General features: G+C 42.0%; 3 protein-coding genes across 4 annotated transcripts; all 3 read right to left on the bottom strand.

Annotated features, from left to right (window-relative positions):
* Positions 1 to 9,235: 9,235 nt before the first annotated feature.
* Positions 9,236 to 73,041, bottom strand: nrg1 (neuregulin 1). Its single transcript, XM_080476448.1, has 8 exons — positions 72,626 to 73,041; positions 71,556 to 72,478; positions 55,223 to 55,361; positions 44,807 to 44,865; positions 27,972 to 28,074; positions 27,102 to 27,255; positions 26,880 to 27,001; positions 9,236 to 10,036 (listed from the first exon to the last, which is right to left on the bottom strand). The coding sequence occupies exons 2-8, from the start codon at positions 72,271 to 72,273 to the stop codon at positions 9,406 to 9,408; spliced, it is 1,926 nt and encodes a 641-aa protein (XP_080332574.1). The 5' UTR covers positions 72,274 to 72,478; positions 72,626 to 73,041; the 3' UTR covers positions 9,236 to 9,405.
* Positions 73,042 to 77,040: 3,999 nt separating this feature from the next.
* On the bottom strand, positions 77,041 to 102,227 carry slc38a9 (solute carrier family 38 member 9). Of its 2 annotated transcripts, XM_080476671.1 has the most exons (16): positions 101,895 to 102,227; positions 101,563 to 101,731; positions 98,844 to 98,979; positions 97,188 to 97,317; positions 95,304 to 95,422; positions 95,138 to 95,201; positions 94,899 to 94,992; positions 91,873 to 92,043; positions 89,004 to 89,063; positions 88,227 to 88,433; positions 87,301 to 87,408; positions 86,855 to 86,961; positions 86,026 to 86,139; positions 84,493 to 84,641; positions 82,679 to 82,768; positions 77,041 to 78,310 (listed from the first exon to the last, which is right to left on the bottom strand). In XM_080476671.1, exons 3-16 carry the CDS (start codon positions 98,939 to 98,941, stop codon positions 78,145 to 78,147), a joined length of 1,677 nt encoding a protein of 558 aa, XP_080332797.1. In that variant the 5' UTR covers positions 98,942 to 98,979; positions 101,563 to 101,731; positions 101,895 to 102,227; the 3' UTR covers positions 77,041 to 78,144. The 2 variants fall into 2 exon arrangements, with proteins under 2 accessions (XP_080332797.1, XP_080332796.1); XM_080476670.1 differs by lacking the exon at positions 101,563 to 101,731 and having other exon boundaries at positions 101,895 to 102,194.
* Positions 102,228 to 113,345: 11,118 nt separating this feature from the next.
* Positions 113,346 to 116,306, bottom strand: purg (purine-rich element binding protein G). The gene has a single exon (XM_080476977.1). The coding sequence runs from the start codon at positions 116,016 to 116,018 to the stop codon at positions 114,954 to 114,956; it is 1,065 nt and encodes a 354-aa protein (XP_080333103.1). The 5' UTR covers positions 116,019 to 116,306; the 3' UTR covers positions 113,346 to 114,953.
* Positions 116,307 to 116,518: the final 212 nt, after the last annotated feature.

Below are 116,518 nucleotides of genomic sequence, written 5' to 3'. Positions count from 1 at the left end.
AAGAAATTTCCCCAAAGGATTAGTAAAGTACGATTCTTCGTCTTCTTAAATAACATAACTTCTGTGCTGTCCCAAGCACTAAAATCAGGGTTTCCTCTTCATTCATTTCGTAGTGGCGTCCTCCGAAAGGGGAGCGGGGAGCGCTCGGTGGAACAGCCGGAATACAGGCAGTTTAAGTAGCAGCAGCTCCATTTCAGTGAGTGTTTTAGGCAGCGGGCCTACAGTTGTCATCTGGATGGTAAATTTTCGAAAAAGACGGCCGAAAAAATAGCGCCACAGCTTGTTTAGAGCCTCTAAAATATGTGTACGGTAGAACCTCGGACGAGGAGCTCCGATAAGAACAGACAGAGAGGTTTTAACTGTTGATGTTGATGCACCTTGATGAGCGGACAGCCTCTCCTGCTGCTGCGCTGTTTCACTTCAGTCAAACATAAAGTCGTGGACCAAAACCAGCTGGTTCAAGGCTCCAATCCTATCCTATATAACCAAGCAAGCTGGTTATATAGAACTTATAGGTTTATTTTTACATTTCACTCATTTTCAGTAGTAATTGTTTGACCTTGTTTCATCACATACACTGTACACTTTCAAGTGTAAATTTAAAGGTTATAGTAGTAAAACTTTACTGGTCCAGCCCACTCAAGATGAAACTCGACTGTATGTAGTTTCGGAAGTAAAACTTTATCTAGTATTTATTTAGTATACATCTTTGTATATATTATATTCATGTGTATATGTATATATATTATATCCATCTTTATATTGGTTCAGTTATGTGCTTTTAAATAAGTATATTTCTTCTATAACATATTTGGTGTTTGGTTCTTCCAATTGATCACATGTCACAATGTAGTATTTAGTAGTCCACAATAAGAATGCACCATTTAAGGCCTATTTTTCCTTTTAATTTTCAGGTGTCTGTGGGGGGCTAAACCTACTATTTTGCTTCTTTTTAATTTGTTTTTATTTTATGATTATATCATGTAAACGCCTGATAGAATTTCAGTGAAGCTCTGCTCTACAGTGGAAATTCACATATCAATAGGATATTGTGGTCCCACAGTGCCACCTTGTGGTCAGCTACGTCATCGTTTTATAGAGCAGTCACTTCCTCCAAGGTTTTTTGTGTGTGTATTGAACCTCTTTCTGCTCTGTCTCCATCTTCAAGCGGACCGGAAAAAGCATTTTACAAAACTTAATTATCTGTTTGTTCATCTGCTGGACTCTGTCAGGAAAGTTTATATTGTTATTTACTTCATTATTGTTTATTTCTTTTATTTTAGGAACTCCAAACCAAAGACGTATATTGACAGCACTAATGGCTGAAACGGTTAACTAACCCTTTGGAAAGCAGATCGAGGTATAAAAATGTTGCTCGTCTTAGATATTTTTTTATCTATTTTCTCTAGATTCTGCATGTTCCTAAACTCTGGCCGGCTCAAGAATCTGATATAGTTATGAATTAACACAATTATTTATTTGACAAAGAAATTCTCACCACATGGTCGGCGGCACAAGACGGCCGTGTTCTCACCAACTTGAGGCCTGGAAAGAGAAAGATTCAACACAAACAACCAAATTTATAAACTCTGGGTGCTTCCATTCTTCCAGGGAACCGCCTCCAGTGACCCACTTCCTGTGCTCCACTCTGGGCCAATCACAGTGGACTCCTTTTCTGTGAGGCGGGTTCCAGTTTCCCTGAATGCAGTGGGTACTTGTTTACACACCAACAAGCTATCGGGTACGTCCAAATTGTCCCTCCTAACTACATACCGGTAACGCGTTAATTAGTAACGTGTTACTCTCATATGACTGTTTTAACGTCCAACAGTCTGCAAAGCCGCTTTATTATTAAACAGAACCGGGCCGCTCCTCCATTCTCCTCCAAACTGACACACGTGTGTCTGCACGCTCACCTGGCCCGCCCCCTTATCCACTCTTCGCCAATCACAGACCAGCTCGCTCTAATGGTGCGTTCAGGCGACACAAAAGAATCGTAACTAACAAGCATAATCAATAAATCTTGTCATTGCAACAAGAACACAACTGCAGAGATGTTACACTATTTTTGTAATCTTCCTGAGTGAAAAGGAACACCGCTTGGTTTACCTGTCTGAGGTCAACACAGGGGCGAAGACCACCTGTCTTCTTCTTTGCCACCACCAGATTGGAGATCCAGGGCGAGGCGTCGACTCGTTGGATGATGCCGGCATCCAGCAGTTTCTGCAGCTCGGCTGTGACATCGTCGCGCAGGGTGAAGGGGAGCTTACGCAGAGGTTGGATGACTGTTTCCACAGCTGGGTCGATGGGAAGCTGGTGGTTGGAGGCAGCCCAGCCCAATGAAAAGCAATGGCCAGCGCTGCTGCCACGGTGTGGTCACTGTCAGGATGGTGGCACGCAGGTTTTCGGTGATGGAGAAACCCAGGGCACAGAACAGGTCGAGTCCTAGGAGGCTGGCGCCATGGTGGGACACCTGGGACATGAACGCTGGGAGGACTGTTGAGCCATAACGAACAAAAAAGTTAGCAGTGCCGATCAAGTTTTGATGGTGTGTCTGGGAAAGGCCCGCCGGACTGTGGACTCACTGAGAAGAGACCGGGAGGCAACCGTGTCCAGTAGCAGCGGTAAACACACGTCATCCAGCTCCACCATTCACCAGGTGAAAGGTTCGCTGTTGGCGCCCACAGAGTGAATGGTCGTCAGGCTTGATGGGCGGGATGAGCGGCGCTGGGCTCTCGTGGAAGCGGGCACTGAGCGGCACACTTTAGCGAAGTGATTGAGCTTAACACAGCTCTGACATCTCTTGTCCTGTGGCTGGGCAGACCGGTGCACGTGTGGCGTGGGACAACGAGCCACAGTTCTCACAGGGCCGGCGTGCTGAGGGGTCTGGGTGTCCCACAACGTTACCCTCCAGCTCATTGTAAAGCAGAGATGAGCATGCAAGAGCCTGTCTGTATGCGGCAGAGCTCACGTTGGCTTACAGGTTAACTACTCCCAATGTCAACATCGTTCAAACTCAATCACCAGTAACAGAATCAACACATCTTCATAAAAGTTAAACAGTTCTGTGCATAGCATCATGTTTAACTAATTGTCTCACGTAATTGCCCAGTTGTTTGTTACCACTTCCTTGATGTCTTTGAAAGAGTTCGTGTTGTGTTTTAGCAGAGCGAACCCCAAAGCGGAGACAGAGGCGGGTGGCAAGTTCAAACTAAGGCTTTAATTCACAAAGAATCTTGAGCAGGCAGGAAAGGCAGGGAGCTGGCCAACTGGAGCAGGACAATCGACCAGGAGCCGGACTGAACAGGACGGAATTATCTGTCAGTGTGGCGCTGAGACGACCAGGCTTTCATACTGGAGTAGATTGCTCAAACAGGTACAGGTGGTTCTCGTCGCAGCACCAGGAGCAGTCGGCCCCGGGTCCTGCCTCACACTGCCTGCTGAAAAACAGACAGATGAGGAGGGGGAAACACGGAATGACACTGGACCGTAACAGTTTGGTTTGTTGTCCAGGTCTGGGATGCTGCTGGCTTCTGTGGCAGTTAGCATCTCTGTGCTAACTGTGGTTGGTTGCGTTCTGCAGGCTGGGCAGAAGAAGCTGTTGATTCAGGCAGTGTTAATTTTGACAACAAATTCTGATTTAGTCTTCTTTGTCTAAGTCTTTTGAATAACACGCCATTTAGTTTTAGTCTTAGTTTAGCCCTCTAAAACCTCTTTAGTCTTAATTTAGTTTTAGTCGACTAAATATCATAAGTTTTAGTTGACTAAGTGTTTCTCCAGAATATCCAGTCATCAGCCTGTTATAGAATGATATTCAAATTTCAATATACAATACAGACACAGAGTTAACAGTTGTATTACAAAACATGTATTTTATTTTAATCCTAATGTCAAAAACATGAGCATGGCATGTCGATCCTCCGGAAAGCAGACAGACACACACACACACACACACACACACACACTTAATTTGTCCAGTCATATACTACATCCATGTGACACTTGTCAAAATAGCACGACTGCGTTCTGGAGGTACAAAGCAGAGCTGAGGGTGATTTCCAGTGCAGACGCATGTTCAGAGCCTATCTAATGGCCACTGCTTCATTACAATCCACTATAATAAAACATCTGATTCAATTTGAGCACATTGAATATCTGAACTCATAATAGATCAGAGAGTAAATCATCTCATCAATACTCTGTTTTGTAGTTTCTTTTAGCTTCTATTTTATTCCAAATTTAGCAGAAACAGTCGTTTATTTAATAAAATAACCTCGGCATGTGTGTTTCCCTTCACTGTTACTGGACCCAAATGCACGACACAGAAACAGAGCGAGCAGTCTTAGGTGAGACGTGAGGTGAATCCAGAGAGAGGAACCGTGGACGAGTAGACGACAGGACACGGGAGCATAGGTAGTCTTGACGAGGGGCCACAAGGTGAAGACAATAATCTGGCGCCAACTGCCTGGAGAGAGCCAGCTTAAATAGTGGAGCTGATGATGATCATCCACACCTGTGAAAGCACCTGCAACCAATCTAGCTCAGGGGGGGAAGGGGGAACACAGGAAGGGAAAACAGACAACAAAACACACGTGGAAAGCACCACAACCCCCAGATCATGACATTCACATGTCTTTCCGGATGAGAAGTCTGTCAGTGTTGCTTCAGGTGGGTGGAGTTTTTCCCAGTGATTTCTGCTCCACACTGTTTGCAGACCGTCTTCTTGTCCTTGTTGACAGATGTGACGTGTGACCAGATGTCCTTTCTGTAGTTTGTGACACGCTGCTGCTGCAGGCCGATGCACTCAGAGCGGCTGCAAGGCAACACGCCTCATTCTAGTGCTCAATGGGCGAACGTAAAGTGAAACTAAAAGTAAACTGGAATCAAGCAAAGCTGTGTAACTCAGGGTGCTTCTGAATTGTCCCTCCTATTTCCTTTCCTATCCACTTTTCCTTAAACCCCGTGGATGACATCACGGGGTCAAGGAAAGGTGTTAGGAGGCTTCCTAAAGGAGATAGAGAAAGGCGATCCAGTTTGTTGTGACAATTGGACCGCACTTCCACTCGGTGACGTGGTAATAATCCATCGTGAAAAAACAAAAGATTTCCAAAGATGGACTAGAAAAAGTGAATTTCTAACACCCTCCCGTGTGCCTCTAAACGCTGATATAATCTCAAATATCACAAGGTTTGAATGGAAATCAAAGGAAACGAGGCTGCCAGGTGAATAAATAACCAATCAAACTGAGAATAGGCTGAACAAATAGTTTACTTTACCGTGTTTGTTTTACAACATCTGCATAACATTCATAGTTGGGATTTGGGTTTTAGATTATTTAAAGTTGTTCAAGGCAGATTATTGCTTTGTTAACTTAACATGATCTGCGTTGAGTCATCCTGAGTTTCCCTGAACGCTCTGATGAGCAGGTCCCTTTAAATGTTGTCGCTGCAAGGAATTATGGGGCAGCATGATCTGGTCTCCTTTGGTAAAGGAAGCGTCGGTGTTTCCTCGGTTAAAGGAGGTTCTAAAGGAAGTGTTGAGCCTCCTTTCCTTTGCTTATTGAGAATTTGAACGTTCCTTATCATGGCCGCCATTTAAACACCTCCGGGGTTCAGGAAAAGTAGTCAGGAAAGGAGATAGGAGGGACAATTTGGACGTCTCCTAAGACTGCAACTTTACACAACTAACTATAATGGAAACAATTTAACTGATGTGGAAAGGTCCAGCAAAATGTGTAAAGTTTAGAGCGTCTCTTAAAGAAAAAGTCTCAGCTGCTTTCACATAGATCAACCGACCCTCTAAGATTCGTTCCGATTGGCTGTCTTCCCAACTTGTCCCACAATAAGAGCAGCTCTGATTGGATCTCTTGTCCATTCGTTCTGCCCTAACATGTTCGTTTGATTCATTGACTAAATGTCAGTTACATTTCGTCACAGTCTTCATTTCCATTTCTTACTTTTTTATTTCGTTTATATCTTCGTCCGTGAAAAAGGTTTGTTGACTAATATTTTTTGATGAGGCCAGTCAGTGTCCTTTGAGCAGGAAATGGAGGGAGGATTTGCATCAGATGTCTGCAGGACACCCTGCTGGGTGTGGTGCTCAGCCCGAATCCTGAGTCAGACTCCGCATGTCATGACCTTATATCAGGACAAATGATGAATGTCTTTCCTTAGAAATGAACCAACTGTTCTGTGGTCTTGTGAGACGTCAACAACCGAAAAGTCCTCGAGCCCAGATTCACTTACAACTACCTCACGGTGCATTTTAAATATGTAAGGATGTTATATAAAAAAAAACCAGCAGCTTTAATTAAGAAACACATAGAAGAATTTAGTAAGATCAAATGTGAAATGTTTATTATTATTACAGCTGCACATGACTCAGTTTCATTGTATTTTTCAGTGGTTAGACAGAACAACTTAAAGGATGTTTTTTCTTCGGAAATATTTTGATGCTCAGGCACAAAATACAGAAGAACTGATTTCATATTCAATGACAAACAACAGCATTGATAGCTTACATGGTGTATTTACACAATCTGAAGACACTGGAAGTTCTAAAAGCAATGCAACGTGAGTTATGCTGAGCATACAAGTGGTAACATGTGCAAGTAGTTATTTTCTGGTGAGTACTAATGACCATGTGGATGAAATGGCTGTATATTTCTTACATCTTTTAAATTAACTTTGCTAAATATAACCGCATATATTATCTAACATGAAGTCATGTTGAAGAACCAAATAAATAATAACCTTTATCTAAATGTAAAGTTCAGAAGTACAGCCACCATTAAAAACACTAATGAGTCTGTCGTCATACTTCTTCTTAAGCCAGGCTGACTGCTGAGTCTAAATACATACATCTATAGAAGCTATGATTCCTTACAGAGCCCAGTAGTTGCTTATTTGACTTATTTTGCATGAGTCAGTATTTTTTTTCAAGAGTTTCCAAGTGACAGTCTTTGGCAGACTTTCATAAACTATGCTTATATCAGCGGATTCTGTCAAATGTTAGTCATTTCAAAGCACACGTACAATTCAACACAAGCTGTGGCCGATAAAAACAAGCACATACATTCTCAGGAGTTGTAACAAGCTGCATTTAGAGAACAAAAATCAGTCGCTCACATGTGTATGAGGTGCGATCAAAACGTTGGAGACTTGTCCTGCCATGTACATGTACATGGTCACCATGTGGATCAAGAGCTGTCGCTGTGTGTGTCACAGCTTCAGACTCGGTGTCCAAAGCCTGTTCATGATGGCATGCATGGATGGAATGGGGAGCACACGGCATTGAGGTGAGTGTCTGCAAGACTGTGTGAGATGATCCAACCTTCATCTGGAGGATATAACAACGACTTCCACTGCAGAAAAGCCCCCGAGCAGGACTGCAATGAAGCAAATCAGAGTCAGCCTCTCCTCGGCTTTCTGTTTGGACATTTGGAAAAACTACTTTATTTGATTATTAAATCTGTTACTCCATACAATTTCCTGTCTATTGGAATCACAACATCTTTGGTCTCTTCTCCGAAATAAGTCCGAGGAAGAGTTTTCAAAGTAAGCTAAGCTACCTTATAAAAATCTATATTGATGTCAACACTAGTATGCAATAAAATGCATCACTCTTATCCTGCTCAGATTATTATAATTTCTAATATCTGGTAAGTTTTCATAGTTTGTTTTATCTGGATTTGCACCACGACTGATTTCTTTAGTTTATCGTTTTCAAAATGTTGTTCTAAAAATGTTTCTCAAAATTCAAAAGGAAAGATAAAAATGAATGCTGGGAAGAAGAAGCTTCCCCTGATCCTCTCAGGGGTCTCCAACCCCGGACCTTCAGGGCCCCTGTCCTGCATGTTTTAGTTCCTCCCTGCTTCAGCGTACCTGAATCTAATGATGATGTCATCACCAAGGTGGTGAAAAAGCCCAATAACGAGCCCCTCATTGATATCAGGTGTGTTTCACCTGGGAGGGAATTAAAACATTCAGGACAGGGGCCCTCGAGGACCGAGGTTGGAGACCCCTGCTCCAGAGGTCTCCGGCTGAAATGCTCCACTCTGCGGCTCTCTGGCGCCCCCTGGAGGACCCTTTGAAAACCACTGAGCAGTGAGTGTGCTGGGACCAGTGATACGTTCACCACAAAATCAAACCGCCTTAACTTGCCTTCATACCACTACAAGTAAATAACATTTTGATCACACCTTTTTCACATTTAACGAGAAAATGCATTTCTCAGGATTACATTAATTTCTTTACACTGCACAAAAAAAACCCTCTTTATATTAAAACTTTCATCCAGGTGACTTTTTTTTTTTTTGTATGTAAATATACAATCATAGAGAATTGATTGCTGGTCTTCGCACTAGTAGTTTTGTCTTTGGGGCAAGGCCCTAACCAAGTCCCTTTGTACACATCACAGATGTGGATTCAAGGGCAATGTAGGCTCCAGCCACATATTACAATACATATCTAATGTTCAACTTGTAATTGAACCACAGCAGTGCAGTACCCCTTCAACACAGGGAAACTTGAATGGAAACATGTAGTTAACAACCCAATACAAAACAAATTACAGGAGTATATTAAGCATTTAGGTGACAGACCAACACCGAAGAAGCAGATATTGTGCATGGCTGCACATTAATCTCAGAGTTATGAAATCTATTTACTGGTATAATATTGGACGGATAAGCTGAAGTGCAGTCCAGACATTATGATGTCTAAAATCTTCACCTCACGACAAATCAAGTTACTGGGTTGATTAATGATGGTTCTATGAGTATTGGGGGGGGGGGGGTTGAAGTTGAGCAGGGGGAGAAGTCTCAGTCAGACAGCAGATAAGTCGAATGATTGCAGAACAAACGACAGCCAGCTCTTTCTTCCACTGCCGTCTCTCGGAGCGGAGCATGCGCTTCAAACACAAGAGCATCTAGTATGTCAAACTGCTGTGTCAGTGGGTGCTTTCACCTGCAAGATGTTCAAAAAGCAGCCAGCAAGTTCCTTTCAAGTGTTAACTGGAAGATTAAAATGGTGATACACGGCCCAGTTTGCAATGTTACATTTCCCTTAAACATACTGAACAGAAAGGCACCATCGATATTTTTCTGCACTGAAATATATTGTGAGCTGTAGCAACATACTAGTGTATGGCACTTTACCTACAGGACTTGACCACATTTGTACAAGTTTTCTTTCTTTTTGTATTCTCTTTGTTTTTTTTTTGGTGTTTTTTTTTTAGAAAACTCTTTATTCACTACATCACTAAAATAAAAGTTTCATTTTCTATTTGTCTTCAAAAGTCTTTATGCAGCAAATAATTTATAGAAAATAAAGGCTTAATAGTGATCATTTCTTTCCCCCCCTCAACATAAAGGTCTTTTTTTTTTTTTGAAGCTATTTCTTTTGTTCACACAGCATCTGGGTCTTGTTTGATGACGGGCTTGGATGACGGGTCACCGTCTGTTGATGCTGGGTTAGTCCTGCTGCCGTCCTTCACCCTGAGCAGAAGGGCTGTCGTGCTCTCCATGGTGAGGAAATGTGTGTGATCCCCCTGAGGCTCCTCTGTCTCACTCACCAGCATGCTGTTTGCACTCGACTCCATATAATGCAGCACGTGATCAGCGATTCCTTTGGTGCCGCAGTCATTGGTATTGTTGTTTCCACTGATGAATTTCTCAGGAGATGCTGAGAACGTTTGGCTGGCAGCTGTGGTGTCACGGTCACCGATGCTTTGGTAGTCTACATTCTCTGAGGTCAACAGTGGACTCGGTGGTAGGCTGTGTGCCTCATGGCCATGATTGTAGTGGGCAGAGTTCCTCTTCTGTTTATCTCGGCTTGAAGACCTGTGTGGCTGACGTGCACTGGACAGCAACAGCGGGCGCTCCTCCTCTCCGGAGGGGCTCAGGGCCACGGAGGGCACAGAGATGGCCAGGCTGGACAGGGGGGCCGACATCTCTGATGGTGGAGAGCCGGGTGTGGTGAGAGAGGTCCGAGACTCCCCAGACAGCCGGGTCATTGTTGTCACAGGAGACGCACACCTACAGAAATACAAATGCAGGAGAAACATTTTAACATGAGAAACATTGTGGAACAACTGTCAGCACACAGTGGTCCTTTGAACAAGGTGTCAAAGTCATCAGGATAGGTTTTTGTTGATTTAATGATTTAAATAAATGTCAGGTCTCTTTAGCTAAACTACAGCTTCAAATGTATATTAGTTCTTTTTTTGCATGACCTGATTATAAAATGTGATATGATATACCTTCAAGCCACAGGCACAGACAAACACAGTCTGCTCAACCAAACACAAAGTTAACTCTTTTAACATTTCGTGTCTGTTTTGAACACATCCATTAAACATCTCATGTGCTGCTGCAAGACACAGGTCATGCACTTTAGCAATCCTAAAGCTTTAATCCCTGCTTCGGTGCAACGTGGGGAAAGGGTCAATGGTGGAACCGAACTTTAACATGAGTGAGACACAATGTCCTTTTACACCATGTGCGAAGCTGGTGCCATGACCTGGGAAGCTAAACAAGAACCCTGTTGTTGTTCCTCTGACATTGATGTAAAGGGAAAAAGCTTGATGTGTAATTAGTCACAGACTGCCGACTGCCAGCAAACTATTGTTTTAGTGCAGCGCTGCTGTCGTCTTGATTGTTCCAATGCACTTGTGTGGGCTTCATTGAGCCACAGTAGCAGTTGTTGGGATCTCAGCAGACCACAGACAATCTTCATTTGTGCCCGAGCATCCTGCTAACACCAGAGGCCTAAACCCAGAGGACTCAAATCCTCTCCCGACTCGACCACAAGGGTCAGAGAGAGCACCCAGCTTATAATCTCTCAACAAGCAGGAAAAGAACCACAGACCAAGCTCTTTTAAAAGTTTAAAAGCTCCTCAGGTCTGAAAGGGAACAACCAGAACGCTGCAAAGACTCTCCTGAATCACCAGCTTCAGCTTCTTCTTCTCCGCCTGCTCATCACAGCCAACCAGAGTTAGCAGGAGGTGCTAACTCCCACACAAGCCAGCAGCTTTTCAGGCTTTGAAAACAACTGAACTGCTTCTTCAGGAACATTAAGGAAGAGTTAACCAACCACTGGGCAATTACATGAGACGATTAGTTAAACATGATGCTATGCACAGAACTGTTTAACGTTATGAAGATGTGTTAATTCTGTTATTAGTGATTCAGTTCTATTGATAATGATATTGGGAGTAGTTATCAACCTGTAAACCAACATTAGCTCTGCCACACACACACACAGGGTCTGCACGCTAATCTCTGCTTTACTAACTTGTTAACTCACAATACAGCACATTTCACATCAAAGACAACATCTAGAAATGTTCCTTTAACAGAAACACACAAGAAGCAACGCTAAAGACGAGCTTCTATGTTCTATTGTCCTCCAGCACCTGGTGGAGACCGAGGACAGACTTCCTGCTCTCTGATAACCTCCAATTGAAATGTAGTTTCTTGTGAGCCGCCATCTTGTTTTGTAGTTCAGTCCCATGTCATACACACACTTCCTCCATCTCTCTCTCTCTCTCTCTCTCTCTCTCTCTCTCTCTCTCTTGCTCTCTCTACACACCAAGCTGCATATAGGTAGTTAGAATCTGTGTTTTATTTGTTTTCATTAGAAAATAAATATAGTTTTTGGAATCTACTTGCTGTATTATTAATGAGCACAAAGGTGAATGAAATGTCGACCTCTTCTCTGTCAAGAACTCCAAAATCCTCCTTCCTTTACTGTTAATTCTGGTAATTGTAATTAATTTAATTATTAATATGAATTCCAAATTAATTCTTTAGTATATCTTATGAGACTGATAGAACTGAACTGGCTATCATTCCCTGTTACACAGGTGGTACCCCTGAGGTATCTGAGACAGATCAGATGAAAAGTTCCATAAAATAATTAGTAACTATCTTTGATAATTATTCATTATTATCAACAGCCAAGCCCCCAAAACACTACATAACTGGTACCACGTGATCCGTATGAGGTAAGAAGTCCCTACACAGTCTTATTGTGCTTTGCGGCTTGATGTCAATCCTGAAATTTCAGAGAGCCAGAACATTAACCCTGAGTATCTCGAACTCCATGACTGTGACAATTGATCTGCAAACCCTTCTCACTGTGTGACATGAGATAAGATCACAGATTTGACTAGAGGTATTGTCATGATTGCTCTTTTGTCTGGACACTGTGAGTTCTTTAGGCTAATGACTCCAAATGGAACTAATCAAGAGTCCGGAGTTGGGAACAGGAAGTCCAATTGATAAACTCAGCTGTGTAGTTAGGATTAAGCTGAAAAGCAAACTTATTCACGTTGGTTTTTACAAGAAGCACCTGCTGCTGTGAACCATATCGCACAGAAATATCTCTGAAGGTCTTCCATCAAAATCTGGTGATTAGCATCAGACTAAACGGAAATGCAAAGCGTCTCAAAGATGACCCAATTTCCTTCCGTCCCTCGATTCCATGCAGATGCTCCCAGAACTATCATGATATATAATCCCAGTTGGACACTCCTGGTACACCACTTATCCTAATTAAAATCATCTCAGCTCATTGCTCTGCTCGACCTTAAGCCTCTTCTAAATCATGCCACCTGCCATCCTCATTTTAGCACCTTGTATCTCATATTCTTTTGTCTATGACCTGTCATGGTAAAATTATATTTTGTGCTTATACTCATTATATTTTGTGTTTATACTCTCATACTGGACCTGGTGAACCTAACTGCCTTGTGAAAGCTGCATTATATTCCGTTATCACAGGTTTCTATTTCCCTGGCTTTAAGCTTGCAACTTTCCGATCACTCCCTTCCCAGCAAAGCCTCATCTGCCTGGGAACCAAAGGTTAACGGTCTGTTATTGCTAAAAATCAACAGTTCAATTGTTCTGCTTCAAACCCCTCCTCTCCTGCTCAAAAGTCTTGGAGTGCCAGTTTTGGCCGCGCACTCTGAAACAAACTCTTTCTGTGACTCTGCTTCCATGGTGTGTCTCTTGGGGCCTCATATATAATACTCCTGACAGAAAGACCTTGTTTTAACAATTTATTCCAAACAGCACCAACAACAACAGTGAAATATCCACAACAGACCCAAAGATCAAGCCCATAAGTGAGGGTGTAGATGTACCGTGGACTCACTGTAAACAAAGAGTTTGCTTTGCAGCTCAGCTCCCTGTTTCACCTGTTGAATTCAAAGGCCAATCTCATGATCCCTCTTGCCATCACCCTAAAATAAAACCCCAAGAGACTTGAAGTGATCCACCTGGGGAAGGCTCCTGTACCATGTAAGGCAGGGGTGTCAAACTCATTTTCACCGAGGGCCACATCAGCATCATGGCTGCCCTCAAAGGGCCAAATGTAACTGTAAGACAATATAAATGTAACGATTCCTCAATTTTAAATAACTCTGACTTTATTACTTATTCATATTACAAATATTACATATGCATTTGCATCGATATAAATTTTTTTTTGCTTAGTTGCTCTGATAAGTCTAACTTTGTCATACTGAGCTTGGTGTCAAAATACGGACTTATATTTTACTCTTTGACAAGCGACACGCCTCATAACACAAAAAACATAGTTTTTTCTCCTTGAAGCACAAACATATTCTCCTTCCCATCGTTCATGAAACAGCCTTTCATCTGCATCAGTTTTTCTCTTCCTGGACATTTTGGGATCATTTATATTTCTCAATTCTACTTGTTGAAAATTGCATTGATGTTTATTACACTGCAATCTTCACGGGTAATATAATATTTATTCATTTATTAACTTGATCGGGACAACATACACTAATAAACAATCATATACAAATTGTAAATGTGCCAGATCGTAGCAGAACTGCAAATTTACATCTTTAGTTTTATAAAAATGTCCGCCGTCGGGTGGAACCCCTTGTCGGCGCGCGGAACATCTTAATCTGGATATGCACAAGTGCAGAACTACTTCCGCGTCAACAAAGGCACATGTAATTACCGTATCATATAGAATGTTTGAACCTGCGCTCACATGTTCCGAAGGCTTGCGCTCGTGCACTGCACATCTATTGGGAACAATACGGTATTCATTTTAAGACAATCAGACCTTTAAGCCCTCGCTGGCCTTGAGTTTGACACGTGATACATGGAGAGGGTATGCTACGTTTTTCCCTATAAAAGAAATATGGACTCAGAACTGGACGTGCTGAATCAAACACTCTACACTCCACTGAAGTCCTCGTGTGACGCCACCAAAAGGACGTCTTCCACAAAAACCAGAGGTACGGGCCTCCATCAGATTTGGGCTCTATATCAGCCACAGCAGACATAAAGCTCTTGCTTCAAGTCTGAAAGAGCTGTAAACGCCACAACACCTGTGTCATTAGGAATTCTGTTGCCACTTTATATCTCTCATAGTTCCTTGTTAATCACACATATTAACACCCATCTGAATCATCCTGTGATGTTCTGTGTTTCCTGTTCTCCTAGTGACGCTCTCTCCGTGGAACACGACACACACCTGAGGCTGATCTTAATTAGCGTGATTCTTAAGCCGGCGTCTGATCGCAGGGCGCAGCTGGATTATTGTCGGTTGTCATGAGTTGTCCCGGTGTTGCCTCCCGTTCCCGACGCCTGCTGCGTGCACTCCAGTTTGTGTTTTCCAGCCGAATTCCGGCTCGCTTTGTGTTTTTTTCTGAGCAATAAACTGTTCACTTTTCCTGCGATTTTTTTCATCTCTGCTTTTGGGTCGTCATCACACATCCAATAGCGACCTTATATTTCCAAGAGTTTATTAAATCAAAATAACCCAATGAATGAACTGAACCGACTGTTTTTCTAAACCTAATGCAGTGAAGCTCATACATCCCAAAGCCAAATATCTTATACTGAAGTGCTAGAAGTAGAACGACAGTAGCTTTCATGGCAAGTTACCATAGACTAGATGAAACAAGTTTTACTGGAGGTTTACCTCCAGCTTTATTGAGCCACTAAGTGCGATTCTTATTTTGATACTTCAGTTTTCTTTCTTTCTTCATCACAAACTCCAACATGTTGGGGCAGATTTTTAATGTCTCCTGTATTTTAAAATGTCAGATTGGTGTTTGTTTGTTTTTCAACTGTTACTAGATTATGATCTTTACTAGTTAACTGCCTACAGATGACTGTGCTATCACGATAGCGGCATATAAAACAGGATTGAATTAAAAAAATGAACTGAAATGACCTTTTCCTGACAGCGTCCTTTAAAATATACTAAAATAAAATATGCCATAATTGAAAAGTGGGCACTTGTGCGGATGCTCCACTAAATGTGCTGTTCACACTCTGCTTTTCTGGCACAAGCACATGGCCTTGATCCAGTTAGACGTTGCTGGTATGCATCTTATGGGGGAGGACTACAGGAAATCCTTTTCAGATCCCTGGATCAGCTCAACAGGCTCCTCTCAGTCCAAACCCCTGGATGTAAAATGGACCACAGTTTATCAGTTACTCTGGTCAGACTAGGATTACTACTGGAACCAGATCAAGACAGGGTTATGTGCATCTACGTCTTACCATTAGCAGCAATAGTTACCATTTATCCATTTATCCTTTTATGGGATGATATAATGACATAGTCGCAGTTGTACTGGTTAATGTGAGACATTATAAAATACTGTAATCTCGTCATAGTTCTTCCATTGGTGTGTGAATGTGTGTGAAGAGGTAAATGTCATTAATGATGTAATGTGCTTTGAGACTGCTCAAGCAGTTGAACAGCGTTATATAAGTTAAATCCATTTACCTTTTTTTTTTTTCAATTCAGGCAAAGAACCCAGTTAGATCAAGATCTCTATTTATTTATCATTTCTTCATAAGTCCACACTCCTGTTCCAAATGACTGCCAGGGCAAACACAAAGCCAATTGGTTACTATAATGATAATAGTATCATACGGTTTGCCCATCTTGCCAATTTCTCAAACACAGACACTGGTAGAAAGTATGAAGAAATTAGCTGCATTGCCTCATTCCCTGTTTTATCCCTGTCTCCCACTTCCACCTCTTAGAGCCATATTTCAACCATATGACATAATGGTAATGACTGGCGCCAACTCCAGGTCAGCATTGGGGGGTGGGGGGGGGGGGGGGGGGGGGGGGGGGGTGGGTGGGGTTGGTACTTTCCTGACTCCTTTAATAAGTGAACAAGGAGATATATATATATGTACTGTATATACACCATATTAAAGCCATATTTATTTACAAACCAGAGAGTATATGAAGTATATTATATGCAGTCTCTCTTCCTCTTATCCTGTGTGAGGTGACAAACATAACACCATAATAAAAAGAACATATTAAAGAGTTAAATGTGGAGTTTCCAATAGTTTTGGGCCTCAAGGACAAATGGTGGTTTTCCTGTATGTTAGATGCACACAGTGTAGGGATGCACCGATACCGTTTGTTTCCAAAACGAGTAGTGTCTAAGTACTTGCATTTGAGTACTCACCGATACCGATACCGAGTACTTAGGCCAATACACATGTTTATTTTTTTTTCCACAGATGTTATTTGAACAGCATTCCTACATTGTGATGGACTGACATTAGTTCTTTTATGGCACTTCCACATATACTGTAAGAAAACATTTCAATAAATTTTTTGTCATCTGTGTGTGTGTGTGTGTGTGTGTGTGTGTGTGTGTGTGTGTGTGTGTGTGTGTGTGTGTGTGTGTGTGTGTGTGTGTGTGTGTGTGTGGGTGTGGGTGTGGGTGTGGGTGCGTACATGTGTGTGGGTGCGTGGCCCCTTTAAGAGGCGCCCTGCTCACTTGACCAGTGTGTGTGAGGGAGCGAGCATATGCTGAGTGGATCTAGCATGAAGCTGTATATAAAACTAACTGGCCAATAAATGCAACAAGTGGGAGTGCGCTCGGTGGAACAGAGCTTTGAGCAAGCTCTGCCTCCTCACTGGCCGCCCGTGCTTTGTAGTAAAATGCAGTAAACCGCACGCTGCCGTAAAGTGGAATCGGTGTCGTGGTATCGGTGGCAGTTTTATGAGTACGAGTATGAATACTCATGCCTGTTATCGAACCGATACCCGAACTGGTATCGGTATCGGTGCATCCCTAATGCTGAGAAAACTAGATACAACAAAAGTCATGCTGAAAGGGATAAATGGCTAAAACTGGTGTTTAAAAAAGGCCAAAATGGAAAAGAGGGTTGAAATGGTCCATCCATGCATCTCCTATACTGCTTCATCTTGTTCAGTGTCACAGGGAGCCACTCCCAGCTTACAATGTGCGAGTGCACGTTGAAATGGTGTTTCAAAAAATCTAAAATGACCAGTAAAAAAAAACAGTTTTCAAAAAAATCGAGAAATCCTCCCAAGACTGTTAAAACAGCTTAATGCGTTTATAACCATAACAATTCGGGCTTTCAAAATGAACCTGTTAACGTGGACTAATCGATCATCATGATTAGCCTCATTAAAAATGTAAACACATTTCATTAACCCAGCTGTAGTGGAACCAAACCAAGGACAGATTCAGCAACTGCACAGCTCATTTCTCGCCTCAAATATTTTCAAAAACGCTTTTTGCTGAACTGTTTTAATAATAAAATAGAACGTTTGTGTCCGAGCTGCCATGTTGGTCCAGTTTGAACTGCCCCGTCCAACTCCAGCCCATGCTATATGCCATATAAGTTTTTATGCAATGAGAAAACAATGAGAATATTTTCATTTTTTCAAACTATTCTAAGTTTTTTTAGAAATAGTTTTTATATTTTTAAAAAATATTAGTGAAATAGGTCTTTTTTATTGAAAATGAACAGTATAAAAAAAAAAGGCAGGTTGAACAAAAACATTTTGTACCCCTTCATATAAAATAGTATTTTGTTTAACGTTTTTATACATTATACATTTTATACATTACATTTATCATATCCAATAGTTTCTCAACAATGTAAAGGATAACAGGATAAAGCGAAGAATTTTTTCAGAAATCCACTGAGGGCTGTTTACCATTTAAATAAATGTTGAAGCTATAAACTGTAAAATGTTAATGGTTTTGACAGTTGTTTTTTTTTATTACATAAATATCTTATTTATGACAGACAGTATGGTGGTGCTTTATTTCAACTATCTTAAAAAAAATTTTTTTTGTTTTGTTTTGTTTTGTTTTAAAGCCTTAAAATACCTTCAGTATTCATCGTTGGGTTGAAAATGTCCATTTCTGAGTATCTTGATATCTTCAAGTTGCAGAATGGTCTAACAACAGCCAAAAAAGGAGAATTATTAACTTAATTATGTAATTAAGTAGACAGTGGAACAGGTTCCCAGGTTTGAATCACATGGCTGACAGGTTACTACTGGGGATCTCAGACCAAGACCCTTTCCACACCCAGACTGCCCAGACTTCTCCGAGTATCAAAGTTAGCTATGAATAGGATCGGTTAAAAGCAGAGAATTTCCTCAGGAGTTTCTTGAGAACACAAACATTTCACACTGATTTTATTGTAAGTGTAATGAAGACAAATTAACGAGTTGAAATGAGATTAATTGTAAATCCATGACAGTTCCAGCTGCTGCAGACTACATATAAAGACATAAGTGTTTGTTCTTTTTGATTGGTTTGGGATCTGTAAACTATGGTATGTTCTCATTAATTAAAGGGAGTCTTTCATTCATTTGAAGATTGCCACTTGGTGGTGGATAAAGCATGTGTGATGTCAGGTTTGAGATGTCAGGTTAGAGATGGCCTCTCTCAGTGTCCATCTCATTTTAAAATGAGTTTCTCAGTGCGATTCCTGCTTGTCAGCTTTAAGCTTTAAGCTTCCTCCTGGTTTTCTGTTTGTGACCCGAACTGGAAATTAATTGTTTAGTTACCTTGTGCTTTAAGGCAAGTCCCGGAGTTGGGTGTGTCTCGGCACTTCTCTGACTGAGCATTTAAGTCACTGGTGCCACCGGTGGCATTCAGACGACCCCGGACGCCCTGAGTGGCACGTTGGCTATTCTCCGCCAGTGACATCACCGACACAGACTCAGTGTCAGACAGCACACTGGTGCTCCAGTCATAACTCCAGCTGCAGAGACAGGGAGGGTCATTTAGAAAATGATGCACACACTTTGTGTATTTTAACCCAGTGCATTTACAGTCTCGAGCCTAATTTCATGTGGCAGCAGTTCGATTTTATTTCTGGGAAACCTTGCACAGGTATGAACATAAGTGACTGTTGTTGTTGGGAGGTTTTTATGTTGAACATCCCAAGAGCTAAACAAGATAAACAAGCTAAAGCACTTTAAGAAATACTTTATTGAATTACTAGTAAAATGAGGATTTTCAACATAATTTATGTTAAAAGCACTTTCAAGACTTGATTTATTTCAGTGTGTTTGTAACGTTGTAAAGTCAAGATGAATAAACACCATAACATACAATTGATATGAAATAAAAAGTGTTAAACTGAGAAAAATTACATATTCTTTTACAATTCGTATTGAAAAAAACAAGTCAAAATGGAAGAACATTCTCACTGGATGTAAAAGAAAAAACAATCTCATGGCCCTGGCACCATATACGGCTTTCTGGTTGTGGCTTACAGGCACGCAGAAGGTCAATAAGAACTTAGGAATCAAAGTAAAATTGGTGCACATGAAGCAATAAAGTCAACTGCTTTTCTTTCACTCTGAAGGATGTGACTTTATGTTCCTCTGTGTTTGTATTTCAGCTTAATGTGCTGAATAAATCTTTAAAATAGTTCCTCACAGTACAAAAACAGGGTTAGAAAGAAACAGCGCTTCGCCGCCTCAGGCAGTCTCTGCAGGAGAGTATCTCGACCGTGAAAGAATCTTCACACTTGGGAGCCGGTATAAAAACTTTGTGGGTACAGTGCGTCCGCACACCGATGTCGTTTTCTCAGAGGAATTGAAGAAATTAAAAAAAGGTGTTACAGGTCAAATCGCATTATTATTATGAAAAATGCTTTCAAACATTTGATATATTGGTGCAAATGATTTCATAACTCATTAAAACCTACGATTTTAAATATTATACCTTTTATGATACAAATAAGAATTTGAATACGCAGTACTTTGATATTGCTTTTTACAGGACTCAATGATGCTCACTTTTCAGATTTCACCCAGGTGATCGAAGCCGTGGCTTCTTTACAGTTTTTAGGGAGCATATGTGAAATTATTTAAAAGATGTTATCAAACTAATTTTGGAGTACTAATCACAAGCAGTCTGAACATTAAAGTAAAGTAATACGTCTTAAAGATGTATAATAGGGTACTAGTGTGGAACAACGCTGTAAGCAAAGAGTTTAGCGTGGGGAAAAAAGTACTTCTATTTTAGTATATTATGTCTCATAATAACATTATCATTAACATCATGTTGTTATGTCTTCTTTTTTTTTTAACCGTTGAGCAAATTGAAATACTTTTTGTGAAATACTAAGGGTTTTGAGTCATGCGTTGGAGTCCACCAGAACAAACTGGTCTCATTTTGGACTCAGCCGACTCAAAGAAACTCCAATCTGCTCTCACTGCACCAACACGAGGCACAGCTGAGCACAATCAGCCACGATGTGAAAGAAATCGCAGAACATCAAGTGGAGTTTCAAGCATCGGTCACCACTCAAATAAGACAAGACTTTATGAATCCCACATGGGGAAACCCTAACCCTAACCCAGAAATACTTAAAGACAGTTACGATAGTTGCACACAACAAGAATCAAGTATGTGTATATAATTAGATAATTAGACAAATATACATGGAAATACAGGGCGGAAAGTATGGGGGATTAATACTCATAGTAGAATTAATATTTGCAGTATTCACAGTGCAACAGTGACCGGACAGTTGTATGTACAGTTTCTTTCTCAGTTTCTGCTGTTGAACGGACAAATAGCAGCAGGTATGAATGACCTGTGGTAGTGCTTTTTCCTGGGTGGGGGCTGCAGTAGTCTGCCACTGAAGGAGCTGGTGCTCCCACAGAGTGGTGGAGGGGATGAGAGGCGTTGTCCATGATCAAAGAGAGGGGAGAGACACAAAATCCTATCCTTCTTAATCAAATGGTAGACCTGTTAGTCTGTGATATAATAGGGCAGGGTACATAGCACGGTTCTGCAAGGCACAGATACAGTCTTCTGTAGGTCCCCTCAAAGGCTCAAGACACCAAGCAATAGTACAAAGAAATGATGCTGTACCTACCCTAGTTTGGCTGCTGGAATACGACCGTCCTCTAGTGTGGGGAGCCATACACAAGGAGGGGGACTCTCAGGCTCAAGTAATCAGGACAAATTTCAACTGATTGTGGAATGTCCAATAGTGGAAGTTAGCATGGGAGGTGTCATAGTTCCTTGTCTACTGGACATTAAAAACTATAAAGGGATTGGGAATCCCCTACATAGGTTATGTGGAACTTGACTCCCTCAGATGAGGGTAATGGTTGTAAAGAGTCCAGAGGACCATCAAATTAAACAGTAAAAATTGTTGGTGCCTGGTTTGCTTGGAATGAATGCCATTTGACGTTGCTATTGTGAGCTGTTTGGTACGTTTGGTCCTGACCTCTTTGGGCTCCCTCGACTCAGATCTGCCGTTCCTGGATGGAAAGAGGCCTTGTTACAGTGCCATTCCATTGAGTCACTTAATGAGCAAGGATGCCTGGGAAAGGCTCAGGTTAAAAGCTCAGGCCGACCTGTATGTATTCCAGCAGGCTCCATGAAATTCATCTCTGTTGTTTGCCCAAGTTCTGCTACCACCACTCTTCCCTCAGTTTTACTGGAACCCCCAGAAAGTGGTAGCTGTTTGCTTACAGGTTTATTGATTTTGAAGGCCCTGTTGGCAGTAAAGAAAGGTATTGTGGAGATATCTGTTGTCAATGTGAGCTCACAGGATGCATGGCTCAAGCCTAACACCCCACTAGGGGCACTATATGTTGTTGATGCCCCTGGATGCCCTTGGGGGGGAAGGGTCCATACTTGATTTGGCCAATGGTTGTAACCAGGTGCAAATTGTGGAGAAGGATAGGGCCAAACCAGCATTCTGTACACCATTCAAAATTTTCAGTGAATCAATCAATTGAATGTCCTTTGGTCTGTGCAATGCGCCCAGTACCTTCCAGCACTTAATGGCGCCTATCTTTGGTGATCTGTCACTTCAGTCGGAAAATGTCAGTTTTTTCAAAGTGAAGAGGACTATCTGGGGGATGTAGTGTCAGCAGCTGGGGTGGCCACGGACCCAGACAAGATTAGCGTGGTGTCACCGTGGAAGAAACTTGCCACCACAACAGAGCTCCAATCATTCTTGGGTTTTGCATCTTATTACCGTCACGTTGTGGAGGGGTTTTCAGGGCTGGCCGCACCCTTGTATCGTCTTGTGGCAGATGGAATTGGAAGCAAACACAAACCCAAGGGCCATGGCAAGTGCGCCATCGTGGAGAAGTGGAATAAGGATGGGATGCAGTTCACCTCCTCCGTCGAAGAGTAGGAGCAAAAGCTTTTATTTAAAGAATCTCTCCAAATGCTTTTGATAAGGTTAAGGGATTCGAAGGTGTCGAATCCTGGGAGCCTCCACCAATCGGTGACTGGCTGAGTGTATGGGGGGCAGTCAGTCTCCTTTAAGCTGAATAGGGGGGAGCATTTGCATGCATGGGGCTGCAGTGGCAAGAGGACCCCCCTGCGGTGAGATGCTCAGGAACAAATGAAGATTGTTTTTCCTTAGAAGTGAACCAACTTTCTGTGGTCTTGTGAGATCCCAACAGCACACTTTGACCAGAAGTACCACCCTAACATATAATCAATACATTTTAACAAGAAATGGCTCATTTTAATCCCAACGGCTTCTGGAATAATGTTTCGGTGCTAAACAAAACTGTCAAAGTTTCACAGCTTAGTAAAGCCCATTGAGTCAGTATTTGCAAAGACATAGGTCTTGTCACTTTGTCATATGATGCACCCAGTCCTAGATTAGAGCTTCACTTGTGACAAATAATGGATCAACTAATTCTCAGGGGACTCATTTATAAAACCTTGCGTACGATTCCTCCTAAAAATGTCCGTGCGCCCAAAAGCTGAAACTGGCACGCGCCCCAAAAAATTTGCATCTGTAAAACCTACGCACATCGACACGCACTTTCCTTTTATAGACCTCAGTCCATATGGAAGGTTGACAGTTCACATCCCTCCTCAACACGCCCACTTTCTACCATAAATGGTCAATCAAAGCACCTTGTCAATGTTTTTACATCTCATTCAGCCCGTTGATCGCCGGTATTTGACGCTAAATCCTGACAGAAAAGACGAAGAAAAGGAATTTTACGGAGAGAGAAATAGTCATGGAGGTGGAGGTCAGGAGAATGATGTTATTTGGTGTCACGGTAGTGGAATCACTAATAAAAGAAAATATAAGTGATTGTCAGCGCTTCGTCACCGCTGGAAATAGTGTGAGAGTCACAGGGAAATCTGAGACTGTAGAGGTGGAGAAGAAGAGTCTGATCTGAAGGTGGAGGCCAGAGGAGAGTGACATCATGGGGGAGAGTGGCATCATGGGGGGCAGCATCAGCGCTCACTGCTGGACACCAAAACAGCCCTCATGGTTGTGACGGTGTGTCGGAGAGGGAAGGAGACATTTTGGTGGCGACACAGCAGACCGATAAAGTTCAGTTTTATCTGTTTATTTAATGTATAAATTAAATATTTGAACAGGGACTTGTAAAAAAGGCTCAGTGGACTTTGTTTTATCTTCAGTCACTTGAGAGTTGGAGGCGGAGGGTGGAGGACGCCGTCTGTCTCCAGCAGCAGTGCGTTACGAGCACATGGCGGTGCAGCATTACGCACAGTTATAACCTCGCTCTTTATGTGTTCACTGTGAAATTAGACTGATTCTTACACACTTTGTCACGATTGATAATCAGTCAGTTCTATCCACCGCTCTGGATCATTTGAAGATGAAAGTTTGACATATGAACATCGAGCTGCTGATTCAGCAGTGATGTTCCACTAAAGAAACATCTATACCACTGCAGCTCGGCTGTTTATGATTACGTGGATCTGTAAGATGAAGATGTTAAATGTATGAGATGAATCTGGCTTCAATTCTCCACCTCACCATCAGCGCCGTCAGGTTCCCCGCCTCCAAAATGTGTGCGCCAGGTTCAAAGTTTGCTTACCAGTATGCTCGCTCTCCCACAAAGTTTTTAGATCACAAATTTTGTGTGGGAAGTGGCGTACGCATCTTTCAGGACTGCGTAAGCCACCTTTATAAATGAGGCCCCTGGTATGTATAAAAACAATCTCAGTACACAGACCTTCATATCAACTGCAAGTCGACCTCTGACAACATGCCTAAGATTCATCCTGAGACCAAAGTGTTTATCATCAAGAGGCTGAAGACCAGATCCACTGCTGAGGTGGCAGACACCTTCACTGGGTCTCAGCGTCCAGTACAGATGAGAACAAGATAGAAGACTGGAGCTCATGGAAGTCATACAAGATATTGAATTTGGATCTCACAGCACCACATCTTCATTTCACGGATGTTATGTAACCTATTTGTGTATATGAAATAAATTATTTGTTAAATTATCACATTATTTTCTGTAAGTGACAAATCTTTTGAAATTTGACATTTTTTTCAAAGAAACAAATTTATTTTAGTACATTAAACATCGTTTGGGAGGGTTTCAGCTTCCATATGAGCCTTTTCTGAAACCAATTGATTAATTTCAAATCAAGCTATTAACTGTTGTTTCTAAAAAAAATGGATAAGCGACAAGACTTTTGTCAGGGACTGTAAATATGCTGCAGGTTACCCACGTTAACGTTAATGTTTCCTGTAATGTGTGTGTGTGGCATTGCGGTCCCGCGGCCCTCGCAGCCCACAGGAGTAGAACTGAAAGTTTTTTGCGTTTTTTTGGCACTCGCGCCCCAGAGCCTAATGGCTGAGAATTACTGGCCTACACTTCACCTTATTTCTTTGATGCACTGTGTGAGCTTTCCACTCCAAGTGCAATATGTTTTCAACGAATGACTGAAAGTGGTGTTTTATAATCGCATGCCTGCTTATTTTTAAATACTGTATACTATATGACTATACACTGACAACAAGGAGAGGTCCATTCAGGGACTCTTGGCATATTGTCACCGTTCTCCCTTACTTACACACACACACACACACACACACACACACACACACACACACACACACACACACACACACACACACACACACACACACACACACACACACACACACACACACACACACACACACACACACACACACATGCTGAAGTACCAAGTACCATGTAATCTATCTATTCTTTTAACTAAAATTAGATCCACATGACACTCATGCAAGAAGGTATTTTGTTCCTGCTGCGGCCACCACAGTTTGAAAAGTAAAACAGCAAAACTCTCAATAAAAACTTGACTTTTTGTCAATGTGCCACCAAACAAACTACACAATCTTCTTTAATAAAACTGTGTGTCTTCCTCCTCGTATCACTAAATCTACGATTTAAAATCAATAACAAAGTCAAAATTTGAGTTACGAAAAAAACCTTTGAATGAGGTAAGCAAACTGCAGTCCTGCCAAGCCAGCTGAGGAAATAAGTCTTCACGAGAACAGCAGCCTTTCTCCTCGAAGCTAAAAGCTGAGGTGCTTTGCACCACATTTCATATGTGGTAAAAAATGACATAATAATAAGCAAGACAATCATAGTGCCAGTTGAGATTTAGTAGATCACATTGTGCAATCTCATTAAAACAGTCTCAATCACCTTTCAGGTGTACATGTGCACAATATCTCATTTCCATCTATTTTTATAGGTGCAAAGTTTTAAGAGATCAATATGTTCTGACAATAGCCCGGAACTAGCACCAACAAACACCGAGTAGATCTATTCTCTGTGTGGAGCTATTACAATCATTTACCCTAGTATTACTAAGGTATTTTTATTCTGTTCTATTCATGGCTCGGCGGTTTAAGGAGTGGAGGGCTTCAAATTTCCTGATTTCAGCAGACATGGTCAATAAACATCTGGTACGAGGTGAAGAAGGACCAGCTGAAACTGGACATCCTCAGGAACCCTGACCAAGCTTGCACCCCTCGTCCCACAGAGAGTAAAATATGTTACTCCAGCTGTACAGAGAGGAACAGGAAGGACCTGCAGCAGGTGGAGAGTGAGGCACATGAACACAACACTAACCACCACACGGTGGGACACTTCAGCTGATGTCAAAATCGTCAAAACTCACCGCTACCTTCATATCTGCAGCACTAGTGAAGTTAATTCATTATATTCAAGGAAGCCATTATTACCAGCTCAGCAGTATCAAAGCACTTTACATGATCAGTGACCTTCCTGTGGGCTCAGCACCCGCAGGAAAAGTTCTTAATCGGTGCAATGTGATCTGGGTGACGGTGCTCAGACTGCCGCCCCCGCGACCCAGAAACAGATAAGCGGGAGAAGATGGATGGATGGATGGATGGATGATCAGTGACATTCACCCATTCATACTCACACACAAACAGCATCTGTCATGCAAAGTGCTCACACACCATCGAGAGCAATTCATTGGTTCAATGTCTTGTCCAAGTAGACTTTGACACACAGAGACGCAGAGATGGAAATCAAACCGTTAATAATAGGAAAGGCAGATGAGCAGATGTGTCTCATTACATAAAGTCACTCTAATATTTACTTGGTCATCTGTCACACAATAATACTCCTATATGAGCAAGGATGCAGTGAAGAAACTACAAATATACCCCCAGTAAAACATCTAAATGACACTTTGAGACTGTAAAAATCAGTGGTGAGACGCTGCTGTCAATAGTTTCAAACAAAGTCAACTTGTTTAAGTAACTGAGTGAATGGGATGTCTGTGCTTACCTTTGGGTGGAGATGTGGGTGAATGTCGTGGGTTCATTTGCAGATAAGGCATATTTGCTTGTGGAGAAGGTTGTTTCGGTTTCCTTCTCAACTGCATGCTGCATAGTTGTCCCATTACATTGCTGAAACAGAGAAGCGGGAAACACACGGAGAGCTGTCATGAGTGAATGTGCAGGTTCAAATCTGGCGCCTTTTATTGGACACGGGCAAGCGGAAGCTTACATTGATAAACTGCAAATCTTGAAGAGGCAAATTAGAAATCTGACGTCCTGCGGCAGAGCTTGCAGGGTTGGAGCCAACACCATTCTTGGTGTTGTTGTTCCGCTTCTTCCTCACGCTCTGCCTCAGACGGTCACGTAGGTTCCTTCTCTGCTTCCTGTTCATAAAGAAATAAGCTGGATTGTGAAGCAGCCCAGACCAGAACTGGGCAACATATCTGAGGTCAGTTTCTGAAGTGCTATTTAAGCCAAATCACATAGACTGAACGTAATAGTAATTAACAGGTGTACATGCGTATACGATAAGTATAATATTCAGTTCACAATGTTCTATTAGTCCAGTAGCACCACAAAATCCCCAAACCTTAATCACACCACTGGATTTGGCGCTGACCTCTATTAATGACACCAGATCGTCAGAAGCAAATAGATTATTTTGAACCTCCAGCCTCTGAAAACATCTTGAAGAAATTTCTCTTTCCTGAACAAAGAAAACAATCACCTCATATGTTGAACCATTTCTATTGCACTACTCTTTTTTCTGGGGGAGCACAATATGGTTAGAAGAAATACGGTTAGCTCATGATAAATTGTGCTTCGGAAAGACAAATTGGAGGTTTTCATCCCTGTAAGAGTCAACAGTCCGATTGGGATCAGGATTATTCATGTTATTCCTCTTCTCTCCCAGGATGTATAATTCTATTTAAATATGTATTTTCAGGATGTTTTCTTTGGCATCAACTTCATTTTGTACCCAGATTTGGAAAATCACTAGATGTGGGGATTTGGGTGCAGTATTTGGAACTAAACGATGTATAAAAGAAAAAAACAGATTTATGTTAAAAATGTGACATAAGAATGTGACATTAATTACTTTGTTTTGCAGTAGGCAACCACACACATGATTCCAACGACTAGGAGTGCAATGCAGATTCCTGTTATTGTTAAAATACGTTTCTGATACAGCTCCTCAGCTTCTGAAAAAGAGGACAACCATGCTTAAAAACTTCAGGTCTAAAAACACACAGAAACACAGACACAAAGACTAATCGAGCCAGAGAGTAAGAAGAGGCCCTGTAAACGGAGAGACTTTAAACTGTCATGATAACAAACATGGTTGTTATAACTCTTTTAGTTTGTATTTAATTTGGATTTTATTCTGACAGCATTTTCTAAAGTTAGCCACTGAAACATTTGCTATGGTTTGTTTGTACCAGTGTATGAATGAAATGTTATATTTTATGAGTGACTGTGACTCGGTTGGTAGAGCGGATCATTTCTCAATCCAAAGGTTGCAGGTTTGATTCTCTATCCGTCCACATGTCCAAGTGTCCTTGAGCAAGACACTGAACTCCAAACTGCTCTCTATGGATGGACTACGCATGGCAGCTACACCCGTTGGTGTGTGAATAGGTGTATGTGATTAATAACGTAAAGTGCTTTGAGGACTGCTTATGTAAGTTAAATTGATTTTCCATATGGGAGACAGTTAAAGTGTGTCTCCTTTGGTCAAACACTATAGTGCAGAGGTTCCCAACCTTTTGCCCCCTAAACTGCCTCCAGTAAGGCGACTGACATCTTCTCACATCTGTTGATTTTCAGAAGATTACAGCGAAGCCAAAGACAATAAGCCAAACTAAGGACATGGACAGTTTTTCACCATCTGCTGTCGATTCTAGAAAGTTTCTCCTTCTTTTTGCTATGATCTTGTTTAAACAACTTCGAAGCAGAACGAGCATCAGTGAGAGATCTGACAGCCCACCGAGGGGGGTGATGGACCTCAGGTTGAGAACCAACAACTTCACGTGGGCCCATTTCTTTGAGTAGATCATTATGTGACCCTTCCTCTAATTCTGTCCAGCATTCTTTATGCTGTGGTAGACTGTGTGTTGCTGTGACATTGTGTTACATTAGTCAAGGGCAATGGAAGCAGAATCAGTACTGTTGTATCATTGAGAGCGGCGGTTACATCCGAGTGTCACTGGTTCAATTCCCCAGAGCACGGCCCCTCGTCTCGCCCGCTCCCCGAGTGCTATAAAGGCAGCTTACTGCTCCTAGACTGTAGGACGGGTAAATGCGGGTAAATCCCCTTTTGGGATATTAAAGTCTGAGCCAATTGAGCTACAAACTGAAAATCCATCCCTGAACCTTCTGTTGTACCAACACACTTTCAAAGTTGCATTTCAAAATCCTTTAATTGCTTCAGTGTCAGGTTTAATTACACTGAAGTGATGATAGATTTTTTTTGTTAATTAACATTAAATACAAATTAGGGATTCTCCTGTATCCAGAGGTGTGATAGAAAAAGAAACTGGATGGACAACTGCAAAAAGACAGCATACCAAATGTCCAAAGTGATCAATTGTATTGCATTTGCAAAATGCTTGTTTTTATTTTGAATGCAGTGGTAGAAACAAGGTCCTACAGAAGGCTGGAAAAACTGTCTAATCTGGAAAAGATATCTGGTGAAACTAACTGGCAACAGCACCGTAACATTGTTCCAGAGATGATGAAGGTTTTACAGTTAAAGGAAGAAGGTCGCCACTCTATGAGATATAAGCTGGGCAAATACAAGTTAACAGTACTGGGGAATTCTAAAGAACTTGTTCAATTCATGAATATAATCTCAATTAATCTCTGTATGCATGATAGTGGACGTCGAAGATCTGTAGAAACAAAACATTAAGAACAGATGTGGTTGTATTGTAGAAGTAACTGTATGGGATCAGAATCCTCTATTGTCAATGTCTAAATCACAGTGTGGACCTGATATACATGGCATACTTTTGTTATTGTCTTCGTCTGCTCCAGGCACAACACATTCAGTGCAAAACAGCAAGCTGATGAGGCTGGGGTCAAATGACAAGCGTTAGATGTTGCAGGCTCAGCAGTTGTAGGAGAGGCTTCCTGGTTAATTCCTGTGTGATGCCAGCTGCCGGGCGGCAGAGGTTGGCATCTCTGCCTGTACAGCTCCGGACAACGTTTATCAACAAGAATTCCTCCACTGTACCATGAATATCGACATATTCGATCGAGTTTTGAGTGTAAATTGAGTTTTTATGTGAAAACGAGTATTCAGCGGGGCTTTCTGTGCCGAGACGCTAAGCAAGGGACGACATTTCCGGGAGGGGGGCACGGCGTTGCTCGGAGAGGGGAGTATCCCCGTGACTTAGCCTGTACTGCACCTGAAAACACAGGATTTCGCCACAGTTATGTGAAAGAAGGCCTATCTAACCGAATTCTCATGAAAAAAGTGACATATTTTGTGTGTAAAATGAGTTTTCAAGTCGAGCCCCGAGGAGAGCGAGACGCTGTGCGACGCCCTGCCGACGCCCGAGACGCGAACAGCCCACTGATTACAAGTACGGATGAATTGGACTATCAAAGGGGAGTCGCTTCGATCGCTTCTACAGCCGTTATCTGCTTCACAATGTTTATCATCTGAAATAAAATATTATTTCCTGAAATGTCGGCCATTTTCTTTTTTCGATTGGCCGGTTGTGGGTCACATGTGAGTCGGCGAGGGAGGGGGGAGCATACAGCTGCATACAGAGGTATAGAGAAACGTCTATGGAATGCATAGAAGGTCTGATTAACCATAAGTCGTGCACAAATTAATAAAGGAAAAGCGGTTATTAACGGCTCCACCGAGCGCGGTCGACAATTTCATGTTTAGTTTTCATCCTAAATCTGGTTTTACTTGGCCTATCATCATGATTTAAAGACTGGTATAAAGCTTAGAATGTGCTCTTAAAGGATCTGTTGAGTTGAAAGGGAGTCTCAGCACACATGTGCCGCCAAGTCATCGTAAACAAGGCATGTGAGAGGGCCTAAAAGCGTTGCCCGGGGTACTCGGGTTAATTCAGGTGAATCGGTGAATCTACTCTGGAATTATGTGTGAATTTTGTCCTGTGCCGTTTCTGCAGCCATTCTGCTGTGTACCCTGCATCTTATCCAATATGAGCTGACGAACATGTGCCAATTTTGATTTTTGTATCACAAGGAAATTCCGCTAAAATGTGTATTGTTCTGTAACACTGCTACGATAAAACTTGCTTTCCTCGTGCACTTTATTAGCATTTTTCTCTTCACCTTTCTCTCCAGTCGTCTCCAACTGTTATTGATTGTAGTCTGAGGTATGACATCGTTACGGCTGGACTCGGTAAACAAAAAAACTGATGGACGAAATCCTCAGTTTTTCCCAATAATTGCACTTAATCACGTTTGTTTCATATTTAAAATTCTCAAGTAATTTTGAATTCGCAGAGCATGACAGCACAATGCATGGAAACATCATTTAAGTTCAGTTGTGAAATTTATATTCCAATAAACTTGAAAATAATATTTGTATATATTTATATTCTATATTGTGTATTAAACAAAGTTTCCTTTGCAGGTTTTAATTCCCCTTTATATTTTCATTCACTGTAAGTCTTTGTGTGAGTCAGGTTTCACAGCTCTGTCTCTTGTAAGTCCTGTACTGTCGTGCATGTACACAAAAACTGTATATTTATGGTAACAACAAGGACAGCACACGTCCTGCCTTCAGGGCAGTGAGAGAAGGCAAAGATCACACAGGTGCTACTGCTGTTGGGAACCGCTGGAAAGATAAAGTCTGATGGAGGCGGAAACAGGAAGGCGGAGGGCAGAAGATGGATGGACAAGGAGAGCGACGCTGGTCTTTAGTGACATGCTGAGTGACATGCTGAGCACGGGTTGCAACAGAAAATGCAAGAAGGAACGAAAACATACAACATCAGAACTGTTCAGCCTCTCTTCATTGTCACTTTCACAAAATAAAAGAAGCAACATGGGACATTTGTTAGTTTGCAGATGCATCACACATATGAAATCATCAGAAACAATTATTGTTCAGGTGTTAAGGTATTTGTACTGATGGTCATGGTAAAGAAGAGGAAATAGCTTTGGGCTTTTAGCTTTACATCTGCAAACCAAGAGGAAGAAATTATCCATACCCATAAATTCAATCCCAAGATGTTCTGTCAGTGCAGAGGTGACCAAAACAAAGGGAGGGAAAGAAAGTGGGATTTTTTTCAGAAGTTTACATTCTCACATGCAGTTTGAAGAAGAAGAAGAAGAAGAAGAATAGTCAAGGTTAGGAAGTAACACACCATCAAACATTAACACAATATAGAGAAACCTTTATATGAATGTCAGGTATCTCAAATCTGCCATCAAAGCACAAAGCAACCCTCTGTTTGGTTTAACTTGTGAATTCATTCTCTCGGAGGAGGTTACAGGACACCTGTTATAGCCAGGGGGTGATTTGCTGGATTTGATTTATAGTAGTCAAAGCGGCTTTAATGTCTTTTAAAATCCAGGTAAAACTGCAGTTCCACCTCTCAAATACACTAATTCACTTCATGTTACTTCATCTCATCTTCAAGTATTAATTAGCTATTGGCTGAATGCTAGACTTCCTGCATTTCACAGGATGTTGGCATCGGTAGAGAATAAAAAACATTACTGTCGGACTGCTAGAGCTTTTACCTGTGAATAGTCAGACAAGTTGTTGAACGAAACCCTGCAGCTGCTGGACCAATAATGATGGTTTTGTACTTGACCTCATTTCATTGCTGCAAATGTAAAATTTAAATTAGACTCACATTAAACTCAGTTTTGACATTTGTTTTAAAATGAATGTTACTTTTAAACTTCACTTATTCACTTGAGATTCCTTGTCAAACATGATAAAGAACTGGTCTCTGGTTTGATAAAACTAAAACTAAAAACTACGACTAAAAACTACAATGTCATACAATCAGGAACCAAAAAATATACGCAATGTTAGTTAACGATCCACTTTTGCGAAAGCTGAGACTCCATTCACATCTATTTTAATGTTAAAGTAAAACCTTGTTTCTGCAGCCTCAAATATTCACAGGTCTTAAATGGATTATTCGGTCTGATGCAGGAAAATGTGAATTAGATGCGCCTTAACAAACAACAATCCCAACAGTTATGACCAGAAGAGCTCCAGAGTCCAAAAGGAAAAGCTCTAGAACATTGTAGGAAGTGTAAGATGGAGGTCAGTCCTTAAGTAGAGAATTTAAAGGGACAGTTCATATCTTTTCCCTTCAGTTTTCCTGCATGCTGCATCCTGTCACAGAAGGACTTTTCTCTTTACACAAGATGAATAAAACATAAAAGGAGTCATGGTGTTACTGTTTCCTATCTAGTTAAGCTGCTTTAAATTTAGACTACTGAAAATGGAATTTCTCTCTTTTTTTCACTTTACATAAATTCATGTCACCATACTTGTCAATAACTTTATCTGCCACTCTTTGTCCGGCAGCTCTCTCTCCTCTCTGTACCTTCCTGCAGGATCTCTCACTGTGGAGTTGAAAATTACTGATTTGGTTATCTTGAAATCTAAAGTCAACTTGTCTTGTTCTTTACTCTATTACTGTCTTTCCTCTCCACACTTCAATGAGGCTTACTCATTAGGTAATATTGTTTTCTACATTGTATTTGAATTCAAAAGAGCCATTTGATGAATGAGTTTCAATAATATAAACAAAGCAGTGCCGAATCCCTTAGCATGGCACTGATATCACACACCTGAGATTATTTTAATATAAAGCCAAACTGTAAAGCTATCTTTAGGGAAGACGCATTGATGGATGCTTACATGAGTGTGGATGGTCTGCCATGGCAAGTGAGTTATTGGGACATGGATGCACCAACTCAGCATGCTGTCACCACCATGCACCATTCCAGTATACTGAGGACTCCGGATACTTTCCCCTTCTCATTGTGTCAAAAGATCAATGCCTAAAATATTTATAACTGAACAAACACAAAACCCATAGTGAAAATAAGAATGATCAATAACACAACAGCTTCCTGAAACTATGATTATTATAAATGATTTGCATCAAAAGCTTCATGAGAGCAGCTACACACAAGGTGAATACACAGCGTTTAGAGCAAACGAGTCTCACTTATTTTAGTTCAGGGGTCACAGAGAGCTCAGTTTGATCCCAACTGGACTAAACCAGTACAATGAAAAAATAATGATAATTTAATACAATCATGTTTAAAAACTCAGTTTCAGAGCTAAAAGGTACAACCGAAAACATCTTCAAATTCAATCCATCTATCTACTTTCCCACTTAGTTTGTTTAGGGTCACAGTGGCAGTGTCGAGTGCAGAGAGGCCCAGAGGCCTGGACTACGAATCCTGATCCACATAACCAGGATCTCACTCTGTTTCCTTGTTGACTGATCCAGACACACGTGATCCTGATCACCGTTACTACGAAGCAGGTTATCAACTCGCTGGTTCAACCCAGACCTACGTGTGTTTACATGAAAGGGGCGGAGCCTGTAGCGTCCGACCAATCACACACACGGAGAATCCCTGCAGAGCAGTTTACAGATTTACTGAAGGATCAGTTCTTCTCAGAGAAAATGAAGAATTAAAACACATCCAGCAGCTAAAAGCAACACTGCTGCTGCAGCCAAAGCCAGAACATTCCTGACTTGTTAATGCTGACTTAGTGAGATTATAGCAGATTAATTCATGGGACAATATAAACGGACGTCACTGTGATCACTCAGTTTCACTTTATTCCAGTACAAACGTGTCGGGCTGAACTTCCTCACTGATCTTCTTTTAGTTTACATTTTACATCCAGTTGTTTTGAGGCTGAGTTTCCTCTGTGTGAGTGTTTTGTGTTGGAATATTAATTCATCACCGCGACGGCATGAATTCTATAAATTGTTTCTGCAGTTCTGTCAGCGTGACCATTATCATTAACCTCATTATTCCAGATCAACTCTTGTGGAGATCAACAGACTTGGAACAAGTCAAGAATAAAACCATCCTTCAAAGCCTCAGTGACCAGGATTTATTTTATTATGTCAAAAAGATCTCTCTAAATAATTTCTCCTCTCCTCTCGCACATGCAATTTGATCAGGATCATTTAAGAATGGGCAGGTCATTTTCCAAGGGATCTGATTGGTCAGAAGGTGGAGCTGTTAGGCTCACTAGGATCTTATCGAGAACGTAATCTGCTCGGGAGCAGTCGAGACTTTCAGAGTAAGTTTCTGGGGTGATTTATCTTGGTAAGAACTGAACGAGCATCATGTTACGGAAAACCCGGGGTTATCTTTGAGGTTATCTTGATAAGGTAAAATCCATGTCGTAGTACAGGCCCCAGGCATCCATGTCCCCCACAACTTCCTCCAGCTCTCCTGGGGGGACCCCGAGCCGCTCCCAGACCAAACCAGAGAAATAATCTCTCCAGCGAGTCCTGGGTGAAACTCGGGGCCTCCTCTCAGTTGGACTTGCTTGGTAGACCTCTGCAGGGAGGCGACCAGGGACCCACCAAAAAAAAAACATAGAGCTTTGCTTCATAGCTCAGCTCCCTCTTCACCACAACAGTCCAGTACAGTGGCTGCATTACTGCAGCCACCTGTCTGAACCTGTGGCCGATCTCACCATCCCTCCTCTCATCACTTGTGAAAAAGACCCTGAGAAACTTAGGGGCCATCCACAGTTTCATGTAAGCACACCATTTTTGGCTTATTATCCACACGGGCGGCATTTTAGGAGCTGGATGTTGGATGAGAACTGAGGTGAAGTGGTCAGATGAAGTGAAGCGGGAGGGAGGGCAGAGGGTGCGGCTGCCCGGGGCCCACGGTTACAAAGGGGCCCACCACCAGACTGAGAAAAAAAAATACTTAAAGCAGGAAAGTCAATCTTACTGTTGTATTTGTAAGGATATAAGTGTAAGAAATGGTTGAAAATCTGTCCAGATCAGAGCATTTCTGAAAACATATCAAGAGGTAATGTGACATTGTAGTTACCATGTCAATCTCTCTCGCTATTGGTCATTTGCCCTTTGGGGGTGGGACTTAGCCAAAGGTCCAATATTAACATGTGAAATCGCCAATAGACTATAAGACCCCAAGAAGGGGACAGGGGATGTGTCCGAATAGTCCCTGCTATCTCCTTTCCTAACCACTTTTCTTTAACCCCCGGAAGTGTTTAAGTGACGGCCATGATAAGAAACGTTGAAAATGTCTAAAAGCTCAGGAGAGGAGGTGAAATGCTTCCTTTATTACTGCCTTGGAAACACTGATGCAGCCTTTACCAAAGGAGACCAGATAATGTTGCCCCACAATTCCTTGCAAGTTACCAATGCAATAATCTGCCTTGAACAACTTTAAATAATGTAAAACCCATATCCCAACTCTGAAGGCTATACAGACTAAACTTTTTTTGCAGCCTTTTTTTTTGCAACCTTGTGATATTTGAGATTATATCAGTGGTTAGAGGCACAGGGGAAAGAAATGTGCTTTTTGTAGTCCATTTTTGGACATTTGTAGTTTTTTCACCACGGCAGACGTCACTAACCTGCGCCATCGTCGGATTATTACCACGTCACCTAGTGGAAGTGCGGTCCGATTGTCACAACCTCGTGATCGCCTTTCTCTATCTCCTTTAGGAAGCCTCCTAACACCTTTCCTTGACCCTGTGACGTCATCCATGGGGTTAAGGAAAAGTGGATAGGAAAGGAGAGACTACTGGGATGCACCCAGGGACGATGGTGGGTGGAGCTAAGGTGTGTTGTGATTTGGTGAGGGTGGATCTGGAGCCGATAAGCAGGGCCTCGGCTATATTGCCGTTTACCTCCAGGAGGATCCGGCTCCAGTGTTGTTTTTGTCAACGATGACGATAATGAAATGATTTCGTTGATGAGTTCGTTGCCCCCTTTTTCCATGACAACAATGAGATGGTGACGATCTAAACGTGGATAACATCTCCAGACGTGTGTGAGTTTTTGTTGACAAAACTAGATGGGACAAAAATGTAAGTGGGTGGTCTATCAGACCCAAATAAATAATGTGATATTAGTTGATGAAGAGAACCTGAGCCTCTCCTCACTCATCTTTTATTCTAAATCACAGTGTGTGAATGACCTGATATGAAGCCTCCATAGAGCCAAATAATATAAAGGTTGTTTCTACACAGTTAATACGGGAATGATTAATAATTAATCATTTGATAACTCAGCAGCTGCAGTGCTCATGCAGGTGTGTGGACATGTAGTTGTGTGTAGGAGAAATACCGCTCCATTCATGAGATTGTCTTTCCAGCTGTTGGTCTGTAGGCGAATAAGAAGTTATCAGCTGACCTTGATGAGAATCTGCTCTGATTGTCCAATTCAGCTTTTTGTGCCATTAACTCTCCTGCTACTCCCTGTGTGAAACGCTCCAACAATATCACAGTATAAGCCAAGTGCATGCGCCGTTTTATGTCTTTGGTCCTGAACTGCGTTTGTAAAAGTTATTCTGTCAGTCCTGAATCGAGTCTCTGAGAGCAGCAGCATGGTTGTCCGCTGGTTTCAGGAAAGAAAGTTGCTGTTTCTGCGTTATAGTGTGGATAGTCACCGAAATGTATGGTGTCATGTTATCTGTCGGGGATTCTCTCGCAAATGATATGTAAACCTCTTTCTAACTCTACTATATAAATGTGGGATCGCTGTTTTGGAAAAGTATTTCCTCCTGGTAGCTCCTTGAACATTTATAGGGCTTTTCCACCAAAAAGGACCAGGTTCTAGTTCGGGGCCAGTTCTTAAATGAGCACCACCAAAGAACCGGATCTTTTTCCACCGTTAACGAAGCCAAGTGAGAGCCACGTCATTGCGTCACTCTAAAATGTAGTACGTCAATGATTTCAACAATTTGCCGCTGACAGCGCTCATACAGGAACAAGGAGACGGACTGTATTCATCGGTTTAGTCCGGGTCGCTTCATCTACTCTGGCCTGAACCTCGGATGCAGACCGAAGAGCCAGAAAACTTTATGTTCTTCGTATCTCTATTGGTGTTTTTTCACGTCCGTCTTGCTTTAGTCTGGAGTCCCGGAGTGAACATAGAGGGGGAAAAAAATAACGCGCGAATGAGCTTGGGGCGTATTTTTCAACATTTGGGCTTTACATTGGGAATTTCTGCTCCTTTCACTTTATTTCTGGACGTGTCTGAATCAAATGCTTCAACATGGAGGAATGGAGGTGTAGAATGATAGAACGCAGCTCCAAAAGCTGTTTCTAATGACAACCTACGTAAACACACTGATTTAAGTCCTCTTTCACCGTTAAAAGGCTCACTTTATGCCTATCCAATCCAAGCTTTAATTTCCGTAGTTTGTAAGTAGTTTGTTTTTTAGTTGCTAATGAACTAAAAGTATTCATTATAAAGAAGTTCTGTGGGTTAGAAAATAATATTGGAGCGTCTCGGAGCGGGGTTGCATTGCTCAGCGGCTGCAGCTCTTCAGCCTGCGGTCAGAACGCGAAACAAGACCTGGACGTGAAGTTAGCTCTAATAATTTTACTATGAAAAGTGTGAAAGAAAAACGACAATGGAAAACTGCTTCTAAATTCTATCCGACGTAGCTGACTGACAGTGGATGAGCTCTGCAGCAGTCTCGAGAGACGTGGCTCCGGAGAACGCGGATTAAATAATCCCGTTCCCTCGTATTATCAACTTCATAGAGCGATTTATTATATCGTTCCCACGTGCTATTTTCATTTTTTCCTCTATAAAAACTCTGGGGCTAAGTGTTCGCTGTCGTTTTCAGAAAGCCGGTTCAGCCTCGCTTCCGCCTTTCAGGTAGTGATAACTCCAGCGATAACTCCGCCCCCAGCTGATGACACATCGGGCCCCGGTCTGGCTCCTCTTTGGCCCAGCAACAAAGTAGAGCCAGCGTAGCACCAGTTTAGCCCCTGTTTGGCTGGGGCTTTGGCAGTGGAAAGACACAGATCTCGTGTTAAGTCTGGCCCTGGCTCCAAACTAGCACCTGGTTCTTTCCGGTGGAAAAGCCCCCTTAGAGACGTTTATGAGACAAACTGGTGGCTTGCTGTTTCTTTGTTCACTGAGCTTCTAAGCTTCACATGATGACGTCACATCCAAATTATTTATCAACAGTCATGTCCAACGAGAAACAATTTAGCCTACTGACAGTTTTAATTGTAATAAATTGAAAACTCAACCCCACATAAATGAGTGCTGGACAAACACTCATTATTTAGGTATTAAAGCTGATATGCGCAGCAGATTAATAGTTTTTTTTAAATGACAGTAATGAAACTGATACATCGCTGTTTTTATATACTGCGGGATACCTTATTACTTTATTACCGTTCAACCCTACTGCCACATATGGACAAGTTGGGCACATGTGTTCCTCTTCCATTGCTCATATTTTGGGTGTGTGTTCATTGCACTTTCGCAAATTCTCAGAAATAAAGGCAAAATTGCAAAAGTAAGAATGTTTTTGTTCTTGGCTTTTTGTCATTGGAGTAATGGGCATTGATTTCACTGTTACCACCCTATCTGTGTGTAATACATAATCCTTAGTAGATCAGAAATTTGCTGTTGGGTGGAAACCTTGTATGTCGCAAACCATTCCTTTATTGTAATTACTGGTGAAAATAGCCAATTGAATTTTTAGATCTGCTATTTTCATTATTTTAGTGTGACATTGTTATATGACGAAGTAGGGCATCAATTCAAGAAAAAACACAAGTTGAACTATGGAGATAAAAGGTTTCTGCCCAACAGCAATGAGGTACAACATGGTAGCACTGGTCTCCATCAATGGGAAAGTCTGGACTGGAGTTATCAATCTGGGAAGCAATCTGGTTATTATGCAAAAGAATTGTTTCATGAATTGCACCTCTTATATTACCTGTCAACATTGATTCTAATTTCTAATTCTTAGGGACCTTAATTAATTTGTTAAGACTAATACTTTAATTTTTGCTGAAGCTGACTCAAACTAGACTAAAACCTTTAGATTTTTCGTCAACTAAAACTGGACTGAAACTACCTCATAAAGTAATGACTAAATGTGACTAAAATTAACAGGCATTTTCATCCAAAAGACTAAAACTAAAACTAAAATGGCTTCCAAAAACAACCCTGTCCTGCTCATCCAGTTCCGGATGTCTTAATGGCCGGTGATGACGGAGGAGGGAGGGATGGCAGTGGTGGGTTTTGAAGAGACGCAGACCTGTGTGTCATTGGCATAGCAGTGACTGTGCCCAGGGGGGAGGAGGTAAAGAATCAAAAGAAGTGGGCAAAAAGTCCCATTTCCACTGTGCAGTATGTGCTGGAATGAGATGGTACGGGACAGGTTTTCAAGCGTCTCCATTGACAAAAGTTGCGGATGGTGTTCAAAGAACCGTACCCCTGTGTTGGGGTACCTAGTACAGGGTACGGATTCCATAAGGAGGAGCTACAACACAGCCGTCTGCTGATTGGTAGTGATGATCATCACTTTCGACAAGCCCACAATAAAAACCAATATAAGATGCAGACGCTCCTTTACTCAGCAGGAGAGGAGGTGATTCAGCCGGAGCTGGACAGTGCTGTTCCTGATGAAAACGTTTTCTAAGCTGTGTGTAACTCAGCGTGATTAGCTATTGAAAGTGAAAAAACAAATTTTGAATAATTTGGATAAATAATTGATTTAATCATAAAACTACCGAAGTTACAACACATTTCATTTATTAAAAGAGAAACTTCATTGTATTTTTTTGTGTGTAGCCCATCGTGCAGTCCAGGTTTTTTATCCTGCACCGGAGAACATCTGGACATCGTGGTGGCTGCAGACGGTTAGTGGCTGCATGTGCTGCATGTGCTGCATCACGAGGTCGTAGCTCACTTGCACGTGACCTGGAAATGTAAGCCTGATCCAAAGATTCGTGAGGACCTGGATTATCCATTGCTGGATTACTCAACTCAGGTTGATGCTACAATGTCCCTCTTGTGGTCGGACAGTGGACTTTTCTTCACTCGCTGAGCTGAATGCTTGAACTGAGAAATCGAGCTGAACTGAAACTATAAGGGTATGCTAAGAACTGTGACATCATTAATATTTTCTGGAAAGAAGTTAGTGTGGCACGGTGATTTGATTGTTGGTGAATGTAATTTTTAATTGTGTTCTGTACAATTATTCAAAAGGTAAAGACTTCAAGCAAAGTAACTTATAAAAGGGTAACTCAAAGGTATTTAACTTTTCCACCTGCAATACAAAACTCAAGGAAAAGTTAACTCAATAAATAATATCTAAACTAAGTATTATGATTCCCTTGTAATTGTAAATTTAAAGAACCAGTCCCATCCAAAATAAATTTGAATTTACATTAGATCTCATCCAATATTGAATTAGGAATTAAGGAATTGTTCTTTTTTTTGTTCTTTTATAAGTGATCTCTGGTCTGTCTTGTGTTTTCCTCACTCTATTTGAGCCTCGAACTGGTCCAGTAGGTTTCGTTGCCTATGGTATAGTGACACGAGTGCTACATGTGTCACAGTGAATGGAGGCTCACAGCTTTGCACGGATGCCTGAACCAATGTCAACGGCGCTGGTCCCACGTTTACTGGTCCATAATGACGTCCCATGACTGCATTGTCACGCGGTGTTCTCAACCCCGCCTTCATTTGAATGTACTCTCTGTGATGGGACCACCAAACAGAGTTGGATTTGGGTGCGTTTTGCCTTACCATACCGTCCCATACCGCACATATAACACACACAAACAGGGCTTAAGACTGACCCCTTGCATGTGGGGCATCCAGTGAAACACCTGAATACCCAGATTTGTGGTTCCTTAATTGCACAATTTCTTGGCGGTCGTTGAGGTATGATGTGACCCAGGAGAGTGCAGCACCAGGAGTCCCTATGCCGGCCAGGCGGTCCAGGAGTGGTGGGAAATGGTGTCAAATGCTGCGCTTGAGGTGATTTTGGCCATTGCTGTTTCAGTGCTGTGTTTTTTATGGAAATCGGATTGGAAAGGTTCCTGGAGGTTGTTTGTGTCAAGTTGGGACTGTAATAATAACTTTAAGAGTCGGGCTGGGCAAAAAATCGATTTAATGAACTTGGAGCTAAAATCAAATTCAAGTTTTTTGGCATTTTTCACATTCTGTCCAACCAATCCTTATGGGTTTCGGTTGTTGCATCCATCCATCCATCCATTTTCTCCCGCTTATCCGTTTCCGGGGGTGGTAGTCTGAGCACTGTCACCCAGATCACACTGCACCGATTAAGAACTTTCCTGCAGGTGGTGAGCCCACAGGAAGGTGGCGCCCGGCGTGGGACATGAACCCACTACCTTGAGAGTGCGAGTCTCATGCTCTACCAACTGAGCTAGCCGGGGGCTCTGTTGTTGCACTTTTGCTTAAACCTGGGTTAAAGCTTGAATCTTTTTTTAAAGATTTTTTTTAATTGACGCAAATCCACCACCAGGGCAAGTCTCCATCTTCACAACAGTCCAAGACTGGGTCCAGTACTCGCCAGCTCGTCCTTGGATAGGAGGGTGGGGCCTTGGTGGAAAAGACTGAACACAGGCAGTATTTTTGCTGCTAAAGCCAGTTTCAGTAGCAGTAGTTCCATTTCACTGCAGTTTAAAGCAGCGAGCTGCTCCGATGTCAGTTGGACGGTCAATCTTCGAAAAAGACGGACCGAAAAATAGCGCATCTCTTGCTCAAAACCTCGGACTGGCTGGGAAAACTCCACCAACGTGAAGCGACATATCTACAGGTGGCCAAAGAAATTTCTCCCAATACACTGCTCCAACAAATAAAGGGAAGACCTAAACAACACAATGTAACTAAATATATCACACTCGTGGGAAATCAACCTTTCTAGTTAGGAAGCAACACGGGTTGTGAATTAATTTCACCGGTTGTGCAAATGAAACAGAGAACATGTGGAAATGAGAGGCAATAAGCAAGACAACTCCTATAAAGGAGTGGTTCTGCAGGTGGTGACCAGAAACCATTACGCTGTTCTCCTGGTTTCTGGCTGATGTTTTGATCACTTTTGAATGTAGTTAGTGTTCTCAGTCCTCGAGGCAGCAAGAGGAGTGTCTACAACCAACATAAGTTGCTCAGGTTGTGCAGCTCATCCAAGATGGCACATCAATGTGAGCTGTGGCACAAAGGTCTGTTGTGTCTCCCAGCACAGTGTCCAGAGCATGGAGGAGATACCAGGAGACAGGCCAGTACACCAGACATGGAGGGGGGCGTAGGAGGGCAACAAGCCAGCAGCAGGACCGCTACCTCCTCCTTTGAGCAAGAAGGAACATTTCAAGAGCCCTGCAACATGACCTCCAGCAGGCCACTAATGTACATGTTTCTGCTCAAAAGATCAGAAACAGAATTCACAAGGGTAGTGTGAGGGCCCACATCCACAAGTGGGGCCTGTTTTTACAGCTCAATACCGTGCAGGACCATTGGCATTAGCCAGAGAACACCAATATTGTCAGATTAGCCATTGGCACCCTGTGCTCTTCACAGATGAGAGCAGGTTCACACTGAGTACATGTGACAGTCTGGAGAACGTGGAGAACGTTCTGCTGCAGCAACATCCTCCAGCATGACCAGTTTGGCGGTGGGTCAGTCATGGTGTGGGGAGGCATTTCTTTGGATGCCCTACAGTCCTCCATGTGCTAGCCAGAGGTACCCTGACTGCCATTAGGTACCGGGATGAGATCCTCAGACCCACTGTGAGACCAGATGCTGGTGCAGTGGTTCCTGGGTTCCTTCTGATGCAGGACAATGCCAGGCCTCATGTGGCTGAAGTGTGTCAATATTTCTTCCATGATGAAGGTATTGATGCTCTAGACTGGCCTGCCCGTTCCCCAGACCTCAATTCAATTAACACATCTGGACATCATGTCTGGTTCCATCCACCAACCACACGTTGACCACAGACTGTCCAGGGGTTGACTGATGCTTTGATCAAAGTCTGGGAGGCCGTCCCTCAGGAGAACATCCCTCAGGAGAACGTCCCTCAGGAGAACGTCCCTCAAGAGAACATCCCTCAGGAGAACATGCGCCGCCTCATCAGAAACATGCCCAGGCATTGTAGAGAGGTCCTACAGGCACGAGGAGGCCACACACACTACTGAGCCTCATTTTGACTTGTCTGGAGGAATTTTCACTGACATTGGATCAGCCTGCACTGTGATTCTCCACTTTGATTTTCAGAATGATTCTAAATCCAGACCTCCATGGGATAATAATTTTGATTTACGTACATTGATAATATTTATGTCATTTTGTTCTCAGTGCACTCTACTATATATTGAATAAAGACTTTCAACTGCAATATTTCATTCATTGAGATCTAGGATGTGGTATTTTAGTGTTCCATTACTTTTTTGAGCAGTGTAGTATAAATAAATGTTATATTTTAAACCGTCTCACCCAGGACTTAAGAGTCCTTTTGAAAATGAATCCTGTGTGCAAACACAATAAAAAGCTTTTGCAAGCTTAGAAAACCACTTCAGAGGGGCTAAAGAGTCACATATGGCCTCACGGCTGAACTAATACCACAGTGTTTATTTGACAAAAATACAAATCTGAATAAGTGATGCAATCACCTCATGGGAACTGGAGAATTGAAGTGAATTGAAATGATAAACTGTATTTTATCAGTATGCTTTTTGTATTATGGCTGTCACTGAGTGCACACGACAGACATTAAACATCTGTTGAACCTCAAGTTTAAAAGCTTGCAGACATTTTTAGAACTTTTTTAAGATTTGAGATACAAGACAATCCATGCAAAATAATGACAACATAAATGGAAGGAGTACAACAGGCACAAGGTGTTAGTCAAGCATGCCCAGAAAGAATGGTGAAGGGAGAAGAAAATATGTAGACATACTGTAAAAGCTGGCCATTACATAGTTTTGGCAGCGATCACCAGTAAATTCATTTGGACACCTGAGTAGAAAACACAAGAAACAGACAGTAGACAGAGTATTAGTACCAGAGCTGTGCAAAACCCCCAACAGTCACCACTGGTGTTCAGAGAAAGGGCCAAAATCTTTGAAACTCTTGAGTCTGAGCACCGTTACTTCACAGACCTTCAGAATCAAGTGGGCTGATCTCCAATTCAGGGTCTCTATGACTGTAATATTTTTGCACAGCCCCCTTTATGGAGCTGGTTTGAAAACTCTCTTCGGGACACACTGAAAATTGCATGAGCAGGTTCAGGAATAGTCCTGGATTGATGAAGTAATAAATCCAAACAGGATCGCATACAGCATGTCAAAAAGAGAGTTCAGAGAGTTATTCCTGCAGCTGCTGCCAAAGCAGAGATCTTTTAAATTTTGCTGATGTTTATTTTAGTTTTGATTGCATGCTACTCGCTCCACTACTGAATCACCTTGAACAAGGTCCAGTGATATTCAAAAGGTGGTGAGGCTGAGCCTCACCACCAGATAAGACACACTTAGTTCAGATGAGGTGGAAGTAATTGACTGCTGGGAACAATACGGATGGGGTGTGATGAGTTGTGATGTTCATGCAAGATTCAGTGTGGTATTTGACTGAGGGGACTGTGTTTGAACCTTTAGAGCCCATTGAAGGCCTAAAGTCACACTTGAACCTTTATATCTTAGAGAAACATGGGTTCTCCAGGATTGGTTTGAGAGAACATGGCGGCGGAAGTGAAACACCAGCGATGACACGTGGGATTGAATACAGTTGTGTTCACATACGTTTTGGATCTGAGACTTTCTTAAGCACAGCTTGTTCACATCGGTGCCCAGTGAATCCCTCCAAGCACCTGGTTGATGGGTAGAGGAGGAAAAAGACAAACACAGCACCAGTACATGTTACACGCCACGCACAAAGACATATGTGGTCAGACAGACAAACATCCAGTGAACAGCACACGCTGGTATCGACCCTTAAAGCTTTTCCAACATCCATATTGAATCTCACAGTTGTACATTGTGACCTTTCTGGACAAGGTGTCTTTGTCTCAAAGATTTTTCAACAAAACCTTTAAGTCTATCACATTACATACCAGCTGAAAACCAGTTGTTCTTTCAGTCACCTTCTTAAACTTTTAATGAGTGTAACTTTGGTTTGTCACACTTTGTCAGCTGGAATCGCTCCAGCTCCTCACAACCCTACGTTGGATAAAATTTGTGTAAAAGATGGATGAATGAGTGAAATATAGAAAACAATCCCAGGCCTGCAGGAAATTCTGAAGTCTTGCGCTTTCATGTAACCTGTCAATGAAAACACGTTAGAAAAGGTATGGTATGCTCATAAAATCAACACATGAAAATGCTGCTACACTGGAACAACAAACTCTGGACAGATCAGAAGAGGAGACGCTGTACAGCATGACGGTCTTCTGGAAACAAATCGCTTTCGAGTTTGTTGGATGGCAAAAATGAAAAATTAATGTATCGCAGAGTCCTGGTGACACAACTGTAACTGCACAATTTGTTATGCCTTGGTTCATGGGGGCCGCTTGGATTCCTAAATTTGAAGGTGATAAATCTTAGTTTGTCGAATGGAGGGGTCAGATCGAAGCCATGTTGCAAGCTCAAGGACTCACACCACAACAGGCAGACTTTGTCCTTGGTGCTCTGGAGGGGGAAGCAAAGCGGGAGCTGCAGCTTGTTGAACAGAGAGATAAGGACACCGGGCTGAAGATAGTGGAAACTTTACAAAGACTATATGCCAGGCCAGCCACAAAAGCACAGCTTCGAGCTAGTTTTTTTTAACTAAACAGAAACCTGATGAAAGTGTGAACATTTTTATTTTAAGAGTGCGGGAAGTGTTTTTCAGATGGCAGGAGAGAGACCGTGATGGCACTGAGGAAGCTGACGATCTCCTGTTGGACCAGCTAATGGTGGGGCTATGATCAGGACCCATCAAACAGGAACGGAGTAGACAAATACGGCGAAACAAAGGTATGACCTTTACTGGTGTCTGTGCTGAGGTCCCGGATTTGGAACAGAAGTTGCAGCAGGTGAGGCGTCTATTTTGTCTGACAGAGTATCAGTCCCAGTCTTAAGGCATACAAGCACTGCTGACTTAGACCAATCGAAAGGCCAGATACAAGCCGAATTGAAAACTGAGCTAATTGGTGAAATGAGGAAAGAGCTTGCAGAACAGATGAAAGCTTTATTGGCTAATTTAATAGGACAAATTAAAGCACAGTTTCCTACCAGGGAGAGATCCCCCAGCCCCAAGAGCTCCATTTCTGCATCGTTATGAGGCTACAGCACAAGCTTCTGGAATGCAACAACCACCAGGCACAGCAGCCTTTACTTACCGGTGGGATGTAGGAGGTAAACCCATCTGCAGGGAGTGTGGTGCAGTTGGGGACATCCAACGTCGGTGCCACCAGAGACCAACTGGGGCTCAGGATTTTGAGTTTCCCCTACAGCTGAGGGCCCGACTGAGGGGGGAGTCACACAAGAGGAGGAGCCCGCACCACAGTTGGCCACACAGTCGAGAGTTGTCCTTGTTGGTGAGTGCCTGGATGTGGATGTCGAAATTAATGACTGCTTGATTCCATTTGTGCTTGATACAGGCTACCAAGACACCCTACTGAGTCACAGCCTGTTCACCAAGTGTCTTGGGGGAACCAGTGTGACCAGTGCTGAAAAGATCCCCTGGTTGGCTCTCCATGCTGCCAATGGTTTGAAGATTCCCTACATTGGGTATGCAATTGTGGACTGTAAGGTAGGAGGTATCCAAGTTTCAGGGAAAGGGGTTTCTAATAGTTTCTGATGAATGTTTGGGGCCTAACAAAGGCATTCTGGGGATGAATATTATCCCATCTGTGTGGTCTGCTCTCACACAAGGAAGTCACCCAGGTCTGGCAGCTTTTAAAACTACAATGTCCACTTCAAAAGGAAAGACCTGAACCTGAATTTCCACCATATGAAGGTGTTGCGAAATTGCCCCGAAAGCATCCAGTCATCATTCCTTCACATTCAGAGATGACCTTGTGGGCCCAGGTATCTGGGTGTTTAGCAAACCCTTGTAATGTTTTACTTGAATCCCTGCCCGACGGCAGCACAGAGTGGCGTGTGGGGAGAGCACTGGCCAGGATGAAAGGAAGCCAGGTGCCCTGTAGGATCTGCAATTCTAACCCATATCCAGTGGAAGTGCCCTAACGCCAACCATTGTCCTATGAATAATAGGTGGCGAAGGCTGACATCCAAGGAGAACAAGAACTAGTCCTCGCCACACTTGAGCCAGATGTGGTTGAGGTGTCTGTAAGACAGGTAGGGGTTGTACAGGAAGAAAAGCACTTTGAACCTCATCCTGTGATGTCTTTACAGGGAAATGGGTTGACGCCACATCAACAGGAGCAGGTGAGGAACCTTTTGGAGAAGGAGACCAAAGTGCTTTCAAGTCATGATGGCTGCACAGGAGTGGTCAAGCACCAGATACCTACAGGTATAGCACCACCAAGTCGGGAGAGGTATCGTCCAGTTCCAACAAGCCTTTACAATGAACTTTGAACCCTGCTGCAAAACATGCTGGAGAGTGGTGTGGTAAGGGAGAGTGCAAGCCCCTGAGTAGCCTCAATTGTGATTGTGAAAAAGAAAGATGGAAGCTGGAGGTTCTGTGTTGATTATCAGAGGCTCAATGCCCTGACTCACAAAGATGACTACCCCCTTCCGCGCATTGAAGAATTCTTAACAGGACTCAAGGCTGCTAAATTGTATTCTACTTTGGACCTTGCAAGTGGCTACAGGCAGGTAGAGATGGATCCCATAAATACGGAGAAGACGGTATTCACAACGCCTTTTGGCCTGTATGAGTTTGAGAGAATGCCATTTGGCCTGTGCAATGCTCCATCCACCTTTGAGAGGCTGATGATACGCTGTTTGGGAGGCATGATGAATGAGTCATTGTTGATCTACCTGGATGATGTTGTCATATTTTCTGCAGACTTCAACACCCACCTGCATCATCTGAAGGAGGTGTTTCAGAGGCTACACCAGCAAGAAGTGTCATCTGTTCCAGCGAGAGGTGACATACTTAGGGAAGGTTATCAGTGACAGAGGTGTAGCTGCAGACTCAGCTAAGTCAGCAGCAGTTAGAGACTGGCCAATTCACCAAACAGATAAACTCCTTCCTTGGCTTTGGCGACCGCAGATTTAAACCTGACTTCTCTAAAGTTGCTAGTCCACTGCATGCATTGACCTGAGGCTCATGACAAAAAGCAAAGCCCTGTAGACTGGTCTCCAGAGTGTCAGCAAGCCTTCGAGCAGTTAAAAGAGGCTCTTTTGCACGCACCCATTCTGGCTTTTGCTGACATTTCTCTGCCCTTTAGGCTGTATACCGATGCCAGCTTTGATGGTTTGGGGGCAGTTTTAGCACAGATACAAGGAGGTCAAGAGAGGGTTATTGCCAAATGCTAGTCACAGCCTCCACCCTTCAGAGTGCAATGACCAGAACTACAGCTTGTTTTCACTGGAGCTGTTGGCCTTGAAATGGGTGGTTACGGAGAACTTCAGAGACTATCTGTATGGACCAGAGTTCACCCTTTTTACAGATAACAACCCACTGGTGCACCTAGAGATGGCCTGATTTGGAGCAGTAGAGCAGCGATGGGTATCCCAGCAAACCATGCCTCACAAGATTGGATGGACGAACATCAAAAGACGCTGAGCCATGCATACCATTTAGTGTAGGGGCACTCACAACATCGACGGGAGCAAGATCAGGCCTGTTACAATCGACGAGCTAAGTTGGCACCACACCTCCCAGGTGAATGGGTTCTTGTCTTCAATTTTAGGAGGAGGGTCAAAGGGAAGCTGAGCCCACGATGGACCCCAGAGCCATTTGTGGTGGAGACGCAACTATGGAAGGGCCATCCTGTGTATGTTGTGCGCCCAGAGGGCAAGGATGAAGCAATGTGCACACTACATCGCAATCACCTGAGACCCTGCCCTGTGAACATCCAACAGGAGAATACAAGTTCAATGGAACCAGTTCATCCAGTGACCAAGCCGACAGTTCCACAACCACCCCCTACTTGGTGGCTTCCAGGAATTGTGACGAATCAGCAGCCGTCTGCACCCGCTCTAGATGCCATCTTAGTAGTACAACCTGACCCTTCTGAAGGCCCAGCAGGCCCCAGCCAAGAGAGAGTATGCCGCTCACAGCGAGTGAACTTTGGTTTGCCTCCAGTAAGGTACTGAACATAGTCGGGACGACTATGGGAATCTTATTTATCAAGCTGTTTTATTCTGTCTTGATGGTTTTATAGTATATTGTTTGCAATCTTGTTTTTATTGGTTTGTAGTGTGTGTATTTGCACTTCTATGTTTGGACTGCTTTGAAAGACAGCTGATAAACTGATTGCCTGCCCTCAGTGACACAGGATTTCGTGGACTATGCAGGATAAACGCTTTTTAAGGTGAAGATCCACAGGTGCGTGAGATAACTGGGTGCAAAAAAAAAGAAGGGAAGATTGCAGAACCCAAGATGGGGGGCGGTCGGGTGCAGAAGCTTGGTGGAGTACAGCACGGAACCGAAGACAGCGGCCGAGGCCTGGTTACACACAGCGGGAGCAGAGGAAGACTGGACGGTGTAGCGACTGTTTCAATGCGCTGATCAAGAGACATAAAGGAATGTGAACCGGCCGCTGGGTAAAGCGTGTGAGGCAAGTGGAGGTAAAGCGAATTCAACCGCCACTCTAAGACATATAATTTCTTCCCCTACAGCTCTGCTGCGGCCCCCAGGCGAGCAGGAGCCGCTGTCCTGCCGATGAAAAGGAGAGCTGAGGAAGCGGCAGCGTAACAGAGGACCGCAGCACAGAGGAGGACGTCACCCTGCACCTTTTCACAATAAGAGCCGGAAAGTGACCCTCATCAAATGTGTAGGATCTTTTATAAAGAGGAAACTGACTGGACAACACCCGTGCGAATAAATTATTGTGAGCAATTGTTTGGTCTTGGTAATTTTCCTGTAATAGTGGAACTCACTTTGAGGTAGCGAGTACAAAGAACTCCTCGCTGGCGTTGTGACATTAGCATGGTACTCCGACGGTGTGTCAGACAGAAAAGCCCTGCAGAGGATAGTCAGGGGGCCTGAGAAGGTTATCAGAGTTTCCTTCCCCTCTGTCCAAGAAGTTTTTCAGAGCAGCTGCAGGAGCAGGGACATTGTCACGGACCCGTCATACACTATAAACTCTTTGGACTGCTGCCATTAGGGAAACCTTTGCAGAGTATTGAATACAGAACCACCAGACTAATCAACAGCTTCACTCCACAAGCTGTCAGAATGCTGAGCTGTTGATCCAGATATGCATACACCTCTGCACCTTTACCTAAGTTTACAACCCAGTTTAGGGCAGTTCTTCAAATGGTCACGAAATGTAATCTATTGATTCTTGCTCGGTGACATGTTTTGCCCCTTTTTTTCTGGTTACACAGAACGAATTTCAAACTAGTATCTTTCAATTGGACTTATCTTTTGTGTCTGGGTCACAAAATAGCGCATATGCTGTGATGTTTTTGTCTTGCTTTTCTTCCCACAATCAAGCATTAATAAGATGTGTGTGTCCACACTGACAAGCATTAACATTTTGTGAACACCTGCTCTCAGCAGGTACCGTGTGTTTTAGCTGCATAGAAGCTCCGTATCCCTTCAAATATAAAAGGCAAAACAATATCCAGTCATTTTCTGGATGAAGTGAAAAACATTGGTGATTTTTGTGGTTCTGTAGCGGAGCCGGCGGGGGGGGGGGGGGGTGCTGCTGACCCAGCGGATAGCAGAAAAAAGAATGGAATGTCGGCCTCTTTCTGCTGTATTAGTAAGGATATATGTGTAATAAATGTGGGAATCAGTCGAGATTAGATCTTTTATGAAATAAAATTAAGAGGTAATGTGACATATTTGCAATCTCAACCTCAGTCTCTCTCTCGCTCTCTCGCTCTCTCTCTCTCTCTCTCTCTCTCTCTCTCTGTCACTAGGTGTATGGACGGGGCAGCAGCAGTAGCAGCAGCAACAGAGGAAGAAGACGCTCGACTTCCAGGTTTTCCGGCAGATCAAGCTTGAAATAAAGAATTAAGGTCGTATTTTATTTCTCAAATTTTGTTTAACGAACGCATAACAGGAAACGGGAAACGACCCGATTTCCATTTTCGATTTTCAACTTCCAAACGACAAACGTTTTTTGTCTCCCAATATCGAAGTTGGAAAAAGGTGGTTTCCAGTTTCCCGTTTTCCGACATCTAGTGTAGTAGCACTGCGGCTATCCAACTTTTCATGACAACATGTTCGCTGTTTGGACGTATTTTTTACACTCAAAACAAAGTTTGCAAAGCCGTTGTTCAGCGAGGCGCCGCTCTGCCGCCAGACGTCATCGTTTTAAGACTCCAGCTCGCCGAGGAGAACGGCTCTGACATCAAAACAATGAACAGCAGCTCCTCCTTGCTGTCAGCAGGCGATTCACACCTCCGTGAAGCTGCGTCCTACTCCACGCAAAACTCCATGAAAATAGTCCCAATCATTTGTGTTGTGTTCGAGCTGGAAACATTCTGTTGGTGCTGCGTTGCTAAAGAATTTCCCCAGGGATTAATAAAGTCATTCTGAGGTTTTAAAGATATAACAAATTTATTATGAGATGATGACGTCATGCAGACCCCCTCATTGTCCAAATATAACAAAAATTGTTCGTACTGCTTCCTTTTCTGACCTTTTCTGAACTAAGTTGCCTTTTGAGGGAATACATGCATACATTCGTACATTTCATACTTGCCTGTAGAGAGGAGTTTGTTACCGCCTCATATAAAGTCAATGATAATAATAATAATAATAATAATAATAATAATAATAATAATAATATTAAAGCAAACAGAGCTCTTGTATCCGAATAGCATCGGAATCGGCAGATCTCCAAATTCGGATATTGGGATCGGATCACAAGTGAAAAAACGTGGATCGGTGCAGTTATTCCGTTTTGTTCCTTCCCAGTAATAGCAAACCCAGTAGCGCTGCCAGGATTCAATTTTATAGTACGCACAAAAACTTGTCTGCAACCTTTTTAATAAAAAAAACCCTACTGCACTGCCATGTTTATTCACCTGGCAGTCGTTTCACTTTTGTTCCTCGTAGCCTGGTAGCCTCTTTTCCATTTAGTTCATTTCAAACCTTTTGATATTTGAGATTATATCAGTGGTTAGAAGCACAGGGGAAAGTGTTAGAAATGTGCTTTTTGTAGTCCATTTTTGGAAGTTTGTAGTTTTTTCACCACAGCAAACGTCACTAACCTGCGCCGCCGGCGATTATTATAACATCACCGAGTAGAAGTGCGATCCGATTGTCAAACCAACCTGATCACCTTTCCCTAACTCCTTTAGGAAGTCTCCTAATACCTTTCCTTAACCCCGTGACATCGTCCATGGGGTTAAGGTAAAGTAGATAGGAAAGGAGAAAAGAGGGTGATTTATTTATTAAATTTTCTGATTTTCTGTTAATCGATGATGTAGTTCTGATAAATTGAGCAATTTAAGATAGTTATTACTTTAACTACTGACTTTTAAATACTTGGACATGCTTTTGGCGTGTATTTTGAATGTAATTTCAGTTTCACTACTGAAAAAGAACACTTTGATCTGATATGTTGTACAACCAATCCTTTTGAACATGGATTTGAACTGATGATGCAGAATAGTTTTATTGATTGGTATTAATTCATGAGGATTAGAAAAAGAACCTGATTTAATCAGACATTATGTGAATATAATGTGCCAGTTGGATGTTGTCTGGCCTATCTTTTATTCTATTCTATTCATTCAACTATTGTTGTGTGTGTGGTCATTCATATTCAAAAACACTGGCTCTTAACAATTTAGCATCTTCTGATCAGGTCTATTTGATATAAATGATTAATACTTACCTGTACTCAGTTACAATATTGTACTCAGGATTACACAGCTAAAACGCAAGGTAACTGCTGAGAGCGGGTGTCCACAAAATGCTAATGTTCATCAGTGTAGACGCACACATCTTTATTGAGAACTTTATAGTCGTTAGTGTTTACTGGCCAAACAGTAAAATTACTTCATGCCAGATTGTTGGAAGAAAAGCAAGACAAAAACATCATATTTGCTGTCTAATAGGGAAAAAAGCGTGACACAGACACGAAAGACAAGTCCAGTTGAAATGTATTAGTTTGAAATTTGTTACGTGTAACAGGAAAGAAAAGGGGGAAAATGTGTCACTGAACACGAATCAATAGATTAAATGTTGTGACCATTTGACAAACTGTGGTGAGACTGGGTTGAATTTTAATATATTTAGTTTGGGTTTTAGTATATAGTTTTGCATTTAGTATATATTCAATATATTTAATCTAGCATATTTGTAGTATTCCACAAGGTCACTCCAGTTCCTGTGCACTTTACATTACTGGCTGCTGCTATGAACAATTCAGAGATGTGTGTATGTGTGCATTTGGACAAATGTGGGTGTTCTTAACTCAATTGTTGTATATTGGACTCTGGAGAAATACTCTCTCATCTTGCCTGCACTATGATTGTATTTACAGCTAAAATGACAATAAAGCTTGATTTGCATTTTAATTTGATTTGGAAAATATTGGGTAAATTAAAACTTGGGTTTCTTCATTGAATCACGATCTCTTAAAGCATGTTTTAAACAATAACTTTGTATGAAGTTAAAGAGCCAGGAACAGGGTTAAAGTTAATTAATATCATGATCCTCTTCTCCTTTGAGTAGGTCTTTCTTTACATCCGTCAAGGACATAATAAATTCATTTGCGTATGTCTGTTAGCAAGATTACGTCAAATCTACAGTGCGGATATTGTCAAAATGTTCACCACAGATAGATATTAGACTATGGAAGATTACATTGAATCTTGAAGGGGATCCAGAAAAAAAAAGATTCTGAGTCCAGGTCAACCTTTGGCGGATGACAGAACTCTCTGATAGCTGTTGTTTCCACATGAATCTGAGAAGAAAACATTTACTCTCATTTTAGTAAAAATAACATGTGTGTATTCACCGTTCATCTAAAAGTTTGCAACAAAGGTGAAGAAGCCAAATGATCCTTCAAGGTGCAGCATGGAAATAAGTAACACCACTGTTATGCATTATGTGGCAGTAGTGAGTCACATTCACTACTCATACATTACAAAATAAAAAACATCAATGAAATTAATCTCAAATACAAATGTTTAAAGACGGGGGGAAAAAAACAACCACTGTTATTCAGTTGCAGCTCCACACATCAGAGAACACCAGAGACCACAAAGTGTTTGTTGAGCTGATTAATGGGCCGTACCTGCAGAGAAACTTTGTGTTTCCCTCTGTGATTTTCAGGATGTAGCACTCTCCTCCATTCACACAGAAGTTCTTCTGACTGTCACTGCAGGGCGTCACGTGACTCGAGGTCTTCGCTGTGGTGGAGCTGCTGGTGGTGGCTGCACAAAGAAGAAATAGAAAATAACAACTATCACACACTGCGCTGTGAAAACAACATTGGTATTATAGTTCGTGTTTTTATCGCTGGTGCTTTTTGTGAGATTCTGTGTCTCATTTCAGGCCACGTCTGCACGTCTTACAAAAACAGATATTTCCCCCTCTATGTAAACAAAAAAAAATTCATTGACACGGACCCTCATGTGCACCAGGGGGGTCTTCCAGAAAGGAGCTTCAACAATCTCTGAGTCTCTCCGTGAAGTCTGTGTCGACTCACTCTGAGATGGGAAATTCAGAGTTTCCGGTTCCGGAACAGCTGATCTGAATTAGTTCAATTAAGTCTCAGGATGTGAACCTTGAATTAAGTGCGTGCACAACCTCAATAAAAAGCCATCATCAATGGAGCCCCGATACCAGAAGTCACTATGGCAACAGACCGAAAACAGTTATTCTGTCCTAAAAGTCCCGGCGCTGCAGCAGCGGAGGAGAAAACTGCTGCCAGAGTCGGCGCATAAGTTTGAACACATTACTCTATTGACTTAAGATTTCACTTAAGAACGCAGCATAAAGGTAGAAATGATAAATAATTTAATTTAGATGCAATCCAACAGGAGGAAGGCGACTTGGAAGCAGCTAAAAATGAAATATAAAAACATCCTTCAGAATGAAAAGGATTATATGTTTTTAGACCGGCTTTTAATTAATTAATTAATTTTTTCTTTTCCGGGCCGTTGTTGAGCTACTTTATGTGTCTTTATAAAACATGTGCTTTTAGTCTGACGTGCTTTTTTTTTTTTCTTCCCCTGCCACGATTTTAAACTAATGTAGAGCCACTTTTTCAAAAGAACTATGTGTCTTTATGTGTAAAAATACATTACTATTCATCCTAGGTCACTGAAATGTTACAAATAATACACTTATTATAGTAAGTCGTCTAAATGGGAATCGTCTCTCTGGGAATCGTCTATCTGGGATGACACCAAAGTGAAAGACCAATGACTCTCAAGATTTTTGTGAAACTCTGGAAGAAGACGTCTTTGAAGTGCACAGAAATTGGGAAGCAAAAGTGACGTCCTCAAGCCTCTTCTGAACAGCGCCCCCTAGGAATTCCAGGACAACCTTGAAAATAAAGATTGTGTCGCATTTGATTAAAATTGAATTATAACAAATGTGATGATGACGATGACGATGCAAAAGTGGGTGGTAATGTTGAGGGGATGTGCTGTTTGCTTGTTACCTTCTGTGTTATCTTTTAAGTTGTTTGTGTTGACACATAGCATGTGTCAAAATAGGGAGTGTTGGATTATTTGCACTTGAATTCTTCTATGTAATCTGTCATTTTGAGTTCACTGGTATATACAATAGAATTGCATCCTCCCATGTGTTTTTCCCTCCATTTTCCTCCATGTTGGCTTCACTGATACTCGGGAACAAATAGGTGTTGAAATGTAAACAAGGAAGTGACTGCAGCATGGCAAACTGGAGCCCACCTCAGAGGACAGGAGTCCATTGTGATTGGCCAGATTGGTCAAGGGGTCAAGGATCACAGGGAGGACCCAGATAGACGAAGTCCGCCTCTCTCATTCAAAAGTCTGTGATTCTTGAGTTTCACTTTTTTTCCTTCACCTTAAGTCTGCGGAGAACACAGCCGTCCTGTACACCGACCGGTACACCGGTACACCGGTACACCGGTACACCGGTACACCGGTACACCGGTACACCGGTACACCGGTACACCGGTACACCGGTACACCGGTACACCGGTACACCTGTGTGGTGAGAATGTCTTTGCTCAATAAATAATTGTGTTCATTCAGATCTGTTGTTTCCATAGTCGGCCACTGTTGTGGAACATGCAGAATCCAGAGAGAATAGAGATAAAATTATATCTAATACATATTTCAACCAGTTTTTGTAAACTGTAAATGAGTACAAGTAGAATAGATATATACCGGTATATAGTTTTTAATTCCCTTATTTTGTCCACAATATAACTTATGTAAAGTTAAATGTTTCACAAGTTCTTGAAAAACGTGAGCTTGTTGGGATGAGAGTAACAAATAGCTGAAAGGTGGTGATTAAAATATCTTGATTAGCTTTTTAAAACTAGTGAAACGTCATTTTTCAACAGACATGACAGTAATATATTTCTAAGAGTGTATTTAATTCAAAATGCCGTGCAGATCTTCACAAACGTCCCAAAAACAATGGAGGATTTAAATGGTCTCTAAAGTCATATAGCCAATATAGTTAAACCATAAAAACAGTGAGGAGAAATGAATACTTTAGAAGAAGAAGATGTTCTGAATGATGAATTATAGTGATCATCAAACTGATATTAACACTGCATTAAAAACTCTAATTATTCTGTACTGACAACCACCGCACAGGCTCAGAATCAATTCTACAAACCAATGGCTGTGAACACAGTTCATCCTGGAACACAATTAAAAAACGGTGTGTACAGGTAAGACTTGGGGATTTAGATTACCGAGTCCTGTTGTTATATACACTTAAAACAGCATCAAAACATTTGGAGGGTTGAGGTTTTATGGTACGCCAACAATAGCCACAATTTTCCTGCACTAAATTCTTTTGTTCTGGGCCTTTTGGGGGCTGAAACTCACCAAATTTGGCACAAAAATCCGGCCTGCTGAAAATGTACATATTTAATTGGTTTCAGACTTGGGCGGGGTAAAATTACTCCACAGCGCCACCTATCATCATTGAAAAATTCATGAAAAATCAATGGTTTGAACGAGGAGGATGAAATTTGGGGGCCATGTACAACATACTGACCTGCAGTCATTTTGTCAGACTGACGGGGAGTCCAACGTGTCACCATGAAACAGGAAGCGATGTTTAACGCTGCTCTACAGTTGAGGTCAATATTGTTTGCCCCTATATGCAGGGGCGACTGGTCATTAGGGGCAGGTGTGGCGTTAGTAAAAAAAAGAGGTCATATGAGAGGCGCGCGTTACTAATTAACACGTTACCGGCATCACTGGTGGAGAAAACACAAACCCAAAACATACGTCAATGCTGGTGAAGAACTACCTCTAGAAAACCAAAGTGTAAATGAATAATAATAATAATACTGACTGGCCTGCACAAAGTCCTGACTTGAATCCCACTGAAAATCTGTGGGGCAAACTGCAGACCAGCGTCCATGCCAGAAGACCTTCATATCTGGAGGAGCTTGAAATATTTCCCCAAGGAGAGGGGCTGGGATTCCTCAGGACACGTGACAGAGACGTGTTACAAACTATAACAAATAACTGCAAGTTGCTATAAAAGCACAAAGGATACACAACTGAATATTAGTAGGGGGGGGGGGGGGGGGGGGGGTAATTAATTACTTTTAATCTGGACTTGAACTGTACATGCTGCAATCTGCCTCAACAACTAACTTAACATGTGTCACCAAAGTCCTGCCCTGATCACATCCTAATGCTTAATGTACATTCACTGTCATAGCGCCACCTTGTGATATCAGGAATCTGGTGATATGTAATGAGGTCAGTCTGGGATTTTCATCAGGTACCAGCTCACTGAAGCACAGACATGACAGAATTATCAGCATTAAAAAAATGTTAAAGACAATGATTAGCCAATAAACTTTTCTTATTTTTAATCTATCTTTATACCTGACTCTTTACACTGAGGACTCCTCCCTCCTGACAGTGCTAAGAAACTATAAACTAACTAAAATGATAAAATTGGTAAAACAGCAAAATTGACCAAAATGACCAAAAAAAAAAAAACAACTACAAAATTGCTAATATGGGAAATTGCAACAAAAAATATGCTCAAAATGTCTTAAGCAACTGAAAAGGGGAGAATTGCCTTAAAACTGTTTTAAAACATTACAAACAGCTAAAATGGCCAGAAGCTGAAGTAACGCAGATAAAACAGCTCAAATGGCCAAAAAGTGGCAAAATAGTTCAAACCTCTACAAAAGATTCAAAAGATGAACGACAATGATGAAAGCAGAAAATAGGCTAAAGCAACTGAAAATTCACATTTTAAATAGATGCTGCCTAGCTAAATACATTTGGATATTCATACATTTGAAACTGTTAAAAATAAAAAAGTTTAAACAACTCCAATCATAAGAAAAGATTTTTAAAAAAGTAAGCACAAGAGCTGACAGTTAAATTAGTTGATATTAAAATGATGAAATAGCTGAAACAATTAAAAAGGCAAAAAAGTTAAATCACTGAATGGATAAAAAAAAAAAAAAGCATAAACATGCTTTAAAGTATTTACTATTCAAAATTGTGTTTATGAAACATGAACTTCCTGTTTTCAAGGGAAAACTATCAATATATATAACTTAAAGAGCTGTGTTATTCCTAATTTAAGGATTAATGTGATAAAATTACTACACATTAGTTGCTGTTTTTTTATGGAGGGCTGACTGTGTCAAAATTGAATAAATATATACACCATTAACTAATTAATTAAATGTGTCATAAATTAATTACAATTGGAAATACATTTATAAATGTGTCATTAATTAATTAAAATATGAATTCATTTTTAAGTAAAAACATATTTAATTATTTCACTATTTATTTAATTATTTCATGGTCCGGTGTTGCACTGCTTCATGAATTAATTTGATCTCATATCTCATCAAACTCAGTGGGCGGGGCCAACGCTGATCATGTCAAACCCATTGCTTTGGTCTGAAGAGTTTCTGAACACGACGCTCCGTTACTGGAGGATCTGCAGGAACTTCAGGTCTTTTCCTGAGATGAACTCCCACAACAACAGCTTGTGACAAAGACTCAACCGTCACAAAGTCAACCACTAAAATGGATTCCACAGTTTCAAAACACGTCGGTTACGTTCATAGGCGCGGCAGCCATCTTGGTCCGGTTGCCGCTCCGCTGTAATATATTGTAAACGTGTTACAAGGTTTACCCAGTAGGGGGCGAACTCACCTAATGTTACCGACTAAAGGCTAAGTTCAGAGCTAGAAACGCAGAAGAAGCTGTACTTAAGAAATCTGCTTGTACCTTGTGCACAAAGCTGAGTAAAGATGAAACGCAAGTTTGAGATGTTGTGCAAAGTTACTTCGGCCACGATGCGACAGTTTGTTTTCCACATCACAGATTTCAGTACATCTGCTTCAATAAGGGGTTTTGGCCACTAAGCATGCATGTAAGCATGCATCTACTACTCAATGGATGACAGCCGCTGGTGTGTGTGTGTGTGTGTGTGTGTGTGTGTGTGTGTGTGTGTGTGTGTGTGTGTGTGTGTGTGTGTGTGTGTGTGTGTGTGTGTGTGTGTGTGTGAGTGTGTGTGTGTGTGTGCTGCCACTTTTTACAATCTCAGCATTACGCAGCATATTTCCAGCCCTGCGAGCAGCAGCAGCCTCAGAATGAATGCGACGAGGGGAGCGATTATACAGCTGAGCAGAGACGAGATCGATTAGTGTACAAGACCTGCGTAACATGGAGGGCCCTCCATTCAGGTCCGTACTGAGAATAAATCATGAACTCGTCACACACCCTGTATCTCTGGAGGTCACATAGTTTTATTGACGTTACAGTAGTGAATTTGTGATTACAATCTCTGTTAAAAGCCTCTGAATTTTTCTGGAGTGGTCATTATTGTGTACACACACACACACACACACACACACACACACACATAATAGACTAAGAGATCTGCCACAATAAGTAGAGAATCAGGCACTACCTTGACCACGAGGATGCTCTGAGGATTGTATCTGTATCTATCAGTTGCTTCCCTTCAGGAATACAGAATATCAGGTGTGTCGACCGCAGCAGCTTGTGTGAAGACATTTAGGTGTAAATCAGTTCAGCCTTCAGCAGAGACGCTGCTGTTATTGTGCTTAGAGAGATTTCCTCAGCTGGCCTCCCGCAACTTTTAGGTACGAATTTTGATATACAAAATGTTCTGACCTTGTGACTGATCATCTGTCATGTACGGAAGAGTTTTAGGGCCACTGAAGAAAAAAAAAAATTCGGAGGCTAAAAAAGAAATAATCTTCATGTGCTTCAGAAAAAGTCGAAAATCAAAGTCGAGATTTATTTTTTTTCACGGTGGAACAAAAAGTCCGTCCATCCACATGCCAGCGCGTGTGACTGCTTCCTCAAAATGCATATCAGGCGGTTTAATGAAGTGATGAAAAGATGCTTCAGGACAGAATCATAAAAAAAACTCATAAACACGGAGCAGTTATCATCAGTATCAGGACTAGAAGAGACAGAGCAGCCTGCTGACTGGTTCCGTCGCGGAAGTTCGACGAATACGAAGGACAAAGACACGGATCCCGGGCTGCTTATTTAAATGTTCTTATTAATCAAGGAAATCCTGTGTAAAATCACATGTCCATAAGCAGTAAGCAACCCGATATAGTCACAATTAAGTGATTTAATGCGAATTCACATCTACGATGAGGGATGGATAGACGTGTCTCCGTGGAAAAAAAAAATCTAGACTTTTATTTTCGACTTTTTCTGAAGTGCATGAAGGTTTTTGTTTTTTTTAGCCTCCAAATTTTTTTTTTTCTTCAGTGGCCCTAAAACTCTTCCGTAGTCGTGTCATTTTTTTCTACCTTGAATAACTTCCTCCACTCACAAAACTGAAAAAGTAGTAATTTTACAAAATTGCGCCGAACGGCTCTGAAAATGCCTCATGGGTACGACTATGATTTTCAGGTGTGGAGAAATGTAAGTATTACACAATTCGGAGTAAGACTGGGTTGTCACAATGTTACTCACAGTGATGAAAATACAAACTGAAAGCAGAACCTCTTTGCCTGAGCACGCAGTTTTGCACACTTTATACAGGATTTCAGTAAACCGTTGTTGCAGAAGCAGGAAAGGATTTTTCTTCTGTTCATCCAGTGTTCTGCACGGTTGATTGCAAAATAATTGTTAGACTTCACTCAGCAGATAGATAGATAGATAGATAGATAGATAGATAGATAGATAGATAGATAGATAGATAGATAGATAGATAGATAGATAGATAGATAGATAGATAGATAGATAGATAGATAGATAGATAGATAGATAGATAGATAGATAGATAGATAGATAGATAGATAGATAGATACCGCCCCTCGTCTCATCCTCTCTCCAAGCTCATGGCAGCTGACTGAATATTACCGGTGTGTTCTGTGTTTGGTCGCTGTGTCTCATGGCTTGTTGTTTTCCCTTTGATGGACTAGTGACATGTCCCGGGACCCTCGGGCTCCGTTTACACGAAAACGAATTCGAGTGTATCGGCAAAACTTTCTTCACTTTTGGGGGGTCCGTTTACACGACACCAGTGTGTGGATCCACTGTATCTGCAAAGATTTTAATCCGCCTCCCACGGTGCTATTCCCTCCTGCAGAGTCTGACGGAGGCTACAGAGCCTGTTACTGCGCATGCACATCTCTCCCCCTCCCTCCTGCTCATCTTGTAAACAAACATGGCGGCCGCGTAGTGGTACGACTCGTGGTCCTTATTCTAGTTTTATCGTCCAGATCAGTAGTTAAATAGTTGAGACTCTCCCTGATAGCATCCGATGTGTCATCAGTCCATGCGGATGCCAGGTTCTCTCCATTTTCCTCACGTTTATAGTGTATTGTTCTCTGCACACACGTATGTGTGGTTTCATTATAAAATCAAGCAACAGCGCCCTCCAGTGGCCCGGCATACTAACTACATCGTTGTCTCTGTGTCCGCTGCTGCAGTCTAAACACACTCCCTTTTTTTTTCGGATGAGGTGTTGTCACGTGAAACGTTGTCGTGTAAACAGGGCCTCAGTTGCATAACGTGATATAGAAGATAGATGAATGGATGGAGTTAAAACATGAGAGTTGATTTTATAGCACTTTTATCGTTTCATTAACTTAAAACACAACCTACATTTAAGACATTATAGTGAAGCATGACTCCCTGAAATATTCCTGGGCAGTCAGTGTTTGCTTTAGAAACAAGAGCCAAGCTTCATTTGCATAAATCAGCAGCCTGAAACGGACAGTTGTTTGGCAGTCGCCTGTCATCCTGATACACCCCACCAGTCGGCTGACGGCCTTCAGGCCGAGCCGGTGCTTTTGTCCACCACTGCTGAGCGAGTGCAGAGGGGAATGCAGATTCCTCTGCTCAGAAACATCCAACCAAAAGCCGCCACATGGTGCTCGAGGCCTACCAGAGGCTGCTCCACCTCTCTGCTGTGGGACTGTTAGGCAGAGCGAGGGCTTTTTTTTTTTTTTGCAGCACAGTCTGCCTGCTGCAGTGATGGTGTTTCTCTGGAGTGCTTGTCAAGGACACACTGATGCACTGCACCAGCAAAACCCACCATCTGCATGATGAACTGGAATCACAGCAGCCGCTTGTGTAGTGAGGAGGATGCAGTCAAAGTCAGTGACACTCATCTGGTAAAGTTACTTTTCTGACATTCAGATTAACAGTTTTTTACACATATTCCATTTTTTTCTTTACGTTTTGGACAGTATACTGTCCCTACAAAGCTGCACAGTCATTTCCATTTTTGATGACACTGTTTCATCCTTTAATGGTGCATAAGATAAACCAAACACTCTCATTGTGAGACAGTCCGAGGGCATCAAAGTCTCATCATACTGACACGAGTGAGAAGAAAATCTCCATCAAAGTAAAACCACAATGCCCCTTTGTTCCCCGTCAGAGCTTTGACTGACTCCTAATCCTCTACGGGAAGTATTTCTAAAAAAAATACCTTACACACTTGATTCACAGATAAACTGTCACCCATCTAAATACGTCACAATTTTATCATCACCAGTTTCCCAGTGGGCGAGCTGATCCCTAGCAGAGATCCAGGCATTTGTAATCCACCTGCTTCTATTAGATAATTAACGGACTTCAGTTACTTCAGGTTATAGTCAACCACACACACACACACACACACACACAATTTGAGATCAATGACTTGCTCAAGAGCACGTATGGTAACGATGGAGGATGAAACCCTCAACCTTGTGATTTTAAGATGAATCACAATCAGGCTTCTTCTCGACTCTTTCACTGCAGATTACTGCACAACTCTTATGCCAGAAGCGTTTTCCTGCCACCACCTTAGCAGTTAGAGCTTTGTTCAGAAACATACAATATTTAGCAGTTACTAACAAACTCGCCTCTCTAACATTCCCCAGTGTGTGTGTGAGTGTGTGTTTGTGTTCTGACTCATACCATAATCACATACTGAGAGGACAGTGACTAACAGCAACAAGGATGAAATCATACAAACACTATAATCACAAGAGAGGATAATTTCAAGGACCGGTAATCCTAACTGAGTGCAGCACATCGATCTCTGACCTTTAGACTGTCCTTGTCAGAAAGACCGACATCTGTCATTTCAGATTTCACAGAATACTTCTTTACCCGGTGGTGCTTCTTTTTTTTTTTTTTTTTTAACTAGTTATTAAAAATCAAAAGTGATTTATTCTAAACAGTTGGAGGAAGATGCTCTATTATCTGGATGTCAGAGCAAGGTTCAATAAATAAACTGATTGATGAGTTACTGAAAAGAAGAAGCAGAAACAAAACAGCTGCAATAAGGACTAAGTTAACTGCAAGACCAGTGGAATCCAGGATCCACACCAGGATGACAGGAGCAAGTGTTTTTGAACAATGACCAGCGGGTCTTTGAGGGATTCTACACTTCAGCGAGTCTCATCAAGAGCCAGCGTGATGTTTCACCCATGCAGGTGGGATTACCAAGTGAGTCCTGAGTCATGGCCCAGGTGTCATGGGCTCACGCAGACCGCAGACCCAAAGGCAGCAAGCTTATTTTATCATATTTTATCAATCCTCTGTGGGGAAATGTCTTTACTGCATTGGTGGGCAGCCACGGAGTGACGCTCAGGGGAGCTGGTGGAGGTTGAGGGTCTTGCTCAGGGAGAACACGTAGCGTTCTCACCCCACAGTGAGAAGGTCTGGGTTCAGAACGCTAACCACTGTGCCGCCGTATCAAATTCCTTATAGTAATCAGTTATTCTCAAATATGGTTGGTATACTGTGAAATGAATTGCTCCATGTTAAATGTTTGACACCCTTCAATGATCTCTAACAGTTAAAACTGTGCTGAGTATGACAGCGTGCTGGTTTCTGGAATTCTTCCACCTTGACGTGTTAAAGTTCTGGTTCAGTTTGCAGGAGTTCTGTAGCTTTCAGCTCTCTCCTACTGTTTGCAGTGTGATTTATGTCCGGACTCGCTTCTGTCCATAGAAAAACCCTGAAGCCTTCGAGTTCAGTCATTTACAGTCACTGCTTCCAGGTCCAGAAGCGCCACAGCAGCCTCACAGCATGATGGTGCCTCCCACTTCAATGTACTGTTTAGACAACATGATGCACTGTGTTCATAAAGAGCTCTACTCTGGTTCCATGTCTGTGTAACAGCATGATGTCATGTGGCACACTGACTCACAGTTGTTGCACGGTTCCACATCGCATCAGTAACTCCAACGGGCCCCCGGAAGAGCGCACACCTTCACCTCCGCCACTTTGCAATGTTAAGGTCAAATGATGATGTTCTGTTGGTTCCCATTCCTCTGTGTTACTTGTTAGTTGGCATGTGATTGGCTGAGAGTGGTGAAGGCGGGCAGCGGGCTGAGTTAGCAGTGTGCTAGCAGATGGCTAACAGCAGCTGCAGCCCTCCAGTGCGTCTCCATGGCAACAGATGCTGGTCTTCTTTAATCTCCTCCATGAGGTGCCTCTCATGGGACATTGTATGGGACATTTTTTCGCATTTTTCCTGGGATTTATTCGGATACGGTTGGCCAATAACATCCCAAAAGCTAATCGATGTTGACAAATCATCCCTGAAGATTTCATGCAATTTGGGTAATAGTTTTTGTGAAAAGTTGGTCAAATACATACATGAATGCATACAATCCAATAAATAAATACACGCAGACCAACATATAACCTTCCCCTCAACTTTCATTGGCGAAGGTAGTTAAGCCACGCCTAGAGTATTCACTACACAGAGAGTCACAGAAATGTCTTACGACACCTGCAGAACTCTTAAATGATGAAACTTTCCAGCTGGAGTATGATTTCCAAAGAGTTATTATATATTTGGTTGATCTTCCCTCCGGTGGTTGGAGACTTTTCTCATCTGTGTGTATCCATTACTTCGGTCGATACTGTAATCACAACCCTGGAGAGGTCCTTGGATATTTCTGATCAGATCAAAACCCATGAATGTTGCTCTGACCATGAATGGGCGCGTAATCCTGAGAGTAATCCTTTACGCTTACATCATTCATTACATCTGTACGACTCATCGTTCAGTCCAGATGTCCTCAGAGGAAGTGGGACGAGCGAGAGGAATCTTACCCACAATCCTCTTATCAATCTTACAAATGCGTTCAAAAACCTTCATCGGCTTATCGACAGTAAATGACTCCTTTAGACTTGAAGGATGGGAGTGTGAGCAGAATGAGGGGCATGGAGGCAGATTTTACACACACACACACACACACACACACACACACACACACACACACACACACACACACACACACACACACACACACACACACACACACACACACACACACACACACACACACACACACACACACACACACACACACACACACACACACACACAGAGCGATGTGAAGGTCCTCCTCAGACAAGCTGCTCTGTAACCTGCCAGGAATTCCAGATCCTGCAGATCCTCATGCTGGATGACTTGTGTATAGCCTTCCATGTGAGATGACTTATCTGTGACTTTAACAGATAACAGCAAGAAAAGTTACCTTAATGTGGTTAAGCTCAGTCTCTGTATACAACATCTGATCAACTGATATGTCAAACTTGAGAAAGAGACAAACTTTTAACAGCATTGCTAATGATCATGACAAATCAGAATTACAATCCGTTGGATTTTGAGGTGGATTTGAAAGCATTGATCATATGATCGTCACATTAAGTCATTAGGATCAAGCTTAAGCTGGTTTAACGCATATTTTTCAGACATATTCCATCCATTTTCCATATTCCAACACTTTGACGAGTTCGATTTCTTCCTCCAAAACAAACTCAGCACTCCATCAAATCACTCCATGGCGACCCACAAACAAACGAACAGTTAAGCTTTGTCTTGCAGATCATTTTTGTGTGAACAAAGTGTAAAACAGGCACAGCCCTTATTGCCCTAAACCTGCTTGAGTTGTCAGTCATGGTGTAAATCTTCATAAAGAATTAGGCTCATTGTCGTCCGGAGCTGATGAGAAGTCCATAAGTAGAGCAGACGCACTGGAAACATTGATGGTTCTTATATATTTTTGTCTGCATTACATTATTAACAAATTCACATCATAGAACATGAAGGTTTAAAGCTTTCTGTTTCTATTGTTGTTGTTTTTGGAAAAACCTTTAAATACCTTTAGATACAAACCAAAAGAAGCCAGACAGAATGATGAAGAGCAGACTGTTAAAGGAAAATGCTACCGTCATGCAAATCAGCTGGATATTAAAAGTACTCGGGGAAGGAATGGATTGATTGAAAGAGGATTTAGGTGAGTTCATAGAGAACCAACCGAAATCTCACACGGTACCTTTAGAGGGAAATTATAAATACGCAAAATCATAAGAGGATGAACTGAAAGTGTTGGAGCCAATTGTGACCCTAAGTTTTCTTTTGAAATTAGTGATGATGAGATTTTTGAAGTATTCATGTTTAAAATCAGGAAAAGGTGCAGCTCAGTGTGGAAGGAGTGACCACAGTGTTTCTACCACAGGCACGCACACAAACTATGATTTATCAGCATTTGTGTTTTGTAGAAGTCAACAACGGGAATAGAATTTTTGTTTGTTTAAATAAATTGTGGACTTTAACTGAAAGTTGGAAAATCTCTCCGCAAGGGCTTTTTTATATACTGGGAATACTCGAAAATCCCCTCCTCAAAGCGCGACTGCTTTTTCTTACTGATGCTGATAATAAACATTATTGTACTGGAATAACTGGAATGCTATTTTACTGGAATGCTGAAGTCAGAAGCTGAGATCTGTTCTGTCTTGTTTGGAGCTGAGATAAACAATAAGAAATAATAATATTAATAGTTTTAATTCTAAAGAAGACTACTTTATCTCCTTTCTCTTAATACATAACATACCAGGCAACTGATTGGAACATAGATCTATTATACTTTTAACTATAAAACGTTTGTTTGAATAATCTGCTTCTCTTATGGAAAATGTGGCCAAAACATAATTGACTCCACTCAAGTGAAGGATTCCTGATTAATACTAAAACAGTAAAACCAAAATGATTGAACACATCTGAGGAAGTGACCACAATCAAAACCTTGAGTGAAACGTTCCAGCTCCATGCTGGTCTGTGTCAGCTGATGGCAATTTCAAGATCACTTTATTGGTTTATGAAGCTCCAAAAGAAGTATTGGCGTGACCTATTGATCAGATCTGCTTTTATTCGGCTCACCCTCTGACACCCCCGGGCCTCCTTCTCCTGTCCTTTTAATTAGACCCACGGTGAGAGTGAAACCCTGTGCTCCGGGGTTGCATCCGCTAATCACTGAGCCCCACATGTCAGCAGCAGCCCGCAGACCTGCTGCCATCTTGAAAAGACGAGTTTACTACTTCATAGTACACTCCGGCCTGCTTTCTCTACTTCGTTCAGCCTTTTACTCACATGTGATGTAAATTTTTTATATTTCTCCTGCCTTTAGTGTCTGGTGTTTGTAATTACATATTCATGAGCGCTGTGATGTTTTCTCACATCCTGTTTGGATGGAGTCGCCTGCTGGGGCTGAAGCGGAGACGGAGGAAGACGAGGCATCGCGGTAATGTGCAAAGTGCTCCGTGTGAGTCGTTGGAGGGAATTGATTGACTGAACAGAGCAAATACGTCTCAGGTGGGCTGGCGGGGCCACGTCTCTTCATGTAACTACGTTTCAGACGTCACACCAAACTTAAAGGAAGAGTGTGTGTGTGTGTGTGTGTGTGTGTGTGTGTGTGTGTGTGTGTGTGTGTGTGTGTGTGTGTGTGTGTGTCACCTGAATGAAGTTGGCGTGAAGCCACAAACACATATTTATGACGCCTCATAACTACAATTTGATGATATGAATTAGAATTTTTATTTTCCATGTTTACATTATTTTACATTTTAGTCATTTAGATGTTAATTTGATCTAAAATGACTTTATAGTAACTTTGGTGATTTAGTTGAGTTAGTGTTCTGTCTCCATAGTGTTCCATAGTTCCGCCATTGGTGCTGTTTTTCCTTTGTAGTCTTTAATGTGTTTATATATTTTAGCTGTTGATATTGATTTTTAGCTCTTTTACCTTTCGTCCATTAAACTCGGGAGATAAGATTCTTTTCCAACATGAATCTGGTGTGCTCACAGATAAAGTTCAGCTGAAGCTTCATGGAGCTGCTGACATGGGCTGAAGAGCCACGTGGCTCCAGAGCTGCAGGAAACAGACCCGAGTCGAGGTGGGGAGAAAGGAAACGCTCACATGTTTCAGCTTCAGACTCAGGTTAGAGTTACTGTTTGGCATATAGCAGGTACAGCTGAGTTTAATGTAATTCTGCAAGAAATGCATTTCAGTGAATGTAAGCTGTGTTGTTCTTCTCAGTTATTGAATCTTGTTTCAGCTTGAAGGATCAAAGATGATATGATATTGTTGACTAGTTTATGTCTACAGTCACCGTGGTTTCTTTCAGGATGCTGTAATCAAACATTGTTTACATGTAATCCGTGTTTACGTGAGAAACATGGTGCCATTCGTTGTGACCTCTAGTGGTCACGATATTTATGACAGGAAACAAGTCGCTTAGTACGGAGGACTAAGTGTGACAAAATGAAATAGATGAATACACCATTAAATAATTAATTAAATGTGTCATTAATTAATCAAAATTTTAATTAATAATATAAATTTGTTCACCCATATTCACAAACTTTTGTAGGCATATGCAGCTAGGCGGCACGAAAATGACACCGATGCCAATACTCTAAACCCAATAGGAAGTCCGCCATTTTGTGTTATTAATGAACGTTTGAAACAAACTCCTCCTCGGGGATAAGTCCTACAGATCCAAAATTTGGCCAGTGTATATAACAGGCACTTCCTGATGAAAACGCATCAACATCTTAATGAAAAATCAAAGGCCATGGCCATGGGAGTCACTTGATGAAACAGGAAGTGGTGCCTAACTCTGCTCTCCATGTTGCCTCAACCTCGACACGTGTTCTCGCAGTCCTGCCCAGCGAGCACTCCACCTAACACCGTCACCTGGGATCGACTAACCCACATACGGAGCAATAAGTCATCCGGTGATGTGACTACAGCAGAGGCACGGTGGTGGCGAGCCGCTGGCAGACAGACAGTATTAGTGGGTTGTTTTTCCCTGCGGCACAGGAACGGAGGGGGCATCAATTAGCCTCCAGCAGGCTCTGACCTTGAAATGGAGCACGGGCAGAAAACAGGAAGTCTCCCTGTACCACAGCCTGGACTCTCAGTTTGTGTCATGCATCATTTATTGATTTCCACTTTTTCATATGACTGGAAATGTGCTTCCACACATCTTAGGGACCCTCTGCATTACTTACACTTTCTGTCTGACAGCCGAGACGTCCCTCGTAACGGCCTAACAGCATACACTCATCGTGCTGCTCCTGAATCATTGTGGTGTCACTTAAGTGGGAGGAAATACTCAAACAGGATGAAGTGAATGTTAGAAAAACCTCCTCCAGGACAGAGGAAGTTTGGATAGACCGTCTGTCTCCTACACACCTATCTGTGTAGCAATACTTCAGAGGCTTAGTCATGGGCCTCTGCGTTACACTCTGCAAGTCGCAGCATGTCTGTTTTCAGGCAAACTCCTTCCAGCACTTCCTGGCATGCTTGACGGAGCTCAGTTATTACAAAAACAGTGACGAAAGCGAAACCAGTTCTTAATGACAGTATTATCAATGATGAAAATATGTTCAATAATTTATTATTTCTATTTGCCCATGGATGTGTCCACATGTAGAGGTTTTTGATGACTGTTCAGATTCATCATGAGGGTCTTGTATAGCAGAAAGTGACGCTTCATTAAACCAGACCATCATTTGTACTCTGAGAAGCTCTATCAGAAGCCAGGTGCAGAACAAAGGAGCGCTTCTCTGTAAAGACAACTGAATGAAAGTGCTCAGGTACTTACAGATAGTGGGGATGTTGTTGTCCAGTTCTTGTGTCGTCTGCGGGTGCTTCGGGGTCGCGGGACGCTCCGCGTTGTATTTCAGCGTGACGGAGGAGGGGTCAGTCCCTTCTGGAGGCTGAGGCACGTACGGCCCGCGTGTAGATTTCTCTTCCACCAGGACCTCAGGACGTCCCGGGGTAATGGCGATGGTGGTAGTTAAGGAGACGGTCGATGGTGACGAATGAGGAATCGAGACAGTTATTCCCAGCGTGGGGTTGACTGATATAACAATGGGGTCCTGTCCGATGGGTATGGGGTCTAAGTGTGTGGGGGGCTCGTACTCAAATATCTTATCCACAAAGACCCATTTGAGGCCGGCTGTGCAGAGGGCTAAGCTGAGCAGACAGGCCAGGATGGGCAGGATGCAGATTTTCTCAGAGTGCAGGCAATTGTTAATCTGTCCCATCTCGATGCACACACAGCAGGTCCCTGGCAAGGCCACAATTCCCAAAGCCCCCACATGCTCCCCATCCCCATCCCCATCCCCAGCACCAGCACCTCCCTCTGCAGTTTCCTCTGCACCCTCCTCCCCACTCTCACCAGCTGCCTCCGTCTCCTCTGGCTTCTCCTCTGGTTTCTCCTCTGGGACCCGTCCAGAATCAACAGTAGAGCCGGTGGGGGAGGCTGATCCCGGAGGGGGGGCTGGCCCTGCGCACAAGTCCTCCATTCCCTCAGTCATCCTGTCAAAGTGCCGGATGAAAGTGTCTCTGATCGAACTATTAACTTAAAGCATCACACGAAGGCTGTCTGCCACCAGTGTCCTTGAGTATGTTTTCCATGGTCAGGCCACAGAGTTTGAGCCGGGGTTGCAGAGGAAGGTAGAAACTGTTCTGGGGGGGGGGGGAGTCCGAGCTTGTTAACAGTCCGGGACGTCTGCGGAGAGCCTGTGCACGAGGAAGAGGAGTTCCTTACTCATGCTGCTTCACAGCAAACACAGTCATGCATCTGTATGATGTTCAGATCTGCTGCATCCCTAAGATGTTACGCGTGCTGCAGCAGTGAGCCGTGGTGGAACCGTAGAGCTCACTCACCTGAACACTTGAGCAGAGCAGGCAGAAGAGGCAGAAGAGGCAGAAGAGGCAGAGTCGACGTGCTGGGCCGGCTGCAGCTGCAGGAAGTGTAGTGCAGAGGACGGGATGGCCGGGCACTGCAGTGGCAGGAGGGACATGCTGTCTTGTCTGTGGAGCTCCAAGCAGCTGAAAGGCTGAATCATCAGGGAGCGGCAGGTGCCCTTCCTCTCAGCGCAGCCACAGAAACAGATGAGTAAGGGGAAAGAGAGAGAAAGAGAATCAAACAGAGAGGGAGGGGGGCTGCAGTAACACAGAAGGGCAGAGAAGCCTGGATACTCCCCTTTTCCTTCTCTCACCCCTCCTCTCTCAATCTTTCCTCTCCAAGTCGTGAGCAGGGCAGCCTGTGGCCTCCTCCCTCTCCGCCCCTCTTCCTGTCTGCCAGTGTGCACACTGCTCCCAATCCCAGCACAAAGCATCCAGCTAAGCAAGTTCTTACTTGATCCAATTAGAGTGTGTGTCAGCGAATCAGAGACAGGGAAACTGCTGTAGCCGCCCCCTCCAGCACCACTCCCCATTGATTATGCTGATACCGAAGGGTGTGTTTTTTGTCAAGGGGAAGGAGCCGAGGAGGCAGACACATGATCCGCCCAGAGGGATGCAGCCATTGTGTTCCCCTCCTCTCAAGTATCTGCATTAATTAATGCAAAAATACAGTTATCGAGCGTGATAACACACAAGGTAGTGATACTCATTTGTGCAGACTGAATAAATAATGACTGGCTTTGTACACGTATACAAGTATTTCTACGCCATCCAATGCAGAACACACACAAGAACATATTCATCAACTTGAGTATAAAGAATAAAACATTTTTTTTAAAGTTTCTAAATGGCTGGCTTTATGGTGTAGAGCAAAGCCAGCCTGCACACAGAAATCTATTCAATTCCAGCAGAATCCCTTCCCTATGTATTTCACTGGGTATACTCTGGATGTTTTTAGCAACACTCTGCTAATCGCATGTGAGTGTGGCAGAAAAGCCCCAGACCAGCAGTAAAACTCTTAACCTCCCAACCCCCCAAGCACACTGGTAATTAAGCTGGCAGGACAATCCAGAATCCTCTGGAAAAGTCCGGGCTTAAACAAGATGAAGAGCGTTGGAGAGGTCAGGTCAGCGCCACACTGAACACTGACACCACTTTGACCCTTTCCAATCCACAGACAGAATTAATACCAGTAATGGTATCTGGAGGGGGGGGGGGGGGGGCGCTTCCTGTCAGCCCTCTGAATTAGTGACCTGCATATTGATTCACTCCTCTGGATTTCCAGCTTCTTCACAAGAAGGCCAAAAAGTGACACCAGGAATAAATACGCCAGCACAATCAATGAGAAGGAAGCAAATACTGGATGAGAGATTTTGCTTCTGAACAAAACTCAAAAGGTTTTGTCACTAAATCACATTCATTCACATTCAATGGCTAGTAGGATTTTTTTTTTTTTTTTTTTTTACTCGTCAGGTTCGTCCTCACAAGATCAAAATACAACAAATATTCACAGTTTGACTTGTTGGGGTGAACGAACCTCTAAATATGGTCTGTGTGTCCTCCTGCTGATTTGGATATCGTTCGAGCAAAAGATATTCATAAACGTAGAAGTGTTAGTGGGGCATCTATTGGATATAAACAACATTTGTTTTCTGGTGCTGTGAGCTAAAGCAGGAAAACATCAGATCATAAAGATACGAGAACAAAAACAACAGTATTAACTTGTTCCTGCGTTTTACTCTGAGACACACTGTTGAGGGAAAAGTAGAGTAACACCAGATTTCATCTTTCATCAGATTTTACAAAAGGAGCACAAAGGCTCTTTTTATGTATGTTTGCACACAATGAAATTCAAAGAAAAAACAGTAGCTGTAAATAAATAAAATGATTTTTTGACATTTCGCTGTATAGATACAAGTTGTAAAGACAAAGAGAAGTTGATTTGCACTTTTCCTTCAACTTGTTCTGGTTTGTCAAAAGACATTAAATTCCATGTGGATGTTTGCATTAAACTTCTTTCCATTAAAAGAAAAAGAAACGTCTGAAGTCGTTATTTAACAGTTGTTTTTTTTTTGCTGATTTAAATTGAGCTATGGACTCTGGTGGACATGTGTGTGTTAGAGGCTAAATGAAAATCTTGAATTAGTCTCCACAACTATCACACCATCAACACTTCTTAACTCAGTTATTTTTTCTCTAAAGTTATGTCATTCTTAAATGAATTAAAAAAATCTGATTCATAATATAAATTGAACACACACGATATATATATTAAAAATAAAATCCACTGAAAACCAATGTACAGTTTTTTTTTATTTACTTTATTGTATATCTACAGTTTCCTCAGTCAATCAGCTTGAGCTAACGTCACGCTTCCCTCCGTGTTTCACTGAGGATGTTCAATGGTTTCATGAGACGAAGGTCTAAGCACTAAGCTTCACCAGCAGCTGGCTGTCTTTAATATTTTAGCCGCTCTCGTGACGTACACAAGATTAGAACCCTCTTATTGCAGTGCAGACTGGTTCAAAACCAGAGAAACCCAAATTTCAAAAATGAACAGTAAAATGAACAAAATTAGATTATGTGACTGAATGATGAACTGAAACATTAATAAACAAAGATTTTTCTCATGTGGATTAAAGAAAACAGATGTTTGTTGGATTTTGAAAGGATTTGCTCGCTTTAAATTCAATTGTGGAATCTTTTCGCTTATTGTTAGAACTGTATTAATAGATACGTTCTCCTTCCATTCACACATTTTCTGACACTTTATGTTGTCTTATGTTAATAATTACCCGCCAGCCAAAACAATTCACGGTTTACAAGTGGCCGACTGGCAGTACCAGGTTGGACCCTCTTCTCTGTTCAGAACCGTCTTCACGATTGGGGTCATACAGGATCATGAACAAGAGTCTGGACATGTTCCTCAGTGATTTCGCTCCAATTCTTTTCCTTTATAGGACACTTGGTTTTGTCTGCATCTTAATACATTTGACTGTCTTTTATTGGATTTATGTTCAATATTAAAATGTATGGGTAGAATTAAACAAAAATATATATGCAAGAGATGTTTAAAAAAAGTTATAAAAAAATTCAGTTATACTGAATTATTGAAAAAATAATTGTTTTAAACAATTCAGTTAAATAGAAACCCAAATGTAATAGAAAACTGTCAAAACACATGGGCTCTGAGGTAGGAGCTCAAACTAGTCATCATCATCATCATCATCATCATCAGGAAATATCCGCATTTTAATTTTGGGGTAATTGTAGTTTAAATGTGCTTTTTTACGAGTATGTAATTATATTTCACTAATGAAATTGATTGATTTACGACATTTAAAATGTTGTTTTTGCTTCACGTTTGAAATGAAGCATTCATTAACTGTTTGACGAGTCTGTTGGAATGCAAATTGAAGAGAAAGCCTGCCAAAAGATACTTTTTTTTTTTTACATTAGTACTGCCTACAAAAACATTTTCTCCAGCGACAAACTGTTGTACTGTTTGGGAATTTGTTCAAAATGATTTATAACTAATATGTTCCAAAATTAGTGACTTCATTCTAATTGGTTTATGATTGTTACTAAAATTGCACAGAATCAGAGGTTTGGTACCACTGTAGCAATGGGGGATGCTTTCAGGGGCAGCGGTGGGTCGGGGGACGACGTCCAGACGGCTTCAGCATGGACTCCCATGTGAGGAGTCGGTGCAGGAAGGTCACGGTTCTCCCTACGAGGCGCTGGCTCCACCGGACTGGCTGGAAGAAGAGTGACAAGAGGGCGGAACCAACCTGACCAGCAACAAGGGCGAGCGGAGTCCAAACCACAGCTCCTCCCTCACGTTGAGTAGCACGTCCCATTTAAACTGTACATCTACCGCAGTCATTCAGGAGTCACAACAGCTAATTTGATAAAAAAAAAAAAAGAAATGATGTGATGTTTCTAATTTGAATTAATACTTTTTTTTTTTCTTAAAACTTAAAAGGAAAAGTAAAAGAGACAATCACCTGCGTGGGGAACACAACGTGGACGACACACACAAGCTACTGGTGTAGCTGATGAGTCCAGAGAGATGAAGATATTGGAGCACAGACTACCTAAAACATGCACTGGGTTATATTTAGGAAATGTAGCTCCAGAAACATCCGAGATCGAATCAAGCAAGATAAAGTTAGAATGCAGTAACTGTAATTCTGATAAGACGGTTCAAATGCCTGTGAAAACACTATAAATGTCTGCATGTTACACTCATTTAAAGTCAAATCATAGTCGTGGTGTTGATCTTACTAACACAATGAGATGATTAATATAAAGGCTGTTCAATGTTTCCATCCCTCTATTAGATAGTCACTTCCTCATCCATCATCTCTTTAAAAGGGATTTCACAGTGATTTTAAGGTCTTAGTGTGACTTTATTAATTATAAGACAAACAATAATCAAGTCAGTAATAAATATATTCTTATTTTGAAACAGATTAAAAGTCAACATAGTGGATTTATATACCGATAGTTTATTTTCACACACACAACTTCCCTTTTTCTATCCTATCATTAGTATTATACAATTCCTTGAGCAAACGGTTTAAAATAGAGGAATCAAGTGAAGATGTGCAACATGTAAATCAACACTGCTATTGAAAAAAAAAAAAAAAAAGACTGAACGGAGAGAAAACAAAAACTGCAGACGTAATCACATAGTTGGTCAGATAATTCTCTTCTGTCTGAAACAAACAATCAAGCCAGCCAGCTCTGGTAAATCACATGTAACAACTCATTTCATCCTGCAGAGCCGCTTTTCACCACTTGTGGGCAGTAGAAACAAGACTTTTCTGCTTGTCCCACTGCACCGAGGAGAGGTTGGATCAAACAGCTCATTTCTACCTGCAGAGATCACAGAGTCACATTTCACCTCAAGACCTTTGAGGAATCCTGAGAACCATTTCTTTGCACCGTAGTTTCTGGGGGCTCCTGAGCTCTATGGGCCAGTTATGTTTCTTGCTGAGCCGAGTAGTATCTGGCTGATTCGAATGGATTCTGTGATCATAAAAGCACCAGATGACATCACTAAGGTGTTTAAAGTGACCCGAAGTATAACCGCAGCCAGCAACATAACAAGCTCAAACTATGAAGCTCCACAAGGCACACCCGTCACATTCAATTCAGTTTCATGCAGAAAGTTTAAAAACATTTGTAAATACTCCTGTCAAAGTGCTGCTCACATATTTGAAGAGAAACTGGAGATCCTGTAACTTGGATCAGTCCAAGAAATATATACAGTTCTTCCTCTGACGAGGTCAGAAGTACCCCGAGCTGGACTGCATGGAGAAAATAACAGCCGGCTTTAACATTGGATTCCTCTTATTACCTTGAAACAACTCATTTAATATTCTATCATGAATGTGACTGGCTGCAACCTGCCGTCTCCTTCTGTATCGTAAGAGATTCCTCGCTGGTGGTTCCCATGTTCCCAGTTCACATGTAGGTCTTGAGCTTTCTGATCACATGAAGAACTGAGCCACGAGGTTGGCCACGCCCAGAACGATGAGGAAGCTGTGGAAGACGGCCGACGGCCAGGTCAGCGTGCCCTGCCGTCTCTGGGAGATCAGCTGGACCAGGGCGGGGAACACGAACACTAAGGCCAGTCCACATGTTGCTCCAGAAAACCTGCGGAGGAAAAGCATCCAACATTTAGCTGGTTGTCGGTGGAAGCAGGAGAGTTTCTGCAGCAGGATGAATGTGAAGACGACTCTGCCGGACTGAAACCAACTTCACTGAGCAGGATCTCCATCTCAACTCCACAACTTTGAGCCAACAAGGCTCCTGTAGTCCCAGGAGCTACTGGAGCTTAAGATTAACCTGCAGCTCCTACTGAACTGTGCAGATTGACACTGAGCACTGACACAACATATTTGTCAATCTAGATTTGTTTACTTTATTGCTTTTTTTCTCTCCATTCAATCTGGCTTATAAATCAATCAATACATTCATCAGTTTATCATAATTATTTAAAGGGGGTCATATTTTATGGCTTCAGCAATTTCACATGGGTCTTTTTGGTCCAAAAACTTTATATTCAAAGTTTATTGTCCCAAATTCAGCTTCTCCTTGATTTTCCTCCATTTGAATATTGGATCATAGGAGCTACATTCAGAATCTGCTGTGTCTGTGTGAGCTGGACTGGCTCCGCCCACACATGCCCATCTTTGGAAAGAGGAAGAAGAACTTCCTCTCGTGGTGCCATGTGCCAGAGCAGAGCTGCCTAATTGTGGGAGGAGTCAAAGGGAGAGCCTACCTTGATTGGGATTGGCTAAACCCCCGATGACACTATATAGGGTTTGATTTCTGATTGGCTGGTTGGAGCAACACACTTTTTAAAACCTGAAACAAGCCAGGGAGAGAGAGGACAGACTGTCTTCACTTCTGGGACGTCAGTCCAGGTATGGGGACGATTAGTACTGATTGAAAACCACTAGAAAGTGATTTTTACATAATATGACCTCTTTAAGATGCCTTATAATCATCACAAATATTCATTCGTTCATTGCATTTTATTTTGGACATAATAAATAAAACAAAATAGAGGGTACACTGAAGTGGAACACTCAACCTGCACAAAAAAAAAAAAAAAAAGAGTAGGAAGAAGTACAAGTTTACTAAATTCTAGATGCATCCTGTGTGCATTTGTTTTTAACCAATCACATACTCACAACCATAAAACAACAAAACAAAGCTAAGAAACCAACTAACCAAGAAAGTAAAGAGATTTAAAAAAAAAAAAAAAAAAAAAAAAAAAAAGAAGCGAGGAGCTATTGAAAAACACTGAGTGCCTGTTCCACCCTGTTCCTTCCCTGTACTTGATGATTTGTTTGTATCTCTGATCTGCTTCATGGTTGGACTCTGCCAGAGCTCCTCGACAGTACACATACCGAGATGCTAAATGTTTTCAGGGTTGTGCATGCACATGGATGTTTGACATTTAGTTTCCTCCTAATTTGTTCCCAAACAACAAAGACTTTCTGGATGTTCCCTGGTAGGGCGTGACTTGCTGCTTTGTACGTGACATGTGCCATTTGAAAATGAAGGAGATCAGTGAATCTTAATGTTTATGACTGTAAGAATTGTGGATTAGACTCCCGGACGACTCCAACATGGCAGCAGCGTAAAAAGATATCTCCCCGACTGACATTTAAGAAGCCCCATTAACCTATTAATTTGCGAAAGTGACGACATTGGTGAGGTAGTGGAATTGGGGCGATGAGTAAGAGCAGAGGAAAAAGCGGAAAGTCGACTAAAAATGTGGATTTGACATTGGAGGACAATAACGAGCCGTCGCAGCTAGAAGGTGAGCGAGCCGAGCAAGCATCAGAGCCGGAGGATTTTACCAGAAATCATCGACTTGGATCAGACTGGTTTCATAAAAGAGAGAAAGACGCACCCTACACATAATGCAACAAGTCATCATAAATCAGATAGAGACAGTAGTGGTAGGAATAGATACAGAAAAAGCATTGGACTCTGTGGGGTGGGACTTCCTGTATAGAGTGCTGGAGTGGTTGAATTTCCATAAAGCTTTTATCAAGACCATACAGACCCTGTACTATAAACCTAGAGCTGGGATCAGGATCAACTTTCTCAGTATATTACTTTAGAACGTGGCCGTCGTCAGGGCTGCTCAGCAAGTCCTCTGCTCTTTGCCATTTTTCTGGAACCCCTTAGTAAAGGTACGTTTACACTATGTTCCCGGCAAAACCAATAGTGCTTTTAGCTTCAGACATCTTAGTTGCTCCAAAAATAGACTATTGAGTATATTTGCAATAGCAATGCGAGTATCGGATCGGGAAAGTATCGGTATCGGCCGATACTCAATTCTGAAAAATCGGATCGGTATCAGGGGCAAAAAAGTGTGATCGGGACGTCCCTAGAATTCATCAAATGGGATAAGATTCTGTCCAGATATGTCTGGCAGGGGCGGAGACCGAGGATCAGGTACAGAACGCTACAGCTGCCTAAAAACAAAAGGGGGGCGGGGCCTCCCATGCCTGAAGAGCTACTACCAAGCAGCACAGATAAAAATACTATTAAAGCTATACAATCCCTCCTACTTAGCAAGGTGGAAAGAAATTGAGGCAAGCACAACAGATGGACTCCCGATTCAGGCTATGATAGGGGATAATAAACTGGGAAAACATATTATAGAAGGGACCAACCCATGGTTAGACACGTCACTGAAAATCTGGTTTGAGATTATCAGAAGAAATGATCTGAGCATACAAAGTAGAGTATTAAGGTGGATTGCATATGACTCAGAGTTCATACCAAACAGAACAGATAAAAGGTTTAAACTTTGGGAAAGGGGACCAAGAAGATTCTGGGAGCTTTTAAGATAAAGAAGATTCAGAGTTTCCAAGAGGTCAAAGACCAATACAGTCTAACAAATTTAGATCGTTACAGGTATTTGCAACTTGAGGCACTAACCTAGAACAAACAATAAAGGAAGGCCCAGAGGGGAATGGATTCGAACTTATTAAGATTTTACTTTAGCATACGAATCAAAGTTGGGGGAAAAGCTGATTTCTAAATTATACAAGGGTATTGAGGACTTAAAGGGTTCTGGCACAGTGTGTAGAAAAGAAAAGTGGGAGGCAAATATTGTCATAACGGTGGATTAACGGACAGCAGTGGAGAACAACCTGCTCTTTATCTTGGAGAGAACATGGGTGGAAGAACACCTCATGATACTTCGATACTGCGTTTGTGCTGGTATTCTGAAGTACAAACTGTCGGAGGCAGTGCGGAGCTGAGAAAGCAGATCATTTCCACCTGTTCTGGGACTCTCCATCCATTGGCAGCTATTGGAGGGAACTTAGAAAATGTATGGACAAGGTGTTAAAGGTTGATCTTCCACTCATGTTCTCAGTTTTGTATTTCAGAAAATTGGATCTAGCCCTCAGAGATTTTGGGGATAAATACATCTTTAGAATTATGCTAATAGCAAGTAAAAAAGCGATTCCCAGGAAATGGTTGAAGACAGAGGTTCCTAATGCTGAAGACTGGGTTGATATCATACGTGACATATGTGTGATGGAAAAGTTAACTTTTTCTGTGGAACTGGAGGAGAAATTCTTTTAAAAATGGAAAAACTGGATCGAATATATCAAACAAACTAGATTAGACTGTATCTGATGTATACATTGTGTAAAACTCCCTAGTTCATAGCTACTGAAGTTGAAGTGTGTTGATTTATTTGACTTTTTCTGTGACACCGGTAACATTGTTTGTTCATTAAGCCAAGAGTTTGGCATAATATCTTAGACATACTTTATTCATGTACAAATATCGGTATAGATAATTGTTTGGATTTTTATCGATGATGTACGTAAGAGTGGTGAAGCATTTCAGTGTCTGGATATGTATGAATAGGAGTGTGCATGACATATTAGTATGAAAAAAAAATCCTTTGTGTACTAGTTGTTTGCAGAATGTTTGTTATAAAGTTCAATAAAAAAAACAAAAAAAAAACTGAATAGTGGATTAGTGTGATCTCTGTACCCGGCGTCGTGAACGACCCTTATGGGCCTTTTTTGCAGTGGAGACGGTGAACGTAGTGAACATTTGTAGGTTTTGCTCAAAATCCCTGCACACTAATGTAAATATGTTGATATTAGTGAAGAGTAGAGAGTGTGGAGTGAACTGTGGTCCAGAAAGTAGTTTGCTTTACTGAGTGTTTATGTGTGTTTGGCTTGAGATTTCCAGTTTATTTTTTCATCCTGTATTATCCCAAGACATTTGGTTCGATGAGTTCTTATGATGTCAGTCCCATCGATCTGTATTATTGCATTAATAGTCAAACCACTTCTTTAATTTACCCTTTCATTTCTGCAGTTATTGTTCTTAGTAGAAGTTGCAAATCCTGGATAGATGCATATGTATCTTTAAACAGCTTAATACACAACTCAGACCAGAGAAAAAGCTTCACAATAAATTCTACACTTTCAGGAGATTCAAATTGAAAAGCCCACTGTTGCAACTTACCGTATGATGGAGCCGATATTGGGGTAAAACTTGGCCACCAGGACGCCAGATCCAACAATCAGGATGTTGAGTGCCAAAACGTGAAAGACACTGAAGACCAAGAAACAAATGGAATCTGGATTTAACGAACTTTGGTTACTCTCCTGTTTTAACTTTAATCTGGTGCATTCCTGGTGCGAAAGCGAGGACACGAAAGGACGTCACCTGCTTTACAGAACACAGTTGTAGCATTTCAGCATAAATAAAAGAAATAAGCTGCCTCTTATTTACCTGAATAGTGCGAGTTTGCAACCACAAAAACACAAAAGGCAGAATTATATTTATGTTGAAACTAATGAACGTCAACATTCAAACAGAGGTTGATAATGAGCGGCCTTGAGCCAAGCCCTTTTATCATTTCTACTCTTCAACATCAACAGTTTTGAAAGCGTGTATATCAAGAGTTCTTTACTTTCTATGTAATCATGGATAGATAGTGAATGTTTTCTTCTGAGTAAGCACAACTACTACACAAGTATCAAATACCTGCACTAAGGTAATGAATTCAAACATTATATAAATCAATATTTAGATAGCTGAACTTTTATGATTGTCGGTTGTAGAAACACAGGGCACACAAGTGTACAAGAATAAGACCCCCAGTGTTACATCGAGTTATTCAAAGTAACTTTTCACTGGAAAAAATCCAGAAAGGATCAAACCCTCAACTCTGCTTCTTAGTAGACTTTCAGCCATCCGCACACTCACTCTCCTCCTTCCAGCTCTGTGATTTGTGAGTTCACACTCTAAAAAATCACAGAGCTCATCCAGAAATCCAAGCCATCAACGAGTCATCAACTGGATCCCCTCCCCACACATGTGGTCAAATCCTGCCTACCCTCATTTCTACCATCATCCACTCCTCTCTCACCACTGGAACTGTTCTAACGTCCTTCAAAACTTCTGCCATCACCCCAATTCTGAAAGAACCTGGTGCTGACCGCTTGGACTTCAACAACTACTGTTCTTTCTCCAATCTAACCTTCATCTTCAAAATCCTGGAAAAAAACAGCTGCCTCCAGACTCCGCTCTCATCTATCCCACAATAACCTGTAAGAACAGCTCCAGTCCGGTTTCCATCCACTCCATAGCACAAAAACAGCCCTGCTCAAAATCGTCAACGACCTTTTATGGCAGCTGATTCTGACCAAACCATCCTCATCCTTCTCAACCTGACTGGGGCCTTTGACACCATCTGTCACTCCACCCTCCTCTACAGACTATCCTCCATTGGCATCAGCCACACTCCATTAGACTGGTTCACTTCCTACCTCTCTGGCTGCACTCAGTTCGCTCAACTTAAATCCTGTATATCCATCCCTTCCCCCAACACCACAGGTGTGCCCCAGGGCTCTGTCCTGGGGTCCTTCCTCTACATAATTTTTCTACTTCCCCTTGGCAATATCGTCCACAAATTTAACATTAATTTCCACTGCTGTGTGGATGACACCCAGCTCTGCCTCACCAGTGAACCCTTGTACACTCTCCCACCCTCACTGACTGCATTGCTGCAATAATAAGCTGGTTCACCCACAAGCATGTTCTTCTGAGGTTAGAAAGGTTCTGAAAGTCCACTATACATTAAAGGGTCCAATCATTCAACAGCACACAGCTCGTGTCAAAATGTATAGTACATTACTCATCCTGAAATGATTCATCCAGGGTGAATTTCAGGTGTGAAAACCTGTTTTTGTTGGAATAAGTGACTATTATCATCAGTGTGCATTGCATGTTGTAGATCTACAACAGAAGCTGTAATATTGTGTGGCTGTTACCTGGGATAGTGACTTCCAAAGATCTGACCCATCATCTGGACCCGCACCAGGTATCCCAGCAGAGGGTAGACGGTGATCATTTGAAAGAGCAGGCAGGTCCGAGCCACAAACACCATCACATCACTGGTGGGGAAGTTATCCAAGAAATTCTGTTGGGACAGGAGCAGCACAATATTTGTAGTCTGGAGAGAAACTGGAGACAATAACGCTGCTGGAAAGTCTCATCATAGCTCGTTTTATTTAAGTCTAACTTCTGTGGAGAGTAATTCTTAAATTCTCCAATAGGAAGATTCAGATTCAGATCCTACCTCTCTGGCCGCACTCAGTTCACTCAAGCTAAACCCTGCAAATCCATCCCCTGCTCCATCACCACAGGTGTGCCAAAGGGCTCTGTGCTGGGGCCCCTCTTCATCGTTTACCTCCTTCACCATGGCAATATCTTCCACAAATTTATCATACATTTCCACTGCTACTTAGATGACACCCAGCTCGACATCACCACTAACCCCACCCCCCACCAGCCTCCCTCACTGATTGTATTTCTGAAAGAAAAACCCAGTTCACCCTCAACTTCCTTTAATTAAACAGCAATAAAACTGAGATGGTCTTCATTGGCACTAAGTCCACTTTATCCAAAACCAGCAGCTTCTCTATCAACATTGACAACTCCTCCATCAAGTTAAGAGTCTGGGTGTCTATCCCTCCAGTCTCACATCAACAACATTACCCAGTCTGCAGACTTCAACCTACGAAACATCCATTGTCTCCACCCCTCCCTCCACCCCCACAGCCTCATCACTTCCTGCCTGGATTACTGTAACTCTCTTTTCTTCGGCCTCCGTCACACATCCTTCCAGAAACTTCAATTGGTCCAGAATCCAGCTGCCTGCATCATCACTCGCACTATCTCCATCCACCCCATCACTCCCGTCCTAAAACAGCTCCATTGGCTCCCGGTTCAATTCCGCATTCAATTCAAAATCCTCCTCTTAGCATTCAAGGCCATTCACAACCTCGCTCCCCCATATCTGTCTGATCTCCTCCATGTTTCCGCTCCCTCCCGTTCCCTCACATCCTCATCCTCCATTCACCTGTCTGTCCCCTCTGCCTGTCTCACCACCATGGGGTAGCAGAGCTTTCAGCCGCTCTGCTCCTCGTCTCTGGACTCGCTCCCTCCTCAACTAAGAAACCTGGACTCATTCCCTCACTTCAAATCTCAACCCTAAATACATCTGTTCCAAACTGCATATTCCACCTGATGCCAATTGCCCTGTGTCTTATGCTGTTTTTACTGTTTTGAATGCACTGTTGTAGATGTATGATTGTACGGTGTCCTTGAGAGCCGGGAAAGGCGCCTTCTAAAAAAATATATTATTACTATCATCCAAATGAGAATGTGGATTCAGGCTCTTATACAGAAACAGGCCAATTACATTTGTTAAAAGTACCAAGCTAATGTCAAACACATGAGAATCTTGGCAGAAGTACAGAAAAGTAGATACGACCTAAAAGAACAAAAGAAGTATATCATACCGGTTCGATGCAGTCTTTGGGCAGAGACGGTGAGGGAAAAGCAGCAAAGATCAACACTCCCACATACAGGTAGGTCGCTCCGACAAGAAGGTAAGCCACGGAGAGGTCGCGCACCTGGAAGCACCAAAACACATTTATGTAAGTGTATTGAGACCAAAGATCTCAAGACTCACAAACGGTGAATCAGTCATAAGAACATATAGCGAGCAGCAACACAACCAGGACTTTACAGCATGTGAGTCATTTTCAAAGATTTAGCAGCCATATTTTGATATAAGCCACTTTATTTTGCCACCGTGCAGCGGCACAGACATACTATTTTTACAGAATGTGTGATGGTATGGAGGCACATTAGTGCACATGGCATGGACACTTCTCATTTTAGCAAAAATAATCTGTTGCATTTTTCAATGCAGTTGTATCATGTTTGGCAAAAACCTTAATAATAGGCTCAGTTTTAAAGGATTTTTAAACAACAGGATGTATTTCCTGCTGCAATCAGACTCTTAATGATAAGAGTGTCTGTGCTTTTGGCTGCGGAGACTAAACAGTTTATTAAAAAGAATCAATAAACTTCTATTCTTATATTGTCATAACCTGTGGACTTCCTGCTTCCATGTGTTGTATAGTTTATGTGTGTAATATAAAGTGGCAGAGGGCATAGACTTTAACATTTGTCAGTTAATCTCCTTGCATGTGAAAATGGTCTATATATTCTTGGAACTATAATTTGAAGTGTAAGACCACTATATGTTTACATGACAACTCCACCGGACTGTCTGGACTAAATCAGCGGTGTGCTGTACGGAGGGAAGGTGACAGAGCTCACGTTGTTCTCCTGGTGCTTGTTGCTCTTCATGAGCGTGATGATGCAGTTGTGGATGAAGAAAGCCAGAGTGAGGACGCCTGTTAGCTGAGGGAACAGCAACCTGAACTCTGGAAAGAGGAAGACCAAGCTGGATCACACACTGTTCAAATGTGATTCATCAGGACCGTGAACATGTTGGGTTAACCTCTTTGAAAGAGATTTGAAAGTAAAAGAAATAAACACAAATAAGACTGTTACATTAATGCTGCCCTTCAACGCTACACTATCACATACCTATCATTGAAAAGGTTCTCAAGCTGTTTCACATCATTTGCATCATCAATCTTGCACAACATCAGATAATCGGATGGTCACGCTGAGTCGCTGCTTTATAACGTCATCGCTGCTGGACATGGCTTTCATCAAGAATAGGCTTTTTTTCCCCTTATTGCTGTTAGAGATTCTACCTGGAACGTAGATGCTGGTTGAGTCAAACCAGTGAAACTCCATGTGGAAGCCAAGACGGACAGCTTTGATAGTGACGAGCACAATCAGGTAGACGACGGATATGGTGCCTGGACAGGAAGACGAGACACTCATTCAGAAACAACACAGCGGAAAAGTTCAAATTCACAAGCATTTCTCTTGCGGTGGCTTTTCATGGGGACCATTGGCTAAATCCCCATCTCAAACAGGTTGTTCTAAAAAAAAGGATCTGCTAAGGAACACAGCTTCTCATGCTGCGTACCCGAAAATATCTCCTCTTCTGCTGCCCGGCGTTCTCCACCTTTCCTAAAGTACTTTATGTTTCACTTCAGGAGTTCTGAGCCGTCTGGGTATTTGCTTTTAAATTGTGATTGTTCAGACGGGGAGACGGAGGATCGCCTTACACAAGCGACCGGTAGGCTCTGGCGCATGAGCAGTCGGCGTACTCGCGGACATTGGTAGCATGAAGAAGTCTTAAGCCATAAGGTTTAAGGCTTTAGTAGACATATTCCAATCCCTTTATCACCTATCAGGCTTACCCTGGACTCAGAAAGCACTAGGATTCCATTACAGGCATTATTCTTTTTCACATCCGGCTTGATAAAATGAAAACATATTGTACAATGCTATCTCACAGGGCCCCCTATGATTTCGTATAGGTACCTAAAGCTTAATCAAAGACCTAAAAAGTGATGGATGTTGTTCATTCATGTGTCTGCTGCCAGCAGCTACCTAGAGTTCTATTACCCTGCTGCCCCTCAGCCCACCGTGCCCTTCAGTATAGGAGTCGGGTATACCCTTCCCCACCATAACTCCAATGATAACTGAGACAGTATTCTGACACCCCCCCCCCCCCATCTCTGCTGACACCTATACTGGTATTTAAGCTTCATCCGTCATAACCTACCAAGGAAGGTGAACCTGGCGAAGAAAGAAGCTGAGCGGAAGCAGAGCAGCGGCAGCAGCAGGACGATGAGATAAAGCGGGATGGTGTTGGTTTTACTCCAGTAGTGTTCAAAAGGCCCGATGGAGGAATCGTTTCCACTGCTGCCGAGGTAAAGCAGGCCAACACTGGCGTTTCCTCCAGGGTCCGTTGTCGGGTATGGACAGATCACTGGCAAACACATGGATTATTACTCACACAATATATAGCAACCTTTCCTTACATTTATTGTAGTACTGATGTGGTGAATAAACAATGTTTTGTTTTTAATGTATATCATGAAAGAAAAGTCAGCCAAATGAGCTAAACAACATTCATAATGTAATCTCTAAGTCAGTTTGATCATGTCCCGCTGCTTTCGATAAAACAAAGTTAGTGAGGTAACAATTTCCCCCCAAAATGATATTACAAAACCATTACACGCAAAAACACAGCAGAAAAAAAACAGAAACCTGAGTGTAAGCATTTTTCCAAGACTACTATATAAATATAAAATATTAAACAATATCAGTGGGATAACCAGCACTTCTGTGTTTGGCATGAGAAACTCTAACTCTATCCAGTTTACTACACTAATGTCCAACACGTTGGATGGAGTTTATGCAGTAGGTTGCAGATTGATTTTCAGGATTGTCAGAGAGTGCACGCATCTATGATGACAAACTACAATATCACCACTGTCAAAACAAATACCTATGATAAAGATAGAAGTTACATACTTGAGGGAAACTGGTGGCTCACCTCGATCAGAGTCGTTGGTTCCAAAATGTGAGTCGGACACGTTGACATTATGAACGTAGTCTGCAGAGAGGGGAGAGGCAGTGGACAGCTGGACATCACTCTGCTTCACTCAAAATGACACTGAGCAACCAGAAAACAATGTTCTGGGCGATGACTGTTATGATGCTATTCAATCAGCTAATACAGTACATCACATTATAGTACTGATTGCATTAATACAGAACATTGCATTAAAAGACAGAATATATTTAAGGAGAGAAATCAAAAAGAGAATGGGAGAAATTAAAAACACAACACAGACACAATTAAGGAAGGTGGGTCTCATTGTTTCGACAAAGTACACTCTGTGTGTTGGCTTTATAGGTTTGTCATACTCGGTCCATTTTGTCCAAATTTTGTAGAATCTTCCCTTTTAGACTTTGAGACATCACACGTATTTTGTATATGATGTCAATCCAGCCATTCCTGGAAATAAGCTTTTTGCTTGCAGTCACCAGAATCTGAATACATTTTTTATCATTGTTACTTAAGCCATCAAATAAACATCACCAGTCAAAACTTTAGACACACCTTCTCATTTAATGCTTTGTCCTTATATTAATGACTATTTACATTGTAAATTCTCACTGAAGGCATCAATACTTTGAATAGATTATGTAGTAAACAAAACTGTGAAATAACTCAAAATATATTTAATCATTTAGAGTCTTCAAACTCGCCACCCTTTGCTTTAATAGCTGCTTTGCTGACTCTGCTCCTTCTCTGGATGAGCTTCATGAGGTCGTCACCTGAAATGGTTTTCCTACAGTCTTGAAGGAGTTCTAGAGATGCTGAGCACTTGTTGGCCCTTTGGCCTTCACTCTGGGATCCATCTCATCCCAAAGCATATGGATTGGGTTTAGTTTAGGTGACGGTGGAGCCAGGTTCATCTGGCAGCCCTCCATCGCTCTCCTTCTTGGTCAAACAGCCCTCACACTGGCTGGAGGTCTGTTTGGCCTGATGGGATGGCGTGTCGCTGCAGGATGCTGCTTCACTGTGCCTCCAACTTTGGCTAAATCCCCACCAGTGTCACCAGCAAAGCTTCCCCACACCATCACACATCCCCGTCTGTTCCTGTGGAGTCAAACATCTGAAATTTGGACTCATCAGACCAAAGCACAGAGTTCCACTGGTCTTAACGTCAATTCCTTGTGTTTCTTGGTCCAAACAGTTCTGTTCTGCTTGTTGCTTTCCTTTGGTTCTGGTTTCCTAGCAGCTGTTTGACCATAAAGGCCTGATGCACACAGTCTCCTCTGGACACTCCATGTGGACTGTGTCTGCTACTAGAACTCTGGGAGGCATTTATCTGGACTCTAATCTGAGCTGCTGTTAACTTGTGATTTCTGAAGGTGGTGACTCGGATGAACTTCTCCTGAGGAGCAGAAGAGACTCCTGGTCTTCCTTTCCTGGGCCGGTCCTCATAAGAGCCAGTTGTCGTAGCGCTTGATGGTTTTTGCGACTTCACTTGAGGACAAATTCAAAGTTTTGGAAATGTTCCAGACTGACTGACTTCAGTTCTTAAAAGTACTGATGGACTGTTGATTCTGATCGGTTCTTGACATAATATGAAATTCTAAGAGTTGTCAAATAGACTTTAGCACAACACGACTGATGGTCCCAAACCTGGTAAGAAGGGAAGAAAATCCACAAATGAGCCCTGACGAGGCTCAGCGGTGAAGTAAAAACCATTTCAGGTGACGACCTCATGAAGCTCATTGAGAGAAGGCCGAGGGTTTGCAGCACCATCAACTAAGTAAAGAGGGGCTTTGAGGAATAAAACATGGTTTGAGTTATTTCAGTTTTGTGTGTACTACATAATCCCACATGGGTTCATTCATAGTTTTGATGTCTGCAGTGACACTCTATAATGTGAATAGTCAAGAAAATGAAGAAAAAACATTGAAAGAGAAAGTGTGTACAAACTTTTGACCGGTGGCGTATGTTGTTGCATTTAAATGGATTGTTGACTCAAATATGTTGAGGATATGTTTGTGAATTTCCTGCTAATAAGAATGATGACTGGACAGTTCCATAAAGTGATACTGAATTTCTGCCAAACCAATAGGATGATACAATTAAAACATGGATCTCAAAAGGCCTTACCACCTATTATTAATTTCATCATCATAAAGAGACATTCTAAAGTTTTAACTTATTGAAAAAGAACAATCCTGAACAATATAATTGTTATAGATGTATTCAAATTCGACATTACTTTAAGCAGAACATCAATGCCCTTCCAGAATCAGTGGAGACATAAATCCTGAAAATGACTGCATCAGCATCAAAATCTGTCTCCTGCAGTAAGACCACCTCCAAACTTTATGAGTAGACATCAATCTAACCCACAAAATACCTGCTACGTGGAAAAAAGTGGCAGAAGGAGGGATGCTTCAATATTTTAGAGGAGGGACGGGAAACAATACGTACAATACAATGGAATTTAACCTGCTTGAACATGTGGAGTTAATTCTGTTGGGAAAATGTCATTTGACTCTTGATTGATTTCACTTTTACAGAAAAGACTGCTGTTGGAGGCTGCGTGGGGGAAAGGAAGCCAAACATTATCATTCTAAAGTCCACCTTGCCCAGTGTTTACCACAGTGTCATTTTTTTTATGGAACGTTTTCCCCTGAAGTAATCAGAATGGCTTCTCCTCATTACACAAGAATCATTTTCCAGTGCTTGAAATGCAAGTGAAAGAGAAGTCCATGCCTCTAAAACTGAAAACCTCAGCAGAAGTGAAATGATCACCTTGTTAAATTACAAAAGAACATTATACAATGATCACTAGACAAGCTCAGCAAATGACTGCTGCAGAGTGACTTACTGTAGATGAACTGTCCGGTGTTGTAGAGGAAGTTGGACATGAGGACCCAGTAAACCACCATGGCTCCAATCAGTGACACCATCGAAAAGACCAAGCTGAGCCACTGACCAAACTTTCCAAAGTAGTAGCGACAAACATCAGGAAACTCCCAGTCGGACGTGTCTATGTAGGCTGGACAGAGCACAGAGATCACATGCTGTAGTGAGAAAAGCAGCGGAGACTCCAACTAAAACCATTTCTAATGTTGATTGTGGTGACGATTGCGCAACAGAAATGAGCTCGAACGTAGTTTGTTCAATCCTTTCAAATGATTCACAGCTCGCAGTTACTCTGTAGTATTAAAAGCTGTTAGAAAGCAGCTGTGGTTAAAACAGCTGCAGCAGATGACACTGACATATAAATGAAGACAACACTGCATACAGCAATTTTTATTCAATTGCTATGTATTTAAAAAACAACAACTGGTGAGCATCCACTGGGGGATTGCTGATCAAAAAATACTAATAGACCAATTAAAACTGCACCTTTAAATGCACTTAAGATATTTTGCAAAGTCCGTTGTATTAGCTGGGAATCAAATCAGCCTCCCACATGACAGGCGAGTATTCAAACACTGGACTGCAGTTACTACATATGTAATATAGATTCTTACACTAAGGATTAATGTTTCTGATTAAACTTTCAGCCTGAATTAACTTTTCCCTCTGACATTTCAAAGTATTGTTTCGAGCAGCATGGAAGAATGACGCTGGAGAAAGAGCTTCTGCCTTGTGTGCACAGTGAAATAAGCAGCCACAACCAAAGAGTGGAGGAGAGACAGAGTGTGTGTGTGCGTGTGTGTGCGTGTGTGTGCGCGTGTGTGTGTGTGTGTGTGTGTAGTATAAGACAGAGAGAGATTGTGTGCATCTCTTCTATTCATGGGTATAATAATTAAATCTTCCATACAAAACTTAAAATGTGTGGATATTAATTTGATGTCAGTTCATGTTTGTGTGAGAGGGAGGTTGTTTTGTAAGTCCACATGTATGTGATGTGGCTCTTGGTCTCTGACTGGTTGGCCACTTCTGATTAATAGAATGGAGAAACTGACTTTCTCAGTTACACTAGAATCGTACAAATTTAAGAATATCTGGAAAAACTAGGTTGGTTTGATCTCCCCATCGAGAGCAGATTTTGTCCAGTAGGGGCACTAAGCCCTATAGATCCCCTTGGTTTATGCTACACCTTTTGTTTTCTACTTCATGGTTCACATGTTTAATTTCATTGTGAACCCTCCAACAGGGGGGAAAAAGGGACTCCGGAATAAGAGAACGAAAATAAGGATTAGAGTGACAAAAGTACTGCAAATCTGGATTACTCCAAGATAAACGGTGTTTATGATTATCTTTGATTTCATTTCACAGTATGTATTTGTTTTGTATATCTGGACCACGTATATATAAGATGTAAGTTGTTGATGTTGACAGGAATCAATAAAAAAGTTAATTATAAAAAAATAATAATAAAAGAAAAAGATATATCCTGAACAACACCCCAGGATGTAAAGTTACATTCCTGAGTATTTAATTGAGTTCCCTATAAAGGACTGAAAGAGCCCAGCCTCCGCCTGCCAGAGATTTTCTCATAACTCCACATCAAAGAACCATCTGAACACTTTACAACCGAATGATTCAACGTGGCTAAAGTGGCAGAGTCGGTTTGAGATCATTCTGTTGTTCTAATGACCCAGAACTAATTAAATATGATCAATTTGTTGGATACCACATATCTTTGTCCAATAATTACAAGTCCTTGTGACTTATGTTCAGAGATATGTATTTATTAAGATTCTTTAGATAATAAGCTCAAATGTGAATAAAATGAGAACTAAAAGAAAAGTGATCACGTGACCTGATGTGTCCGCCTCGATTACTCAGTGAGCAGGCCTGACTACCGTGTGACGGCTGGCAAGTACACCCTAAAAGAGCCGCTCCTCTAAGGAAACATGTACTCAACTGACACTCATCATCAACATGTTAGCAGTGAAGGAGCACAGAGTCCAGTAGAAAGAAAGCTACTGATCTGTAATTGTGATATCGGACAGAACTCGCGGTGAAGGGAAGAGGGAATAAGGTCTCCAAGCAGTCTAAACCTACAGCAGTTCAACTAGGACAAAGCCCCAGAGCATCCTGAGCCAGTCTGAACTTTAATATTTATCAAATGGGGAACTTTGAAGCCTGATCAAAAGAGCAGGGACTGTTAGCCTCCTGAACTGAAACCAGCAGCTGAAAGTTCAGCCTCCAAATTTTCGTTTAGCAAGAAAGGCAGTACTCTGAAAACAAAGTATCCTGCTGGGACAGTGAGTCCAACGAAGATTTATGTGGGTTAGGGTTTGTGATTATACATTCAAAAGCTGAGAAAGTTTCAAGTTAATCAACTTCAATGATCCAATTTCAAACGTTCTTTTTTTTTGGTAAAGGTTTTGGGAGGCTCAGGTCATCCTGAACCATTTTCTTAGTTTAGCTGCTGTATGTTCAGAAAGCTTGGCGAACGCCTCTTCATTGTACTGAGATAGTTAACACCCTTTATTCCTCACACATTTACATGTCCCACTGGATGTAGTCTGTGCTCTCTCTTCTATGTACCTTCCTGCAGCACCTGTGGATGTTCATTATTTGTGGTTCATGCTTTTTATTAACCTGCACTATGTTTTAATACGATCTGGGTGACGGTGCTCAGACTTCCACCCCAACGACCCGGAAACGGATAAGCGGGAGACAATGGATGGATGATTTAATACTTGTTGACTCGCAATCCTGGTCTTTTCTCTCCTCACTCAATCATAACTCAAAGCAGTGGAGGCAAATATTCTCCAACTTCATTTGTGGATCTGCAAGATGGGGTATTTTCCCACGGTCACTAACGCAATAGATATATATGATTATAAAAAGAATGGTTAACGCTAAATATACTGAAACCAGTTTGGCTGGACAGGGATTCCAACGACAACACAAACAGATTCAGAGCCAAAGTGTTGCTGGACTTACGTATTGCCTTTGGTGATTTGAGAACGATGTAACAACAGTAGAGCATCAGTAGACCTGTGAAGATGAGGATGAGGACCCCCAGCGTGAAACCAGCCTAAGGGGAAGAAGTCAATTTGGTTCAGCTACACTTTCTCTTCGGGGGTATTTAGTCAACGTGCACACATAATGCTATTGTGCAATTTAACATGACCCAAGCAATGTTCATTTTACTGCTTGGAAAGTCAAATTGAGCCTTTCACCTGCTTTATACCCCAGGGTATGCTGAGTATAGACGTGCCCATCATCGTGTTCCATATAGCAAATCTGTGAGGAGGGAAGAGCAAGTGTTCAAAGAAGTCAAATAGTCTTACATTGGTATAAAAAAGGGCTTTGCTCTGGTGGATTTTCTGACTGATGCCGACATACATGGTAATGATGCTTGGGTTTTTTGAAGCATAGTCACTGCCTGGCACCTTGAAAGCTGTTCCCAGAGGACTGTAGATGTAGATCTCCTCTGGCCCGGGGATCACATGGTTTGGAGGACTCTGGTGAGGAAAGTAACAAAGTAAAACCAAAAAAAAAAAATCTAACTGCATGTTAGAAATAAAGAGGAAAAAGTCCTATGAATTCCATACTTTCTTAAATATGCTGCTATAGGCTTAGACCAGTGATTCCCATTCTGTGGTCTGCTGGCGGAGAACGAGAGGTCACAGGTCAGACCCAGGAAGCGTTCTACTGCTTTCATTTTGATGGGAGTGGGTTTGTCCACAACCTTTTTAGAGCTAATCTGAAAGAAAAAGGGGCTTGGAACCACGGATGTAGCCTTCTGTAGCATAAACCCAACTGTAACCATTGGTATTTATCTTTCTGTGTATATTGAAGATTCTTGATGCTCTTTGTCTCATGCCACTCAGCGTAGCTATATTAGAGTGTCACTCAAGTTAAAGGGAAGCTTTTTCCTCCCCAGGGTCTCGTGCTGCTCAAGGGCAGACACCTGCTTTCTCCTTGATTAGGTTTTACCCTCAGAAGTCACACAATTTGATTTGGCTCCAGCCATTCCATTAATTACTAAGCCAGAGGTTGTCAGTCATAGACACATCTGGCTGCTTCTTAGTTAACTGTAATCACCTTTGTACATTCTCAGAAAAAATAAATAAAGCTGTGTTTTGCATGTTTGCTTCATCACTTCCATTCGAATGATATACAAACAAACTCTACATTGTTCATCCAAGACTCCTTATATAGTGCACTTGCAAGTGGTGTTTCAATAAAAAAAATAAAAAAATCGTATTCAAGGAGACAATTTTAGAAAAGAACAAAATGCTAATGCATTTAAAAAGTTAATTTCTAGCATATTTTGCAATATTTTCACAATTGAAATGCTAAACGAGGCCTTCCTGTCACTTTGTCAATGCATTTAATTACAACTCTTGCATGGGAACAAAATTCAAACAGGCTTGTATGTGAATGTCCACACAGATAACAACAGCCATTCACAAGAACCTTTAATATCAAAGTCCTTTGCTTGGTGTGAGAAGGTACGCGACATGACAGCTCACGTCAATTTCTCTTTCATTATCTTACGTTTTGTTGCCCAGCTTTATCTGATGAGCTTCGCCCTGTCTGCTGGCATGAACCACCATGAGAGGAGGTGCATTCTATTCTTTCTGCACAAAGTAATACAGCAGGAGAGCTGGTACACCACTCTTCTAATAGATCCAAAATACACACTGTGTGTAGGACAACACACAGATAACATGCAAACCAGTGTGGATGTACGTTTCTTCCATTTGCCCAGTGTGAAACGTCTTAAGCACACTGTGCGGGTGTGGCGTGTCATCATCATCCATACGGCCGGTGTGTTTTAAAATTGAATTACCAAAGCACAATGCTGTGCAAACCTAACAGTCATAACATTATAACCACAGACCGGTGAAGTCAATACCACTCATTACGTCTTCATCATGAAACTAATTAATATGTGTGTTTCAGACTGGATCCAAACATTCCCAGGGTGTTTCCTATCTGCAGAGGTTGATATCGTCAAAAGTAGTGCAAGGAAGGAAAGCATAGACATGTATGAGCATAGACAGATCAAAAAAAATAAAAAGAGAGGAGGTTCCTGTAGCTCAGATTGCTGGTTCTGATAGAAATGTGTCAGTGTATGACAGTCTGTTGAGTAAGGAGCAACTCCATGGCATTAGTAAGGGAGTGCTAATGAGTATGAACTTGCAGAGAGCACCGCAATACTGTGTTTCAATCTAAAGGATTAGAAAAGGTCCCTGAAGGCAGAGCAGTGGCGTCACCTACCAAGAGCCTGTCGGAGGAGCCGGTCAGCTTGCTGTAGTAATGGACTCTGCTGTTAAGGATGGCTGCCTCAGCAGAAACTCTCTCCTGGGGGTCATCACCCAGGATGTTCCTTGGCTCCACATGGAACGGCCTGGAAGAAGCAGGCAAGGCTCATTTATTAAAGAGCCAACACACCTTTAAGATAATTTTATACAAACGCTTGGAGGACTCGTTGCATTTTCAGCAAGATGATTTTGATGATGTATGAGGCGAAATGTGATGAACAGTTATCCTCATTTATAATTCAAACAAAACTATAACGTCATTAGAGAATCCACATGGTTTTAAATGACACACGTGTCTTCCTGGAGGGGACTGTTTGCAAATCAGACCGCTAAGTGGCCACTGTGAAATACCTAACTGGATTAAAATTCACACAAACTGCTAATGCAGTACAGAATGGTGCTAAGGCAGTGCCAAACTCACACATAGGCACGCGCACTGCTCACATCTTAGTATTCGCATGCCAAGTGAATTCCAGGAAGCTCCACTCAGAGGCAGTAAGCTTGTTTATGATCCTGCAGACGCTGTCAGCAGGGACAGACATGCTCTGGGAGCTGGCTCAGCTGACCACGGAACGCCGTACATCACAACTGTGTGCATCTCTTCAGTTCCTAAAGCGCTGTGCAGGTTCGGAACGCTTTAATGGACTCGGTCAAGACGTCATCCACATTAGTGAGCGGCAAAAATAACATCGGGGGTTAATAAATGCTATGTGGATTAAACAAGTTATCACTGCACGCAAATGAACTGTGTGTCGTGCTCATTACAGGAGACGGACATTAGAAAGTCAGCATTGTGGGAGGATATACATTTTAAGGAAGAAAAACATTTAGAATTTCAAGTTTTAGTAGAAATGAATGTGCTCGATGTGAGTATATGATGCAGAAAGGTTGGAGTGCTGGTTCAGGTTTTATTGAGGGACTCACTGGTAAAAGCCTCTTACAGCACCCGCCACAAATTCCATTAATTGGCCATGATTAAGCCGTTTAGAGCCAAATCTTTAAATGTGAAAGTACAAGAAGTTCACCATAACAATCTGAACCTCAGCACTCAAAAGACTGAAGACCACAAAGACCTAAGATATTATTGGACTTTTTAGTTTGTGAATACAGAAATGATCTACAGCTTCTTTTATTTGTTCACTTCCTCACTTTAACTCTTCATTTCTTTTGAGGGAACCTCAGCATTAATCTAATTCAACCAAAACAGAGTTAACTGTGTTCAGAGTTATTTGTATGAGCTCTGTTTTATTTACTTTCATGTAAGTTAAGTTACTTTCAGGATATTTTTGCTTGTACTCACAGGTACATGAGGGATTGGGTCAAACAGATTTGCTGTTTGTAACCTTAAAGCTTTATAGCAACCGTTATCATTATTGTTAGATATTGTTGCTGAAGAAAACCAAGTAACGTGTATAAATACGGGGTGAAATCAGATTTTGCTCACGAGCATAGCTGTATTCTGTTGTCACCACAGGACTGCTCGCACCACTGAGCTTTTGTTGTACAACATAAGTGACACTGAATTAGTGTATTTAGTGTATCAGGCAGGGTTTTCCAATACCCAATGGGCCGCAGGAGCCCTCAGGAGACACAGCAGTGACAGGTGCTTCACCTTTTAGCCTTGAAGTCCAGCGAGTCGGTGGAGCCTCGGTGTGAGTAGGTCTCTGCCGTTTGCTCAGAGCTCAGCAGCGGCTTGCTGTCGTCCTCCATGATTCCCCCGCTAAACTTTACCAACGTTCATCACCTGACTTGGAGGGAAAACGACAGAAAGTCTCATCAGAATAAAACAGCGATGGTTAAACATCTCTTGTGACATACAGACTTTCTGGAAGTCCTCGCAGTCGGAATGAAAAGTTCTCTAACAGAAGTGAAACTTTTCAACCATGTCATCAAAACCAACCGGAAGAAACTGGGTCGAGTGAAAACGCCGTTCTGACTTGAGCCCAGTTCTAATCTCTCAAAGCTGATTTCTGTGAACCTCCTGCAGGACCAGGAGTGAACATGAGCTGCTGGCGGCGCGGCGCCAAACTTCTAATAAAATGTACTGCAACTCAGTTTGCAGGACAAAGTTTTGAAGAATAAAGTTACATTTGGAGGAACTTTGTGAACCAAAGCAAACGACATGCCACCTTACATGTACGTGTGTAACTTTTTTGATAAATTGTAATTGTGGGAGAAGTTTCAATGCAACACACTTTAAACTTTTACTTGAGTATAATTCTGATTATCTAAAAAAAAAAAAAATGCACCTTTTACTCAGTTGCATGTAAGTTCAGCTGGAATATATTTAAAAAACCTCATTATGTTGCTCAGGTGGAGACTTCGACTTGAATCATCAAATACAGCCACGTGACTGCGCCTCCATGTTAACATCAAGAATCCAAGAGTCTTTTTTGGGACCAAGTACAATAAAACTTCTGCTCGCTGATTTACATTCAGTGTTACGAATGTAATCCCTTGCTTGTGAAGGGATGTGTTTGAATATTTTGCAGTCAGGGCTAAAGTTTGGTAATGTAATATTTCCATCAAAGTCCGCTAAATGATTACGCGCAGCAATCCTCCTCGCTGCGGCTGTGCACCAGTAAACAGTAAAGCAGTTTTAAACCGGCACTGTGGGGACAAGACAAGATGTGTTTTCTCTCTAAACCAGTTCATCCAGAAAAGGAAAACAAACCAAACCAGTCCTGTAATCCAGAGAAGATAATACAGCTCATCACCCTGATTAAAGACCTATTATTGAATATACACATTATATTTTGGGAACAACTTTTAAAACACCCGACTTTCATTTTTGCTAAAAAAAAATGTGACTGCTTTCTGAGGATTTTCCTTTTTTTTTTAGACTCGTCTTAAGCAAGATGTTTTTTTGAGTGGACAGAGGAATGCAATGGAGATAAAGTTAATGCTGTGGTGAAACCACTGATTTCATAATGCTGACAAAGCAGCCTTTCACTGTGGTGGCAGACTCACTTGTTTTCATGTTAATCTCGTCCAAGTCGCCATTAAAGGAGGGTTTTCAGTGACGCGTGTGGCAGGTCGTTCTTCCTCTAATGCAGTTTTAATGGTAAATCAGGACGAAATGTCCTCTAGACATGCATGATAAAGATGTTTAGAAATAGAGGACTTATAATTAAAAAAAAAAAAAATCAACACAACAGTGAGAAAATCATGAACATCTCCAACTTTGAATAAGATCTGAGGGAAGCTCAGCGAACTGAGGCCTTGTGTCTCCTCACTATTTCACCATTTTATTGAGCACATGATAAACAAATCAGTTTAAATCAGTAGAATAATTCTGAATTTGCAACACACATGAGCCAGACTTTGTATGATTGTGTTTATACTCTGGATAATGATAAGTGAAACTATGATTGATGTTAATACATGTGAATGTGTTTACAGGCACATGTGCAATGATTGACCCACCCCACCACTTAAAAGCTCAGAAAAGTCAGAAGAAAACAATAATTTTGATATTTTTTAATAATCTAAGGAAATTAGATCAGAATATTGTTGGTTATCAAACTGTTGGAAGTGAAAATAATTGAATATTGGAGGGTTATAACAACAATATTGCATGTGACTAATGATGAGGAGTGATTATGAGAGCACAGGCAAACCTCAGGTCGTCAGCGGTAAAGACATTTAACAGATCACCTGATTTGAAGCCATAAAAAGTAACTTTTCACTGATCCCAACCCCGGAGCTGTCGCTGATAGACAAACAACTGCGGTTTTTCATATTTTGTCTTTGTTTACAAGTCATACTAAGACGTAATTGTATTGATTATGTGTCCTGTACAGCATTCTGTGAACTTTGCAACTGGAAGGATTTCAATGAACCTAAATAACCTGGTGAGGATTTTTTTTTTTTAATACTCAGGAGATCTTTAGAGTCAAAGCCAGGCCTGCTGATGACTTTCTTCTTCTTCTTCACAATTATATCCAACTTTTATATACATGCTGCAGGAACAACATCATGACATATTATACTATATTATATTGTACATAATATAATCTGTTTTGCAATAATGTTTACCTGCAGTTGGACGTTCCAGGAGGAGCGTAAGAGCCAAGTGGGTCTCCAGAGCTGCAAGAGGCCTCTGGTCTCATCTGTAAACCTACTTTTACCTTTATGTACACTTCGTTTACCTCTGGAACTTCCATTTGAGCAGAAATGTTTGTCGAGAGATCGCATTCCTCCAATTTTACATTCTATTCACTGGCTTCCTGTTGGATCTAGAGTAGAATTAAATATTCCTTCTTTTGACCTATAAAGCTGTTAACAACCAGGCTCGATGATGTCTTAAAGAACCGTTTGTCCCATATTACCCTGGAGGACTCTTGGTTCTCAGAGTGCTGCTTCCTGGAGGTTCTTCTCGAGAAGTAGAATGGAGGCAGAACTTTCAGCTCTCGAGCTCCTCTCGTGTGGACCCAGATCCCAGTTTCAGTTAAAGAGGCTGACACAGTCTCTACTTTCAAGGTTGGACTCAAGACTTTCCTATTAAATAAAGCTTAGTTAGGGCTGGTTCAGGCCACCCGGGACCATTTCCTAGTTTAAACACAAACTGACAGTGAAATGGTTGATTTGTAAGAATCATGACTTTATAATATGGATAAAAATAAAGCTATATTAGATGAAGCTGAAGAGCATTTGAACCTACTGATCGTCTGCGGTGAAGTGTTGTTTCCTCTTCAGCTCATCTCAGGTCTGCTGCCTCAGCAAATGATTCAACCACAAAGTTCGACAGGAGAAAATCAGTGGAGTCTTTTCCAAAGCAGCCGGAGTCCGCGGCGCTCCGGAGGAAAAACACTGTTCCAATCGTTGGAAGGACAAAGACGAGTCAAAAAGTGACGTGAAGAAAAAGTGATAACAATATTTGTCTTCTCCTGCGAACCCTTCTTCTTCTTCTTCTGCTTCTTCCTCCGTTTCCTGCTTTTATTTCGTTCTTCTGCGGCTTTACAGAGAGCGCTCATGCTCATCCGCGCCCCTTCACGCTAATTAGCGCCCCCTATAGACGGCCAGGCGTACAGCACAAAATATGTTGAGCAGCATTCTTTTTTTATACACAACAAAACAAACGATAATAAAATCAATTTTTAAAATTCAGTTAAAGTATACAGCGTAAAGATAAATACTATGATTATGATTATCATTATTATATCACTATTATCATATTACTATAATTTGACAAATAATACATTTGAAAAAAACAATTGCAATTTCTGTAAGTATAATTAAAAACAATTATAGTTATACATATATGTAGGACACATTTGTGTTTATCACTAAGTATACACACATTGATTATTATTAATACTGTTTCTAGTAGTAGTAGTAGTATTAGTAGGAGGAAGAGGAGAAAGAAGAAGAGTATTGGCAGGAAGAAGTGAGTATATAAATAAATAAATAGTAACCACCTGTTCCCGTCTTCCTTCTGTATTATGTAACAGCAATAAACAGCACAGAGTGCAAATATTTGTCTTAAATGGAATGACATTCCCCTCATCTCTTCTATTTTAAGTGCTAAAATAAGCAGGTTTAAAAAGCAGCAGGATTGGGTAATTCCCTGTGTCCCTCTCAGCAGGTCTCACCCTGTTCTTTGACATCATTTCCTGTTCAGGCTAGATTTATTCTCTTGATGGCCTGAACCATTCAACATGTGTGATTTTAGGTTGTGTACCTATAACTAGCAAACCAATACCAACTGAATGCACTGAAGATACTTTTTTCTTTTTCTTTAATCTCAACTACCATATTCTAATTCCAACAAGAGGTAGTAACAAGCCAACAAGCAAAGTTGGACAAGTCTCTTTCTAATTGTGATCTATAGGTGGAAGAAATCCTGCTGAATTATGTTCAAAATCCTGTTTTGTGTCTCTGGTACTGGAGGCATTGGAAGGACGCATGAAATCTGATCTAAAATCTTGGTCTATGAATCATTGATACATAATATAGAAGCAAAATACTTCAAAGCCTTTTTTAAATCAGGACTAAAAATGTTTCATACTTCATTCAAAACCTTTTCAGACACAATCAATAATAATTTCCATCTATTTCATTTCATTTCAACAAAAAAAGTTTGAAATACATTTTTAAAAGTGCCAGTTTTAATGCCGTTTCTGATCATATTTGTTTTGCTTTTCGCTTCCGTTTCCATTGATTTCAAACTGAATTTAGGTTTTAATATTTTTCACCAAAAACTGTTTTGATGTTTGAAACTTTAACTGATAGTGATATACAGTGATCACTGTGCCAGTAATCACTGTATACATTCTGCTTAAATAATGAATACACACTGAAAATAATAGCTTTATGATGGGAATCATGAACATGTAAATACTGCTCGATATATAACTAAAATCCACCAGATCATATTGTGGAATAACACTGACTGGAGTGCTATAACAGAACAGAGAGGGGGGGCGTGGGTAATTCTGCAAAACATTTAATGAAAAAACATAAAAAGAACAATGATCCGCACAACTAATAAACATACACATTTTCCAAGTTTCTTTTCCAGCAACAGTAAACATAAAGTTTTCCTAACTCAAATAACTCCGACCTTCCAAAGACTATATTGATGTTTGCTGTCCGATAACTCGGCGACATGAAAAAATTATTTAAATACAGAAGAATTAGGAGTACAAAACAATGTCATTAGATTGTCTGTGGATATTCTAGACTTTGTCACAAAGGCAGTATAACTGTAAATAGACATGGAGTTTTACTTTCTTTTTTCCTGTAAAAATAAGAGCCACCTCCTGACTGACTGCCTCAAAGGTCTCAGAAGCTGGTAGTAATGATATTTACAGTTACACTGCTCCGTCGGTGGTCAAGTAGGATATCTGCCACCTACTCAGCATTTTCAGGTGTTCTATGCATCACAAAGAAAGCCGGACACTTCCAAATGACGAGTTGTAACTACACCCTCTGCACGTCCCACAGCGGAGCTCAGAGGAACAGAGAGGAACGTGGACAACACTGAACACTTTCTTCGCCCTGATTAAAATGCTACTTCCCATCGAACCAACGCCGGGCCGGGCGTGTGTTAGGAGGTGAGGAAAGTGTTTCCATGGTCAGACTACTGGACTGGGAACAGGAGGGCCGTTGCATTTTAACAAATAGAAAGTTGGAGTTTCCAAATTTCTGACATCTTTGGGCAGCAGCACTATAGAACAGCAGTAGGACATCAGTTTTCTCTTTTATTCTACTTTTGATAGTTCCTCTTCGCATGCGTTCAGCTGGGGTCCATAGAAGCACCTTTATATAATATGACATAGCACCATTTTTCATATAGTTTTCCTATTATACTGGGACCCAACCATGAGCATGCATACACTCTAAAAACTGTTTTCTTGGTTACCATTTCTAAACGTAGCATCATTTCAAACGTTACAAGGCAAGTAATGAATATTCATACAGTACTTTACATGTAGAAGATGAACTCATACAGTACACATTAAAGAAAGTGCTAGAGTACAAAATGTCCTTGTTTTTTTTTTAAGTCTTAGATTACAGGACTATAGGACACACCAATGTTTTACATTACATGTATCTAAATATACACCATTTCACATTTTCATTACTCACTTCAGTTCATGTTCATGAAGATTACCAAACATTGACACCTCTCTACTTTCCCACTCTCGAAAGCCGACAATGAACTGAAGTCAGAACGGGAGGTCATCCTCAGTACATTCACATCACTCCACCCGCACAACCACAGAGAAACACACACTTCACTGTCAGGGTAATCTTCACACCTCCACCCGAAAATCGTCATCATCCTGAATGCGACCATGCCATCCAACTGAGCGTCAACAGTCCTGTGAGAACTACTTTTTTCTTACTTTTGGTCAGCTAATTATCTTCAGTCTATTTCTTTTTTTTAATCTGCTAAAACAGACAAACAAAATAAGCAGAGGTACAGTCGAACTGTAAATGTGCTTTAAGGCGTCAGGGTTGGAAACATTAGGTTTTTGTTAACAGTCAAGATTTCTTTCAATCAAGCTGTTTCTTTAAAGTCCAACCTTCTGTAACCCTCCACCCCCCTATGTACTGATCAAACAAAGCTAGATTTTCCCAGTCAGCATCAGCAGTCTGGATGGAGTGTGTTTATCACAACCTGCGTGGCAAGGAAGAGCACCTGTGGTCACAGCTCGTCAGAATACAACCCACAACGACATGGGGACACAGAAATGTCTTAATCGCCGTCCACTTTCACCTGGAGTCACTTTGCAAGACTTTAGTGCGAGAACCTCGCACAAACTTTGAATGGAGTTTGCATAATTGTCTTGCAACGGTATGGAATTGTATTGTAAACCTTCTGCAAGAGAAGAGAATTGTTGCCCATCTGAATATGGAGTCTCACCTCAATCCAACAATTCATTGGTCACACTTAAAACAAAATGAAGCTGATTAAAAGAAAGGGCAGAAGCTGCTGGTTGAAGACCAGAAAATTCCTCACTTCTCCCAATTTCCAATTCACCAAATCCAGGAGTGTTGGAGAGGTCCATGACTGTCAGACTACGACACTCAAATTTCAGTTTGTGTGAATGTGTGATGCAAAAAGGAAATTATGAACCTCTACATTTCTCAAGACTTTACAGAAACATTCATTTTCAGTTGGTTGCACTGAGATGGGGGCTTCGATGAGGAGCACACAGACCAGGAGTGAGTTTGAAAATACAAAATCTACGTGCGGCCCGTCGTCATGGTTTTTCCTCAGATAGATGGAACGAGACTAAAGAAGCAGTCGGTCAATGACGCTTTTGAAAATGGGTTTCATTCATCAAAACCGTTTTAAATCTGAGTTTTCAGCGACGCACTTTCCGATTCCAGCCGACCACAGCTGCTGTTCTCTGTCAGACAGTGACATGCAGCCTCTTCTGCACTGTCGTTACACATCAAGACATAAAAAAAAACACACTCTGCAGCCAAACGTCCTGCTTTTTACACGACTGCAAAGACAAGACTCTTCCATTTTCATGTCAGTACACCACACAAAGCAACACCACTCATCACTTCTGAATCGTTTACCAAAGCAGTGCTGGGGAAGAAATGTCTCATTTTGGAAGTTACTCTGCAGAAACGGATTTTCAAGTAAGACGAATCAACGTATTTCAAGGGTTAGGGTGAAAGTGAGTGCTTGAGAGGTCGTGTGATCTTTCACTGCACAGGGAAAAATTTGATAATTAAAAATAGATGGTAGATCTGCCAACAGACACGAGAGATGTGGAAAAAATAATGGAGAAATATTCAGATTTCACTTGGTAAAATCTGGATTTTTCTTAGTTGCTGTAAGACAACAGAGCAAAAACATCCCTTCTCACAAGCAGCTTTGTCTTTAACGCCCCGAATTTGGTGTCACCACTCATTTTAACCGTGGTTTTGGATTGGAAGGTGCAGACTTCAGGGTGGTTCAGTCAGTAAAATAATTTAGCAAGATGAGCAAACTACAAATCATTTATAAACTCACAGGGTGGAGGCTCTGACACGGTTTGATATTCCCAGGTATGTTCCCATCCCGTCTAGCTCAGACCGATGGTGAGTTACCTCCGAGCTCGGCACTCCTAAATGACCGTGGTTTCACTGCTCCAGTTCGTCTGAAAACAGTGGAGATGATCTCGTGTTTAGCTGAGACAAACTCTGTGGAGCAGTTTAAAGTATGGATGATCGAAAGGGTCAAAAACCTCAATTCAACCCCTGTTTACGCAGCCACGTTAAAAGTTAACAGTCCATCTAAAGACAGCTCCGATTCTTGAGCTCAAACAGAAGAAGCGTGCAGAAACCTCACCCGGTTCTTTCCTTTTCTGTTTTTGCAGCATTTCTCTGATGTCTGAACATCAGAAGAACATGTTCAGCACTTACTCGCTGGTTGAAAAACTCAAATTATCCAGAAAGTTTGCATTCAGGTAGTACTTTATATGTATTACTCATTCACTACCCTCTGCTGAATCCCTTCTGGGATACAATAAAACTCAGAAATACGAGTGGGATATTTTTAAAACTTGTTGCTGGTCAATTTAACGTGAACATCGGTCCATAATTTGGACACGTCTGCTGCACATCATCAAAAGCCATCTAATCTTATATATAAATGTGTTAATTCTGAGCCAATCTAGAGCTGCTCAACAGTCTTTGAGGGAACAACCAAAGAATATTAAATGCTGCTCGATTCTATGCAATTCTGTCCCTACCTTTGACCTAATTGTGTAAATTTGGTTTAAATGACCTAAAAATTTGAGCAATATCTGACACATGGTGCAAGTAAAGAAGAAAATGATTTTCAATGTGCTCATCCTACACAGAGGAGAAAGCAACATACCATGAAATCAGGAAGTTTTTCCTCTTTTTTTCAACCCCAGAAATTCCTCTGAACCTCTTTCCACCTCATTCACGTGAGTTATCGTCTGTTGTCCGGGCCAAACAAGAGATCTGCTTTAAAAAAAAGTGCAGCACACGAGTTCTGTTAACGAGGGGAAGGTGAAGATAAGCAGCAGCGTGATTTGGTTTTGTTTTTTAAGGGGAACAGAAGAAAGAACAGATATAAAAATATAATATACACTGAAAAAAAAAGTCACAGAGAAACACCATTATCATGCAAGTAGGAGACTAACATTCTAATAAATACATACGAGGAGTTCCCACCTTAACTTACACATTGAGGAGATTTCAGTGAACAAAACTGAATATGTTGTCATCTTAAATTCAAGCTATTATCTTTCCTAAGAGTTGTTATAGCTCCTTATCAAATATTTTCATTCTTTCATAAATCACTGACATCCAGCACACCATTAAATTTTCTAGAGAGAAGACGGGCGCAAACTATGATAAGCAGATAAAGTGAGATAAAGACCCACATCTTTTTCCTTGCATATCCATCCTAAACTCTTCTACCGAGAAACCAGTGGTTTTCAAAGTGTGGGGAGTTCAGGGGGATTCCTTTTCTAAGCATGATAGTTTCCTTCAACATGTCCTCGCTCGCCACGATACAAAGAAATAAGTCAAGCATTGAAGTATTGTGACTGTATTGAAACTTATTTTGAGAAGAGAATCTATTGGATGAGACTAATTAAAATCATACAGTGAGCTTCTGTGCAAAAACTAGCATTTGCAAAAAATATATAAAGATCTATCAGATATTTTAAATTACAAATAGAGAAGAGTTATGCTCTTTATTGCATATAGATCCCAAATCCAAAAGTGTCTGTGAAAATTGGGACATTGGGACGGTGCAAAGTGATTAAAGCTGGATGGGGGTGGGCGTATTTCTACTCCAGCACTTTGAAAACCTCTGATCAACATCATCAGTCTGTTGATTTTAATGCCTTGTTCAGCTCCAATTATCTGAATTCCTGTGCCACAGTTTCAAACACAAATCGGCCGCCTCGGGCAACGTATACAGGTACCGGTGTTTTTACAAAAACTGATATTTCCCCCTCTATATTTAAAAAAAAAATAATCACCATTTACATGGATATGCTTATACACTGGGTTCAGAGCTGCTATAAGCAGCCGGACCTGCAGGGGGCAGTGTAACGAGAAGCATGAAGCCATGCTTGACGATCAGGAGTCCTGGAAAAAAACAAAATGTCACGAATGGCGCGAGTTATTTCCTGTTCTTTCAGTGAAACAGTTGATTTGTTTGGACCGATAAAACAAGCGGAGCTCCTCCTGAACGTGGCGTTAGAATATTAAAACAAATAAAGCGCAAGAGCAAGCTGCTTTCACTGGATCCATTTTCATCACACAGTGTAAACACGAGTCGCACAGAGATGACGCTGATGACGCTCACGTCGCTCACGTGACGTAACTCTCCGTCTACCCCTCTTTAGATGCAAACGTAGACACAAAGGGTTTTCTAAATCTCCACTGTGGCCGGAGTTTTCAAAAATCAATGTTTGTGGTGATTCGTATTGAAAAATAACTCCGTTTTTGAAAATACCCGGGCACGTGTAAAAAAATGACCTGTTTAAGCGATCACCAAATAAGTCTGTTTATCCATGCCATAATCTTCATGTGCACAAGCTGAAATCCAATTTTTTTTTTTTTTTTAATTTAGGGGCTTGAGGATGAATGAATGTGGGCCAGCAGGAAGCAGCCCAGTGCATGATGGGAGTTTGTAAGTGCAGCTGGTCAGATTGGAGAAGCAGGGATCCATGATTGTCACTTCACACCGAAGGCATGGGTAGGAATCGTCCCGATGTCAACTGATTACAAAGCAGCAGAACTAAAGTGCAGCTTTTCTTAAAGTGCTTTTTGGATATTTGGAATTTAAAAGGACAGAGGAGCATCTTTTCCTTCTACAGCTTCCCATTACACTCTCACCTCCAGAAATACTTGTGTTCACACCTTGGCTCGAGGCAGGATTTTTCCGGGAGAGAATTCGCCTCGAAAGCCTGGTTTCACGTAAAGAATTGTGAATATGATGTAACCTTTTTTTTCTTAAATAAATTGTGCTTTGTGCTATTCACTGGTTAACATATTTCTACCATCGATATGAAAATAAAACAAGTCGGTCTTATTAAAGTTCACACTTCTCAGCAGACTGTACAAGAAACACACCGAGCCAACCACTCCTGTGCTTTTTGTGCACTGAAGGCATCACAACATTTGGCTGCAACCACTAAAATCTTTTAACTGATTTTTTTTGTTTTTTTTTGTTGTTGTTTAGTTTTTTTTAACCGTCCTCCACTAAGACCAGTCCCTTAATTAAATCTGAGTGAAATGAGAGCTGGCAGCAGTCAGAGCAGCACAGTGAGGCAAAGAGCCCGGCTCCCTCCGTGCGTAAGGTGCAGACATGGACTGAGGGTTCGGCTGCTACGTGGACAAAGTTGGCTTTAAATGACGAACGCGTCGCTCACTTGTTTCGGTAAAATTCATTTGGGTTTTGATCAGACTGAACAAAAAGCTTGAGGCGAACGACTGAGACGTCCAAACTGCTCCTCCAATCAAATCATTCTTCTTCACATTTGGGTAATTTACCTTCAACAATATAGCAAAACAAAATACATTAAAATCTTTTTTTTAAAAAGTAAACAAACTGCAAATTCTCACTTTTAAGTAATTTGGTTGTAGTTTTGCAATTTGATCCACATTTAAGAACAATTTACACCATTTAATCTCCCTCACATCTTTTAAAACCAGAAGATATGAATTCGGAGCAATTTATTTTTTCTAACCAATAAGTTCATTCTCATTAACTTTATATCTTGTATGACATGTATGTCTGAGAAGTGTATTTTGAAGGTGGATTATTTCCATGTGTAAACAGAATTGAACGCCTGCTGTTGACAATAAAGGCTCCGTTCACACTGCGGGTCTTCATGCTCAATTCTGGTTTCTTGCTGAGATCCGATTCCTTTGCGCGGTGAACAACTTCAGGATGCAGAGGAAGACGTTTGAATACACGAGTCAGCATCTGTCTTTGCCACTCCCGAGACACGACGCGAATCTCTGTCTCTGTCAACGATGAGGACGCTGCTTTACATGCGACGTGACGGTTCAGAGGTCTGCCATTGAAAGACGTCAGTCACATATCAGGTTATCTGAACCGGGACCCGGGTCTGGTGTGCCAACAACATTCACACCGTCTCAAACAGATGGGACGTGGGCCACAAATGAAGTTAAAACGTTTTGAGTCGTTATTGAAGCAGGTACTTGATAGTATTTTTTGGACAGCAGCAACATTATATGTTATATTGATCCATTTACAAGGAAGAGAAGTTTATTACAATTGATTATTGGACTGGTTAAAAAAAATGCATGAAATGCCTCAAATATTACAGAAACTATTCTTGTACTCTAATTATGTGTTATATACTTTATTCTGAGCTTTTCCTATGCTACCACACAAGAGCTTTAATTTTAGAGATGCTTTGGACAATCTTCAAACCGGCTCAAATCCTCGCTCATCAATTTATCTGCTTCTGACACGGCAGTTCTGAGAAGGAAGTATTGTAGTAGCTGATCAATACGTTTCACTCACCATCATAATGTTGTGGTTGATTATTGTAGTTCAGTATTATTCAGTAAGCAGAAGCAGGTACATAGTGTAAAAGTCGTCCAGCATGAGGACTGGGACAGGATTCATTTTCTCATGCAAACTTGCGAGTAATGAAGTTTACTGCAAATCTTTCCAGAAGCTTCACACTAGCGCACACACACACACACACACACACACACACACACACACACACACACACACACACACACACAGAAAAGACCCTTCCTCCTCATAACGCGTTCTTATAAAGAGTGTATTCAACTCGTGTTTAACCTATCAAGTATTCAGTCTGCTATCATTCTGAAACGGAGTCGCCTTTTTAACGTCATGTTGGATTTGCAGCTCATCTTAAAACCAACACGGCCATGAATGCACGGACATACACAGGTTTAGAGCTTGTGGCCGCCAGTCTGGAACTAGATGAGACCACTGAGCTGAGCTGACAGCAATAATCATTTCTTTTATGTGGATTGTGCCATTTTTATTCACATTGGACTAACTCTGTGGCACAGAGTTAGGCCGCGTCGGTGTCTGACCTTGGATCGTCTCACACTGAATCCATGGTTCAGTATCAGCAGGGCAGAAAACAGAGACCGAACACTGTTGTGTAATCCGGAGCGAGCCCGAGCCGGGCCCTTTCCCTCTCACACACGTCACATACAGTACGACACGGAGCTAAATGCCCCAGCAAACTGCCGCTCAAGCTCCGACGGGAGAGCGAGCTGGAGTTAAAGGAATCACATCCGGAATGAACACAAACAATACACCGACACTTCCGCTTCCTCGGCTGATCCTCGGTAAAACCGCAGGTAAAGGTAGAATACATGGTTCTGCAGAGGGAGCACCAAGGAAAAGAGTTGAGCCCTTTTGACGCCATCACTCATTCATCCCCCGGGACATCGAGGTAAACAATCCCAGTCTCTTCTTTGACCTGTGTGTTCATGGGTATTTGTATGTGAAAACACACACACACACACACTGGGAACACTGCTGGCACACATGTGGGAGCAGATTTTAAAGCTGCTGGACTAAAATTGAACATGACGAAAAACCAGAATTTCTTTTACTCGACTTAAATTGTTAATGTTTTACGGGTGTGCTATAATATAAAAAAGTACCATGAAAGGTGTGGGTCTCAATGGTTCAAGTATCCACAGGGGTTTTGAGGCAGGGCTGCTGGCAGCGAAGCCCGTGTTTCCCAACATGGGGCTCAGAGGTTTAATGAACCGACTGAGAAGTCGGTGCTTATCAGATAATAAGAGAAAAATAAACTAACCTAGTCCTGCCAACAAACAAACCATTGAAAAAAGAAAAACTTCCTCTCTGGCGCAGTTGTTCAAGTCAAGCTTTGCTTTATGGGTCCATGAGGCAGAACATCTGGACGAAAGCAGCTGATCCGTCTCATGGTGGAGTTCTGAATGTGTTTATCTGAGATAACAGATCACAGTGGACTGATTCAGTGAACAGATCCAATATCAATCAAAGTCCGAATTGATCGGGTTTTTGAAGGTGATTACTCAGAGTATTTTTCTTCCCTCCAGAACTCAAGTTAATGGCTCGTCAGCTTGAGACTTCTAAAGGAGGTCCACACATAAGGGGACTATTATTTGTGTTTTCAATCGATTGTATGATTCAGATCCCCCATGTCCCCCTCAGATTTCAGCCTGTGAAACTAAACCTCCAGCAGTCTGGAGCAACTTCTTACATTGTGGACGTGTTTTTTTCTAACGATTATCATCACCATTGACTGTGTATGTTTTGGAAAATGTGCTTAATGCCTCCCGAGACCACAGACAGACGTATAACCACTGCAGACAGGCTGCGTGTGCTCAGCAGAACACATGTATAATACCTTTCCTTCACACAGTCAAGCGTAGAGATCTGAGTGAATTTGAATATATTATAACTGCAGTAAAGACATTTCCCATTCAGAAACGTGAGATCTCCACACGTCGGGTTTGTTTTATCCTATCATAGCTGCATTTTGGGACGATGAGCCGAGACATATGTCCTCTTACGACCTCTACAATATTTTCATAAAGCGATCTACCCGAGAAGTCATTTCTACAAGTCAGAGGTTGGTGTTTTTTTTTTTTTCCCAGAAGTTTTTGAGGCTTCAAAGCAAGTAGCAGCTCAAGTGTTCGTATAAGTAATCCAGTTCAACAAAATCAAGCTAAATAAGACAAATATGACAAGAACACACGTCTCTTAAGTGCCAGTGTTGGATATAATGATAGATAGATTGCACGAGCTATAAAGTGTTTGATTTATATGGGATCATTTTCGGGGGGCTTTCGCGCACGGCGGCACTAACAACACGAGGGGCCGCGTTGCTTTGCTGCCACATGTCGATGGAACACACACTGCAGGTCCTGTCCGGAGCACTTTTTTTTTTTTTTTAAAAGAACAATGCCAGCTCTGTGCACCTTTCCTGGACGCTGGAGCCCGCAGCACTGCGAACTCGCGTCTGTCGCTCGTCACCATGGTGACCAGGTAAGCATAAGATCAACACGTTGCTACATTTTACACATTGCAGAGTATCCTGGATGCCATCCGCTCATTTGCTCACATGGGATGATCCGACACACGCTGCACTGCAGTCATGCAGCAGTGGTGTCATGGAAAGGAATGGAAGAAAAAAAAAAAAAAAGAATATTTGTTTCTGCTGTTCAAGCCCAATGACGGCAGGGCAATATCTAATGTGTGTGTGTGTGAGAGAGAGAGACATCTAGTAAATGACAATGATGTTTTGACGATGGAGGACAGACTTACAATGCAGATAGTGGCCGTGTACGGACCAAGTCAGCGTGATTGGAAGCATCAGTTCATGCCGCTGGTGTGTATCACACAAAAAGGGTAGGAACTTCCTGCTTTTTGTGTGATACACACCAGGAGTTCCTGCCTGGGCCACATAATCCACAAAATCAATATCAAAATGTTCGGTTGAAATTCTCGGTTGAACGGTAATGATAAATATGTTCTATATAATCACCTATTTCTCTTTCTGCACAACTTCCTAAATTGCACTTTTCATAAAAACAACCCTATATGATGCTCAACACATCAGGTAAATAGCATTTTTCTTCTCAGTGATTAGCTGCATGTCGTTGATTTGGAGCACCTGTGCATGTTATAAACTTGTTATAATCTTTTTTTTAGCAGTGAGGGAGGAAATCCCTTGTCATTGTTAATAGAAAATCCCAAGAGCAACTTACGTGGGTCTGATCCATAATAATGTGTAGCCTTACGTATGGTTTTATGTATGCTACAGGCAAAAACGCATTCACTTAAAATATGATATAGTTTTCTTGGATTATTTGTTGGGGGGGGGGGGTCTTTGTTCCGATCCATCAGGTACATAATGTACAGTGCACGTCAATTATAAAAGGCAAGGGGATAAAGGGCTGGAGATGAGTAATTCTGTTTGAGCCCCAAATGAAGTGAATGGTTAAAGTGCACTGATGTGAATGAATGAATGAATGAATGAATGAATGAATGAATGAATGAATGAATGAATTCTTGGCAGGTTCAGATGAGGAGTTTACCAGCCCTTGGCAGATAAGCCGTAAAGTGAACGGGGTGAGGGGGAGGGCACATCCAGAACATCATGTTACCGTCTGGATTTGTTTTTTTGTTTGTTTTTTGTGTGTGTGTGTCCTCTCCCATCGTGAAGACAATCCCTAGAAGCCACGCAGAGACGCACAGTGGAGGTCAGTCCTCGTGCTCCTCGCTGTCCTGCCGCCCGTCTGTCCTCTTCTCCTTGTGACACGTAAAGATCCGCCGCATCTCCTCCTCGTAGCGGATGAAATTCTCCCCGAACCGGGCCCAGGCTTTGAGCGGCACCGTGATGGTGTTCCTGTACGGCTGCCTCACCTCGCTGATCTTCAGAAACACGCCGTAGCGGTTCGAGCCCACGTCAAAGTAAAACCTCTTGTTGTCCACGCGGAAGGACGCCGCCTCCGGGAGCTCCGGCTCGTCGTCGCGGCTCCGGGAGCCGGCCCGGCCCCGGTCCTCGCCGTCCTCGTCCCCGTAGTCCTCGATGAGCTGCGACAGCGCGTCCCGGAACTCGATGAGCCCCTGAGCCGGCAGCACGATGGTCTGCTCGATGCCCTGGCCGTAGTAGCCCATCGTGCCGTGTCCTTTGCTGACAGTCTGCCGGATGCGCAGGAAGCGGCCGCGCTGGTTTTCCTTCAGGTCCAGAAAGTACTTTCTGTTGTCCCGCTCGATGAACTCGCTCTTGAGGACGCGGTGAGCGTGGTCGTCGGACGCCGCGGAGCCGGTGGGGGACAGCATTGGGGGCTGCTCCTGCGCCCTCCGGCGGCCCTCGTGCCCGCGGCCCTGGCCGTTGCTGCTGGGCTCCTCGACCGGCTGCGATGCCGGGCCGCCCCGCAGCCCGATCCGGGCGTAGTAGTCTATGAAGTCCCCCAGGCTGTAGCGGAGAGCCGGGGCCATCGACATGGACAGCGTCAGCTTGCTCTTTCGGATGTTGTCGTGGCGGCCTCGTCCGATCCACACCTCGGCGATCTTGAGGAAGCGGCCGCGGACGCTCTGCTTGACGTCCAGGTAGAAGCGCTTCTTCTGGATGTCGACGCGTTTGGACGCCAATTCCTGGATGTCGTTCCCCGGCTGCTGCTGCTGCTGCTGCGGCTGCTGCGGCGGCGGCTGCTGGGAGCCGCTCTGCACATAGTGCTGAGGATACGAGTGCCTCGCTAAGGAATCTGATGCAATCTTACCCCTGCCTCTTTCCATCCCTCTGCAACATCCATCAGCCATCATGATTTATAATCCACAAGTAGACGGCTCAGGACAAAGCGATTCCCCCATTCCAGTGGGCTTCAGGTGGATGAAGCGGGCCTGATGATCACACACCGGCTGGAGCAGCACAACTCTCGCCAGATGCCTCGAATGACCTGAAAATGGCAGCTAGTGTGGAGTCATCAGCTGATCGAGTCTCCGTGTGCCCGATAAAGGTCAAGCTCGACTATTTAGCCATTTCCCTGCAAACGTCCGTCCCTTGTCCATCACCTATTTGCCTTACAACTCTCCTTTACCGAAGGAAGCAGCCAACCTGGAATGGGAGGAGGCGTCCAATACTACATGAACCCGATGAACCCATCCACCCCCTCCCCGTCCTGAGAATACCTCAGTTAAAGAGACACGACGGGGACTGGAGGCTGCGCGCCGAGGACAGTCTGCACGCCGGGGACAGTCTGCAGGAAATCTGTCCATCCACAGTCTGCAGCGCATCCCAGCACTGGACTCTCTCTCACACACAC

Source organism: Lipophrys pholis, assembly GCF_963383615.2.
Source record: "Lipophrys pholis genome assembly, chromosome: 12".
Lineage (NCBI taxonomy): Eukaryota > Metazoa > Chordata > Actinopteri > Blenniiformes > Blenniidae > Lipophrys > Lipophrys pholis.
The sequence above is the reverse complement of the archived record's forward strand: the minus strand, read 5'-3'. Positions and strand labels throughout refer to the sequence as shown.

What these genes read in the sequence shown, in the direction of transcription:
- slc38a9 (XM_080476671.1), bottom strand. Translation starts at nt 98,941, where the DNA reads ATGGAGGACGACAGCAAGCCGCTGCTGAGCTCTGAGCAAACGGCAGAG. An exon ending in CCAAAGACTGCATCGAACCG is followed by an intron (nt 84,642 to 86,025) that starts GTATGATATACT and finishes CTGTCCCAACAG; the next exon opens with AATTTCTTGGATAACTTCCC. An exon ending in TTTGGAAGTCACTATCCCAG is followed by an intron (nt 82,769 to 84,492) that starts GTAACAGCCACA and finishes CTTGGTCTTCAG; the next exon opens with TGTCTTTCACGTTTTGGCAC.
- nrg1 (XM_080476448.1), bottom strand. Translation starts at nt 72,273, where the DNA reads ATGACTGAGGGAATGGAGGACTTGTGCGCAGGGCCAGCCCCCCCTCCG. An exon ending in CAACAACATCCCCACTATCT is followed by an intron (nt 55,362 to 71,555) that starts GTAAGTACCTGA and finishes TTCTTTGTGCAG; the next exon opens with CCACCACCAGCAGCTCCACC. An exon ending in AACACAAAGTTTCTCTGCAG is followed by an intron (nt 44,866 to 55,222) that starts GTACGGCCCATT and finishes TTTTCTACTCAG; the next exon opens with GTGTCCAAATGAATTTACTG.
- purg (XM_080476977.1), bottom strand. Translation starts at nt 116,018, where the DNA reads ATGATGGCTGATGGATGTTGCAGAGGGATGGAAAGAGGCAGGGGTAAG.